General features: G+C 41.2%; 4 protein-coding genes across 5 annotated transcripts; 2 read left to right on the forward strand and 2 right to left on the reverse strand.

Annotated features, from left to right (window-relative positions):
- The first annotated feature begins 49,341 nt into the window (after positions 1-49,341).
- On the forward strand, positions 49,342-73,228 carry rin3 (Ras and Rab interactor 3). Of its 2 annotated transcripts, none has more exons than XM_053434266.1 (14): positions 49,342-49,573; positions 53,983-54,583; positions 57,567-57,678; positions 57,831-57,903; positions 58,394-58,485; positions 59,530-60,583; positions 63,452-63,632; positions 63,747-63,918; positions 64,445-64,566; positions 64,725-64,911; positions 66,090-66,221; positions 66,366-66,526; positions 67,049-67,163; positions 72,281-73,228. In XM_053434266.1, the coding sequence occupies exons 1-14, from the start codon at positions 49,539-49,541 to the stop codon at positions 72,538-72,540; spliced, it is 3,297 nt and encodes a 1,098-aa protein (XP_053290241.1). In that variant the 5' UTR covers positions 49,342-49,538; the 3' UTR covers positions 72,541-73,228. The 2 variants fall into 2 exon arrangements, with proteins under 2 accessions (XP_053290241.1, XP_053290240.1); XM_053434265.1 differs by having other exon boundaries at positions 49,343-49,573; positions 66,366-66,532.
- A 7,750-nt stretch (positions 73,229-80,978) lies between these two features.
- On the forward strand, positions 80,979-82,775 carry pth2 (parathyroid hormone 2). The gene is made up of 3 exons (XM_053433774.1): positions 80,979-81,055; positions 81,349-81,528; positions 82,598-82,775. The coding sequence occupies exons 1-3, from the start codon at positions 80,979-80,981 to the stop codon at positions 82,773-82,775; spliced, it is 435 nt and encodes a 144-aa protein (XP_053289749.1).
- A 9,340-nt stretch (positions 82,776-92,115) lies between these two features.
- On the reverse strand, positions 92,116-98,762 carry tedc1 (tubulin epsilon and delta complex 1). The gene is made up of 8 exons (XM_053435151.1): positions 98,475-98,762; positions 98,032-98,116; positions 96,528-96,748; positions 96,282-96,419; positions 95,780-95,848; positions 94,914-95,000; positions 94,510-94,626; positions 92,116-92,939 (listed from the first exon to the last, which is right to left on the reverse strand). The coding sequence occupies exons 1-8, from the start codon at positions 98,616-98,618 to the stop codon at positions 92,604-92,606; spliced, it is 1,197 nt and encodes a 398-aa protein (XP_053291126.1). The 5' UTR covers positions 98,619-98,762; the 3' UTR covers positions 92,116-92,603.
- Positions 98,763-99,244: 482 nt separating this feature from the next.
- Positions 99,245-106,670, reverse strand: dnal1 (dynein, axonemal, light chain 1). The gene is made up of 8 exons (XM_053435152.1): positions 106,585-106,670; positions 105,022-105,060; positions 104,277-104,386; positions 103,467-103,522; positions 103,311-103,366; positions 102,996-103,122; positions 102,178-102,318; positions 99,245-100,148 (listed from the first exon to the last, which is right to left on the reverse strand). The coding sequence occupies exons 1-8, from the start codon at positions 106,585-106,587 to the stop codon at positions 100,099-100,101; spliced, it is 582 nt and encodes a 193-aa protein (XP_053291127.1). The 5' UTR covers positions 106,588-106,670; the 3' UTR covers positions 99,245-100,098.
- Positions 106,671-118,218: the final 11,548 nt, after the last annotated feature.

Consider the following 118,218-nt stretch of genomic DNA (forward strand, 5'->3'; position numbering starts at 1 on the left):
CGATCAATAAACCCTTGTGTGGATTCCGTGTTTTGGTCACTCAGCCAATGTTCGCAGGTCTGGTGGATCCACCGCATTATTCGGTCAATTAAATAAAGAAACATCAATTACAATCAAGATATGATTGGAAAAAACGAATATGAAACAAGGTTTTTCATCAGTATTGAGGTTTATTTCTTGAACTTAATTAGAAATTGAACACACCCATGTCAGTCTACATGAGAAATGATTTTTGAAGACAGAAAATCTTTGGAAGACAATGAAGGGGAAGAGTGTAGAGAATATGAAGATCCTGTTTCTATCAATTCAGAGTCTGACAGTGAGTTTGAAGAAGAGGATGAGATTGACCATCAGCCAGCTTCGTAAAAAGTTCATCTGCAGCCAGTCCCAAATCCAGGCCAGGCCATCAGCAGCCAACATATGGATTTTAAAAAATGAGGAAATCGCATGGCTACCAATGTAATAAGGATGCAACCAGGGCTAACACGGATAGCAATGACTCATATGCAGGACATCAAGCCTTCTTACGAACTTTCATTACGTAAATCATTCGGCACCAATTTGGAGGGACAGCGTGTTTTCGTAGAAAGCTGGAATGAGATGGTCCAAACCCATTAATTTGGTCCATCTCTTTGGGTTTTTATCCTTGCTGGAGTTTTCAAATCCAAAGTGGAATCCACAGAATCCTTGTGCGATGCAGAAACTGGCAGAGAACTTTTACGAAAAATGTGCAGGAATGTGGGAGCAGAGGTGCTTGAAATCTACAATTTAACACTTTATGTAATGGGAGAGGCGGTGGACTAGTGGCAGAAACTTGGACTATGGGCAGAAAAAGGTCGAACCTGGATTGCTCTGTCCAAAAATCCAAGAGGATTCTCCCTGCCCTGTCTAGTGCCCCTGAGCAAGGCACCTTACTCCCCCAACATCTGCTCCCCGGGCGCCGTATATGGTCGCTCACTGCTCTGTGTGTCCTGCACCAGATGGGTTAAAAGCAGAGGTTAAATTTCCCTACAATTGCATGAGTGTGCCTGTGCATGTCTGTGCATGTGTTTGGGATAAATATATGTATCTTAATCTTATCCTGGGTCAAGTGGACCCGATCACCACATATGTAATATAAATGTGTAGGGGGGGTGTACATTGTACAGTCACTGAAAATATGTTCTTTTATATGTTCATCACAGAAAATGAGCCAAGGCCAATGAGTCTCAGATTGAAAAAGATATTTATCGCATCATTTTTCTTTTAGCAAACATTGAAAACGGGTCCCACAGACCCAAACAACATACAAGGGTTAAGTAAAATACATTTATGGTATCAATATTTCAGGACTGGAACTTTTACAAACAACCAAATCAAAATTGTTAGTATTGTCAAATACATTTTTTAGTGGGAAACATAGAGCAGGTGAAGCTTGGATGTTGGGGGGCCTTTTTGGAACGACACACAAAAAGAGTTTCGCAAAGAAGAACAACATGGAAGCCAGAGGATGAGTCAGGGAGACAAGAGGGAATCAGAGCAACATCCTGATCAATAACTGTGCTCGGAGACAAACACACACACAAACACACACACAGGAATGAACACTATTGTTTCATATGGTAATTTAGGTGTTTGTGTTAAGATTCAGACATTATAGGGTGGACATTTAGGCTGGAGGACTATATCAGAGATGTGGATGTGCTGATTGGAGGAGATGAGGATAGTGGGCAGTGCCCTGACTGACCCCTTGTGAGGGAAGTATTGTGGGCGGATGGAAGAAGTGTCAGGAGACAAAAAAAATATTTTAGTGATAAACTGAGGATAAGATGGATGACAGATACAATTTAACCCTGTATACGTCATATTTGTTACATGTCAAAATAAGGTTATTCCTCATCCATATTTATAAATATTCTACAGGTATAGTGAATAGTTGCACTCATTTCAAGGTTTAATTTGACAACACAAATCATACCCAAAATATGAAAAACACTCACGGTTGCGGTAATGCAGACCCAATATAAATCACATCAGCTGGAGGCTTGTTATACTTTTGTATCAAGAGGCAAAATGAAAAAAAAATAAATATGGAAACTGGACAAACACCTAATTTAGTTTAATCTCTTTCAGGGACAGATCACACATTTGACATGTAGTTTGCAGAGAAGAACACTGCTGAGACATTTCATAATATGATATACATGATCAGATCAATATCACTGAGCTCATTTTCTCCTGAGGCCTGTACCTGCACTACATTCAACACGACAGTTATGAGTCTGACCTTGAGGTAACTCATTAAACCTAGGAGCTACCTAATTTAATTTATTGATTTCTAACAGGCCTTAAACAGCAGCAGTGACATCAGTGTCATGATGTCAGAACTAAATGTCTGGTACATGTACTGGCACAGTTATCCAGTCCGTTGCCGTTGTTAAGTATCTTACTACTACTTTAAAGCAAAGTAATATTTTTGTGTTTATAATAATAATAATATTAATAATAATAGAGCAAATACATAATTGAATTCTACAACATTAGCCAGCTAACAAGCAACACCCAGATAATAAACATTTCCCTAATGCTTCATGGGTATAATTTACACTTGGCCACCTCACTTGCCTAACACACAGATAAGTGTAAATGGGGTTTGCCATATTTCCCTTAGGATAAGGTGATGAACACAGAGCTAATAGCAGAACGATAATTAGACAATTGGACTAATGTCCATCATGTTGCCAGAAGAATGACCTAATAAATGTTAATGACTGTGGAGGCGACTGTTTCATGATTACACTACATTACATGTCATTTAGCTGACGCTTTTGTCCAAGGCAACTTCCATTTTTAGTACACTCAACATTTATGAGGGGCCATTTAGGGGTTCAGTATCTTGCCAAGGACACTTCGGCATGCAGATGGGGAAGAGTGGAGATTGAACCGGCGACCTTCATGTTGGAGAACGCCCACTCTACCCCCTAGGCCACACCGCCCCATACACATATCCAAACACATTCCAAATATGCCCCATCACGGCACATACACGTTTTCAAACACATTCCCATAATTCATAATATGAAAATGTGTCCGCAGTGCGAAGACTTGTTGTAGAGTCATCAAGTTTTAAGAAATGCTGGTTCTTTAGATAACACATACTGAGTGATACAAGATTAAGTCCTAAAAGCCAGAAATAAGAGAGCGTTACACACTGTCCTCATTGTCCTCTTCCGGAGGTCAAGGGGATTTTCTGATAAAATGAGATCTGAGGAGTTTGGCTCCATATCAGAATCACACATGACCCTATACACAGGTCATGTGTGTGCATGTGTAAACCCGAGGCAGATTGTACAACCTGCAGCTGGTTGCTTAGTTACAGAAGACACTACGGATGAGGAGCAGCACTGGTGAAAAGGGAGAGCGGGGTTTTTCTTTTCCTGGACCAACAACAAAGTGGAACACTCAGAACTGGTTGGCGAGTCGTGACTGATCATATCCAGTCACACAATGAATGTGGGGGTCAATATGATATTGTTGCCAAAAGTGTATTACCCATCCATGAGTAAAAAGCAAACCCTTATTAGTAAATCTTAAACTATAACGGACCCAGCAGTGCTTCCAAAAGTCTCAGGGGTAAACGTGAGTGGATGTAGCCTGAGTGAAAGAATGATTTTCAGTATTGAAGACAAAGCAGCTACTTTATCTTTGAGGTCCCTGTGTAAACCATCATTCATAGACCACTATATACAGGACCTGTAAGCTGCTGTTTGTAAACCCACCATAGAGTGAGAGAGCAGCCGTTGTTGAGCAAGCTAGAGAGCGAATGAGGAGCGTCCTGAATCCAAAATAAACACCGACTCACAACCCTGCGGGAAGGTTGCCTGATTGTGTGTGAATGTGTGTGTATGTGTTTGTGTATCACACAGACACACAAACCTACAGCTTTTCATGCATACAGGACAGCAGAGTGTTAACCTAGTGGCTACCTGCTTATATAGTCCCGCCCCCTCAGAACTGCTGCACTGTTATTGGCTGGTGGCTTCGCACCCAGTGTCCCAAAATGGTCCCAAACACACACAAAAAGACCAGAACATGAAAATACACTTAAAAACATAGCCATACACATTCAGTGGGTCATCTCCTAGGGAAATTATTCACATTATACAATTAATGTCCATGTATTTGAGGCAGATTCAAACAGGCATTGGACGTTTTCTTCAAAACCCTGAGACAACAATCAAGATATTTTTTAATGATTTGACCAGAAGATAAATTTGGAGGTGCTTTACTGTGATGAAAGTCCCAGTCAGAATGATGTAATATGTCTTTAAAGCCCCAGTCTGCGATGTGCCAGGTGTCCGCAGGGTGGGGAACACACACTTAACACACATATAAGCACAGTTTGCGGTGATGGCCAAAATATCAGCCCACACTGCTTCTTTCTCTGAGCTCTCGCCCAGGTTTAAAATAGCTCCGCTCCCTCTCGGGTCTTTAACATGATATTTGTGATGGTCTTATATAAGCGGCACCTACTGATCTTCTCTTCCTCTTCATCCCGGTGCTTGTATCCCATTCTGCCTGCATATAACTGATTGTCTCTCGCTCTCTCTTCAGCAGTTGTGACCCAGCGCACAGGACAAAATAGCTAGTCTCCTCCAGGACAGACAAACTGGCAAGCGTTATAATCCTAATGTTTCAGGGTTTGTTGTTTATTCTGAGCGGTGGTATCATAAAAACAGCCTGAATCCATAGAAGAGGTCAATATGCTAATAGTCAGGGATGTTCATTTAACATGAAGCACACATCCTGTTTATTTTTAGCCGCTTATGGACCTGCAGGTCAAATCCGGAGAATTGGATGCAGAGTTTACCCACAGTTGGCCCGTGCACAACACAGCAGTTTGTTTTCACATGCGTTGACAACAGCAACAAATCCTTCGCATTATCCCGGCGAGATGTGGAGCAGCCGGGTTCAGCAGACAGAGGCAGGAAGTGATGTATTAACTCTGCGGCTGATATCACGTGATTCTCTGAACAACACACAGACACCGATGCCAACTCTTGCACTATCTCTCTAGACAACTTTGTCAGTGTCTTCTATGTTCGCGTGTCACAACTTTTTCACCGGTAGATATTTGTTTTCTTTTTTTTTTGCATCTGTCGCGCAATAGAAGCATCAACCTTCCCCCCTTGCTAATGGTGAATCCAGTGGGGATCCCCTGCTGTGTTCACACATCAACTTCTCCTGGATTTCCACAGACTTTATACCAGGAGGCCAGGCAGAGAAAATCCCCAGAGACTGCAGATACAGTTGGAGAAAGTCAGCAGAGACTGTGTGGCATCTCTCTCAGACATTTAGATTCACACATGTACGTCCTCCGGAGCTAATACGGAGGAACTGCTGAGTTCAGCGCATGTCTGAAAGCAGCTTATGAGACTCCTCCTGCCACCCACTGTCAGCTGCTAACACATTTCCTGCATGCTGTTGAGCTGTGTGATTACAATCTGAAGATATTTTACCACTCATGCTGAGTGTGTTTTGGTCCACCATCACCGCGGCAGTAATTTAGACACCACAAAACATTTAATACTCTATGTTATCAGTCATGTTGAAATCAATGCTGTCATCAGGTTGCCAGAAACAAGAATGCTAATGTTGCTCTATATCTGCTAGGCTAACAGTCACCTGACCAATCTCACGTCAATCTCAGCCTCTAATTACGTTGTCTCACTCCGTTTGTATTGCATCAAACAATTCATAGAAACAATATTAAACAAAATTAAAACATAATTTAAGAATAGAATGCAGAAATCTTCTTATGAACAAAATATTTGCCTTTTTTTTTCTCTTTTTGCTTGGCTCATATCTCAGTCAGCCACCAGGGGGAGAGCGATATTTTGGATTCATTTTTAGGGGGCATTTGTCTTGTACAGTGTCATCTGTCATTTCTTAGCAACAGCAACTTATCAATGTCACAAGAAAAATTCCCAGTCTGTATTTTCTCATTTCATTACCCTATTTCAGTTTGACACATTTAGTACACTTTTAGATACCATGGTGTCATAATAATTAATGATAACTATTTTGATTGTAAGTTGATTTGAGAGTAAAGTTGATAACGATGGCAAGAGGGTCATAAAATAAGCTTTCGGTATGCAAGAGTCTTTGCTGTAGAGCCTGAGGTACAACCTTGAATCCAAATGCTTTCCACTTTATATTCTTGCATGCTTGCTTTTGTGTGCGTGTATGTGTGTGTGTGTGTGTGTGTGTGTGTTCGTGTGTGTGTGTGCTGTCATGTGTGTGTGTGTGAATGTGTGTGTGCATGTGCGTGTGCGTTCGATTCTGCTGAGATTCAGTGGATCTTTCGTCCTCCTCTCTTCACACTTGCAGTGCATACAAACAGCTAGTACCCACACGGAACATCACACACACACACACATAGACAATAAAAAAGCTAGCAGGCACCTACGCACATACACACACGCCCACACACAGAAAAACTCACAAAAACAAGAAGAAGGAGAAAGATGCCCAACTGAAAGAGAGAGAGAGAGAGAGAGAGAGAGCGAGAGAGAGAGAGAGAGAGAGAGAGAGAGAGAGAGAGAGAGAGGCAGGGAGAGGCACTGATGGACAGAGTATGGTTACATATTCTCTCACACAATAATGTCCATTTACAATAACCACAGAGAGAATGAAGACAATAGGTACAATCAGAAGAGCAGCATTTGTGTGTGTTTCCTTGCAGTAGGTGAGTTGAAAGTGGACATTGTGTTCATTGTCACTGCAGACACACACAAGTGTCAACATCTTGTCAGCGGGAGGTACAGTGTTTTTGTGGCACTATGGTCATGCTGAGCCATTTTAATTTGGCCCATGCAGCGTTTATTCTTGTCTTTTCTCATTTAGTAACCAGCCATGCCAATATGGCTGCAAGAGGACCCTCGTTTTCAGCAGACCAACCGTGGATGATTGATCATGCAACACCTCAGACCAGGTCGACAAGCACCTGGTCCGAACTTGTTCTTATTGATCAGCTGCCAACACGAGAGTGGCGGATTACCATGTTGACACAGAACTGGACCCAGTATCAGTCCTCCTGGTCAACACATTATATAAAACTGTTGAATGTCCTGACATTCTAATCAAGGAAAATCATTTTTTTCCAGTGGAACTCCTGTAGGGCTCCCACGGGCTTTAGATGACTTAGGATAAAAATGGACCTCATGACTTTCCTCGTACATTCTAAAGCTGCCCGACATTCTCGAATATGTGAGAACCTTAATGTCGATTGAGAGCCTCCGGACGCTCTGCAGACTTTCTCCAACCACTCACCTATTAATAAATCAGGATAATGCCAGAATGAACCAATGTGATAACACAGCAGGAGAGTCTCCACAGGATACACCCTCAGTGAACAGATGTTTCGATGACGTTTCTAACATGTGACAAATATAAACAACAAAAAGAATACAAATATGTCAGGGTGAAAAAGCAGCACATGCACATAGAGGACACCATCAAAGATGTCAAGAGAGCTTTTGCTTATACGGGCCGACATTGATGTCGATGTGCTGTAAACAAAAACACATTATCTCTGGAGTGTGGAAATGATGCATAACCCCCTGCTTCTGTCTACTGCACCACCCGTCACCTGGATCCTCCAGAGATTTCTGTGTTGCTGTGAAAATGTCTGAAAACTGTAGAGAAAGTCCAGTCCCAATTGTGCAGACATTCTCCAGAGTTCATGTCTGAAAAAGGCTTAAGACTGCCAACTTCATCACAATATCGATAGTGCTCCTTGAATATGTTAATGTATGTGTATCTGCCATTGTGTTGAGGGCTTTTACAGAAAGCAGGTGAGATGCTAATGGCCAACTGGGATGGTTTTTGTTGTGATAATATAGTAGCTAGATGCAAGGTTTGATAGGTTTCTTGCTATTAATTCATTAATTCTTCTTCTTCTTCTTCTTCTTCTTCTTCTTCTTCTTCTTCTTCTTCTTCTTCTTCTTCTTCTTCTTCTTCTTCTTCTTCTTCTTCTTCTTCTTCTTCTTCCGTAAAGTGTTTTACAGCTGTGTCTCACCTCTAAAGTGCAGGTCAATGGGTCTGTGAGACACATCTAACAGTTTGAAAAAAGCTTCAAGTAAAAAAATGTATTTATGCTAAATGTTCTTCAAAATAATAAACTGAACATCAGCCAAATACAGACTAATACATAGAAAGAGGGGTTCACTTAGATCTTCTATTTGTTTGTTGTTATGGACATTCTGGAAGGCACAGTGGTCTGTCAGTGAAGCTTTCTCAGTTGTCATGGTGATAGCTCCTGAGACACAATAGCTTGGAAGTTCTGCCACATGACAAATGTGTTTAGATATGAGGGGAGATCGAGGAAATGGGTCAGTGACGAAACACCCTGGTGGCTGCACAGATACAGCAGGTTTAATTTTACACCATCTCCAACTCAGCAACTCCGTCCAATAAGGAAGGCCACGAGATGCATTTGAAAGCTTTAGAAACAGCATAGAAGTACCTTTATTTTTTACATGTTTTGTGCACTGCTGTTTCCAAGCTCAATTTAACAATGTACCTTCCTAAATAATAAACATGGATACCTCTGATCAGACTTGTAAATATTAATGGACGATTGTTTTAGCTAAAACAATTACATGACTGTCATGTAAAAGCTGCTTCAGGAGCCTGTGCAAAGGTCATCGAGATGGTGAAAGTTTTGACTTATATACAGTCATAAACTTGAAACTTAAAGGGCATCTAAACCAATTTTATTCCTAAAGGTCAGGGGTGTAGAGTTTCTGACTGAGAAGTTTGTACTCAAAAGAAAGACGTGAGAAACAGGTTTGTAAATGTAAGAAATCTATGAAGGTAAATGGAAATCTCTAATAGGGCAAACGGGGAGCGGGCAAACTAATATGAAAACAAACTGGCTCAGGCAAAGGTCAAGAGCAGGTGGTTGAAAGGAAAACACAGACTGGACCAATACAGCTACAGAAATACTGATCGGACAAAAGACTGCGACAGAGCTGGTGTGTATCCAGAGAAACTGGTGGATGTAGCAGGTGTGCAGGTAGGCGGGCAGGTCATGCGGGTGATGTAGGCAGCAGAAACGCTGAGGTATCAGCATGCACATAGGGAGAGGTGGGGTCTGAAATATAATGGACTACATACGATGGTGTTACAAAATATGGTATCCCTCTGACTTACAGATTCAGTAGGTGAGATTTAGAAGAAAGAGATCTTTTGGCAGAAATTGAATATAAGATAATTTTTTTCGCTAGTGTGTTTCATCACTAGACACATGAAATGTTGTTTTCTTTACCCTAAAATTGGCCCTTTAGATATAAATATTTTATATTCACATCAGGAGCAGGTCCTCTCTACGGAGGCCGCCATGTTTTTTACAGTCCTCCAAATTGGACAAACTAAACACCTTTTGAGTTTGTATGACAGCTGAAGGCTACCATAGGTTCTCTTTCATGTTTGGAAGGGGAGGGTGAGGTGAGAGGTATTCAGCTGCAAAACGCAACTTCAACACCAGATATCACCAAATTCTACACATCGAACCTTTAAATGTAGGGTTGGTCATTTGTTTCTAAAACACTTTTTACGTAAATTGTTGAAATCCTCTTTCACGTCCCGATAGCCATCAATAAATAGTAGTTTGAAAATAAATAAATAAAGTGTTTGTGACTGTAATAATCTCCACCAATCATCTCATCGGGACAGAATGAAATATAGAGTCCCCGGCGTACTGTCATTAACGACTTGCCTGTGTTCACGCTGCACATGACCAGTCTTCACAGGCCAGAGAGACACAAACCACTGAAGCAGAAGTTAGCGAGCGGCTTCTAGCAGTTGTCAGGCTGATTGGAGGGGGTGGGATGTATCAGTTGCATTTTTGTGTGTAATAGTGTAGCCTGCTTTTGCTAGCTCTTTAAGGATTAGCAACCTTCACTTTAAGTTGCAATATATTTACTCACTATCGAACAAGAAATTAACTAATCTTTTTTCCCACTTCCCATTTCTGAAAATGTTACCAAACAATGATTGTCACTGATCATTGGTTACTTTCTGTGCTGTTCTCACCTAGAACAGCATTAAAATAGCAATAGTTAGAAATAGCAATAGTTTTGTCAAATATCATCATTGTCAGCATCTAAATAGATGAAACATTAGTAACGGAAAAGTACAATAACTAATGTTATGTAATATATATCCACTCTTGGATTAAAATATAATATAGCTCATGGGGATTTTTGTTTAGATCAGCTTAGAAAAGCAGTTATTTGATCCCACAAGGAAGCTGGTGTAACCACAGCATGATGCTTCATTGCTGATCAGAAAACTAATGACCTTAATTTCTAGCCTCTATACATCAACAACCCCATCAGTCCCTAAAGACATACTATAGCTGTTTTATGATGTAGACTTGTCATGCTGCTTTAGTTTGATGATTGTGGCGACACTCAAATATATCAATCTGCATTTTCATGTCTAACTCTTCTTCGTCCTGAGAGTGTACTGATCCTGAGACGGTTGTTCAAATTTGTTCAGCAATGATGGTGAATCTGCTCATATATTTTTATAGACTGTGGCAAACAGACTGTGTCATCTGGCCCAGTAAATCACCACAGTCCCCGCGGTGGCTCCAGAACTGGCACAAAGATTAACTATTCATAATGGTAGTCTCTCTCTCCCTCTCTCTCCCTGGCCTTATTCAAAGTGCTCTAATTAATCAGCCTTAAATAGATGGACAGACCTACATTACTGACACAAGTCCTCATACCCGTATACTGCTTAACATACTGATGGCAGCATTGTGTGTGTATGTTTGTGTGCGTGTGTGTGTATGTGTGTTTGTGTGCGTGAGAGAGAGAGAGAGATAGAGAGCGAGAGAGCGAGAGAGAGAGATCATAAATAAAGACAATAAAAATAACCTCGTCGTAATACAACTAAGGTTTGCTCACCTATTTGTGTGTGAGTGATGTCAGTGCTTCACAATTAGCAAGACAACACATCAAATAAAAGGAAAGAAACAAAGGAAATAAACACAAGAGCTACTTCTATCAGTATAAATAAAGTATTAAAAAAAATTAAGTAAGACAAACAATGCTTAACTCTTGCTATTGGCTGAATTACATGACATTGCATTAAGCTGATGCAGAGATTTGGTTAAAGCTGTGTGCTTCCTGCCGTAGCTTCTCATTACCAGATCTTAGCCATCAACTTGTCGGGTGCAGTAAAGAAACTTTCGGAATACAGGTGATTAAATGATTAGCTCACAGTCATTAAATCACTGGAGCTGAGGGGGAACGCAGAGGTAGTGGTTGATCTACGCCACTTCTCACGCCAACGTTGGGATTTATAAAAACAAACTTGACGGGAAAGTGAGCGTATTCCTACGCAAACTCTGACCCATGCGTACAAACGTTTTGGAGTCGGGAAAGTGGCGATGCAGACGTGAGGTGGTGAACTGAAGCAGATTATTGATCCAATTCATAATTTACATTAAAACCAACATTTTAGTTTTGCTCGCCCGACATATCTGCTCCACCCGATCCTTTTAATTAAAAAATATATATGAAACAATTTACAGCAAATTACGTTCAGCTTCGATTTAACAGCGGAGTAACAGAGCCGAGTCATTAATAGTTTTTTATAATATCTTCTAACACTGTGCGGGTATCATCAAATCACTGCAGTGAACGTGACTGTGCCATCACGCGCACAGAGCACACAGAGCACCCAGCGCAAAGGAGATCACTTACAAGAAATGAAGACACTTTCCAAATAATATCCCAGAGTAGAGGTAAAGGCCTATGTATGCTTCTCCGTTTTGACGGACACGGACAGATAGGACCGCCTTTTTCGCCGTGGAACTTCCTCTCCAGGCTCCACGGAGAGCTCTTCGTGCAGCTCTGATTTTTCTAACTACACGTCAGCATTTCGGAGAGCCTACGGATAGCCATTGGCTGTGATTGGTTGCTAACGTCCGCTAACGACATTTCCGGACCTCAAACTTCCTGTTTCTTTCCCTATAGCACAATAAATACAAAACACATCTATGACTCTAGGATTAATGTGACAAGCGTGTTAAGCCAGCGGAGTTGTCCGGCTGACGGTGGCTGGTTAGAGCCCTGACGGCATGTGTGTACGGTCACATACGGTTATAACAAACTTTCATAACGGCGCTAGCGGGCTAGCCACCATGCTAGCTGCGGTGATAACAGAGCAAAAACCTGCTGTAGCGACTTTAATTCCACGGCTATCATGACACTGTTTCTCAAACACCGTCAGGTTAGAAGCAAACACTTGGTAGTAGTTAGTATCGAGAGTCCCTGCTGACTGTGTGTGGAAGCTGGGGGGGGGGGAGCTAGCTGCCTCCGTGTAGCTTCAAGCTGTTGAATTAGCTACGCAGTTTGGAAACAAGACCGGGGTACCGCTGTGCTAAGACACGATAACATAAGCATTATGACCCGCTGGGTGTCACTTTATTTCAGCAAAAACTGTTGCGTCATCAACATCCTTTTTCTTTTAGTTGCCATCGTTCACTGTGTGTGAGGAGCCGGGAGGACGTAAATAAACCAGCGTGGACTTCTTCTACATACCTCATGAGGTAGGCTTCTCTAAGCTTGTCTTCCGTTGCTCCAACTACTGTTCTGGCGGTGAATTGTTTTCAGCACAAACTGCTCGTAGAACCATAAATGAAAAAGAGTCCGTCCGATCCGTCCGTCCGCGCGTAACGGACTCGGAGAAGCATACTTTAGCCTTTAGGCTCCAATGATGTGATGGAATCAGTCCGATGCTCTAAATGGATAAATACTGCCGTGACACTGGTGCGAGGTTCTGCACGATGTGTGCATGCGAATGGAAGGATGAGGAGAAAGCAAGGGTTCAGCGATTTCTGATCTCACACATTGTGTTATCTACAGCAGCAGCGACAGAGTGTCAGTGTATTTTCTTTATTAGTGACATCACGGCTGTCCCATAAAATCGCTCTTCACCTCCACCTCAACAACAAACATCTCAAGGTCAGTGTCAGAAAGTTTCACTTCCTCTTCTCATAACTTGATTCCGTGACTCCGTCAGGACTCACAGTGGAAACCCATTGGTCAGCAGCCCAATTTAGTATTTATGCCGTGCTTTGCATTGACCATTCATGTTTGAAAATGGGCGTGTGGAGGATGGATTTGGAGGCAGTTCCACGTAACAACGTCTCCAGGTGTACTGTGAACATTGCGTTCAGGTGTGTGTGCGCACGGTTTTATAAACCAGAATTAGCTTTGGCGTACGCCATTTCCGGCCTTTGTGCGTACGCAAACTTTTAGTATGAATCCTCCGCACTCTTTTATAAATGAGACCCCTGGTCTACGCAGCTGACATTGACTGCATCCTTCACCGGCTGCATATGGATCGCATCGGCTGATCCCAAATAAGATGCTTTGGTCTTCTTAGTACATCACCAACAGAGCTACATTCGAAAATGTTGTTTGGTTAATCAAAAACATTGAAAAGATGTGTAACCTTAGTGGCTGAGTTGAGTCCTTAAATTAACAATAAGTTCTTCCGAAGATTTCGACACTCAAAATGAATCATAGGATATGCCGAGTCAGGAAGGATCCACCTGGTGGAGGCTCCGGTGCTTTGGGGTTGACACATTAGTTGACCATATTTGGAGGAGCATTCAAATTGGGACAGTCTAGACGCGCCACTGTGACACCATCAGTCTTTAAATGCATTTAATGCAGCTTCTGAATTGAGACACAGGTATGTGCATAGAGATTTGTGTCCCCACTTCCTCCCACTATCCAGAAATGAAGCTAATTTATTCCAGATATGGGTTGGAGCCAGAGATTTCTCAGACGCAATCAGGGGATACATCTGCAGTAATGGTGTTGCACTGATACAGAAAGAGGCTTTGGCTTCACTTTCTGGGCGGTGTCACATCCTCCATCTTTAGATATAGTTTACAATTAGACGACATAGGTAGTCTATACCAATGTAGTGTAATCCAATCACTGATTTAACAGCAAACTCAGTGTGGAAAAGGTGTAAACAGCTGAAACAAAGAAGAAACAAGCCAAAATGAGTCACATTCCACCACCAAGTTTAGTCTTTATTTGTACATTAATTCATTTCAGCAAGGCTTAGGATTACGGCACACAATAAGATTTCACATAAATCATCTGTTTTCACAATGATTCCTCTCAGCTCTTAGTTCTTAATCACCATCAAGCTTGAACAGTGACCGAGTTAACATGAACAGCAAAAATATTACGCCTATATGACCTGCCTGATATAAACTGGATTTTTACAAAAGTCTCTGTGATGTAATTTATCTGTAATATATCACAGTGAAACTAGATGTTCTGCCACAGTTTAATTCGTGCGAAAAACAAAATATCACTTACATTGTTAAAAAATACTACATCCAAGCATCAGGATCATCCTCACATTTAGTCCAGTAATATTGTTCTATCCACTGGTCCCAGAATCCCTTCCAGCAGACATGTAAAGCAGCAAGCTGAGAACCCACATCATTATTCCAATAGAGAACATGTTTTTCAAGTGCTACTTGAAAATCCCACGCAGGTTACTTGTAATGAACAGTGTCACGTAAACAGCCGTTATAGAATGAGACACAGGAGAGTGTAAATACAGGCAGTGTGCGCCACCAAACAGTTTGTCCTGGTGTTCATACATGTTCTGCCTGATTTCTGCAACAGGAAACAGTCAGCTTCAAATAAACAGCTACGCTCTCCATGCGTTATCGCGTTAAGATGCCATCGTTTGCACCGAATCACAGAGCAACTGGAGCTCGACTGTGAGGCTGCAGAAAAACTGACTCTGCTGAGCTTGATTGTGTTCCAATGCAATCTTTCATAAAGAATCAACGAGGGGGAGGCATGAGATTGCATCTGTGAAAATTATGTCTCTCATAACACATACACCCGCCTAATGTATATATATAGCTATCATGTGAAATGTGCATGGAATGTGTCCAAACTGTGTGGAAGGCCACCCTGCCCTGTTTGCCACTTTCAAAGAATTGGTCACTCTTAATGATACGACCCCCGTGTTTAATATCAGCCTCACTAATGCCTAAATGCCCAGCAGGATTAATGGTGCATGACCTGCAACGCTGGAAGTTCCAGGTCCACTCTATGGCAGTTTTTAGTTCAGTAATTTGGTTGATGTTCAATTTGTTGGCTCCACTCAAGTAAAATATGAAACACAACAGATCAGGTTTGATTAGCTCTCTATTCGCTAAACTATGGGAACCGCTAATTCTCCATTCAACCAGTCACACAGGTGATTGTTTGCTATTCTAGGTTTTGCCAAGATTTAGTCAGGCTAAGCTGAAGAGGTTCAATCAAATGTTATTTGTATAACATAGCTGAATATAAATATGTTGAATACCAAGACAATAGTATTAATAATAAAAAAAAATAAAAAATAATAATAATAATAATAATAATTATAATAAATAGCATGTAAAAATAAATGTAGGTTATTATACTGTGCATGGTACTGTACAGGGAAAAGATGGGGCAGCCTAAATTGGGGATTTCATCCTACGGTTTTGCTAATTTTGACCAATTAATTTTAGAAAATGGACTGTCAGTGAGTTGAAATCAAAAGCAACATCTCCGACTACAGCGACACAATTTACAGTGCATCGTCAAATCCAAAATTAAAGGTTTTTAAATGATTTAGATGAAGGATGGAAAAAGTCTGGCTGTTGTCAATCGCCTAAAAGCAGTGGCACAACAAAGTTTAACATTCATATTGTTTTCTGTGTAAAAAAAACATTGTAAAGTTCAAGAATTGCCATGTAGGCCTTCTTTTTCTCATATTTCTCCCACTAAGTGTCAGAGTAAGGCACCTGGGCATGGGTGTGCCAGATAGACTTCACTTCCTATTCATAATGTGATAAAGGCCCCAAGTATTTTTTGTCTGGCTGTGCCTATTCAAGTAATAAACTCAATGAAATGTGGTTCTATAATGATTTATTATATCTTCCTTTGTTTTCCTACTTAGGATCCCCTGTCCACCTAATGGCAGATGCACACTAAAGGATTTTCAACTGGACCAATTTTAAAAACGTGGGAGACCACAAACATAATGACAGATTTAACTGATTTTTTATGTTAAAATCTTCCGAACACACACACTGGACGATTTGGCCAGAAAGTGAATCATTCAGCCATGCTTAAAGCTCACCTTCAATGTTTTGAAGTGCTTGTTGGATTTTAAACTGATTTCAAGCAATATAAGCTGAATGCATTATGACATGGGTAAGAAAGTACCAAGTAGTTTTAAAACGTAATCAGTTATTAGTTCAACTGTAACTGACTTCTTAAAAAAGTTTAAAAAAGATCTGTAGCTTTAAAAACAAAGAAATGCCAATGAAGCACATCATTCCTCTGTGGATGTGCTTGTACATATATGCTCAAAAGCACCAGAATTAAATATATCACAGAACTTGACAGGTGCATTTAGGGCTCTGCCAAAAAGCATCATCATTTGAACTAAGGACCCTTGGAGCATTTAAAGCTGCTAAAACAGTTGCAAATAAAAGCACCCATCTCAAACCATCAATCTCAATCAATAAATATGGCTGCAGCATCAGAACAGAGTCACCTTCCAGATTCAAAGTCATCCCCTTCACTCCCGAAACACTAGAGCTGGCAATACGCTGTGCGATTTGAGCCCAAGTTTTATTTCTAAGTTGCGTGACTCATTTTAGAGTCAAACAGATTGTCAGCATTGTTGTGTTCAGATTGTCTCCGCCGCTCGCCAGACGGTTGGATGAGTTTTCGACATGTCAGGCTCTCCCACATGGCATGAAACAATAACAGAAAATAGAAACATTTTTTATAGCAAGACAGAAAAAATAGAGAGATAACGGGGCTCCTACTGTACAGTGTCCAGAGGGTAGCTAGTGATCAATTTATAATATTGTAGCCTCAAATGTAGTTAGCTACTCTTTCTACGGTTCTCCTTTATTATTAGCTAACGAGTAACGACTTCATTTTTTACACAAACCCCATCAGGTAATTTAGTGTGAGGTCAGTCAGGTTGCATGAAATAATCGGACAGTGTAGTGAAAGCACCAGAGAGTTTAGGCTTCACATCTCAGATGATTAATCGCACAGCGTCAGGCTGATTTTAACAACAACATGTCTCGCACAGCGTTTGCCCACCTTAAGACAAAATCAGTTTACTTGGAGGTTGTCAAAGTTCAGTTACATCTCATTAACCATTCTGAAATTCAAGAGCAAATCTGAAAAACAACTAAACCTGATCAGGAGCTGATTTGTCTCTCGCCCCATACACTCTTCCCACGCAGCCTTTCATGATGGCATCACAAAACCGATTATTGTGTAAGGGACAATAATTTGTGAAGCTTCCACCTTTCCTTTGCCATACTTGTATAAAGTAATTGATCTGATAGCAATGTGCACTCTTTTAAAGGTGATACATGTATCATTTTAACATCTGTAAATCGAGACATTAGTACTTAATGATTACTCAACAACAAGACCACTGCTGGGATGACTGGCAGCTCCACCAGCCTCCAAACTGAATTTTACATTCTGTGCCGCCAACTCGGATTTGGAGGGGAAATCTTTTAGAGTGAGAGGCAAATGGAAAAACATGTCTCCAACATGTTTAACCTCTTCAGCATTGCCAAAGATGCAAAAGAGGAAAGGAGAGAGTGGATTTAAGAGAGAATTAAGGGAAATTAAGTCTTTATTTTGAGATCGCTGGCACTAAAAACACAGAGACAAAGTCATCGGTCATCTCAGTCATGGTCTCATTGTTAATGGCAGTTGAACCAAACTACCTAATATGAAACATTGAGCCTCTAAATGAATGTACGGCTGCATTTACAATTTGTAATTGACTGTATTTAAAAATGTATCTCAAACATTATTGTCCACTCCAATCAGGCAAAACTTCCACATATGAAACATAGTGTATAGAATTAGACTGTAGGCATATTGCTAATGTATTACATTCACATTTTTTCTTACCTAATAGATAAAGATTTAAGTCAAACTTTTTAACTAAATCCTTCAATTATTTTTATTATGTTTGTACATTCAATGTTTAAAATGTATTATCAACACACTGTTAAATACACTGTAAAGTTGAATCTGATTAAAAAATACATTATACGCTGTAAAGTTCGAGCTCATCGTTTTTTAAAGTTAGTTTCTAAATTACCTAAATTAAGTAGTAAGATTAATTGTTAAAGTCAGGTCATTATGTGGTGGAGGATGTGTAATTTTAAAGAAAACAGAAATTATCTCTCCATCAGTCATCATGACACATTTAACATGTGTTATTGTAACTGAATTATAATACTGAAATACATCTTAAAATCTTCAACAAAATCATTAGGAATTTCTGATATGTATAATGTTTTAGGGTGGAGTGTGTATCCTGTACAATACATTCAATAGAATAAAAACTCACAGATATAATATCTATTATTTATATAGAGAATATGTGAACAGGAAACTAATAAATCAACCCTGTGTTTCAAAAGTTCACTGTTGATATAACACATTAGTAATGACACTTTGCATATCTTACCTAAAATGCTCTTTCAGTGGCTGTATTTCCACACAATCTCAACCTGAAGGGTTCCTTGTAGCCTGAGTCTCACACGTCCCAATTTTAAACTCATCATATACGATACTATTTAAGCTAATCTAAGAAAAAAGCAACAATTAACTAGTCCTTTATGCAACCTTTATAAGGTCATAAGAAGGCATTGGCAGCAGCAAGATGCAGAAGATACAGGCAAAAAAGCTGTAGTTTTTGAAGCAATCGGTTTCTATAAAACAAGCTGAAGATATTTTATACCTTTCTCCAAACCAATCACTTCGGGCAGTGAAAGCTCTTCCCAAATGGTTGAACCAAAACCATTTCCTTCACACGTCAACCGGAGGAGGATGACGAAGGAGAAGATGATGAAGACGATGAAGACAAAGGTGGGGGTCTATGCGTCTCGCCTTCTCCCAGTTCAGAGAACTGGGCTGATGTCATTTCCTTGTCTCTCTCCTTTCTGCTTCCCGTGCAGACTGACCTCTGGGCTGGTTTAAACTGCCATGTCACTTTCTTGGATGTCGACGACTGCTCTACTGTTGTTGATGCCTTGACTGGTGATGTGCCAGCCTGAGATGCCATGGGATTGCCTGGAGTCGCTGCCACACAGGTGGTAACCCCTGTAACATTTCTTGCCTTGCCATTGTTGTTTCTGTCCTGTTCGGTGAAAAGCTCACTCAGCACTTCAGGTTCAGTGTTTTCTCCAATTATGTCCCAGTCGGGCTCTGTAGGCAGCTGCTTGGGTTGTGACACACCAGCAGATTTGTCCCCAGTAGCAGAGCTTCTGGAGGAGCGACTGGGATCGGAGTCTGATTGGTCTGAGTCCCAGTCACTGTCCCCTGCCACTGAACCACAACCAAGCACTGACTCATCAACAGGACCGGATCCTGAACTCTCCGAGTCTGACTCCCTGGAAGAAAATGACAGACAGAATCTGAGTAAAATATTGTACTACAGTACTTCAGGAGCTGATGTGTCAAGGATTAACTGTCAAAGTCATCCAACATTTTTCTAAGATACACTATCACCATTAGATATAGGAGACTGAAGCTTATATTGATCAGAAAATCAATTCTCATCATATGATGACGGATGTCATGAAGAAGTCGCAAAGAAGTCCGAAAATTACATCATGCAAATGATGTAATTCTCCACCTCCGATTATTTTCTGCCTCTTTAATCATCTGGTCATTGCCAACCAATCACCGCTGGTGGAGAGAATATATATATATATATATATTTATATATATATTAGTGCTGTCAAACGATTAAAATATTTAATCACGATAAATCGCATAAATGTCATAGTTAACTCAAAATTAATCGCAATTAATCGAAAAATTGTATGTATTCTAAATGTCCCTTCATTTCCTTTTTTTCGATAATTTTTGTTTTCATTTTAATGCTCTTATCAACATGGAAAAGTGGATTGCCTTGCTTTATGCCAATGTTTTATTTTATTGAAAAACAACATTGCCAAACAGGGCGGTACAAATTAAAATTATAAAGTGCACATTTCAGGTAAACAAGGACTCAGCCTATAGTGCAGTTAAACCATGGCTTAATATTTTCTGTTTCAAGTTGGCTGTGAACATAGCAGTCAAGCCTCTTATTTCAGAAACAATGAAACGTAACAGTTAGGTTACCAATAAAAGGTAAGCTTCTACTTCTTTGCTTTCAGTCAGCTACTCAAACAGACAAGCAACAAAATAACAAACAAACAAAATATACAGGCAAGTGTCGGCCTACTTTGAAATAAATTAAACACAGAACTTTGTAGGGCTATTTGAGTCCTCCCCATATTTGTGGAAAATGTATGAAATAAGTAGTACCCTATTTTGAAATAAATAAAAACCTGTAGCTGCAGCCTAAGCTTAAAAATGTACTGTTTCCTGGTAAGCCTCAGGCAGTAAATCTTTGTATTTTTTGTGTGCGTAGTTTGGATTTCTTTTAACAGTATATACTTTCTGCTATTGCAATAAATGTATTTTTAGTAGTATTTTCTTCCAGAAAATGCATACCCCTTTAATGTATTGTTGGTTAATAACTATCTTTATTTTTGGTATATTTAACAACTTCTCCTGTCTCGCTCAGTATAATGAACCCGAATGAGCCTTTTTGAATCTTGGTACTGATTTTGAGGGTCACATTTTCCCTGGAACGCCAGGGTGGTGTTGTTGCAGTTTTGACTACACTGGTTAATGCCCCTTAAGGCCAATGTATGCTTCTCCGTTTTGACGGACACAGACAGATAGGACCGCCCTCTCCAACGTGGAACGCCCTCTGCGTGCCTCTCCGAGGCTCCTCGGAGAGCTTTTCGTGCAGCTCTCATTTTTCTAACTACACGTCGAAATGACGGACAGCCCTCGGATAGCACTTGGCTGTGATTGGTCTGCTAACGCCAGCATTTCGGAATGGAAACTTCCTGTTCCATTCCCTACATCACAATAAACCAAAATCACAACTACTACTCTATGATTAATGTGACAAGTGTGTTAAGCCAGCGGCGTTGTCCGGCTGACGGTGGCTGGTTAGAGCACTTACAGCATGTGTGTACGGTCACATACGGTTATAACGAACTTTGATAACGGGGGTAGCGGGCTAGCCACCATGCTAACTGCGGTGGGAACAGCGCAAAAACCCGCTGACTTTAATCCCACGGCTGTCATGACACTGTTTCTCAAACACCGTCAGGTTAGAAGCAAACACTTGGTAGTAGTTAGTATCGGGTGTCCCTGCTGACTGTGTGTGGAAGCTGGGGGGAGCTAGCTGCCTCCGTGTAGCTTCAAGCTGTTGCAGCTGTTGAATTAGCAACGCAGTTTGGAAACAAGACCGGGTAACCGCTGCGCTAAGACACGATAACAAAAGCATTTTGACCCGCTGGGTGTCACTTTATTTCAGCAAAAACTGTCGCGTCATCAACAGCCATTTTCTGTTAGTTGCCATCGTTCACTGTGTGAGAGGAGCCGGGAGGACGTAAATAAACCAGCGTGGACTTCTTCTATATACCTCATGAGGTAGGCTTGTCTAAGCTCGACTTCCGTTTCGCCATCTACTGTTCTGGCGGTGAATTGTTTTCACAACAAAAAGGCTCGTAGAACTATAAATCAAAAAGGGTCCGTCCGATCCGTCCGTCCGTCATTCCGAAACGGACTCGGAGAAGCATACTGAGGCCTTTAGTCTAATCCATTTGTAGTTTCCACCTTCACCTCCCACCTCTCACTGCCATAAAGCTAGATGTGGACACAATTAAATCAACCTTGAAGCATCTGCCAAACCACTTTAATCAACACCTGAGCCAGTAGAGGTCCCACCAGAACTGTGGCTCTGCAATTTGGTGGGCAGTAGATTTCTGAAGCCAGGGCAGGACTAGGTTAGCTTGTGAGGCGGGCATGGGCGTGGGCGTGAGCGGGGCAACTACCAGAGGGATGGCTGCGCTTGTGGGAGCTCGGCAAAGAGCAATACTTTGAGTGAGGTAATTAAGCTGCTCTTGCTGATGTTTCATCAATGCCCTCATCTCACCCATTTCAGAGACCTGAGAAGCCACTGCCTGATGAGCAGTCTACATACTGTATACTAAATGCAAAGGGAAACAAATTACTACGACCTCTCATACCCCCTGGCAAACCCTCCCGTTCTCACCTGATTGCCTCTCCCCTGATGTCAAGTACACTAGCTAGCGGCCGCTATACTGCTTTAGCTTGCGATGTAGTGCGCTATCCAAGACCTGCCCAATAAACTGGTTCCCAGCAAACATTCAGCATTGGGCATGTCATTCGGCACATGCTGTTTTAGACACATCAAAGCGTTAGAGAAAATTCTAACTGTGTCTCCCCTTTCTGTTGTCTTCCAGAGAAAAAGGCCTCCTGCAAGGCTACATAGGACACTCAACACCCATAAAGCTCTTGTAACACAGCAAAAAAGATTTGCCCGCAAGAACACTCCATGCGGGTGGTAATCATATGATATCAAGGCTAAAAACATGGTGCAGATGACGCTGTTTCGAATCGAATTTTATTGTCCGGGCTTACCGACTCTTGAACGACACCGCAGGAGCAGTATGGAGGCCTTTCCTTTTTTTCTGTGGTTTTTTACATTTGAAGACATGATCACAGATTACTTCAATTGGATTGGATTTAGCTGCAACACTGTTTACCGCTTAAACTCCAAATTTGTTTGGTGGACTCAAACCCTTCACCCATCCCTCCATTGGCATAGTGGTGAGTAGATAATGAGTACATTTTCATTTTCATTTTGCGTAGAACTATCCCTTTCAACAAGCCCTGTCTCCTCTTCCTGAACACTCTGATTGGACTTTCTCCAAGGCCTCCCCAAAGTTGTGCATCTTCTGTCCATTTAGCCTCTTGATAATTATGCTGCCTCAGATGTACTCTGAGCCAAACATTTGAAAGATCAACAGGCTCATTGGGTGTTACAATTGACTATACATACAAATAAACAAGATAACAGTTCCTCAATAGAGAAAACAAAGCTTCTCGATCAATGATTTAGGTCATTTTGGCTAGTTCATATCACACTGATAGCCTGACGTTGTATACTCACAATTTTAGTCAGAATGTGAGTCTGATACTGCTCCATTGGGCTGTGATTAAGAGGCGTGTTTCAACCGAACCAGAAAAAAAAAAGCCTCTTGTCTCAATTGGATAGACCTACAACCAATCAGAGCCATGTAGTATGTGACGTATGTTAAGTGACGCATTGTGAGTTATTTACTAACGCCGGGTTCACACCGGACGCTGAAGCGACGCTTAAGCGCAGCGCCAAGCCTTAAATAACAGCTGACTCCCATCCACTTCCATGTTAAACCGTTGTGCTGGTCACACCGGAGGCTGAAGCGCCACGCTGCGCCAAGGCTGCCTAGCGCCGTGCACCGATCGTTTCAGCGTCGAGTCTATTTTTTGCGCTTGACGCGAGCGTATCGCACCAGGAAACACACTGAAAAATGATTTAAATCGATATTGATGACATATTTTATATGATATAAATGATCAAATATGCATCCCATACTTTGAATTCCCCTTCTGTTGTCCTGGAGTTTTAATTTGACCAATGACATTATTAAATGTCCCCCTCTGCCCATCCACTACAGCCACACAAGCAGTGATAAAGATAAAAAGAGAGAGAGGGGGGGGGGCTACGTATTCTCCACATAGGCTTGAGTTGAGAATAAGTAATTTACCCTCGACACCCGACATTTAACGGAGCAAACAGCGGAGAAGTTCTTCAACATGGATGACATTAAATTAATAATTGAAGTGGAGAAGTACAGTGAGTTGTATGATCCTCGGAACATGTTGTATAAAGACAACACCAAAAAAGACAAATGTTGGGACGCTGTTGCCTAATGTTGGAGCAACAAGTAAGTATATGCTTTTATACTACTGGATCAACGGGTGATATTATTAGCGCTGCCCGGCGGTTCAGCGTTGCTTCAGCGTCCGGTGTGAACAGCCAAGCGCCGGCGCGATAAGGGGTTTTGGCGGCACTTTGGCGTCGCCTCCGCGTTCTCTGTTCCTCTTCAAAATGAATGCGCTGTCTATGTCTTCTAAAACAGACTCAATGGCAGCATCTACACATCTCAGCTCTCCAGTGGCAGGCATGTTTGTTGAAAACGAATTCAGCCCAAGCGCACTTTGATGACGTGGTTGATTACGTTACTGTTGATCATCTGTCCATCATCGTATGAAGCCCGCCCTGACAATCTGATTGGTCCGAACAGTTTCCGTTTGGGCCTTATTTTCTCCCCAACGGAGCGACTCCAGACTGAACTTCCCGACCTCAAATGTTGTGGGCGGGGCTAAGTTCGTCTGTCATCCAGGCTATCACACTGATGTATGAATGTGGTCATTTTTTAAGTAAGTTTGGTATTAATTAGTAACTTGATGTTCTAAAAATGGGAAGAAATGTTATGATGACAGCTGAGGCTCACTCACAATTTAGCGAGCGCATGTATTGGCACATCTTTGACACATTGGCTCCTGTCCACGATCACTACACTGCACTGATTCTAGCTCCCAATGATTTAAAAAGGACAAGATTCAAGTGCCCATGTGTCAACAATGTAAACTTTTCACATAGATTCAATTTTCTTATCCTTCCGTTAGATGTGGAAAATAAAAATCTGAAGTTGGGTAATGAAAATCTTGTAGCCATAAACCTCAACCAGATATTCCATTAAGGAAAAATAGAACATGTGGAAAAAACATATGGATAAGCATGGCAGTGATGTGGATGACACAGTGGACCAAAGAGGGAGCTTGGCCTACATGGAAACTCTATCTGAGCGAGAAAAGGAAATTACCAGACTGTCAAAGGGTGTTAATTTGTGGATCAAATTGTTAAGCCCTGAGGAAAAATCAAGACTTGTGAAGTAGACTACATCATTTTTGTTGTTGTTGTGATATTTGGCTATAGAAATAAAATGACATGACTCAACATACTAGAGGAATCACAAATCCCATCTGTGCTTCTCAGTTTCTCCTCTGGAAACCTAGATGATATAGAAAGACAGACCGGGCTACCTTACTTGGCTGTCTACCACCACGAACGGAAAGTGAAGTTGAAATATATTGGTTTGTGGCTGAATTAATGAATTCTGTGAATTCAAAAAAATTTGATTTGCCAGGGTTATAGTGAATAAAGAAAAATTGCACATACCTGCCACTGTATGATGTGGTTCCTGCAGGGCCGAGCAGTAGGCAAGCTGGAGCAGCCAAATAGACAAAGCTGTCCGTGCACAGAAAATCTCCTTCCTCTGGTTTTTGTGGGGCTAGGTGAGTCAGCTTGGCATCCTGTTCCTGAGTTGACAGGTCTAAGTGTCTTTTCATGCTATATGAACGTAGCTTTGTATCATCAAGTCTTGTTTGTATTGAATCTTGTTTTGTATCATGGTTGGGAAATTCTGTCATTGTGGTGACATCACCATGGGAGGAAGGTCTTGCCGAAACTGCAAGGTAAACAAAGCTGTCTGATTGGACGAAGGGATCTATATCACCACAGTCTAGTCCTGAGGTTCTGATTGGCTTCTGATTGGGATCGAAAAAGTGTTTGAGTGGTTTTGAGGGAGACAGAGGAAGAGGGTAATCACTTCCCATGACGGTCACTTTTTTCCTAGGTGGAATTTCTTGACTCGATGGATCATTCAGAGCAGACAAGTCCTCAAAGTCTGTATGGTGGATTGAGGACTTCATTATTGAAACTACTCCGATCTTTCTATCTTTCCCCCTTTCTTCCTCTCCCTCCATCATTCCAGATTCTACTTCCTCTTTTTCAACATATCCCTCTATGTCTTCATGTGAGGAGGTGTTGAGGAGTGATGGGTAGCACCACTGTAGCTCTGCACTTTCCTCCCGTCCCCATTCCTTTAGCACTCCATCGTTCCCGTCTTTCTCCAGTGACGTGCTGCTGCCTAAGTCAGACCCACTGACAGGCTGGTCACTGTCAGAGCCGGTCTCCTCCTGGCTCTGATTGGATAAGGAGAGGAAGACACCACTGGAGTCGGACTCCAGCGTTAAGTTGGAGTCTGGAGAGCTGTCCTCCTTAGTAGAGCTAGAAAAAAGACAAAGCAGTCAAATGACTGCTTCATTCCCTTGTGTCTAATAAGCTTCTTGACTTTTAATACTCTTTCACTATCATTACCGCAACCTGTCGGGTACCTACTTTATTAGATCGTGACAATTAACTTGTTTCTGACTCTCAGACCCACAGAGCACTTTGCAGCATTTTTGTTGCACTATTTTGAATGCTTGCACAGATGTCTTGGTGATGGACACATCATTATGAAGACATTGGCTCTCTAATTTGGTTGAAGCCATGTCATGGATCTCATGGGGAGCAAATTGCTATAGTGATCTGCTAAAGCCATATTCAGGACAAACTTAAACACTGTTTCTTTCACACCGGTCTCACATTGCCAGAACTATTGGTAGACGCTCTGCTCTTCTACCACTGATAAGTTAATGATGATGACATATGAAAAGCAATGAAACCGCAACACAAACAAACACAACAAATGTGCGAATGAACAATTTACTCTCCTACCAAGTCACTTTTATAAACACAAATTACTTCAAATGGCAGTGTTTGAATTGATGCAATGTCAGTTGTATTGAACTGCCCTTAAATAAACAGAGAGATCTTTTTTCCTTTAACATTTCCATGTTTAATTCATTAACTCTACTGTCCTCTATTCTTTGATTATATTGCCACTGCTATTTACTATGTTAGGTAATTGCCTAGTCAGTTTCAATAAGTTTAAAAATAAATTAAAAATATTAAAAGGTACTTTAGCATTTACTTAAAAGTAGATTCCAGGCACAATCTAGTTTAACTATATTAAAAAAATATCAAAGATAAGTAAATTAGAAATTAATTGAATAATTATTTCAATTAAATATATTTTGCCATTCCATTCCCAGAAACATAAAGCGTTTGAAAATGTTTACGTGTCAAGCGCGATATCAAAAAATTATTTGAAATATTTAAATATCATCAAGCTCAAACATTCCCCAAACAGACCCCCAAAACAAGTAGATACCAAAGTGTGATGGAAGGTGGGTTTGACATGAACTGACTTTGATTACAGCTTGAGAATGTCTTCAGCTGGAGATTGTCTTCAGCTGGAGAATGTCTTCAGAATTCAAACATGGATTTTGTTCTTGCCTTGTGCTATGTACATGTAATGAGTCAGGACATATGTCAACATGTGGTGGGTCAGTGCTCACAATAACCATGTTCATGGAATTACCTTGTGCCAACAGCGGAAGTCCCAGCAGATTGGTTTGACCAGTCAGCAGTTATGTCTGTGTCTGTAGCTGGTGAGGCCATAGTATTAAGCTCCAAAATGACCTGAGATCTGCTCCCCAATCCTGGAAAATGAAACAATTGGAACAGAAGACACACTCAGTACATCCTACAATATATTTTCCATCGTGTTTTAGTCTTTACAGCCAGCCCAATGTTTGCTTTGTTTTCTTGAGATTTTTCTGGCTGAGGCATTTCTACGGGATTAGAGAAGTGACACAAGCACAGGTTTGTGACTAGACAATTTTCTCAGTTACAGTGCCAACGTTAACAAAGCCATATTTAGTCAATGAGAAAAGCTGATATATGAAAAGCAAACATCACCCACCTTTCCTCTGACATGAGACAATCAGTAAGCATTGTCTTTATTATTTTAAATGGAAAAAAACACAATAGCTAACTGAAGTCATGAAGGTGGCTCGTGCATTGTTGCCTAATTTGCGCCCTTGTTGTAAAGATGATCATCTACCACCATACTAATGCTGGTCAATTTCTAACTTAACTGAAGCTTCTCAGAATTCAGTATAGCCGTTTTCAGGCATGGCCTCTGAGTGACATCCGGAAAATTGTCTATAGAGTGTATCTGCAGTTTGCCTTTCACTCATGCACAACACAAGAGGAGGTTATCTGGACAGACACGCTCATAACAGCAACAAATCCTTGGCATTATTCAGAAGCCAGGTGCCGCAGACAGAGGCAGGAAGCCAAGTATTATCTCAACTGCAGAGATCAGGTGATTTTCTTGACAACACACAATCATCGTCATCAGCTCTTACCACCTCAAACTCTCATGACATATTTTTCAGTGTCTCCTACATGTAGGTCATCTCTTTTTCACCGGGTGATATTTCTTCTTTTTCCCTTATTTAATTTTTGTGTCTGTCTGGCATTAGAAACGTCATCTAAGCTTATGTAACTGCACGGATATGAATGAAAAGGACAAGGGAACATAAAAGATAAGATAAACATTATTGAAATCCAACAAATATGTACCTGTCATCGGAGCAGCTTTTTCCCTCTGAGGCCCAGGGTGCGTTTGGTACATGTCAGCCCTCTGTGGTTCTGGCAGTGTTTGGTACAGATCCTGGGAGTCCCTGTGGGGCTGAGACAGGTCCAAGTGTTCCAGGTCAGAGTCCAGCTCCCTCGCTCTCCTTTCTAACTCTGTAAGGCTGAGCTCTGAGGCTGCCGAGGAGGGGGGGTGCGATCCCCCAAAGCCAACCGGGGGCCGGAGGAGAGGCCAACGCGGCAGTGAACCTGAGAGGGAATCTGTATCACCTTCTCCTCCTGCGCCCCCTTTCTCCCAGCCATCATCCCATAATGTGTTGACCACGTCAAGGACATCCTCCCATCTCTCCATCCCTCCTTCCTCTCCAAGTGTCCCTCCTTCTCCTCCTTCCAGTTCAACTTCTTCTTTCTGTAATGTAACCACCTCCAACTCTTGTTCATGTTGCTCCTGTATTTCAACTTTGATCATTGTATCTCTACCCACCAACCTTTCAGACATTATTTCTTCATCCCTCTCTATTCTCACTTCAGTAGTTTTGGGTGAAATTACTTGGACTTTTTCTTCCATTCTTCTCATTTCTTGTTTGGTTTCTTCTAATATCCCCTTACTGACTGTAACCTTCTCTTTTATCTTATCCACTTTGTATTCTTTTTTGTCTCTCTCTTCCCTCTTCTCCTTCTCTTTCTTCTCTTCTTTACCCCTCCTGTTCTGCCTTTCAGTTGTCTGTTCCCTGTTCTCCTTACTCTGCTCTCCTTGTTTCTCCTTGCTCCGCGATCTCCTGGGCTCTTCCTGCTCACTGTAGACCCTCCAATTCTCCAGGTTCTGCTCTTTCAAGGAAGCCCTGCCCACCAAACTCACCACCTGTGCTGATTCTGAATGGGAGGGCTCCTTGAGTGAGCATCGTCCCACAATACTTGTTGAATTAATTACGCTTGATAGTGGGTTTTCTGAGAAGTGACCTGTGCGGGGGTGGAGAAGGGCATGGGGGCGTCTCTTCTCCAATGCTGAGAGGACAGAAGGGAGTGGGGGGAGAATAGGGAGGTTGTGGAGTGCTCCACCTTGCCTAACAGTCCTCTTTCTAACCATGACTCGACGAGGCCAGGTTGACTCAATGCCTTCAGAGGGGCCTTGTGATTCAAGGTCTCCAAGCCCCCTGCTTAGTTTTGGGCTTACTACGCCTGGTCGCAGCCCAGTGGCTGTGCCAGGTCGTGACCTGGAACTGGACTTAGAAGATTTGGATTTGTGGGGTCTGGAACCTTTCTCTTTATCACTAGATTCAATCTTATCCATGTCCAGAGGCATATTCTCAGCCTGATCTGAAGGGGCAACTTCAGCTTTATGTGCAGAAGCATCACAAATCAGACCTTTATCCATTGTCATAGCGCTGTTCTGGGCATCACTGACAACCCCAGTCCCAGCATCACTCAAGGTCTCAGTCTCATCTTCAACACCAGCTTCTAGTACTGCCTCTGGTTCAGATGTAAATGCGATCTTAACTTCTGTCTCGACTTTAGCACCTTCTCCAGACTCCGCTTCTGAACCAACGTCATAATTAACTGTAGCTACAACTCCAGCTTCGGTTCCAGCCCTGTTCTCCATATGTTTTGAACCAGCATCAACCCATGCCTCTTGCTTAATTCCTGAATTTGATCCAGCTCCAACCTCAAATTCATTTCCAGGCCTGACCCTGTCCTCAGTATCAATTGGAGTTGAAGGAACAGCCTCAGCAATGACTTCTGGTTTAGACAAACCCCTTCCAGTTCTTTCCCCACTCCTTGTCCCTCCCCTGTGTCCCTCCTTCACAGCTGGAGACATATTTTCTATCTCTACCCCAGATTGCACTCTTCCCTCCAAATTCCGTCCTCCTGGTCTTGTTTTCACTTTGGGACCCATTCTTATTTCAGACCCATTTCTAATGCTAGACCTGGATCCTTCATCATAATTTTTCCAGCTTTCAGTTCTGTGATGTTCTTGTATCCCAGCCCTGATTTCAGCCTCTGACATGTTTCCACCACTAACTTCACATACTAACCTTGGCCCACATCCAGATTTGCTGTCAACTAACACCATACCAACACTCCCATTGTCAAACTTAGAAACCATTCTCCCACCTACACTTTCAAGACCAACCCTTGATCCAGCTCTATTCCTACCCACTGCGCAGGTGCCCATTCTGGGGGCAGCATTGGGGGAGGGTGAAGGTGATGGCTGGGGAAGCAACAGGGGTGTTGTGTCCAAACCCTGGTCATGATCTAAAAACACAGAATCTCTTTCTGAGTGCAGAGGGACTGGTCTGCCATATCCAAAGGTCCCAAAAGATGTTTCCCTCCTCTCCCTTTCTCTCGCTCTCTCCCTCTCCAGTCTGCCTCTCTCCCTCTCTCTTTCCCACTCTCGCTGGGCCCACCCTCGCTCCATCTCCCTTTCTCTCTCCCTCTCCCAATCCCTTTCTCGCTCACTGCGTCCCCATCCTCCTCCCCGCTCCCTAAGGTCCTGCTCAAGGTCATGAGCAGAGAGTTGGACCAGCGGGGAACGGTAGGGTGATCGTCTAAGCTCTTGGGGTGGTGACAACCTAAGACTCTGGGTTTGAGAGTAATGCCTTGGCTGAACGACCTGGGGAGGGGAACAGCGCAAACTCTGAGACTGACTGGGGCGAGGCTTGGCAGGGGAGAAAAATACTGGAGTATGGTATCCTGAAGAAAGAGGAGAGCCAGAGAAGGGGGAAATAAGGGGGGAGGTAAGAGAGGACGACAGGCCACCTGTGGGAGGGTAGTGTCCTGGGTTTAGATATCCCCCTCCTCTGTCCATCATTTCAGTTGTAGTAAGCTCAAGACACTCGAGATGTTGCGGAGGTGGTAAGACTTTCCAGGAATGTTGACCATCTCCGCTCTTTGTGCTGTCTCCATGGTGATGGTGGTGGTGATGGTGGTGTTTCTTGGATGAGGAGGAAACTCCCGGTGCTGAGAATGAGGATACAGAGGGGGAAACTGATCGGGTAAAATGTCCTGGCGAGTGGCAGCCACCACCATTGACATCATGACCCCCCAGCTTCAATGAATCATAAATGGCTCTTTCATCTAGTCGGCGCACAAATGAAGGGTTTGGAGTTAAGGAGCGGGGCTGTGGATCAAACATGTCAGCTGGGGACCTGCTAACTCTGAGAGAGCCACTTGCAGAGTAGATGAAATTTGCGTCACCACCAGCATCTCGCCGTATGGACTCTCCAGGGTGGTGGTGATGGCTGTCAATCTGTTGGTTGATGCACATGGTATCATAGATGGATCGCTGGGGTATGTAGCCATCTCCATATCCCCCTTCCACTCCTACATCTCGCCCTCCCACTCTCCCATCCCCAGCTCCATGTTTCTCCAGGCAGCAAGAGCTCTTCCTGAAACACCCTGGACGGCTAAGAGGCTTGCCCATGCTTGGGTGGAAAGCTGATGGTGGGAGGGATTGGTGGGAGGCACGTGTGAAGTTTGAAGGGTGAATTGTGAAGTTGTTAATGTCACTAAATCTGAAAATAATTGCTTGAAAAAGGTCTTTCAGAATGTGCAAGACACATGGCAGCTGGCTTTGAAGGGGCCATGAAAAAATAAAATAATTGCAGAAATGTTAGGGTGGTCAGGATAAACTTGTGATGAAGAAAATCCTCTTGTCAAAATCTCCATGACAAAAAGACATAGTAAATGACATAAAGTTTAAATTGAAATGGATCCCTACAACAGGAAATATCCCAAAGAGATTTCGTAGAAACAAATCACAGGAAAAGAAAAAATATGTCCACTTTTTATATCCACAAGGTCACTGTTCTTAGCTCATCTTCTGTCCCACTTCTGAGCCAAGTGTAAGTTTGTCATCCACAGAGCGACAGAAAGTCGGTGTGCAGTGAATGATAGACTGAATCCAGTCAAAGCGTCTCGGCTTATTCAGGTTGAATCAGTTGATTACGTCATCTGTCTGTGGGAAATAAAGCAAAGGAAAATAATTTCACTTAAAACAGCTTGAACAAGTCGGTCAAATCGAAGTTAGGGGGTTATTAATATTTTTTATATCAGACATTGGTTCATATAGTCAATGATGTTGAATGTGCAATGCATTGTAAACATTTCAATTTTCTGCTTAACCTGTAAAACCTGTTGTATCATGTCCTCTGCTTTTGACTGGATCTTTCTGAGGTCTGAGAAAACAACCCTCTGATGTCATTAGTATGTAGCCCCCATTGGGTCATGTGGTAGAAAAAAACGTTTTGAGAATCAGTCTGAAGAAAAAACCCAATTGCATAAATTAGTAAACCGTATACGTAAGTTGGCAAACTGTGAATTCATTAATTTAACTCATCGTTAAAGAGTGGTTCCCATCTAGAGGTCCGGAGACAATTTAATACAATTCCAAACAATTAAAAATCTCATATTTTAGCCATAATTGTTACAAATGACTGTTAAAATCTCCTATGGGGATGATGTGAGGACAATCTCTTTGTGCCCTGATGATCTCTAAGGTCAAAATGACGGATTAGCTACAGCATCGGTTGCAGAAGGGCAGTTCAAGCATGTAGGTTAATTTTCTGCCGACCACCTCAGATGATAGTGGAGCTGCAAATCTCTGGTACTGTTAGTTTGGGGTTTGGAGCTAAAATTTGATTGTGATGAAGACCCAAGAAAGGGAAGAGTCGCTCTTACTGGCAGAAGATAATAAACATTGGGTAATGCATCCACATGTCTTTAATTTCATACATTGTATAATGATGATGATACAGTGGGATGCATCAATTGCAGCTACTCTCAGTTCTTCCAAAAAATTGATTGGTCCCTTCACAGAGGGAAAGGAAACAAATTCAATTGAACCACATTTCATACTGTACAATACCATATGACTCTTTGAATCGCTTGTAAGAAAATCGACAACACAAAAGAAAACAAAACAGAGTTTACAAAGAGATTAGTCAAGGACATCTTGAAAATAGTCAGACAAGTCGTATGAAAGAAATACTTATTCTTAAAAACTGATGGAAAACTTACTCTTAATGGTCGTAAAGAGTAGACTTCATCATTGCTGAACATGACAATGTGACAAAAGATTCTGTTTTGAAACAGTAATATGTTTAGAAATGATGACAATTTCTGGTAGGTTATGCATCATATCATCTAGCTTGCGTGTTTTGTTGAGACAGACATTAGCACATCACATGCTCCGTTTGCCAGTCCGTGAGCTTGAATTGCCCACATGCATGGTTGAGAAATCTGCTTTGTATTAGCTCGGATAGGAAATGAGATTTTACAATTTATATAAAAAAGTCTGGGTTACGAGCTTGAACTCGGGTTCTTTAAAGGCAGACAGAGAGGATCTGAAGAAAAAAAGCCTTGAATTGCAATACAATAATAACAAATTGTTTTATCTATATTTATAATAGAAAGTAAAAGTCATACTCTGGAGTGCAGTCAATCTGTCTCTTGTGAATCCCTTAACTTAACGAAGGTGCAATTTTAAATTCCTGAGTGCCTCTTTAATTGCAATCCAGCAGTGACTGCAGAGCACTTAACAATTACCTGAGAGCAAAAGTAGCTCACAGCTGTCTGAAAATGTAGAAAAACCGTCTTCTCTGTCGATTGATTTCAACAGTAGCCCAAAATCACTAGATACTCAACATATACCAAAAAACATCCATCCATCCATTATCTTCACCTTTTCATTTCGAGGGGACTAGCCAACAATTACGAAATACCAAACCAATGAGGAGCAGGATATCAATAATGCTATAGAGAAGCACCATTTAAATTAGGGGAGAATCACATGGAAACCCAATTGTATGTTTTAAACTTTCCCTGGAAGTAGTTTCTCTGTTTTTTCTTTTTGTAATTCAGTAGTTAAGCTAGCAGCTCAAAAACGCTGTCAGTACAGATGTACAGATGTACTGTGGACATCCTGAATAGTGAACTCGAAATTGTAGCCATAGTTGGTAAAACCCTTCATTCGTTTGAATATGATAAATCTTAAAAGAAAAAAAATACCAACAGTTTTCACAAGTGTTACCAACACTTCAGCACCAAGACAACAGAGAAATGTAGATATATCATGTTTTTTCCTCACAGGACAGGCTAAACACTGAGCTAAATAGTGAAGCCCTAGTATTATAATTAGTATAATTTTGCAGGGGTTAAATATTTGAACTCCAGGGCCATGAAGACAAAAGGTAAAACTTCAAATCCGCTTCGTTTTTACCCCAGAGATGGATGTAATACTAAGTTATATAATGGAGCCCTATGATTAGCTAATCTCAACTTTGTACACATCACATACTACGACATAAAATATACCGTACTTTTTCACAATCATAACAGTGAAAACACTTCACAACCAAAGATTGACAACAGAACAACAAATGATTACAATTCAAATGTTAGTCTATCTATAATTGTATTCTCCAACAGAAAGAACTGATGCCCTAGTTAGCTTAACTTAGTTAGGCTATATATTATTACATAAAGCATACTAACACCTTTCGCAACCTTAGGGGTGAAAACACAAAATAATATAATTTTGAATATAGTCCTCAGTTTATGTTATCTCTCAAACCCTAAAGCATAAACTAAATACTGAAGACGTACATGGCAAATCCCTCTAGTCAATTTTTTAGAAATAACATCGTCGATCATAAATCACAACAGTTCTTGCAACCTTAGAGGAGGAAAAGCTCTTCACAGCCAAGACAACAACAGATATATCGTCACAACTCTTCAAGCATTTTGAAGTTGGAGAGATGTTACTGTGACAGCTTGCACTCGGAATTCTTTTAGCCCCATGCAAATTTGGTTCCAAAAATAAAGTCAAGATGACGTCAACGTTCCTTCAAAGCTGTTCCCTTCGTCAATATGAGAAATATGACTGAATTTTCAACATGACATGAAAACGACATTAGGAAATTTGGCTTTGATGTGGATGTTTCTACTTTTGAATGCACCGAACAGTTTCAATGACAGCACCTTAGCCAACTCCAGCTCTGAGCGAGATAACAACAGCACTTAATATGATAATTAGCCCTAAACGTTGTCTCGCAGAAAGGCACGAGTATCGAGGGAGATCTGGCAACCTCAGCACGATGCGAATTTAATCACAAAAGAAGTTTTAGAAAAATAATTTACTGATTCAAAACTCCATTCCCAGTACATCTTTTTGCCACATAATGAAAAGAACAGTTTGACAGTCACGCACTGAAAAACATCTTTAGACACGTTTCCACAGTAGTCCTCAAGTATCAACACTAAAAACCATCTCAGATGTCATATAAGAACTGTCCTGGTTGTATGTATTAGTGATGCCTTCCTCATATATCAGTGAAGCTCCATCAAAGGAGCCTATTGACAGACTGATCTCTAATCCTTCTATCTCTTTATCTTTTCAGTGCGCCTTCAGTCTTAAGCATCCTCCCTCCACACACACACACACTCACACACACCCTCTCTTTCATCAATGCTGCTGCCACCTGCTCTATTTTACCCTGATCAATAGAAAAGCCAGAACCTTATCAGCATGCTCAAAGTCATTAACAGGCATCCGCTAATCCAGTCTGTCCATCCTGGTAATGTGTTGTCATCCTGTCTCAAATCAGCATTCTCGTTTGTTTTTCTTACCGGCATCTCTGTCCCTGTCGTTTCTCTCTGCCTCCCTCTCTTTATCTCTGCCGCTTTCCTCTCTTTCTGTCGCTTGTCTCCCTCTTCCTCTCTCCCCCCTCTCTCACTCTCTGCTGTGAATCATGCCTTCTGTCAGAGGAAGGTTTTTTTTTTTTTGACAAGCGCTCTCGCTGCCAACCAACACACCAACGCAAACCCTCCTCCACCTCCTCTCCCTTTCACCCTCTCTCTCTCTTCTTGCTTTTCTTCTCCTCAATATAGCCTGCCTCTACCTCTCGCTCTCTCCCTCTCCTCCTCCCGTTTACACTCTACACAGCTTCAGGGATTTAAGAGCTTTGGAGCCGCAAAGAGACCAACTTCTCCTCTCCATCTGCCTCTCTTTACTTTCTTCCACCAGCTCATCTCTCCCTCTTATATCTCTCTCTCATCATCTCTCTGTGTTGGGATCTCTCCATCTTTCTCTCCCCCTCACAATCCCTTCTAGATTTAGTTTGACCTGAGTGGGTTTCCCTTGGGAAATTATCACCATCAGACATTTTAGAAATTAGGTAACAAAGGGGAAGTATGAAGGACAGATCTCTCTATCTATCTATCTATCTATCTATCTATCTATCTATCTATCTATCTATCTATCTATCTATCTATCTATTTATCTAGCATTCAGTCTCCCACTCACACACACTCTTTTCTTCTCTTGCTCACTCCATCCCTCTTGCAGCCCTCTCAGTTTGCCCTCTACCTCCCACTCCTCACCTCAGCGTTAATGCAACACACATTACTGTGGAGGCGGCAGGGAGAGTGAGAGAGACAGAGAAAGAAGAGAAACACATACTGTACAGAGCAATTTGAAAACGTCGTCATCAGCACCATCATACAGATATAGGCAAACACATAAAACAAGATTTTTCATAATTTTGTCTTTTTTTTCCTGTCCCATGAGAATAATCTAACACATAATGGTTAGACACGTCCTGACAGCTTCTTTTCCTGCCTAAAAGCTACAGTGACAGCAATGTGACTATAGAAGCAGGAATCCACAGTTACTGTATCTGTAAGGAAGCAGGGAGGTTATGTCCCGGTCAGGCGTTGCGCCATGCAATGCACTACATATTACTATTCCGTGGTGCTTCTTATTCTTACTTCCTCATCCGTCTTTATTTCGGCGCGCTTCTCCTCCCACAAATTTTGTCGCACAATCATGAGACCTAGAAATAAACCTGCGGAATTACGTCGAATTGTGTGCTATTCTTTTTATAAGAATTTCGTCCAACAGATCGCACAAAAATCGCGATAACGTGGCCGAATACGTAGAATGGGAGTCAAGGTCTCTCGCCACAAAGAACGAGAGTGCGAAAAAGACCTGTTTTGAGGTTCCCCGGGTGCACTAAAACTGCTCTCAAATCCACAAACGGAGGTCCTCAGACATGATTTTTAGATATTTGAGGTGGTGAGATTGTTTCCTTCGCAGACAAGTCACTCTCAAATCTCTCGGACCTGTGCTTATATCCGCATCGAAAAATCAAGGAATTATTTCCGGATCCTTCTCCCATTGGAGCCCCATGTTAATTCTGAATATTTTTCTGAAAAGATTAAAACTGACAAATAAAACGTAAATCGCTCCCACGGCTCCATTTCTCAGCTCTCACGAATACAAATATATCTGGTTGTAGTGTAAACTCTTGTGATTCTCAAAATGTTTGAAATCATTTTCCAGATAGGACTTATAGTTTTTGAGTAACAAGTATTTGTTTGAGCAGAGAGCTAGAGTGTGGAAGTAAATCTGCTCCATTGAAGTCAATGTACTTTTTCAGAGGACAATCTTTGGAATGAGAAGTACATTTCTAAACTGCTCGTACGGCCTCATTTTTTGACTTAAACCAATAATATAGATATGTACTTGTTCGTCCAAACCTTGTGATTCTCACTGTGTTTTCATTTAGAGCATTTTGTTCGAGACCTTCTCCTGAGGTCTGATGTCTCCCTCTCATTCTCGCACACCTGCGGTAATTTGAGGAGGGGGGCCAAATGGGGAAAGGGGAGAGTGAGATCTATAAATAAACTACTGCACCTGTATTACAGTTTTTCTCCATTGCTTTGGATCATTTCACGAAACAGAAATGACATTCTCAGAGCTCTAAGTGCAAATGGCAAAATAGCCCATATGGTTCAGCACAACTACATAGATCACCTTCAAAAGGTCATATCTCACCCAAAACAGTTAACTCAAGTTTCAAAACCAAATCATTTTCTCATATAAATAGTCAGTGCCCCCAAAATGAAAATTTCCTTCTCGATTGCTGTGGCTCATCTCTCAAAATAACATAGATGGTTCAGCAAAACTCCATAGCACAACTGCAAAAGGTCATATCTCTCCCAAAACAGCAAACTCATCAGTCAAAACTAAATCCTTTTCTCATACAAATAGTCAGTGCCCCCAAAATGAAAAGTCCCTTTGGCATTGTTTAAACACTACAGGTCAAAATGTTTAGATGTTTAGTCAGTATGGCAGTGGACCATAGAAATATCCCTCATGTGCACATTTCAATCTTGGCTCAGTCCTTGAATGGTCACTGAATGGTTACAGTAGATGTTTTCCTTCCAGAATATTATGTGTATCAAACAGAAAAAAGATTAATTCAAGGTTTCACATAAAATATGTTTATTGAACTCATACTGCCATGGAAATTGTTACAGTAATTGCCATACACCATGCTTACAGTAACAGAAAATGTGTACAGCACAATATACTGTCAAACAATAAGCACATCAAAACTAAAATTTGGCATAGTGAGATATGACCTTTTGAAGGTGATCTATGTAGTTGTGCTGAACCATATGGGCTATTTTGCCAATTGCACTTAGAGCTCTGAGAATGTCATTTCTGTTTCGTGAAATGAGCCAAAGCAATTGAGAAAAACTGTAAACTTACTGTGTGATGGTGATCAGGTGTTTGAAACTCAACCTTGATTACTAAAGTTCTAGTTGCACCTGAAAATTAAGCCAATGATCCAAGATATCCTTATTACAGTATATACCATGATGTTTTTCATGGTATTATGTGCCTGTACGATTTTGACAGTAGAGTGAACTATTGTGCAGGTGATGATGTACACAATGAAATTATGCCAACATGTTCTGCAGAGAACAACCACTTGACTGAGAAGCGACAGTCAGTTTTCACCAGCAATATATATTCAATTGGTAATTGGGCTAACTGAAGGCAATTGTACCTAACCGTTTGCAAAGGTGTTCTAAATCATTTGAAATGTGTGCAAGCTGTTGGAAATTGTACTTGTCATTGAAAGGATGTGCTAATACAATTGCAATTTGATTAAAGGAATGAGATATTCCAATCTGTTGTGAACAAGTGCCCAGTTGTTTGGAGGTTTGCACGTGTTGTTTTGAGAATGTCATTTCTGTTTCGTGAAATAACCCAAAGCAATGGAGAAAAACTGTAATCAACACTATAGGGGGTGGAGTCAGTAGAGCAGAGGGACGGTTGCTGGTTCAAGTCCCAGTGTGGGCGGGACTTAAACATAGATTTTTTTTCTTTGTCTTTCGGGGGGGAACTGTTGAACTACAATGTGATTGGATCTTCATCAGATTCCTGTATTAGTGTGTATGAAGTGTCAGTGATAGCGCCACCTGGTGGTCGGTGTGCAAATGAAGTTTAAGCAATCGCCCCCAAAATCCTGTCACATGATCAGAGGCCTGACCTGAAGAGATCTATGAGTGTGTATGCAGTGTTAGTGATAGCGCCACCTACTGATCAAGTCTGTCGCTCTCTCTTTTATACCAGCCAGTTTCTCTCTCTCTCTCTCTGGGTCTGTCTCTCTCTCTCTTTCTCTTTTATACAAGCCACTCTCTCTCTCTCTCTCTCTCTCTCTCTCTCTCTCTCTCTCTCTCTCTCTCTCTCTCTCTCTCTCTCATTTATACCAACCAGTCCCTCTCTCCCTCTGGGTCTCTCTCTCTGTCTCTCTCTCTCAAGTTGACACAGTCTGTCTCTCTCCGCCCCCCAAAAAAAGCGTCTCTTTTTGAGCCGGCAAATTCTAGGCACCCATTCGAAATTTCTCGGCAGGAGGAATTTTCTAGTTTTGGAAAAAAATGTAATCTGCCTTTAAAATTTGTTGTTTTATCAATGACCACACTTTACAGCTCTGTTTTTACAGTGCGTCCATAGGCCTATATCCCTCATATTGCTCAAGGACACTTCAGCATGCAGCATGGGGAACACAGGGATCAAACTGCCCACCTTGTAGGTAGTGGTTAGATATCTTAGATATCAGTTCTCCAAGATCCATGAATTATTCCCTGGCAAAATGGTGGATATGTCATGAAGCTGCCTCTTGCCTCTTTACAGAAAGTAAAATACAAATCCTGGATCCGCACCAAAATTCAATGGGTTCTTTCCTGACGCCTACCACATCTTGCTCACAAACGAATAACTGACAAACCAACCAATAAAGACACGGACAGGGGTGCAAACGTACCTCTTTGATGGAGGTAAAGACTATACAACTGATAGTCAGGGTTTGAATCTGCGATATATCCGCAAGGAAATCGGTTTTTTTTGCCATTTCAATTTAATTTAAAGGGGTCACACAGTTTTTAACCTCTGCCGTTCCCTGCAACAAAACATCCTCCTGAATCACTTATCCCAGCAAGACATCAGACCAATGACAGCAAACAGCACTGCCAGGCTAGTAATGTGGTCCATTACAGTAATGCAGCCCAGATATGCATGAAAATATGTAAATATGTATGCATGTTGATATGTAATTTCAACACAGGGAAAACCATGAAGGTTGTATGTGCTTTCTGAAACTCCAGGGTTGGAATTTAAAGCTGTAGCGTTCACCACAGCCTTGTTAAAACTGGGCCAGTCATTTCCACGTCTGTGTGACTGACAGAAGAAAAGACTGACTCTCACTCCCCTTTATTATGCTTCTTCCCTTTGCAAGCTCAAGTGGTGTTGACTCTGTCAGTGTGTGTGTGTGTGTTTGTGTGTGTGTGTGTGTGTGTGTGTGTGTGTGTGTGTGTGTGTGTGTGTGTGTGTGTGTGTGTGTGTGTGTGTGTGACAGGGGAGACAGACACAGGCAAGTAGAGACAAGGAGAGAAATCTCAGTCAACAGTAAAAGAGAAAAATGTGAAGGATGACTTCATGTGTAATCTGTGGCTGCATTGGTTTTTCCCTGTCACAGTCTGCTGTGTCCACACCAGACAGACGAATACGTTTGGTTTGATAAGTCCAGCAGCTGTGTGTGTGAGCATGAAACCTGGCACTAATTAAGTTTGAACTTTTGTTAATGTTTTTCTCCTGTTAATACCTGAGGAGTTATTTACCAATGAGGGTAGAAGTTTAACCCTAATCTGTGGCCATGAGCCAGAGATACAAGCTATGGACATGTAGTTTGGCTACAGGTAGTTGGCCTATATTATATTATATAGTTTAAACAAATTCATCAAATAAATTAACATACAGGGATGGGAATTAAAAATCACTTTGAAATTGAAGTTTAAAAAGAGAAATAGATTGAAACAGAAATTGAATGAACAATACAGATTTTAATCAGGCATTTCAGAAGACAATTTCCTTTTGCCATTTGCATTTATATTTCCCTGCTGCTTCTTTCTTTTCCATCATCAAGTCAATTTGCTCATTCGTTTAGCCTCTCTGTTTAGCCTCTCTTTTTAGCCTCTCAGTTTAGCCTCTCTGTTTAGCATCTCTTTTTAGCCTCTCCGGTTAGCCTCTCCGGTTAGCCTGCTTGTGAGCCTCTCCCTGACACTATGGGCCGTGTGCTTGTTATAGAAAAAATACAACAATGGAAATTATCCATTGGATGGATCAACAAAGGCTGAATGACTCAACAAATCTAATAGATATTAGGGAAATTACGTTTTTCTTTCAAATGTTGGATTTGTATTACTGGTATTTTAAATTAAATGTTTGAGTCTATTTTGTAATTGAGTTCATTTATTTATAGATTGATTCATTAATTTGTAAAACAAAAAAACTAACCCTAAACCCTCTAGTTTTATGACTATTTCTGTGACACATATTTTAACATGCTAAAAAGCTAAACTAAATTGGTTAACATGGAAAACATGGTACCTAAACTACAACATATTATCATTAGCATATTAGTGTGATTTGCACTTAAACTTTATTGTTATTTTTCTTGACTAGTGCAATAAGACCAGCTTGTTTGACATGGGTCAAAAATGACCCATGTATGCAAGTGTGAATTTGATAAGAACCTTTGATTTGTAAATGTTTGTAGTTAGGAACATGTTTACTGTGAACAACTTTTCACATGCCACACTTGCCGAACTACTTGTCAGAACTAAACGGGCTGCTTTTGAACATCTGATTCATGTAAGTCTTATTTTACAAGAGTCTATCTAAAAAAATATTTGATATCTTGTGAAAAGATAACTGCACGTAACATTTGAACATTACTTTCCTCTACTGGTGGGAAAGACAAATATGTCCAATATTATTAGATAGCTGTTAACATATTCTCTTTTAGCTAGCTAATGTTAGCTTATGTAAGCTAGGTCAATTCTAGCTAACGATAGCTAGGTCAACATGATGTAGTTCTGTTCAAATGTTGGACCTTAGAAGGGTAGTGATACAAAAATGATTTTTATTAAAAAAGTAGAAAAGGACAAATGAAAATAAGAATTTGTGATGACCAAAAACAAGTTAATTGAGGAATTTCTGGAATTCTGAATGATGAAATTTATTTGTTGCAAAGATAATTACAAATAAAACTCCATCGGGCCGTTTTTGACCCATGTGTGTAAACTTGATGTAAAAATACAAAAAACATTTTAGTTCATAAATTTAGAAAGATAGAATGAAAATAATAATTTGTGGTAATCAAAAACAAGATATTTAATAAATACTTTGAATATTAAAAGATGAAATAAATTGATTTCCAAAAATATAGCAAAGAAACACTCTGCCGTGCATGAAATAACACAGTAGGTGTCAGGATTTCAATATTTTAGCTATATTCTCTGTCTGACTCAACTCTAAATGAATAAAGATAGAAGCAGTTTGTGCCAGATAATGCCTTCACGCAAATGATTAATAATAACCTTTTCCTTCCAAGTGTTTAATCTTGAAAAATTAGAATGTGTCTGCGTCACAGTTTTGTTTCGTTGTTTTGGTTAAATAGTTTTGAATGTCTGTACAAACAGAACATTGTTTTGATATAGCAAGAACACAATAATCTTTTCTCCAATTGTCAACACCATTGGCCCACATGCCATCAGCTGTGTCACGGCCTTAGGAGTGGCTCCTTGTCACTTCCTTATTCCAATACCAAGAGGATGGCCTACGCCTGCGCATTTTCGAGGAGGAAGAACCAAGATCTACTGTTATAAAATAGACAGGCGCCGGCTGTTTGATGCGTTCTGATGGGTCTCGTGTCCTGATGCGACTTGTTGGATGCCCATTGCTTTGCCGATTGATACCTTTCATTGCTTTCTAAATAAATACTTGATTGAACAAACCGAGTTCGGCTCATCTTCTCATATTTAGGATAAACCAACACGCCTGACATAGGTCAATACGGGTAATTTTTTATCCATGTTGTGCCTTAGAAGGGGTTTGCATAGCTTGTGTATCAAAGGGTTAAGGTCGTCATTAAGAAATGCTTAAAGACAAATCCTGCAGCCTTCTCCTGGTAAACAAATGAGGCGTCTGCTTAGTGTCTGTTTCAGCTAAAACAGAAAATAGTGTCTGTGTTCAGAAAGCAGATAAAAGATAAAGTGCTGGTTAGAAATGTGTTCAGAAGCATCACAGTGGGCTTCTGGCACGGCATATGGTGGCCTGCGACTGACACAGATACCACAAATCACATTCTCACACTGGGAGGTGCCAAGTAGAACAGAAATGTCCTGTAAAATATTTAACGTTATACATAAACTATAACATTAACTCTATATGGGATCAATATCAACTTTTACGACTTTTGTATCGATTTACCTGCTATTGCTTGCTTTACTGGCTGATGTTGTCATTGTGTCCCAAGTTCTTGAAGTTTAAAGCTGAAATAATCAATGTGTTTATATTGAGAATAAATGTGAGCCTCTTGTGTATAATTTTATTTTGTGATTGTTACCTGTTTGAGTAACTGGTTTTCAAATATTCATGGTTAACTAGTTGGGGGCTTTAGGCGTAGTTCAATATTGTACTTTTTCATTCTCAATCAACAACACGCACATGCCTTTTCTTCACTGTTAGCCACATTAGTTTATGGATGGTCAATTAGTATTCATTTCTATTATTGTTTTTGGACTGTTAGTTAGTTTAGGGTTAGGGAAGTTGGCTTTGGTTTAGTTTATTGTGCTTTTTCTGCCACCCTCAGCCCTGCTCCCTTTTTTTCTCTTCGCCTGTTTTTCTTTATTGAATTGTTTGTTTCTTTCACTTGGTCTCAACAATAAAAGGGCCGTAATTGCCTGTTTAAATCTTGCATTTGTATTACTTCCTGACTACAGGGTTGCAACATTAAAGGGGGCTCCTCTGCGATTTGAACCTGGGACCTCTCAGCTCTACAAAACTATTTAGTGGCTTTAAGATCAATGTTTTTGTCCAATGATAACGACAATCTCTGCAAAGTAAAAGAAGCCCCTCAGCTAAACAGGCAGAATATTTTCTTCAGGAATTTGTTTTTCTGCTCACTACAGTCATAAGGAACGGTTATCTGAGTTACTGTAGCCTTGTGGATATTTTCCGCTGACCTCTCTCCACAACAGTGTTTCCGTCCTCTGCTGTTCACTGGCTCCATTCTGAGCAAAAACTCTCAATACTCTTGTGTGTGCAAATCTCCGATCATCAGCCTCTCTGTCCCTGTCAAAGTCACTGATATCACAAAGTTTTCATTATTCTGATCACATGAACATTAACTGAAACTTCTGACCTGAGTCTGTATGATGCTATGAGTGACAAACGAGTAGTGGGTGTTTTTGTTTGTTTTTCCTTCGGGTTTATATAAAACCAAACCAGAGGCAGAAAAGTGAGACTCACAACGACATGAACCAGCAGTGCGTTGGCAGTTGTTGAGAGCAGAGTTGCTGATAATCACAATTAACTCTAGTGAAACCACCACAGATTAGTGGGGAAGTGTGGATGTGCACAACGACACCACTTTCACTCCTTTTAATGCCTTTATTTTGGAGTTAATCTCTGAGCGTTTCATCTTCCTGTTCAGTGCTCCTCCGTGGGGCGTCACTCCGGTTTGCAGGTGTGTTGAGTCACGTCGCTGAGTCATGAGTGAGGAGCTGGTGACATCACAAGAAACTCATGTTTTTGTTTTAAGGCCAATCTCGAGCTGTGGTTTGAGGAAATAAAAAGGGGGCAAATAATGCATCACTTGTTGTTTGAGGGACGTCAGTGTCGACTTGCTACTGGAAGAAGTGGTAAGAAGGTTTATTCATGTTACCCAGAGAATGAATCCTGTCGACACTTGTCATCCTCAGGTTTTGAGCAGAACATCGCAACAGGTGTTTGGTGAATTGTTTTGAAATTTGGCAGTGGTGTTCATTTAAGATTTAATTTAGCACCAACATAAGTTTATTACCATTTACCGGCAAAACTAATGACTTTCCCATGCGCCCCACTACGCTTTTGTTTAGTGTTAACCATAGTCTGTATATAAAGATGGACGACGCGTCCCAACTTCCTCCCACTATCCCAAAATTTAGCCCAAATATTAGACAATTATTACCGTCAAAAATGATGGTTCTCCTTGTCGTAAACTGGACACTGACACTGTTTGAGTTCTATAATCTTTAGCTCGGACCCGGAAGAAACCTGTGATGTCAATGACTACCGCCTCTCACTGCCGCCTCAGACCAACATGCTCAAATTCAGACGAGCTGGTAAACGCCACCATTCCACTTATTTTATTTTGTTTATATTTTAACTTTCCAAAGCTGTCGAACCCTTTTCTTATCCAGTTGTCCATATCTTTTTTTCAACAACGGGGTGCATTTCAGTAAAACTTTGGTTTTACTATTTTGATACTGTCTCGGTTCTTATCTCAAGAATTTTTTTATTTTGTACGACAGAAGGAGAAGAACACATGCTCGACCAATGGCAGACAACATCCTACTTAACAAACAATGTGGCCATACTGCCCTCTCGCGTGTACATACAACAGCTAGATGGACAGGAAGCATAGAGGAGAGGTTAGCGAGACGACCTCACCAGATAATATTATTGTTATATTATTTTTGTCTGAATGGCCATTTTTGTACCAACGGAAAATTTTCAAAACTGCTCGACTGAACTGGCAGTGTGACTGTTGATTTTGTCACTGTAAAGCTAATGGCTTCTGCGAGTGTGTGAGTGTGACGTCCTGTGTTCTGCATCTCACGGGACATCTCAGTGCCAAACACTTTTGGAAAGGTGAACTCTTTGTTAGACTAAACATTTATAGATCTGTGCTTTTCCCAATATTTCATAGAAAGTTCCCTGGAAAGAACCAAGTAAGTTGGTACTGGGGTCAATGGGAATTATCCATAAATATCTGCTCGATTTAAATCCTAATTATCACTTTATTATTATACATTTTATTTCTGATTATTCAATGATTACGCTGCTAGTCTGCAGAAACATTTCGTACAAGTTAACCTGACCTGCTATGCACTGACCTACAGTCTATGGCACTGACCCTGGATTAGGCTGCTATTGAACTGGAATGAATTAATTGCTAGTGCACTGATTTAAACCTGAGATTAGTTTCCGATCACATTTTTATTTCCAGAAATGCTCATGTAAAGAGGTAGAAAAATGTATCACCAACATTCATCATCTTATCAGTTTGAGCCTACTAACTGAAAAGAATATCTGAAAGTTCTTCAGGAAATCCTGGTAGTTAAAATTGAATGAAAATGTAACTGTAAATGTAATTTATTAGGAAGGGATAAGTCAACAGTGCTATTCAGGGTACTGTCAAACATATGACTGACTTTCCAGTTTCACAGCTACACCAAGTTGCAATTCTCCCTCTTCAGGGGTTTGTTTGTTACCGCTTCAAATGGTTGGATGGAGATGTGAATACAAACCAAACAGGTCGTTGAAGATTACAACTTGCTTACATATACAATACGTGTTATTACAAACGCAGACAAACTCTGTTTTAAAGTTAAATCAAAGAGCGTGTTTATTACTCAAGTGCCAGGTGACAAAGAGTCGCAGGGCTCTTGGAAGTGTCTCCACACATGAGATAGTGCACGTGGAAGTGTTCTGTAGGATAAGATGAGAAAAAAGCTTGTAAAAAAACACTAATGCAATGCCAGAGATATAAATAGTTAGCCAAACAATTGGAATCGTCTTTAAAAATATTTACAATTGATGGATAAATGAATAGAAATAGGCTAGATGAACAGATGAACAATCCTCAATGAGCATGTTAATATATTTCCCCCAGTTATATCATAGAAACTTACCTGACTAGTCCTGCACACTACAGCAGGCCTCAACAGCCCTGCTGTAGTGTGCAGGATGCTGGCAATTTTCTGTGCATGTGATGGAGTACTGCACAGTGGAGGGTTGAAATGCAACTTGCAGCGTGTACTGCATTCCATACATCTTTAAAATAGAGTTTTGAATGATGTTTTTATTGCGCAGCGTTTAATTTGCAAATATTTTTTTTTTCAAAATTCCCCAAATTCCCAAGGTCAATATTCCCATGGAAAGTTTCCGGAAATTTACCGAAAATGTTCCGCCCCTTTGCAACCCTAGCTATGAACGGCAGTGCTGCCACATGATTGGCTGGTTATATAACTGCATGAGTAAGCAGGTGTGGGGTTTTCATGATAAACTGCTCAGTACATCGATGTTGTGTTCACAGCTTGTTCTGCTGCCCACAAGTGGCCAAAAAAATCTATGATTATAGATTCACCACCGGAGTGACTGATCAATATTTCACACATCTTTTGCCACATAAACCCAATAAGGTGATAATATGAGTGAGCGAATGTGTTTTCAGCTAAAGACACTGCTCCCTAGTTGCCAAAAATACAATGAATTCAGCTTCAGTGATTTCGGTCAGACTTATTTTGACTGCATTACATCTGCACTGATGCTGTGAGGGAGCACAGGTGTGCATGTCGGTGCACAGATATGATGCCAGAGATATTTTGATGATGCAATTTCCCTTCTCATCATATGGCTAGAGATAAAACTGCGCCAACAAAGTCAATGAACATGTGGTGTACTCCAGGCTACTCCAATGGCTTTCACTCTTTTTATTACAGTGCACAATGCTCTGTCACATAGCTCCCTCCACTGGTAATTTACGGGTGTTGAACAGCCATACTTGTGCGAAAACAACCTCACACCTCATTGTCACATTCAGCCTGTCTGCAGAGTCAAAGCACGTATGACCCCATGTGTGTGCACAGGAAGCAGCTGCACAGTCACCACACTTGGCTGCGTTGGTGTGCATGTGTGTGTTTCTCTTTGACCACAGATGCATGTCCAGGCATCTCCACATCTCTTGTTATTTACAGTAAATGCAACTTGAGAGCTCTGGGGCAGAAACTGTACTTTGCTCTTGGGTTGTAGTTTTAAAATAAAACAAAAAATATGTGAATTATTGAATTTGGAAAATGAATAGTCTAAAAGGAGAGAGGGAGTTTTAGACCACGCCTTTTTAACTGTGTCATGATTATTGAAATGTGGTTTTGACTATTTTAAAGCCTTCACAATATTTGTGGTAAAGCCTCTAAAAATACATTCATAGTCAAATTCCAATGTGTAAGTCCAACCCTACCAGCAGCCTAGTTACTGTTTTTTAGCAAAAAAATAAATCCCATGTGAAAACAAAGAAAAAGGCATATAGATTAGAGAAGAGATAAGCAGTGGAAATGTTGTGGGTAAAACAAATACACACAGCAGTCATGAAATCAGGAAGCAAAGAGTGAAGCTTGCAAGAAACATGAGGTTGTACATTCCACAGCTTGAATGGAGCAGCATCTGGAAAGCTTTAAAAGCAGAGGGGAGGAGTGAAGGAGGCAGAGGAGGAAGCTCAAGGAGCATCTGCTGAATATTGAAGCTGTACGGGACATCAACATGTTTATATATCCATGATACATATTGAGATTCAATGGTGTAAGTAAGCCTGTTTGAAAATGCAATCCAATGGGTAAATATACCCATACTCATGAACTACAAGCGCTGAGACGTACATGTATGTCACTGACAAATAAACAGAGTGGGGGAAGTCTGACCCCAAATGTCTGTGTCTTCCTGTCCGACGAGTTCAGGAAGTTGAGGCAGAAGGGGAGGGCTGACACACTTAAACATATTTTCCCTTTGCGTTTGAGTTTTTCCCTTTTCAGTCCTGCTCAGACGGGAGAAAAGAGTGGGGCGGGGGGGGACAGAGTACAAGGCGGGGTCTCAAATGGAGCTGAAGGGCTGACAGAGAGCAGTCCAACACTGAATCTGTGGAAATATGATGGAAGCCAGCGTCGTTCCCCAGGACACTGGGTGAGTTTGTGAGGGGTCTGGGGCAAAGTACAACCGAGTGAAAACTACAGAGCAGGATCTATATTCTGCTGAGGTATGAGGTCGTTGTAACGGCCGCAGAGGAGAGGGGGGAGCTAGGGGTCGAAAGTCAGACAGCCAGAGCTTGAAAAACAGATGTGATGACTCAACGGCTAATATATAGGTCACTGGCTTCTCAGAGGTTTTTGGAATATTCTGTTTTTATGTTGTCTCAACAGATCAGATTTCAAATGTAGAAAGAGAGAAAATACATTTGAATATGTTGAGTTTGTTTCTGAATCTGTTGCTGTTTGATTCTTCTCCTGTGGAAGATTATCAGGGGTTAAAAGTTGCCACTGATCATTTAAAATGGCAGATCAGACAGTTATGAGGAGATTGGAAAGCTGGTTTGATTTTGAATATACTAAGGGTTTTAAGATTCATATTGTAATCTTTGAACCTTTAAACTTTGTTTCAGTGATGTTGCTCAGGCAATATGTATGGGTATGTACGTTTGGGTTCTGTTATTGCTTGTGCAACTCCTCGGCTATACTAGATGAACTTGATTGAACCTAGTGACAGTTACCATGTTGTAACTCTGCAGACCTTAAGTTACAAGTTCACTCTGATCAGGTGACTAACTGTGTTTTGTTAAATCTTGACCATTAAGTACAAGGCATGATAGTATGAAAACTCATTGTAGCAGGACAGTTACGTTAACTTGGGTCATTTTACTGTTATTGTTGCTTGATGTTGAGCAAATTTAAACTTAATTCGTTCAAATTCAAAACTAATATTGATCTTTGAATTGCGGCAGAGAAGAAGTATAAATAGCAGGACATTACAATGATCAAGTCAAGTACATAAAGTACCTCAAAGTTTTACTGAAGTACAATACGTCAGTCAAATACTTCAGTCGAACGGATTCATTCCCTCACTGAGTAAAGTGAATGTTCTGTTGAGAGAACTGCACAGAGAGCTCCTTTACGCTTTAAACAAATTATCTTTAAGCCTTGGACCATAGGAAAGTATAATTATTATTATTTTTACATCTCCCTAACTATGATAATAAATTCATACTAAATATCAGAGTCCCTGGTATTATCAAGTTTCTATCAGATATCAAATAATTCAAATAACATTCGAGGAAGTCTTGGCTGAGTTTTTTACTGAGAACTGCAATTTCTAATGCTAACTCTAAAATATAGCTGACGTAACACTTATGCAGTTTTTTTTTTCTCTGTGAACCGGTAATGTCTGACTCAAACCGGACTTCTTTTTTTTTTCTACAGTTGTGTAATTTCCTTAGTGTTTAGAATTGTCAAAATAGGACAAAAACAGAGGCCAAGGAAGATTGTTCCAAACCAGGAACCATGAAGGAGCCACAATTTACACAGAGGGGCCAATCCTATTTCCAATATCCATGCACAATTCCTGGTTCAATAAGGTGCACATTTAAGTCATCCTTGTTTACTGTTAGCTCCGTAGCTTTGAGCATAGCCACACATATTTGAATATGTCACTTGTTCAAGCATATTTGGAGCTTAGAAAAATATTTTTGTCATATCTTCTGTTTTCACTGTAAGTAAGTTTGAAAAACATAAATAAAAGACCACTGAACAGACAGGGGGATTTAGATTTCAGCTGAGGCCTGCACACTCCAGGATCCACCCCCTGGACAAGAAACTTATAGTCTTTTCCTTTATTGGAACTTTTGAACATTCAGTTTATGGATTGTGTCTGATTTATCCATTTAAAAGCCTTCTGTTGATATTGCTTCATTAAGGTATCAATACAATGGTTAGGGTTAGGGTTAGGGTCATACACTGCCCTTTCATACCAGTGACTAATTGCTGGCTATGAGGCCCAGAAATGGATCATGGGATTGACTATGGTGGTTTCCCACAATACATTTTGATTTAGATTTTCTCTTTTTTAAACACAAAGCTCAGCTCAGTACTTATAAAGCAGACAATTATGTAAATATGTTACATTACTGTGCCACATTTTACTTGTTAGAGTTTGACATCGCTGTCAAACTAACATGATTCCAATAACTGTTGTATGCCCATGATGTTGTTACTACATAATACGACAAAAAATGTTATAGTCACACATATTCCAACATTCCTTCTTGTCGCACAGAACTCTCTTCACCCTTATGGTTTTAGTCAAATGTTTATGCAGAGACTAATAACACAGCCTTTTGCCAATAACATACATTTTGACTGGTTAAAAGCTAAAATAAGCATAGCCTACATATTATTGTTAAATCTTGTGGAAAGATCAATACCAGTAAAAAATTAACCTATGCATTGCATGTGTTTATCGATATATCTTATTCCTCGGAGAAAAGCTCACTGTTTTCAAAACTATTGCTATACATTGGTGAGCCACACTGTTGCACTGGCTGACAATTGATTTTGGTCATAAAACACCATGCCGTTTTGTTGCTTATAAGTGCTAGCTGCTGTGTATTAATCTAAACCTAAAAATAGTTTCCAACAAATGCACCATTTACCTGACTAATATTCAGTAAAAGCTACAGAGATGTTACAGGAATTATAGTTCAGGGTTGGAACCTTTTGTCCTATCAAGGGTCATTTCATAACATCCTTTAAAAACCATACTAAATTATTACACACCCACACACACACCCATATATATATATATATATATATATATAACTAACCTCTCTGATGTGATGGCTGGAATTGCTTCTCTTTTGCGTGGTGTCTGATGTCAGATGGTAGTGTGGTTGATGATGATGATGATGCTCATGATGAGGAATGAGATGATGATGATCATGATGATTGAAGATCCATTCCTCACTTCAGTCTCAGTAAAAAAAATTCATCTACATCCTTTGATAAACTACTGCATGGGTGGCAACTTAGTCAAAATGTGGGTCAAATCGCTACAAGATTAGTTTAATAATGAAATTAGACTTTTTTTGTCACCATTTGAAGTTATACTGAGTCACCGGTGCTGATCTATGTCATGTCAGGCTAAAAACATGGTGTAATTTACGCTGTTACGAGTTGAATTTGAATGTCTGGGCTTTAGGACACTTGGATGACACCACAGGATCCACACAGTGTTAAGTTGAAGCTTTTTTCCCAGTGGTGCAGGACACACTGCTAGGCACCAGAGAGTTGCTCGATGCATCATTATGCATTTCCTGCAGTCATTCTTTGATGTCGGCAGATGTGCATCTACCTTGAAAGTATATTCAGCCACCATTTCAGCAGGGCACAAGAGAGTGGACCAGCAGTAGGATCAAACTATCTGGCTAGCCAGTTCTAAAAGGGTACACAGAGGCTTAGACCATCGTGAGTCACTCTTGTGCCTTCATGGGACTTGCAGTTGGTGTTAAGGTCCTGGTGTCTGCCCCCATTTAAGCCACTGGGACATTCAGAATTGAAGTGGTTATCTGCTGAAACAGCCTTTCTTTTCTCGGCTAAGCCAGTTTGACTCCATGCCCTGACAGTGAGCAAGTCTTGCATGTGCTGGTACCCTGATGGTTTATGGGTTACACTCCTACCAAATCCATCCTTCCTTCCTAAGAGAGCGCTCCCTCTCATGTTAACGAAGCAATCAATCTGTCAGCATCTAGTCCGCTGGGTTTGAGGGCTGAAGGGAGCGCTAGAGCTGTTCAAGGAATCTGTGGAGGCCATTGGGCGTACGTTAGTCTGACAAACTCATTGTTTGCTGTGGGGCTTCCAAGACGGATGTACCTCCATGCTTATAGGGTGCCTATCTACACCAAGTAATGTGAGATGTCATTCTACTCGTAGTGTTTCCACATCCTGGTCAGCCTTAAGAGGGATCTCTCTGCAAGACATTTATGCTTCAGTAACCGGGGAGTTTTGATGAACCTTTACTCGGTATTACTGTGTGAATGTTGTTGCTTTTCATGTAGTCGCAACAGCCATCCTGTCAATGGTTTACTTAGAAAAGTGAGCATTCCTGGTGACCTGGTTGGTATAAGAAATCCAGTTGCGAAAGCAGATTACGTAATGACAGTGGGTTTATACACTTGGGCATGCACACCATACCATCATATAGTCACAGTTAATGTTGTTGGTATAACTACTTGAGCTGCATGTATGCAAGAAGGAAATATCCAGCTGGCAGCAATTTAGTAGCAAGTCCAACAACTTGTATGGTGTTAATGGGTCTATGTTGGTTTTTCACAGCTTGATCTGCCGCCGTTAAGTGATGAAAACAATCTGTCAGTTCAGGTTCAAAACTTTTTCAAAAGAAACCTACATAGCAGGGAGCAAGAAACAGGAGAGGGAACGGAAATCAGCATCAACCAGGGGGCTGTTTCTAGAGCAAACTGAAATTAAGATGACAACAGTCCTCCGCAAGTTACCACCACTGACCACTTGCCTTTCTTTCTTTTACAGCCACACAAGTGATCTGATAGGACCACTTGATACAGCATCCATCCCCTCATCTTCTCCCATATCTCCTACCTTGCTGCCGTTGAACCTTCCTGCCCGTCCATGTCGACCCAAGCCGCTGCCTCCTACAGCAAAGTCCACCCAGCTCCCCTCTCGACCTCCTCTACCTCCATCCACACCTCCGTCCCTACCTCCTCCTCTCCCACCTGTCTCCAAACCTCCTGCCCCTCTCTCCTCCAATCCTCCTCCTCCCTCTGATCCTCCATCTCTCCCCTCCAACCACCTTCCACCATCTTTTCTGCCTCCCATCTCCCCCACTCCTGTCCCTCCTCCTCCTCTAGTGTCTCTACAGTCAACTGTGTCTAGTGATCCGACTCCCACTATGACTCCTTATTCCCCTGTTCTTCCATCCTCTCCCAATGTCTCATCCTCCTCCACTTCCTCATTACCCCCTCCACCTACCCCTGTTGTCCCGTCCATCTCTCCAACTCCTCCATCATTACTGAGTCCTATCGATCGCCTGGTCGGGAGCGCCTCAGTATGGCAGCCCAAAGGACTCAGCCAGGACCAAGCGCCGAGTATACTGGAGAAAGAGACAGATGGGGTGGGTCAAACACACACAAACACACACACACAAACACACACAAACTTGTTGTGGTTGCCTCAAATCTTTGAATTAGAGTTATCTCTGAAATTAAAAATCATTCCAGTTTTAAATGGCTAAATGACTAATTCATTTTATACTGATGAAAGGGAAATCTAGACACATTTCTGAAACATCTATTTATGTTTTTTTAGATTACATAAATAAGAAGGTTTGGTCCATTGTAAGTACCACCACAAAGTGTCACCACAAACTGGTCAGAGTCTGACCAAAGGAAGCTGTCTCAGCCCTGATTGGAGCATGTTCAAAGAGGCAACTTCCTTCCTTCCTTGTCAACAAGTCTTCCACACAATGAGCAGACAGCAGAATGCACTGTTTAGCCTCTATTTACTGTTTTCTTATAATTAACTTTTTCACATTGACATATTAACAAACATGGCAGATCTTGGGTTTGTCCCAAATCCAACACCTGTCATCTTCAGCACTCAAAGCAATACTTTTTAACCTTTACAAAGTAACACGGCCCTCAGCAGCCAAATATGGTGATTAATTCTGTTAGGCCCGGTGTCTGGGAGATTACGTGGTTAAGCTTATCAGTGTGCTGAGCGGAGCGTGACTGCGTAGTCCCACTTACTTAGCTGAAATACAACCGAACGGTGGATATTACCCATGATCCCAGGCATCCTGAACCAGCCTAACATATCGACAGTTAAGCTGCTGGGCGTGCTGCTCAGCTGCGACTATCACAAGATGGAAATGAGATTAACTCCCAAACATATTATGTGGATATTTTCTGGACTTTCCGTTTATCATACGAAGAATGCGACAAGAGATTCTTCAACAGGAAGATGTCCTGAACATTCAGTCAAAGGGTTGCACCTATAGGTAGAGCATTCAGCTGACATAGACATTTCTGGACCCTTTTCTTGCAAGTCTGAAATCAACTTCAGTTTGTTACACACTTCATAAAGTTGCATAGGGCTAGAACAAGCCTTCAGGTTGTTTTGAAGCTTTCCATAGTGTTGCTTTAAATGCACATTCAAGCCCCATCAGTATAGGAAACTGTCGGAAATTTACCAGCACACATCACACTTAACCTGTACTCATTGAACACTTTCTCGAATACAACATCGAACAAGTTTTTAGAGCTACAGCCTACTGTGCAATGCCAGTGTAGTTGTTGTTGCTAGTGCACCCATAAGTTGTCTCAGTTCTTTTGTGCTTACATGTATGGATTCTCTACCTGTCCAATACTATGGTACATGTGCTCTAGTTATTTCCGATGCTGCTCCTCCCTGCTGTCCTCCACTAACTCCAGTCCTTCCTGTTTTTCAGCCACCTGTCTCTTCTCTGTCCACTTACTCACCTGCTTCTAAACCAGCTCCTTGAGTGTATTTATAAACCAACCCTTTCCTTCAGTCGCTGTCAGACTGTGTGTGGTGATTTCCAGGCTGTATAGCTTTCCACCTTTACTTATCTATTTTAACTTGCCTGTTTTTTTTTTTTAAAGGCAGGCTAAAACGGTCACTTCCTTCTCACCCTCACTTCACCTTTTGCTCGTCCTTGCCTGCTTTGTCTGTTGAGTCCTAATAAAGGTGAAGTGATATGACCTTTTACTGGTGTACCAGGTCATTGGCTGGTTTAAGGGACTCACATTAATTAATATACATGAAACTGGAAGCTTATTATATTTTGGATTAAGAATGAATATTATTATTTTATTACTACGACAAGAAGGGCGCTTTGAGAGCACACACCTCTTCATGGCTAAAGCCCTATATTACCAAGTCAAATAAGAGTTTCCCTTCATACTCCTCATAATAAAATGAGATATCTCTGAATTGGTGTTTTGCTCAAATGCTTTATTGTATACCTGTGTGCAGCACTCTTTGCCGCATGCTCAGGTCATCGTCTATAAGGTTTTTACCTTCCACACAGACAGTCAGACTTCATAGTTTCAGCTGCAGTAGTGAGTGTACATGCAAGTGGCATCCAATGCTTTTCTCTGTTTCATGCCATTGTTTTTCACCCTTTAGTCAGTCTACCTGTCACAAGGAATCTGTTGCACATGAGAGCAAAGTTTGTGCACATGCACCCTCGCTACCTACATAGATTGAATTAATTCTCTGTGACACTCTGTGGGGAAAGTGGAACTAAACTTCTTGATCTGCCCATTTATTCAGATCCACATAAAAATCCATCCAGTGGTGTAATCCTGAAAACTGACATACAAGCAAAATTATAACACCACTGTAATTAGAGGAGGTGAATATGGTTGAACGTCCACATGTACCAATCTATTCATTTCATTGCTTTACAAATCTGAATTATTGTATGTGTCCTTTTATCTAAGAAATTGCTACTATACTTTTTTGTGAGACAGAAACAGTCAAAAATAATAGAATCATATGTCGCATGAATGTACATTAGACCTATGTGCTTTTAGATAAATCAGTTTGAATTGCTTTATAAAATGTTTCTATCCCCTTGAGCACAACTGTCTGATTGCAAGTCTACATCTGAGCACAGTTGTCTCATGTATAGTATTTGTGTTGATTTCAATGACAGGATGTCCCTCTTAACCAAGGGTCCCACTGAACTTTGATAAACCTACATGATCGTGGTTTTAATGCACAGACATGAGATTTGTATCAATTGAAATTCGATTATTTAACAGTCTGCCAACTGAAATCAATTTACCATCCAATATGCCCTTTCCTGGGAATATTCATATCGATGCTTTTATCTATAAATTTGAGAAAACAACGTGACTGGTAACTTTAGGACGAAAACCTTGGGATAATTATTTGAACCACATATCAGTAGAGCATTTGATGCTGTATCTCAGGGTTGTGTTATGTAAAACAATATTTTGAAACTGTTTTTAATAAGAAATGTAAGTTTGTGCTGTATGCTACATGCACTATATTTAAAATCTGACGTTTCATTTGTCTGTGTTCTGTGCTCATGCTGATATTTGCAGGCCTTCCTGGTTCACAGCACAGAAGACAAGGAACTCACACTGTCAGTACGCCTGCCAGATGACCAGGGGGTGCCGCTCGTACACAGTGTGATGGTCAAGCAGCACAAGACATGTATGTGATGCACAACAAAGCAGCTTCTGCTCTATGGTTCTGCTATTCAAGTTTCAAGTGGTATAAATAGAAAATACAGAAGGTGCATGTTTGAGCTAAGCTGACATGTTGGAGCAGTTAGAGGTTAATTCTTGAAATATTTTCCGTCACAGTTGTTCATTTAGACGGTTCCTCCCTGGTGTTTGATGACATCTTCAAACTGATCTCCTTCCACTGCACCAGCAGGTAAAATACACACAGACACACACACATCAAACACAGAAATGTTATCTATACAATATATCTGTAAATTCTCAACCTTTCTGTTTAAAGTGCCTTGATATATTCTGTGATTTGGCGGTGTACTACAACATTTGTAATTGTTTGTGTTATTAGCTTAAGCGAAATGTGATTGTCCATAAGTTTAAGTAGATGAAAATCAGATAACATATAATGAGCAATATATTCCACTAAAGTCATGCAGCATACATACTGTATATGCACAATACATAAACATACATACACGTACATGTATGTAGGAATGTACACACATACATATTCATACATTGAGGAAAAACTCACACAAAGTGCCTAGGAAATTGCATAACACACATGGAAATAAACCGGGGCACACACATACACACATACCCACACACAGACGAATGCCATGACAGAGTGTTATGTCAGAATATTCCCTGCTTACGCTGAACACTGGCTAATTGAATCCACCAATCAGGGACATCCTGACCGTCCGACTGAGGTTACCCCGGGCCATTACAACGGCAACTAAGAGAGAGGAGCTGGAGGTCATCTCTGCTTTGGGTGCAGGTAGATAAATCTACATCATCAGTGCACTGAAGTTGGGTCATTGCTGAAAGCAAGATACAGCGGTGAAATAAATAAAAGGATTGACACTAAAAGCTCTACTTGACAGAGACGTTTCAAAGTGAAGTGAAGGACAGCGTGAATAAAAACATACAGACTCATAATGAATGGACACTTAGGCGCTGACACAAGCCAGGTAAAATATATGACATGAGAAAAACCAGCATGGATAACCAGAGTATACAATGTGTAATGTAAGCATTGTATCACATTTACAGGACATATTGGACATTAGAAGGTCCTATGTAATTGTAAAAAAATATATTATTGTCTTCTGTAGGATATATTTAAAGTTTCTAGATGTCCCTTAAAAGTAGTTTAATGTTCTGGAGTTTTAATCATGAGAATTAGAGTGGTACATTGAAAAGACTGATACTGTTCTCAAAACTTCCAGTTAAATGTCTATCCATGGGTGACTGATAGTTTAGCTTAGCATAACAACTTAAGGAGGAAATATTCAACTTTGCTCTCATAATTTGTTCAATTACTCTTTAAGATCACTCATGAACATGTTATATTTCATTTAATCAGTGTAAAAGACACAGGGTAAATATTTGTTTTATGTGGTGCTATGTGAAGGACTATTACATGAATGAGCAATGACAGGAAGTCTTGATCTCTTCTGGTTTCCTGGCGACCTCAAGGTGACGAAAGTCCCACTTCAGTCACTGCAACCGGCTAAGAAAAAACCCCTCTCATGAACCTAGAATTATTTCTCAATTCTTCTGAAATAATTAATTATTTGTATTTAAAAACAAATCTTGACATCTTCCTTTAATCATATCAAATAAAACACCAAGAAAAATGGAAAATTATCAGCACAAGATCAACAATGAATGTTGATGCTCAGCAATGAAAGAATAGTGATATAATATGACATGAGATAGATTATTTTTAAAGAACAAACCAAAAAGTATATATTAGCTAATACATCATTTGATATGTGAGCTCAAAGCAACTTTTCAACACTGGCTGCATGTGTTGCAGATTTCTGGATGTCGGAGCTGCACCAGCAGGCAAAGAACCAGGACCTGGTTCTGGATCAGAACAGTCTGTACATGTACGTCGACCCGGTCACTGTAGAGGACAGCCCCAACAAAAACCTGAACCCTTCCTCTGTGTCCAATCAAAACATTGCCTCCTCCCTGCAGAATGGAGAAGCCCCACAGAAAGACAGCCAAGAGGACAAAACTCAGTCCAAGGCCACGACCAACCAGGAGATTAAATACAAACGCCCCCCACCCCGCCCACCCAGCCTTGGCTCAGGCTCTGGGATGGGCCTCCTCTTCTCCTCTCCCCCCTCGCCTCACCCTCCATCTTCTGTAACTCTAGCAGCTGTGAGAAAAGAGGAAGGAAGGGGAGGAGGTGAGGAGAAAGAAGAGAGGAAGTCAATGTCAACATCACCTTCTCCGTCGAGGCCTCCTGTCCCCCCGCAGAGCCGTGGTGCTCCGCCTCTGCCTCCTGCTCCTCTCCGTCGCACCTCCTCCAGGAAAAACACTGACCAAGAGGTAGGAGAGGGGACGGAGAGAGAGAAGGGACAAAATCCTGACAGGAGAGCTGAGAAAAATGTGGGAGGAGACAGAGGACAAGAGAACACAGGAAGTAAATCAGGTCTGCTGAGTGAGGGAGTTGAAGAAGAGAGCAATAGCCAAAATCCAGAGGAGGTAAAAACAGATAGAGAAAAGAGTGAGAAACAGGATGAGAATGGGGAAAAAGAGGTCAAAATGGGAAAAGAGGAGAACAAACTGAAATCTGGTTCACAGTGTCCGTCATTAGTGAAGAGACCGTCACGTCCAGTCCCTCCACCTCGGAGGAAGCCATGTTCCCCAGACGCACCTGTGTGCCCCAACCAGGCTGAAGGAGGTTTAGCCAATCAGAGTGCCGGGATGAAAGTCCCACCTCCCTCGCCAGCGCGGAGGCCAGATGTGTCACTGTACTCACCACAGGGAGGCGCTGCTCTGGTAACTGACCCCGACTCCTGCTCTACCAGCAGCACAGAAGAAGAAGGAGAGCCGAACCAGGAACAGGAGCTGAACCACAGGTAGGTTTTGATTGGCTGGTGATGGCAGAGGCAAAGGGCTGGAGCACTTCCACTCGGAAAAACTCATGAATGGCCCGTTTTACCTAAAATTATGTGAAACAATAAACGATCCAGGGATGTTGGGGACAAGGACTAGGCCACACATGTTATTACTTTATTATTACTATATTAATGGTTACTTTAATAATGTACGATTATAAAATTCCATAAAAGTGTTCATCAGCCTATACACGGTTTCATATAGTCAGTAACTGTAAGTGCTAAGATACATTAAAAGAACCTTGATTTAATAGATTACCTTAGATTTAATCCTGAAGACTTGGACTCAACTAATAGGAACACGACTCAGCCTTGACTCTTCCTTGATGGATCAGACTTGGACTCGACTCAGGCTCAAGGTCAAATGACTCAACTATATCTTTTTCCCCTATCTTTATTCAAAAACATTGTCTTTCACTTTGAGGACAGGAATTATTGGCCTCACGTTCACATTTTGTAATGCTTTCACCCGAAACTCTCCGCTCAGCAATCAAATTGCTCTGCTTGTACTCTGCTTGTACTCTGCTTGTGCTCACATGGTGCTCAAAGAGTGCACTTGCATTCAGATTTCCTGTCGACAGCTCTTCTCCTTGCACTCATGCTACTTCTGTGAACGCGTGAAACAAGTCCATCATAATTCCTCAACCAATAGATATGTGTAATACTGACAAGTGAAATTGTCCCCCACTCGTTGTGGGTGTGTTAGCTTTATGTCTTTGAAAGTGCAGTACAGGCAGTTAATTTAACCAGGTTCATGCTCTCCCGCCCTCCATGACATAATTATTACACTGGCTTCCCATCAGTGTGCTTGAAGAAAAAACAATGACAGCTGCATGAAGCAGGGGTCCAGCAGATCCCTGGTCAACATGGGGCGGCAAAAATCAAGGATTCATTCGTCATCTATACACCTGGCATTCTACTGTTTGGGGAATTTTGACTGACTTGTTGCACAAAGAATCCAAGAGCAGATGAGAAATCAGAGAGAAGTTAAACGCTCAATCAAAAGCAGCATTAGCATAAGAAGAGCTGGAGTGCAGGAAATCTGATTCCAAGCGCACAGTTTGAGCAGCCGCAGATAAGCACAAGCAGGGGCTAGATGAGGTCAAGAACAGGGTTTCCATCATTGAAAGCATTACAAAATCTGAACGTATAGTTAATTAGTCCTGCCCTCAGACTGAAAGACCACACTCTTAAATAAAGATCGGAAAAAAACAACTACAATATATACAGTATAGGCAATTAGTTTATCTTTACCAGGGAGAATGTTTGCCAGTCTATTTGGGACACCAATTGTCAGGTAGTTATGGGGGAGGGTTTTTTGGTCATTTTGATTTCAAAGGATGGCCTCTCCCCCTCATCCCCCTGCAAATGGCCTGGTCTATACTGTATATGCAATCAGGTAATGTGCCCTATGACTTGTGTGAAGGATTTCTTGTCAATCATCTTAAACTAATTTGGAAATTCCTCATGTTTTCCAAATATTATTGCAGAGCCAGCCACTGAGGTGTCACTGATGTACATGTACAGGTCTGAGTCAGTGTGCGCCCTATAGGGAAGTCTGGTTTTAAGAAACCATGTGACTATGTAGAAGCACACGTGGTACAAGAGGAGGAAGAAAGGTTCCAGAATAACCACTTGTGGTAAACCAAAACAGAAAAAAAAAACATCTCTTCAATGTTCAATGTACACTGCTTAAAGGCTTCTGATTCACTGACTGTGTGACATCAAGATCAGTTTTCTTTTTATCCCATCTACACAGTATAAGGTTTATTTAGCTGTAGCAGGTTACTTTAAATGAGTTTAGTAAAATGTTGGACCGCTGTAAAAGGGAAACAACACTTTTCTGTTCTTAGATCCTCACGACCAGTAGATCTCCTGGGATTTTCACGTGTTAAACTCTCTAGTTTTTACTCAGAGGGCAGCCAGAAACTAAATCAGCCTGTGAGCAGCGGTTCTGTGGACCTAGGAGAATGATCAGAATGTTTAGAGCTGACAGAAAGACCATGGAAACTGAGATAACCTCAGAAGCAGCAACACCTTCTACTCGCTGTGGATGTTCTTCAAGAGCAGGTTGCACTCCTGTCAGACAAGAAGAGAAATGTGAGGCTGCAGTGACACAGACCCACCAGCACTGGACAGTTGAAGAGTGAAAAAACGTAGCCAGGTCGGATGAATCTGGATTTCTGCTGAGGCGGCAGATGGTAGAATCACAATCTGGGGCAAATGCATCCATTTTTGGGCACAGTTGACCAACTTTTAATGGCTTCTTTCAGCGTGGCAGAACAACTTGCAGGTGTGGTAAGGGTCAGGGTAGAGTAAGAGATTAGCTGAGTCTCAAAGGAAGGTTTCTGACATGCCCCAAAGAACTGGGTCTGTTTATCAACTAAGGGGAGGAACCAGTATTATTAGGTATTAGTATCTTCCTCACAATGCTTGGTGAGGATGAACTCGATATTTAAAACGTACATGTGCAGTGCCTGTTGTAAACCTGCCTGTTTGGAATGGGTTGTTTGCTGGTTGGAGCTTTCTTAAAAAAATTGTAAAAGTGACCTGCAGTAATTGAGAAGCAGCAAGCAAATTTTTTTCATTACTTTTTAAGGTGTGATTCTTGTCTACACCTTATCAGGTACAAGCTCATACAATATCTGACATGAAAAGGTTATTTGCTTGTTATTATCAACAAAGAAAGGAAATTCAGTCACTTCACAGAAAGTTCCTTCAATGTTTCTAAAAGCGCCACATGCAAGTTACAAATCAAACACCTAAGTGCAGAGAATTACTGGTTTGAAGAAAAACTAAAGATGCAGTCTCATTGTTTGTTTTCTTTAGTCGTCCTGCAGAGAGCCGTAGTCCCAAGGCAGCAGTGAGGAGGACCCCCACCACCATTATGTTAGGCCGAGCCCGCTACCGCCTGTCCAGCGTCATCACCGGCTTCATCAGCCATGACCGCCGCCTCACACAGCGCATTGTGGAGCTGGCCAGGGATCCTCTGAGCTACTTTGGCAACCTGGTGAGTACGCACTAGAAGAGAGATTCATCTGTAAGTTCCACAATAGTCTGATGTGTGTGGACTGCTCTGGATAACAGCGTCAACCAAAAGCCTAAAACACGAATACACCTGTAGGTCAAAGAGCACCGTGCTTTCACCCTGGAGACCATGACAAACCACTCCTCGTCCACCGAGCTGTTGCAGGAGATCAGACAGATGATGACTCAGCTGAAGAGTTACCTGCTGCAGAGCACAGAGCTGCATGCCATGTTGGAGCCGCAACATCAGAATGTCCAAGACAAACTAGGTGACTTTACCACTATGCTATATTTTATTTATCATGTTTTCTGTCTTTTTGTCTCGTGTGGGACCAGAGCTTTAGAGAATTCTTTCAAACTGTTATTTTCCTCTATATATTTTACTTTGTATTCTACTACTGTAAAAACAGTACAATGTCATATATGAGGGGTGATCCTGAAAGATACAGTTGAGTTACATTTTGAAAAATGTTTTAGAAACTTAGAATTTGTACATCAATGTGTTCATGTGCTTCAAAGTCGCAATGTGGTTTTAAAGCTAAAAGAACTTGAATGATTAAGTCTTGGCTTTGTGTATAGTTTTAAGGTTGTTTGTTTATTATGTTTTCAAAACGTGACAAGATATATAATTTATTTTCCATATTTTTCATTTTATTTTATTTTTCATTTGATACAATGTATGTTGTTTTAAGTGATAATTTTATCTTCTTGTGCTTAATGTGTCTGTGTGTGTGTGTGTGTGTGTGTGTGTGTGTGTGTGTGTGTGTGTGTGTGTGTGTGTGTGTGTTCATGCAGAGAGCATAGTAGAAGCTGCCCTGTGTAAGAGTGTGCTGAAGCCACTAAGGGAGCCAATTTACAAGTGTCTGGAGACACTACACTCCAACGACAACAGCCTGAAACAACTGACACATAACCAGGTACAACTCAGCATGAGCTCTATCACAGGGGTTATACTATTAGCCGGAAATGTAACCATTCTTACAAACATGACATGTACACTACAGCTGCAGGAGACTGCTACTGTACTTTTAATAGCAGCAGCACATGTGATGTTGCCTGTGTGTTGTTGTGTCAGTCTGTTCTTCTAGGAAGCACCACCACAGCCTTAGGAGTAACCACTTCTGTCCCCGAGGCCTCTGCCATGGACAAGATCAGCATCAAACTGAACAACCTCCATCTAGACTATTCACCCCAGAAAAAGATCGAGCTCCTGCTGAAGGCCTGCAAGATCATCTACGAGTCCATGTCCGTCAGCTGCCCCGGTCAGAACCCCCAACACACCTTTAACCTCTGACCCCTAAAGGCTCATTCATGCTGCCTTTACGTACGATAAGAGATATTTCAATTAAAAAATGTAACTGTCGCGGTCCAGATACATCCATGTGTTCATTACATTATCATGGTTGTCAAGCAATACATCCACTAGAGGGCAGCACAGAGGTGAGAGTTTCTGACAACAACTTAGTGGTCATGGTGAACGATGTCAGTAAAATGTACCTCTACACTAGAGGCTGTGTTGCTTCCTCAAAAAGTTCCACCAATACTTTAATTTCTCCCTCATGTCCAATAGTCGTCTCGCTTGAAGTACGATTTCCAGTGCTATTGCTCCGTTTCGGCTGTTTCTGCTGAATCTGTTAATCTTTCAGAAGATGAGCACAAAACTAGATGAAATGAACGCAGAGTACTGACACAAGGCTCTCTCTGATTCTGTTTATGTTTTTATCATAGAGTATAAATGAGCCTTTAAGCTGTCCTTATGTCGGTTTTAATAAAAGTTAATCAAGAAATAAACTAAGTTTACCGCACCAGGAGATATGATTGTTTTGCAGCTTGTGTTCTGGGAATATATTAATCACACTAGGCTCCAGATACTAAGAGCTGCATTCATTGTAAAATGGTGTGGATGGTAACTAAACATTATTTGGATATTCATGGGAGCTAATGTTTTAAATTATGATAAAATATATATAACAATATATGATCTTTCTATAGCAGTTTTTTTAATAACTGTCAATATGTGGCAAAGTTCTTGTAGACTGTTTTTGGGGAGTTGTGGTTGTTCTATTCCACCATGTGTTTTGCCATTGGAACCAGTTTTCCCCAAGATCTTTCTACCAGATAGCTTGAACGCTGAAATTTATGGTTTTCAGATTTTCGTTTGATTATGTATAGGAAAGGATTGTGGTTTAGGTCAAAACATACCCTTTCACAACATGAATCAATTGCAAAGGCTTCGGCTCATTTTAGAATTGCTCCAACAGTACATGTGCATATCTTAGAAGTCATGATTGCAAATAAATGACCTGAATAAGTGATTCAAATTATCCAGTTAAGATCAAATCTTTGTTCCTCTGTGGAGTGTGCGTGTTTGCGTTTGTGTTTGTGTTTCTGTGTGTGTGTGTGTGCATGCGCTAATTAATGTGTGTCCGTGCGTGTGTAGGGCGGGCCTACGGCGCTGATGACTTCCTGCCTGTAATGATGTACGTCTTGGCCAGATCCAATCTGTCCAACCTGCAGATGGATATCGATTATATGATGGAGCTGATGGATCCATCACTAACAATAGGAGAAGGTAGAGTATACACAAATACATGCCCAGAAACATATCTTCCTGTGGACATGTTAATTACATGACTGATGGTGTGTGTGTGTGTGTGTGTGTGTGTGTGTGTGTGTGTGTGTGTGTGTGTGTGTGTGTGTGTGTGTGTGTGTGTAGGTTCCTATTATCTGACCACCACCTATGGCGCTCTGGAGCACATAAAGTCTTTTGACCAGCAGAGGTCAGCAACACGGCAGCTCAGCAGAGAGGTTCAGGACTCCATCCACCGCTGGGAGAGACGACGCACACTCAACCAGGAGCGAATGGCCCAAGGATCTGTGCGGGTACACACACATACACACACACATACACACATTGACCAATATTCATTTCTTGGAAAATGTACTTACTTTAACCGAAACTACTACTTGTCTATCTCCAAAGTAACCCTTATCCGAACCTTAAACTCATCATAAATTACATTTTCACCATTAAATGTTATTATTCTCCCTTATGGGGACCTGGTTTTGGTCCCCATGAGGAAGAAAAGTAATTTAATGACACTGTGTAAACAGATTTACTTCCTCGTAACAGAAGTCATACTTACAGAACATGGACCATTGAAGAATGCTGCCAGTCATAGCGTGTACTATGGCTCAGACACAATATGATCAAAATACAATATGTACTGACAAGTATTTCCTCATGAACAAATAAAAAACATGTTGACGGTATGTATATTACTCATATTTACAAAAGTAAATCTGAGAACAGAAAAATTGCAGGTGGAGTCACACACATAGGGACACAAGCTGGAGTGTTATATTTCTGTAATGTGTTTGTGTATGTGTGCTGTGTAGGACTTCCTGACAGTGTGTTGTCCTGAGATTGGAACCGACCCCAAAACTCTGGGTGTCCTCCCCACGACGACCATCGAGCAGCTTTCTGAGCAGTGTGCTGCTCGCTTTGAACAAGGTGAATGTCTGGAAGAAGCATTTCCATTAGGGATGCACCGATTTATCGGCCGAACATCGGTAGCGGCCGATATTCGCCTCGTTTAGTGATATCGGCTTATCGTCAATAAACTTGACTTTCACCGATATCATTGGCCGATGTTCATATTTGTTGTAAAACAGCAGTCGCTCCGTCGCCCTCCTCTCCGCACCGCCGGAGGCTCAGTGTGCGGCACCGGGAGGTCCTCATCCGGTGGCACCTCACGGCGTCACTGGTGGGGGGGCTTTCTTTCTCTTGGACCGCGGGGCGGTGTCCATCGCCGGCGCGGAAGGCGGGCCGTTGGAGGGAAATGGGTACGGCGGTCGGCGGCGGCCACTCTGGACGCGTGTCGGGCCCTTCTCGCGGATCACCTCAGCTACGGCGACAGCTGGGGGAACCCTCTGTTCAAGCGGGGGGGCACCCTGCGGTGCGCCTCGGCTGGCGCCTAGCAGCTGACTGAGAACTTGTGCGGACCAGGGGAATCCGACTGTTTAATTAAAACAAGCATCGCGAAGGGCCACGGTGGGTGTTGACGCGATGTGATTTCTGCCCGACACTAAAAACAGGTAAAACTGAGGAGGGCTTGTTAAGTTAACTTGACTCACGCAGTGTAACTTGGCGTAGAAAGTATGAGCGTAGCGTCTGTTAAAGTACTTTATTCTCATGTGCACCGTCTCTATTCATCCGTCTCATGCACAGGTGACTTAGCCTGGATGCCAGACGAACTTAGCCCCGCCCACAACATTTTGGTCGGGCAGTTCGGTCTGGAGTCGCTCCATTGGGAAAAAATTATGGGGCGTGTTTCAACTGACCAGGAAGTAAAATTCCTCTTCGCTCAATTGGATAGACCTACAACCAATCAGAGCAACGTAGTATGTGACGTATGCTAAGCAACGCATTGTGAGTTATTTACTAACGCCGGGTTCACACCGGACGCTTCAGCGCAGCGCCAAGCTTTAAATAACAGCTGGCTCCCATCCACTCCCATGTTAAAACTTTGTGCCGGTCACACCGGAGGCTGAAGCACCGCGAGGCAGCCTTGGCGCAGCGCGGTGCTTCAGCCTCCGGTGTGACTGGCACAAAGCCGTGCAGCGATCTACTGGATCAACGGGTGATATTATTAGCGCTGCCCGGCGGTTCAGCGTCGCTTCAGTGTCCGTTGTGAACAGCCAAGCGCCGGGGCGATAGGGATTAGCGCGGTGCTCTGGCGTCGCCTCCACGTTCTGTGTTCCTCTTTCAAAATGAATGCGCTGTCGATGTCTTCTAAAACAGACTCAATGGCAGCATCTACACATCTCAGCTCGCCAGCGGCAGGCATGTTTGTTGAAAACGAATTCAACCCGAGGGCACTGTGATGACGTGGTTGATTACGTTACCGTTGATCATCTGTCAATCATCGTATAAAGCCCGCCCTGACAATCTGATTGGCCCGGTCCGGCCATAATTTTTCCCAATGGAGCGACTCCAGACCGAACTGCCCGACCAAATTGTTGTGGGCGGGGCTAAGTTCGTCTGGCATCCAGGCTACAGGTGACTAGTAGTGATGTGTCGGTCGTGAACGATTCGTTCGTTTTGAACGAATCCTTACAAGGACTCGGGAGTAACGAGTCCTCTCAAAGAGAGATTCGTTCATTTTCTTGTGGCCGCGCATCGGGACTGTTGCATAGGCTGATGCAGGTCACGTGAAAAAGGATCCAAAGACTCGTATCCGGCAGATGAACGAATCACTGATCCGAAGACTCTGTTGGCAGAAGAACGAAACACTGATCTGAAGACACGGTCGGGAGGTGAACGATTCGTTCATCTGCCGGGTACGAGTCTTTGGATCATTTTCTACGTGACCTCCATAGGCTCAGAAGAGGAAACAGTTACCTCATCCCCTTTCGCGTGACCGCTGTTAAAAAGCAGCCATGACTGACAGCTTTTGTGTGGCAGATCATATATTTTTTAAGAAAACCTCCTCTATTAAATACAGTAAAACATGACAGTTTGTATGGTTTTAAATTGTCATTTATTGTCACACTCGCATTTAATTATCACGGGAAATAATTACACTGCACTAAACTGTAAGTGTAAATGTAAAGTGAAAATAACAAAACCAGTCATTATGACTTGTGAATAGGGCTGAACGATTAAGATTTAATATGCGATTCTTTTATTTTATCCTCTCTTTCCCCCCCCAAAAAAAATAATGAATGATTTAAATATGACCAACACAATATTAGATACTGTACAATATTCTTTCCCACATTTTTATTTGAATGCGGCGTTGTTATAGTCAGTGGATCAGCAGCAGTTTAAGCTCTGTGTCCGCGGATGCGGCGGGCCAGCTGGATGTGCTGGCAGCGTGCGAATCAGCAGCTCCATAGATTCCCGTTCCGCTCAGCGGTATGGAGGTGCCGGGCGATTTCCCCGTGCGCCGCCCGCACCGCGGTCACCGGCGAGATGAGCTCGCTCTGTGTGGCCGACACGTCGGCCGAAGACTCTGTGGGCAGATGAACCCGATCATTGATCCAAACACACGGTCGGGAGTTGAACGATTCCCCCCCCCCCCCCCCCCCCTTGAAATGAACGAATGACTCAAAAAGAGATTCGTTCATTTTACTGAACGAGATTCAAAGAACCGACACGGTAAAAAGATCCGAACTTCCCATCACTAGTGACTAGGGAATTGACAACATGCGTCATACACACAGAAGCCGTAACATCTAATAAACGGGCAATACTGCTACCGTAAATCAATGAAAAGAGCGTTCTCTATAATGATACTTTAACAGGGCTGTTTTAGACAGGGTAAAAAGGTGCTGTTTTAAATTATCCTTGTGGTATTTTGACCAAAATATGTTACAGACATTTCATTAAGATCCCGAGGAACCATTTCAACTTGCGGTAAAATGGGCATAATATGTCTCTGTTAAATCAAGTTTAGTTAAATCAAAGATTGTTTCATAAATCTGATTCATTAAAAGATAAGAGTGATGAAGGGCTGACATTTTTTTAAATAGTGCTTTTTAAATAATGATTTAATTATTTTTCTGGCACAAAAAGGTGAATGAATAATAACAAAAAGAAAATAAACAAATATCGGTAACGGTATCGGCTATCGGCCAGATTGTTATTTTAAATATCGGTATCGGTATCGGCCAAGAATTTCCATATCGGTGCATCCCTAATTTCCATAATGTATAATTTCATGTATTTATGCAGAGGATGAGATACGCTCGCTTTTACTCCCGAGTAAAGCTCAGCCCAAAAAGTGGCATTGTCGATTTCCCATAATGCAACTGGAAACTGTTATTCATCAGTTATTTTCTCAAATATGAAAAAGCTGCTCCATTACCACAGCAAACAGTGCAGAAGTGTCTTCCCATGAAAAGTAAAGTGATCTGAAAATACAGTGCTGCGCCTCTTCAGATACTAAAGAAACAAAATAAAGATAAAAAAATGTGTTTGAGCGTATATGTAAGACAACTAAAGTGTTGAAAAAACTAAATAATTAGACTAGAATAAATACAATTTGGGACAGGGGACAGTGGGACAGTGGGACAGGCTGAAACTTAAATCCAAAGTTATTTGGGGAAACGCACATAATCACTTTATTTCTAAGAACTACATAGAAAGAAAGGTGATATATGGAGCTGGGGTAGAGACAGGGTTAGAAGGGCTAGAGCTTAGCATAAAGGTAAAGAGGAGGGGAAAATAGCTAATCATGCTCTTTTTAAAATGATAACAGAACATGCCTAAAATGTCGGAAGATCATTTGATTAATTTGTGCACAATCAGAAACATAATCATGAGAATTTGTGATTCAGATGAGGTTAAATGATGGAACTATTTATTTAAGACAAACAGTGGGGCATGTTCTAATCTATAAAGAGAGATTGCCACCGGTCATTTGGTACCACCGAGAGAGTGTAAATAAAGATGGACGGCCGATCTCCATCCAGAAATGAAGCCAAATTATCCAAGATGTGAATGCTGCCATCTTGTGGTGAAGTAGCGATTGGAGAATGGAGCCACGATATCAAGGTCACATGGATTAACATACATCAGTGTGCTAACAACTACCTAAAATGACAAAAAAAATAACTATTTTGGCAGTTCATTTGACTCGCATTTTGACTTTTAACTTTTGCTCATGTACCCTCTGCTAACATATTCTTCGTCCAACCACCAGGGGGGGATTGGCAACGCTTTAGCTTCACTTTTTGGGAGCCGTCATGTCGTCAGTCTTTATTCATAGTCCATATGAAACCACCGTGCTTGAATAGAGACAGAAAAACAGATGAATACACGTTTGTCAAGAGACAGAAATTAAACAAGCAAAACACAACAGGTTAGTCAGTAAGCTTTGGAGGTGAAGGTATGCATAAAAATTATAAATTATTTTCAGAGAGCCCAGCTACCTTTTTCCCCCTGCTTCTGGAATTTATGCTAAGCTAGCCAAAGCGCTCCACTCAAGCTCAGTACTGAACACACAAACATGAGCTCAATATTGAACTTGAAGAAAATCTTCTTGGCAGTGTTTTAATCTTCGTTAGGTTTATGCCAATACTAATTGTTTATTTTGCTGGTAATCTTAATGCTAATTAGTTGCTAGTGTTAATAAGTGAGTATTTGAGTTTCCTGGTGTCAAAAATGTGCTTTTCTTATTGGGTATTGTGACTGTGAAAAACAATGGCGTTTCATCACACATGAACTCCTGAGACTGTCCGCACCGTGGGGTCATTACGTCCTTCTTCACACATGAAAAACTGAGAAGGAGATTCTCCGCTCAGTTCGACAACACAGAAATCTCTTGAGCGTTCTGGTGAGGGGTGGAGCAGCAGGCAGAGGCAGGATGGAATGTATACATTCCTCTGTGGAGAACACATGTTTTTGTTTACTGCATATCAACACACCGGTGTCTGCTCACATCACCACAAACTCTCTTGAAATCTTTGTTGGTGTCACTGGGACATTTGTTCTCACATACAGCCCCTCCAGATAATGTCAGGAGTTCAATTTAAAGTTCAGTACATGTCTGAAATCAGCTAGAGATTATCACTGCACTGTTAAGTCATATGTTTGTAACATGCCTCCGTGTTTCTCTCCTGCAGACTGCTACACACTCAGTGTGTATATGGATGGTGTTGAGCGGCCCCTGGCCTCTACAGAGCTGGCCCTTAGTGTTAAGAACAGCTGCCAGCCCGGAGCCTACTGCTTTGTCTATCACCCCATCGAGGACCCCGGCAAACAGCCTGGCCGCATCTGCCCCAGTGATCCGCCCCCTGCTCTTCCTACAGAGAGCTTCTTCGCTGCTGACGAAGTCACAGTGGAGCCGGAGGCGGAAGAAGAGGACAGTCTGATTAGTTTGTAACTGCTCCAGCAACACAGTTGATGCTGCTGTATCACTATGGCAACCATCAACACAAGTGCACCTGAAATATTTATCTAATTCAGAGTCCAGACGCACGTGGACTATAGCATGCAAGATAACTGAAGGATCGACTCTGAGCAAACATGTTACTCTCTTCTAATGCATCAATGAGGTGGGGACCGGTCTTGTGTCCACACAGTCAGCTGTGGTCCCCTAACTTAAGGCAGAGGAGAGATGAAGGACTCTTTGTGTTTTTTTAACAAGGGGTCTGGAACCCCAGGAACTACAGGAGTATATGTTTTTTTTAAATGTAAAAATGCATGTAATTTCAAAATACACGTACATTACCATGTTAAGCTTTTCACGCTTTATGATACTTGATGCTTGAGACAAATTGGTGTAGACTATAAGTTACTAAATATATTGGTTCAAGATAATAAGAACAGGACAAATCTGTACATTTTTTTTAAACAATTCCACATCATTTTAACCAATTTTACGTTGTGATAAATAACCTCCCAAAACACTTATTTGAATGGGGAAAACTCATTGAGACTCTTATTTAAAGCAGAGGTATATAAGCAGCTATATGAACCAATTATCAATATTCATTCCAGAAGTGTCCTTCCACATTTGTTTTCTATATACTGATACTAACTATATTGTAAATAAACTGGTTTTCACAGTTTGAACGTTCTTTTTCTTGTTTATTTCCACAAGGATTTGTTCTTTTTAACAATATTTCAATACTATAGTTCTATCTGAAAACAGGTCTCCAATATGAGATGATGAATAATGATTTGCATAAGATTTATTAATCATGTACCAACCATTATTAAAGCAGCCGTTTGATAGGTAGGCTGCGACTGACTGGACAACATGACCACTTACTGTACCTGCAAAAACTAAGGAAGCATATATTAACTGTACTACCAGCCAAAGTAATTTTACCACCTGAAAATTATTCCTGACCAATGACTTACAATTGCTAAATGAAGTATTAGTACATGACTCACCAACCAGAAAAAAGCCTGTATAAGTTAAGTTAACAAAAAATCTGAAAAAAATGTGACATACCAAAAAAGTTGTACAGAGGAGGATTATGCGATTAATATCATGTCACTCAAAGGAGCATGACAATGTGGGAGAGAGAAAAGGGAAGAAAAGTCAAATGTTCATCGGAAACAAATACCAGCTGGAGAAATCTTAACATGAAAGTGTCCTTTTGAATTCAGACATGAATTATGGGGCATCTCTGGGATACATGTGAAATTAAATTAATGCAGAGGAAATCCCCTTTACAATATAAAAGTTGTACAAACAAGAATGAAAAACAGTCACAAGAATGATGCGAACAACCCACATGCTTCAAATACAGAATTTGTGGAAATTAACAGACAGCGGCTAACATGATGGAACATTCCATCTTCAGTTTTCATGTGTTTCCACAACCGACAAACTGACACCATCATGCAGCAACTGACAAAGGGTGCAGAGGTGAGTAAGTATGTATGATTACTTTCTTTCCCCCTCAATCTCTCTGTGTTCATCCTTAACAAGAACATGTGGGGTACACACTGTACAACCAAGTACAACATCATGAAAGCCTTTGAAGGAGATAAAGTGTGCCCTCAATCCACATTTGTATCGTTCTTTTCATTGAGGCTGCAAAGACAGGGGTGACTCTGAAATGAAATCCGAAAGGACTAAGGATGAAGTGTCTCCACTTCCTGCCATTGTATGAAAATGAAGCTAAACTATTCTGATTACAATGTCGCCATATTGTGCTTTTGACGTCATTTGGAGCCAGAGTCTACGCATTGGTTATCACGGACTTGAGAGAAATACTGCGAACCTGCCGATACACATGCTCGAGAGAGCGCCGTTCAGTCTCAGCTGTCTATCACAATGTTTCAAACAGTTCCTGTAGCATCGAATAACAAATAAAAACCAAACTTATTGGAAACATGAACAGTTGAACGTACATCAGTAGGATAAGAACTACCTAGCATAACAGAAACCAGCTCAGAAATAATGTGTCAGAAACACAATGATTCACTCCAGAATTCTCTCATTGCCTTTAAGTCACGTAGAAACGCTGCTGAGGGCGGAGACGTGCACCGACAGTGTTTCTGATGAGGACACACCAAGTGTGAGGTGACCCAGGTTTTGTGTCTGAGGCTTGTTAGGCTTTTAATATCCGAATGTTGCAGAGCCATTGTTAGGACCAGCTGCTTCCTGTCCGGGCAGCATCTTTTCCAACATGAACCATAATGAGGTCCTTAAATGGTAACAAGCTTCCTGTGTGCTCACAAACTGCACAAGCTCCACTACACCTTTTATCTTGTTTCCTTTTCAGGAGGCATCAGCGCATGAAGACCGTGATTAATGAGCCCGGGGCAAAGAATCAAATATACACATGTCAATGGACACGTCCAATTTTTTTTAATCACTTCCTGTAAAGCTGAAGTTTTGAGATTGAGAATTTCTCGATTATGACGAACTAAGTATCTTTATGAGCCGTTATGGCCTCCTACCACTGAACAAGTGTCAGTCTGCCACAGAGAAGCAAGAAGAAAACATTTTTGAAAACTGTTTTCTCAAGGATGTTTTTACTCTGCAGCCCTGTCTTACTTCAGAGGATACATTTTACGAAATAACATGATGAGAAATAAAAACTTACACATAAAATCATGCACTCACTATTCAATATTTACTTTGATACAAAATACCCCTCAAATAAATGTATTAAAATAGAATACAAAAATACTGGTGCCAGAAAATGTTACAAAATACAAAACATGTATTTTGTATTTCAAAATATAGGAAATAATTTTTCTGGATTTTCGGTTTTCTCACAATTTGGTATAGCAGAGCATTCAGGTTTGGGGAATATAATGTACACAAAGCTCTGGTGAACCCCACAAAAAGGAAGAACAGTCACAGAATGTCAGTGTAATTATGCAAAGCTATTCAAAGACAACAACTTGATTGATTATGTATATACATTTTTTTTTTTTAATGGGACTTAACAGCCCATAAACTTTGGCTCTGTATCAACAAGAAAATATTCATCACACATGAATAGCATCACACATTAGGGCCTATGTATACTATAAAAGCAAAATATAGAATTAAAAACAGTTGTACACAGGTAAAGAGCCCAAATAAATTACTGTAAATCAAGTTCTGCACTGACAAATAAATAATAATAAAATGTAAATAGTAAATCAAATCAAAAGTGAACAGGTAATTTAACAAGTCAGTAGCCTACTTACTTCTCTTTTACTGAACCTTGGCCAGTGGCATGGTAGCCTACTTATTTCTCTCTTACATTGGCCAGTGGCATGGCAGGCCACATCGTTCTATATTAAATGGTTTTGGTAAATGCCTTTGTATTAATATAGCGCCTTGCTAGTCTTGATGACCACTCAAAGCACTTTACAGTACAGTTCTACATTCACCCATTCACACACCCATTCATACTGTGCATCTATTCGCAGCACTTAGTTATTCTATGGGGGGCCATTCGGGGCTCAGCATCTTGCCCAAGGACACTTCGGCGTGCAGATGGGTCAGACTGGGGATCGAACTGCCGACCTTCAGGTTGGAGAACGACCACTCTACCCCTCAGCCACAGCCGGCCACGTATTACAGTGTTAAGTGTCTCTTACAGGTTCACACTGACATCTTTATGACATAATAATCCTTCCATTTTGGTTATTGAGACCCAACCACTGAGTAGCCAATTTAGTTGCCTTTAAGAACAACTAACTTTTCAAATATTTCTGGTGTTAACCGCCTCCTGTGCGGATGGAATATTATTCCTGCAAACGAGAACAGCCTCTCAACCGGAGCTGAAGAGGGGAGGGTTATGTTAAATCGAACAAAAAGGAGCTTGATGAGTGGTTACTGCTGAAGAGAAAGCAGGTCTTCTCTGGTGTCCTCCGGAAAACGAAGGGTCTCTATCTCCGCTTTGCTGTGGCGTGTGATCTCCTGTCTTTCCTGGACTTAAGCTGAGAAAGCAAAGAAGTCATCTTCCTCATCATCTTGGAGGTTGGAGGAAGCCGTTACACTTTCTGCCACCAGGCCAACACCTTCAGCTGAGTGGAGCTCGTGGATTTGTGTCCTTTCTCCTGACAATCGTGGTGGTAGCCAGCGCATTTTGAAGAACGGGTGAACTCGAGAAAGTATTTTAAGTATTTTGTTACAAATTACGTTAGATTTTTTTATCGGCCCTATCAAATACAAATTACAAAATACTCAAAAGTAATGAAATACGTATTTTCAAAAAAGTAATAGAAATACTGCCCATCTCTGATTTGCATGATTATAAATGAACATATATTGTTAGTAATAACCTTAATAAATATTTATTTACATTTTACCTTATACTTTAAAGATAGAAATTCTAATCTGCAATTTCATTGTCATGTAATGATCATTACCGTTTCACATTTGTAAGTTTTGTTTGTCGCTTTTACCGAACTTCATTCATGGTTAACTATAACATTACTAATGACTCCTCCTCTGCCACATCAACATGCTAGTAGCTGGATAAGAAATGCAAGTTAACTTTCACAGATGATGAACAGCTTTGTAGTAAAGCTCATCAGGACGGCGGATACTAGGTTAAGTGAAGCCAGATAATGAAAACATATCCTGGTTATGTTGATCTCTTTTAAAAGTACAGGCTCCTGGTGTCAAAACAAAATCACAGATATCTTAATCAACAGATCTGTTGTGTTCACTGACTGCGGTTCCCCCCACTGTTTAAACAACTGAGCCAATCAGGGCATTGTAGGTGTAACTTAGAATGGACACGCCCCGAAGAGCTGCTCAAAACTGCTTTGAATATATCTTTATAAAATTGTAGTGTTGAATGTAAAGGTCATTTGCAAAATTAAACACTGTTGAATCCTGCTCAGCATTTTACAGGCGTTTCCTCCTCACAATCGCAAAGGAGGATGAAATATTCCCTGTGGTCCTTGGTAATTTCATTCAACTACCGCATGGGCGTTTTAGCTTTCGAAAATTACAGGGCGTGAGCTGTAATAGATGGGAACATTGAGCAGGAAAAAGTCAAAACCCTCACTGTGTATGCCTTACACAAAAGGTGACAGTTGCATATATGTGTGTTAAGTCCAAGTGAACATTTCAAATTTGGAGAAATTCTATTGAGGCGTCCCTGAGGTATGATGTGATGAGAATGGGTGAGGTGGACAGACAACCGATAACACGATGCCAGAGTGTGCAGCGGCCATCGTCTCAGGGTCACATAATTCAATCGAAACAAAGTCACTCAGTGTGACTTCTCCTCAGCAAGGATCTCTGGTGAACACTGCAGATAGCAGTTCAGAAAACTACAATAGTGCACTTAAATTTAATCAAGCTGCACAAAATTCCACCCTCTCATAGACATCAGCTCCCTAAACATGCTTTTTTCAAATTCACTCGAAAATCTCGGGAAAGGGCCCCATCTTCATCCTAATCTGGATCTTTAACAATATGTTAAATTTGATTGATTGATGTAGCTAACATCATCTGCTAATAGCAAACTTTTGTCTTAACGATTACAAATTTTAAAAAAAAGGCTCATGTTTTATAAGGTTTTCAGGGGTCTTTATCTCCCCATAGCTTGAATTATTTTCCCTCATCATAACCTTCCTTATTAGGTCTATGTTGGCGAGTGCATGTTTCCATCAAAGCAATTACTAAAAATACATTTGAACAAACCTATTTAGACATTATAAAATTCCGAGTTCACAATGATCAATTTAACTTATATTACTATTGACTGTATTTAATTTACATGTGAAGAACCATGTGTACATTTGGTTGTAATTATGACTGGGTAGGGGGTGTGCATGACCTGCTCTGAACGAAACAGAAGACAAAGCACAGCAGAAGTTGGTAAATAGCTGGAGAATACGGTGGAGAATTCAGCAGCCTTTTTTCTAAGAGGTTGATGAAGACCAAATCAGAACAAACAGGTGAGTGACACAAACAAAAATAAGCAACAGGATGCAGAAAATGCACGATCAAATTAAAATGTGACAATACCAGAGTGTTCTGTTTCCACTGTCCTCTAACAGATGAATAGTTGAGTAAATATGCCAGATTTATTTCACTCAGATCCATAAACTATTCCCTGGGAAATTGGTAAAACCTAAGAAAAAAGAAGAAACACACTCTTCATGCCAAAGAAAGAGAAACAAACTCCTGGATCTGCCCCTTTGTACAGATCCACGCCAAGATTTGACATGTCCTTTTTTTTCCGCCCATGTCCCATTTGCCTACCAAGATCATAAATGAACTTTTCAGACATTATATATTAAAATGCTTCATACATTAAGATTATGTCCTCCTGAATCTGTATTGATATTTGTTTTCTGTGGAGACAAAGTGGACTATAGTCCCCAGAGCTCAACCAGGTTATGAATGATCATGAACACACACAAAGACACAAACACACACACACACACACACACACACACACACACACTCAGTAATAAGCTGCTGGGCTCTCTACCACTGCACAATGGCCAAGAGTCTTTGAAACGGGACACTAACAAGCTAACAACGCTTCTTCGAGGGTTTTCCTCTCGCACACTCAAATGCAAACTCAAAGTTTGTCTGATCTGGTGAGGGGTGTGTGAGCTCGTATATATGTGTGGGTGGGTTTGGGGGATGGGGGCTAACACACTGCAGTCCAGGGTATATAAGTGTGTAAGGCGAGGAACTGGATGTTATTATAAGCACTGTGGATGTACATACAACACAGCAGCAACTGAAAAAAGATTGAGAAGAATTTATTTTTATCCAAAGTTTGGAAAATTTGAAATAAATGGTCCAAAGGGAAAAACAAAAAAATAAAGTACCTGGCTGGAGAGAGTAATTCCTGCTTTTGAGGTTGGTTTCTTCCTTAGTTGGTGGTTCTGGGTTTTGATGACAGCTGACCTCTAACCTCTGAAGTTCAACGCAGATTGGCTGATCGCTGGTGCAAACAATTTACAAACAGATCAACGTGTTCATCAAAGAAGATAAGGTAAGAAACCAGCACACTGTCTGCATATGGACAAACTCTGTGCACGCAACAGCTCGCAAGAAGCCAATTTGACTTCAGGCATGTTGGACTGTCCTTAAATTGTTTGCTTTGAGTGATTCAAGAAGATATGTACGATTTTAGAGAAGACATATATATAGAAGACTCAAAATGTTCTTACTGTGATGATGAATGCTAGAGTATGGTTCCAGTTGAGCATGAACTTGAGGTATAAATGATTAACCTTCAACAGATGTTGTCATTACAGGCTCTGTATTGGAACACAATGTCTTTACACAATCTGTTGCTGGTCATTAAAAATGTTTAAAAAAATCTGAAACAAATTGTGGGACCTTAGGGCCAGATTAACATTTCTGGCTAATTTAGGTCCCAAAGATAGACGAGCAGCCTGATAGTTGGAAAACAGATGTGATGACATCATTTGATGATTTCTGACTCTATACTGTTAATGTGTCAAATACAATAGGTATAGAAACCACCCCGTCTTGGAAGATAATTCTATATGTATCAATCCAAAGGTTGAAAAAACTCTTTGCTGCTTTGCTTTTTTGGAGAATTACATTTTGCTGGTTTATTTTATCACTGCAAAGAAATAAGATTTATTTTGGAAAATTAAGAGGTCCTGACATATATAACATTTCACCTCAAGATAATCTGATTCACCATTTAAGATGGAGAAAAGCAGTTTGTTCAAGAGTTTGAGATTTGTTTACTAATTCTCTCATGTCACAGAAGGAACAACACACGTAAGAACATTGTGCAAGTGACGTTATGCAAGTATTATCATATTACTATTAACATTTTGTTCATTTTAATTAAAAGAAACTTAACCTGCTTTACAAAGAAACATTTGAAACAACAGAACTAATTAGAATATACATTAGTGACATTTCCATCATTTTAGCATGATAAATTATCTATTTTGTGATAAATTGTTAATATTAATTTGTGATTAAAAAAGGTTTATAATCCACATCTAGACTTGATAATTAAATATACAGCAAACTCATCATGTCACAGTTTGACCCGAATTAAATGAAATAAGACAAAATACGCTAGTACTCAAAATACTCAACTATTTCTATTCAGTTTTTCCATTCAGACTAGAATATTCAAAGTGAAAGACCCAGGGAAATGGACGACTCAAGGTACTGGAAAACTTATAATAACATAAATAATAAATAGATTATTTTTACTTATAGGTTGGAACAGCAAAACTAAAGTTGGGCGAACATAGACAACTGTTAAACCAGCCGCTTTATTATGGGGACACAGCTCAGATCTCATTTGCAGAGGATGTTAATATAAAATGTACAAATTGTATTTCTTTTTTAGGATGTCTGAAGCCTCATCAGAGGCCGCTCTATGCCGCATGTCCTTCCTGTTGCTTTGCATTCTGGGTATGACCTTGGTGACATCCGGCTTCCCTCAGCCTCGTCTACCTCTCAGGTTGTTACTCACTAGATCAAACTGTAGCTGTAAGAGTAACTAGTGCTGAACTAAAAGATTCATAAGTAACTAATAGTAATATGTCAGTATACATGATTGAAAGTCAAAAACTTTTCTTATTTATTTGTGTCTTTCTGTGAAGTACTTATCGATATATATTTCTAATACAATGGAACATACAGAATGTGAATTAAGTACGTTACATTTTCTACAGCATTCAACTAAAATGACACTTTCTTTGCTGCACTTGCACCATCCCATAAATGAGTCAGTGTCATTATATCTGATTCCAGAAGTGCTGAGGACTCAGAGGAAACTGAACGACATGACCGGGACATCCTTTACCCTTCCATCTCTCTCCGTGATTGGAGCATTCAGATGTTGTCAGCGCCCAGCCTCAGAGCAGCAGCTGACAGCAAGGCAGGACTGGTGAAGGAGGCGTGGCTCTTTGACCCAGAGAGGACGGAGTCAGGGTAAATGTATAGTGAGGGAAAATACTACTGTTGGCAATTATAAAATAATGCTCATACATTGATACTAATGTACAACTGGTAAAACAAAAAATCGGTGATCATCTGCAACCTAAAACAACAATTAACTTGTTTCACTGATGTGGCTGATCAGTACAATACTCTATTCATGGAATTGGTATTGTCTCCTGTATATATAGCTGTCTGTAAACTCTTGTGCCGACCTTTACATATATTATGTCATGAAACTAAAACTGTAGGTAAACACTAAAAAAAGACTTCATAAAATTCAAAATATTGTGATAAATTTATATATATATATATATTAATGACATATCCGTTATTTCGATATGTAATGTTCTTATTGCAAATTTTTTTTATTTCACCTTTTGACTGATCTGAAGATTGCATCTGTTAATATTCAAGTAAATTTAGAATTTCTTTGAAATACAATAACAAAGCACCTACTTGCACTTTTCTAAAACAACTCAAATGTGTAACTCCAGAATGCTTCAGATTTCACATGTTCATCTGTGAACTTTAGAAGTGACAAAGTACACACTTGTTTCCCTGCGCTTCAAGTCTTGATGCTAATCTGAGTTAACCCTGTCCCGAGCTCCATACACATACATGAGAATGGTAACACAATGACACAATCTAACTCTCAATAAGAACAAAAATGTCACATTTCCCAGAGTGTCTAACTACTTCTACTGATGGTCCATTTTAAAGAGTCAATTTTCTCATAGTCCAAACATAACCAACTCCAGTGGGTCAGGGTGAACCTTGTTCTCTTTGTCACCTTCACCCAAGGCACGTGTTACTGAGTAACACAGTTTTGGTTGCTCATGTAAATGAAAATCTAAAGGTTAGGTATTTGTTTTAGTTTTAATAAGGTTAGTTTAGTTTGTAATAATGGGGATATTGAGCACAATCTATTTTAATTTCTAAAAAATAAAGAAAATAAGGTCTCTAAAAGGTGAAAGGGTCTGAATATATTTTCTTGAGGTAATGTATTTGTGTGATACCTGCTGGTCACTAATCTCCTGTTCATCTATCTGTGTACTGACAGAATGGAGAAGGTGTGGCCGGCTGAATGGTCATCTCAGGGAGCCAGGATGGTGAAGAGGAACATGGTGGTTGCTGATGATGCTGCCTTCAGGGAGAAGAGCAAACTCCTCACCTCCATGGAGAGACAGAAGTGGCTCAACTCCTACATGCAGAAACTACTGGTGGTTAATTCCTCATGATCATTCAGTCCTTACAGATCGTAATAAAAGATATAAACAACTGTCTGAACTGTACACTGGCAAAATTACTTTTAAAAAGGGATACACCACGTCTCTGAGTGATTGGTCGGTCAGTCAACAACCAGCCATTAAGGGACGGGACACATTTAAAGTCAAAGAAACCTGATGCATTATCATTGCTTAGGTTAGTTTAGTTGTCAAGTTATTTATTGCTTAATGAACGCTTCATAAATGTGAAAATGAGTTGATGTCATTCAACTTAACGAATGAAGATGTAAATAATGTGTTTGGAGGTTGTAGCTTGTTTGACTGAACACATTAGTTACGTATTGTAACTCCTGATTATATATAGGCTTCGCCCTTTAAGGCTACTGCCAGTGGGTTATGCAGTCCATGCCTCACTGGGTCTGTACAGTACCACAAGCATAAACACATCTACTTCAATAACCAAAAACAGTTTCCATTCCCAGACACACTGCGTCACGCGTAAGGACGTGTCATAAAGCACCGTGTAGAATATGTAATAATTCTCTATGACGGGATGGAGGTGGGGACTAATACCTACTGCTGTGAGAAGTGGCAGACGAACGTACAGTCCAGCAAGGACAGAGGAAAGTTAGGAAGGAGAGCGCACAACAGAGACATCCAAAATCCATCACTCTGACAAACACTAGAGTGAGTCATGGAAAACGGGAAACATCCCGCAGATAAAAACGGATGAAAGAGCAGGGGGAAGACCAGGAAGCTGCAGTTCAGACGTCCTCCACTGTCATTCATCTGTGCAGACCAGCCAAGGAACGTGACACCGGCCTGTCTCTTCTTACGCCTCTCAGGAAACGTTTCATCAGCTGGTGACTGAACACTGAACTGTCACTGAAACCCTCATTACAGGAAGACATAGCAGCAGCGTATGACTTAACTGTGCGGAAAGCCAAATTCCTAACCATCAGTAGATGGAGGAGAGAAAGAATGAGACGCAGCGGGCACGCAGTGGTGTTCAGGTCGTTGTCTACACACACAGCGCTGAAAAGTGGACCATTGGGACTTGTAGGACTCTCTAGTACAGGGATCAGCAACTTGCGGCTGCCGCATGCGGATCTCCAGCCCCTCTGCAGTGGCTCCCTGTACAGTGTTGTGCATGTTTCGCATATTTTTCGCGAACGGTTCACGTACATTTTTTACATCATCATCGTATCAGGCCAGGGGCGGCTCCTGGTACAGGCGACATAGGCGGTTAAATTGCATGTGTTATGACGTGACACATGCAATGTAAAACAATACAGTAACGTCACACCATCATCCGATAACCCCGGGACGCACCGGAGGTAGAAGCACCGTGAAAAGCGAAGAGCAGAGCCTGGGCGCAGAGCATATATTTTGTATTTATGTGCGCCGCAGGATGTGCAAGCGCAGTTTTTTTATTAATTTGATGTAATTTAATTATTATTTTTTTTATTTAGGATGTGCGCCGCCCGCAAGAAGTGCGCCGCAGGATGTGCGCGCCCAGTTTTTTTATTAATTTGATTTAATTAAAAAAATATATATATATATTTTTTAATATATATATTTTATTTTTATGTGCGCCGCAGGATGTGCGCCGCAGGATGTGCGCCACAGGATGTGCGCCACAGGATGTGCGCGCGGCAGTGTTTTTATTATTATTTTTTTTAATTTAGGATGTGCGCCGCCTGCAGGATGTGCGCCGCCCGCAGGATGTGCCGCCCGCCAGAAGTGCGCCAGAGGATGTGCGCACCCAGTTTTTTTATTAATTTGATTTAATTAAAAATATATATATATATATATTTTTTTATATATTTTTTTTTTTATGTGCGCCGCAGGATATGCGCCGCAGGATATGCGCCACAGGATGTGCGCCGCAGGATGTGCGCGCGCAGTTTTTTTATTAATTTGATTTAATAAAAAATACAAAAAATTTTAATATACTTTTTATTTAAAAATAAAGCGCAGAGCCGTCTCGCGGGGCGCAGAGCCGGGGCGCAGAGCCGGGGTGCAGCCACCTCCACCTCACTAACAAACACCTTGATGTCAGTGTCAGAAAGTTTCACTTCCTCTTCACATCGCTTGATGCCGTGCCTCCGTCAGGACTCACGGTGGAAACCCATTGGTCAGCTTCATAATTTAATATTCGTGACGTGCTTTGCATTGATCACTTTTAGTAGAAATTGAGCGTGGCGCAGAGCCGGGCCCCGATCCCAGGCCTCGGTAAACTAACCAGGGACAAATCCCCAAAAAGTAAAGTCTGGGAGGTAAATAGAGAGTTTAATTCTGCATGGTCAGATTAATTTGCTTTCACTGCCAAGGATGCAGGTTTACCTGCATGCTTGATATGTGGCGAGGCATTAGCAAACACAAAAAAAAAAGTAATGTTTAAAGACATTTCCAGAGCAAGCACACTGCATCTGCTGAAAAGTACCAAGCTGGAGATGTGCAAAAATAGCATAGTTCTGTGTTTCCTCTTCATAAGAGTTTGGTGTTTTCCTTTTTGGTAACAGGTAAAAATAGCAGTTAAATGTCAACAGTATTTTTTATTTTCGTTCTATAATTTAATAAATGTAACAAACTATAGTTTTTATATATATTGTATAACTATATATATAACTTTATAACCTGTGTTATAAAATATGGTTTGCGGCTCCAGACAGATTTAATTTGAGGGAAGAGGGGGCAAAATGGCTCTTTCGATAGTAAAGGTTGCCTACCCCTGTTCTAGTAGATGCGTCCCTATCTACTCCCTATCGCCCTCCGGAACACCCCAGGGGGGGCTCACCATTACGCACGCGGGTTCAAAGTCTGAAGAAGCCGGGAAGACGGTGCGTAATGATCGGAGTAATCAGAATCAAGAAATCGCCGTTGACGAGGAGACGACTCATAAAGGTGACTGTGAAGAGAGGTCAGACTCACACCCAGAGGAGTGAGAGGGATGCAAAGGAGTGTGTGCGATGACCACACGAGGCGTGACACTGGCTCTCGTGGGCTCATGAACACAGTTGTTGTTAAAATAAATTTGTGTGGGGGGACACCCTGTTTGTGTGACAGAGGAGATGTGGGTTCACACCGGACGCGGAAGCGACGCCAAAGCGTGGCGTAAGCGCTAATCCCTGCGCCCGTGCTTGACTGTTGACACCGGACGCGGAAGCCACGCTGAAGCGCCGGGCAGCGCTAATAATATCACCCATTGATCCAGTAGTATAAAAGCATATACTTACTTGTTGCTCCAAAATTAAGCAACAGCGTCCCAACATTTTTTCGTCTTTTTTGGTGTTATCTTTATACAACATGTTCCGAGGATCATACAACTCACTGTACTTCTCCACTTCAATTATTAATTTAATTTCATCCATGACTGCTTGTGTGGCTGTAGTCTGTAGTGGATGGGCAGAGGGGGACATTTAATAATGTGGTTGGTAAAAGTGGTAAAATTAAAACTCCAAGACAACAGAAGGTGAATACAAATTATGGGATGCGTATTTGATAATTTATATCATATAAAATATGTCATCAATATCGTTTAAAATCTTTTTTCAGTGTGTTTCCTGTCGCGATACGCTCGCGTCTGAATATACTCGACGCCGAAACGATCGCTGCACGGCGCTAGACAGCCTCGGCGCGGCGCTTCAGCCTCCGGTGTGACCAGCACAAAGGTTTAACATGGGAGTGGATGGGAGCCAACAATTCTTTAAGGCTTGGCGCTGCGCTTACGCCACGCTTCGGCGTCCCTTCCGCGTCCGGTGTGAACCCGGCGTTTATTCATTATTCGTGTGCAAGTCGCTCCAAGCCACACATACAAACACACTCACAAGACCACGACGTTGCAATTACAACTTAATTAACATCACACACACTGTATCAGCAAACAAACACAACCATGGACAAGTTTCTGATTCATAAAAGTCAGGCAACCGATGCGCCAGATGCGAAGAAGCCAAAGCTTTGCAAATATGACAAGAGCTATTTGCAGTTTGGTTTCACCGTCACTGGCACGACTGAGCAACGTCCTCTGTGTGTTTTGTGTGCTGCGGCGCACATCATCGTGCAGCGTACATCATCCTGTGGGGCACTTAATCCTGCGCGCACATCATCCACTTCATAGTTATCCCAGACAAACAGAATAATTTTTTTGTGAAGTGAATGTAATACGCTTCTGTAGAAGAAAGCTTATTTTAAGTTCTAAACATATTTAGGGTGTTTTTTTCTCACTTTCTGTACGTCCTATAGTGATCATTACATTATGCAAATTAGGCGATGACGTCATTTAGCGATATCTAGCGACATTTAGGACAGCCAATAGCTACTTTCCTTACTTAGGAGTTGGCAACACTGGGTGTTAGAGCCGTGAGTCCGTGCTGCCTGTTAACCGAGGTTACCAGTGTGGGTAGTGTATGTGTGTGTGTAAGAGTTGCGACTTTGTTTTAGAGCAGTGATTCTTAACCATAGGGCCGCGGCCCATACTTGGGCCGCAAGCGCCACCTAGAGGGCCGCAAGAAACTTTCGGTTTTGCACCTGTGGGCCGCTTGGGCCGTGGGACCGCATAGGTTATCAACTGAATACACCAGATATGTTAATTAATGTGTACGCGTGGATTCGGGTGACGCCAGAGCTACTAGGCTATGCTATCCATGAGACGCTCAGTTACAATGCAGCCTCCGACCACATGGTGGCGGTACTGCGTTAGTTGTTTAACAAGCTCACAGAACAACAGAAGAAGATCGACATTCAGCTAGGTAGTGATGGAGAAGTTTTTAAAGAGGAAAAATGAAGATAAAAGTGGTGCTGGACCCCCCCAAAAGACAAAATGTGTGCGTAAATACAATCCCGACTTCATTCGGTATGGATTTGTGAACGGGGGTAGTGAGGAAGAGCCGAGAGCCCAGTGTGTGGAGTGTGGGCTGACGCTATCTAATGAAGCTTTAAAGCCCTCGAAGCTACAGCGGCACCTAGAGACCAAGCATCCGACGCTCGTGGGAAAGCCGGTAGAATTTTTTAAGAGAAAAGAAAATGGGCTGCAGATGCAGAAAAAATCTAGTCACTGACTGGCAACTCTAAATGTGCACTGAAAGCAAGCTACCTCGTAGCCAGACGTGTGGCACAGAGTAAAAAACCATTCACCATAGCGGAGGAGTTGGTTCTCCCTGCCGCCGTGGATATGTGCCGTGAGATGATCGGAGAGGCCGCTGCAAAGAAGCTGCTGACCATCCCACTCTCCAACGACACTGTGAGTCACCGTATCGCGGACATGGCCTCAGACATACAGCAGCAACTTCTTGATAGAATAAAAAGTAGTCCATTTTTCTCTTTGCAAATGGATGAGTCCACGGATGTCACAAATGCCGCACTGCTGTTGGTTTTTGTTCGCTATCGCTGGGACAGTAGTTTGCACGAAGACATTCTGTTCTGTGGAGAGCTACCAACACGAGCTACGGCTCAGGAATGTTTCCGCTGCATTGATAAATACTTCACTGAGAACGGCCTGGACTGGCAGAACTGTGTCGGGGTGTGTAGTGACGGCGCAGCGTCAATGACTGGCAGGCATCGCGGTGTCATCAGACAGATACTGGAGCGTGCACCAGAAGCTAAATGGACACACTGTTTTCTCCACCGTGAAAGCCTTGCAGTGAAAAAGATGTCACCAGAGTTCCACGAAGTGATGACTATATGTGTGAAAACCATCAACTTTATTAAAAACAATGCTGTGAACTCCAGATGTTTTGCCAAGCTTTGTGAGGACATAGACGCAGATCATGTCCAGCTGCTCTATCACAGTGAAGTGAGATGGCTCTCAAGGGGACTGGTCCTCAAGCGTTTGTTTGAACTGAAGAATGAGGTCTTCACTTTCCTCACTGAGAAAAAATCTCCTTTTGCACATTACTATGCTGACACAAAGTTCACAGCAAAACTTGCCTACCTCTGTGACATTTTTTCACTACTGAACCAGCTGAACATCTCTCTTCAAGGAAGAAACAGCAACATATTTTTTGTTGCAGACAAAGTTCAAGCTTTCAAGAGGAAACTTGCTTTGTGGACAAAGAGGGCCCAGGAAAAGAGGATGGACATGTTTCCACTTATGTCTGACATTTTGGAAAACTGCCCTCAGGTGATGATCAGTGACTCAGTCTCTCAGCACCTCTCACAACTGGCAGAGAAATTTGATGAGTACTTTCCTGAGGATCCCAGAGAGGGACACATGTGGATTTTGGACCCATTTTCTGTGGATCCCACTGCAAATGATGTTGCTTTGCCCTCATGTCTGGAATCACAGCTTCTGGAAGTTTCCACCGACAGCACTTTAAAATTGCAGTGGGGCAAACTAGACCTGGGCTCCTTCTGGATTGCTGTCTCAAAGGAGTACCCATGTCTTGCACTGAGGGCTGTGAAACTCCTTCTCCCATTCACAACTACATACCTGTGTGAGTCAGGGTTCTCCATTGTGGCCACAACTAAAACCAAAGCCCGAAACAGACTCAGAACAACGCTGGAGGCTACTTTGAGAGTGAGCCTTTCCCCCATTCCACCCAGATTGGATCTGATTGTGTCTCAGAGGCAGGCCCAGGTGTCTCATTAAGAGTTGAAGATAAAAAAAATAAGTTGTAGCTTGTTAAAAACATACTGTTTTGACTGTTCATTGATTTGGTTGTTTATTTGTTCAAGATATAAAGAGCAACATCTGGTTCTGCCATGCAAAAATGAAAACTGCTGAAGCAATTGTTAAATGAATCTGCTGATTATAAGGCTATAGTCATTTGCACTTTATTTCAATTTAATTTAGAGTTTATTTGTTTAATTTAAAAACATATATTATAGAATATAAATATATATTCTATAATTAATTATATAACAATATAATTATTAATATATAATATTTATTTTTGAATGCATTTATTTTATCACCACCTTTTTTATTGATTGATGATTTTTATTTTGGAAACAAAACACTTTTCCTGTGTTGTGATTTGAGTTTAATATGTAAATAGCCTATTACAAATGCATTAAAGGCAGATTAAACTGTTCAAATTCATGACATTTTCTTCCTTGTATTTCTTGCTCCGTGTATTATCAGCAAAAGTTATTGAAAGTTTAATAAAAATCTTTGTGGTGATCACATTTTATCATGTCATTGTATTATTTATTTAGCTTGTTAGCTTGTTAAACTGTACATGGACTTGATCTATTATTGAATAGAAATGAGTGAGATCAATTAACTACAGTGTTAACATTTAATGGGCCCCGGGTCACTTTGCACTGAAATAATTGGGCCGCAGGGTCAAAAAGGTTAAGAACCCCTGTTTTAGAGGATTAACTGCTCTTCTGTGAAAGATGTTTGTGTTTTATTTCAAAACAGTTAACATAACAAAAACACTGGTTTAACATACAACACCCCTCCCAAACCCGGCATGGTCTCCGCTCTGCTTCCTCGGTGGCTCCTGGGGAGGGCTTGGCCAGGCCACGCTGCGGATTCAGTTCCCAGTTCTTGGTGCCTGCTGTGCAGCTGGGAGAGAGGCACGTGGAGCAGGAGGGCGAGACGCTGCCGCATCGGGACGTCCCTGCGTCTGTCTGCGATCCCGGCGGTACCGGTGAAGGTGATCGTCAAAGCGTTGAGGGCGCGTAGCAGCTCGGGACCGGGCCATGTGCATTCTGATCCTTTCTGCCTCATCTAACGTCTTCTGCATATAGTCGACCGCAGACTGGTGTTGGGGCCCGAAGAGCCCGTCCAGGCTGATGGGGGCATTCAGGAGCTTCTCCTTTAAATCATTGGGCAGCGGAAAGACACCCAGCCAGACCTGCCGGTGGATCATCGTCTGCCATGCTGCGATGCGTGAGGTGGTGACAGCGACAGATGTGCACAGGGTGAGGATGGCGCTGGTGGCGTAACCAAGTTCCTCTGCCCGCTCGATATTCAGGACGTCGGGCTCGGTGGCTAGTTTGGACACATAGGATGCTAGTAAAGCAATGTTGTTCGCTGCTGCCGATGCCTGTACAGCGCACTGATGAGACCGGTCTGAAAGTCGCGTTATCATCTGGTCCCTGGCGGAGAGTGGAGTAGCTCGCCGTCCTCCGAGTGGGTTGACACTGAATCCAAACATCGCAGCGAGGCGGGGTTCCAGGGGGGGTACGGGAGGGAAGCCATGCTCCGAAAAGTTCTCCACCTTCGTGATGTGAGCGTAGGTAGAGACCGGTGCCTTCAGTTTCCCTGGCTCCGCTGCCGCTCCGGACTGGTAGGCTTTGATGGCAGGGAAGCGGGGCCAGACCGGGTCGCGTGGGGCCGAAGCGGGACCCTGTGCCGGAGGAACAGGCAGGTTGTTGGAGGCGGCCGCCTTCGCAATAATCCCCGGCAGCACACGGAGAAGAGAGCGTATGGTCGGTTGGGAGGTGGTGGATGAGATGGCGTCAAGCATATCGTTAGCAAGCTCTGGTCCTTCCCACGGGAAGTGGAGAACAAGAAGCGACCCGCGTAGTGAAGCATGGGCGGCGGCGGGCTGGCAGTAGGGGTTCACTGCTTGGAGTGTAAGCGAGTCGCCGGCGTACTCCGGTCCCAGGCATGACTCACAGCGGCCGTGCAGGTCGAAGGGCATGATGGGCCTCGTTTGGCAGGCCGGGCAAACTCTGGATCGGCAGGATGACATCGTGTTGGCTTCTTCTAGGCTGGTTGAAGAGAAATGGTAACGAAGCTCCCGTTTCAGCCCAATTTATACTCAAGGTGAGACCGAGGCGAGGCCCACAACAGGTGGGCGTGGCCTCAAGTTTTTTCTGTGCTGGGTTTGTTAGGGCAAGTTCACTGAAAAACGAAAATTCACTCATTATCTACACACCATTATGCCGATGGAAAGGTGGGTGAAGTGTTCGAGTCCACAAGACCCTTTTGGAGTTTCAGGGGTAAACTTTGTTGGAGCAGAATCCAATATTTATAAAGTCAATGGTCCTTCTTCAGATGTAATAAAACAACAGAAAAAAACATAACATAACAACAAAACCTCCATACTGCTTGTGTGATGTCATCCAAGTGTCTCGAAGACCCGACAATCATATTCGACTCGGTCATTTACACCCTGTTTTAATCCTAAATACCCACTGGAAGTTGCCAAAATGGGGACGTAGACAAACAATGGTGTGTCCAAGGGTCTGTGAACACACTTCGTAGGAAGATATCATTTAGACCAATATCACATTTATCAATAGGTCTAACCTTGACTGGACCTAACCTTTAGATTAAAACACCTGCCAATATCCTTGAAACTCACTGTTTTCACTGTGCAACTCAGGTCTTTTATCCTGAAATGGCTATAACAAAACCTGTGCATCCATATATACTCACACTAAAAAAAAAGGCATTTACATTCCTGTTTTATTAAAAAACAATTGAGATACATGAGATTTAGTGGAATGAAGTTTTTGCTAACATATTGTTTCAATCTTGGACAGAGCCAGGCCCGCTTTTTCCTCCAATTACAATAGAAAGATGGATGACATGATATCCCTCCAAAACAGGAAGCCAAAACATCTGGATGATCACATGAATCTATGTTAGCAATTTTTCATGAAATTTCACTACCAACTTCATACGTACAAAATAATGTTGATAAAAGATAATCTGTCTTTTTGGGTAGGTCTTATTACTCTGATGTGTATTTATCTGATAAGTTGATCAGGTGGTTCATGATAATGTGGAGCTGTTCCCTGGATCATCTCCAGCACAAGATTGCAGCACAAAAAAAAAGTAATTACTGAAAAACACATCTCATAGACAGGTCCTTGTAAATTTGTCAAGTCTCATTTACGATTACAAAATCGAATCATTTGATGAAAACTAAAAGTCTATGGTGGGATCAACACCAGTCCCTCCAGTTCACCAATCATTTCCTGCAGCTGCATCCTGTTGGCCTGTCTCTGCCTGTCCCTCCGCTCCAGCAGCAGGGCCTCCGTCTTAAGAAGCAGCTGTGCAGCCTGAGATGCTGGGAACGTGTCGGGAGCCTTGGTGCTGTCATGGAGCCTCTCGGCTGTGGAGATGTGGTCGCTGACCGGCCTCTCAACCTGGAGCCTGACTCTGTAGGCCTGCGAGGGGCGACATAAGAGAGAGGAGGTGTCCATTCCATCCTGCAACCTCTCTCCTCTTCTGTCCTCATTGTCCTCTCTACACCTCCGCGGTCCTTTCTGGACACACATATTACACAGCGTAGGAGCACAAAACTATCATTAAATGATTATAAAATTGCACATTATAACACAAACATAAACAGTGCGTACGCACAAATCTGGGCTTAAACCGTGCGTATGAACATTTGACGCACAGATCTGTGATTCATTCATGTTCATGTTCTTACTACTAATACTCTGCTAACAAATTTAGAACTTCCTCAGACCATGCATACGCACAAAGGATGAAGGCCCGGCTGTCCTATATAATGTCAACACACACCCTTCTGACTAAATGCAATGTATATTAAAACTCCATTATTTAATTAAAAATAATAGATAGACGACAATATTTGAATTTATTAATGCATTGACCAAATGTATTAAATAACTATGAAATTGACGCCCTTTCATCCTCATCATCTCTTTAAAAAACGGCTGAATTCACATTTATGTTTCTGTATAAAAGGGGGTGGGCCCCTTGTTTCCCGCAACAATGAAGTTAAAACACTTTCTTCTCACTAATTTGTGAGTAGCGTGTTGTGTAGCAGGTTTAATCATGTGTCTCATGAACCCTATGTAAATCAAAGAAACACAAAGTAAACATTAGCACTGTGTGTGTCCTAATAACTTGTGAACAGTGGAGTCTAGGTCAGAGGAGTGAGGAGGAAGCAGACTTCGACAGAGACTCTGACACAGGACGACCGGACCTTGAATGAACGTCTGGCCTGATCCTGAAGCAGCAGTGTTACTATTATTCAGCATAGTTCACGTCTGCGTCACATTGCATCTAAGAGACATGTCCACAGCTCTAGTGCTCAGCTCTGTGCAGGAGATTTGGAGGCTTATCACAGTGGAGGTGTGGACATCTCCAGGTTCTTCGATGCGTCGCAATGCAGACGGGGGCGACTCTGCATCGATGCAGAGACTGAACATAATATATCGACGTCCTGCTGCTGCATAATCATAACACCGCTGCTCCAGAAGATCCAAAACGATATCTAGATTCACCAACTCAGCCATAGTGAACTAATCGAACTCTAACTAGTAGCCTTAGTAAGTGTGGAGCCCTGTATACATATATATTTCCGTCCTTTTGCATTATTTTTGCCAAACTAGAACAGAGCTACTTAACACAGAGACATGGAAAGTAAACCAGGCGTGTTTCCCCGAAATATTGTGGAATCTTTTCAAAACACAGATACCTTTGTTGTACGAATATGCTTTATTAGATACAACATACTGTTGTGTGCAGGGCAGTTACTTGAAATTGGAAAAGTTTGTTGCTTTCTAAATATAAAATCAAGAAGAGCATCAGACCGTCTGAAGCAGTTAGAAGTTTTTCATGCCCTCTTGAACTACAGGTAAAGTATGACAGTAGTACTATGTGGTTTTGCTATGGAAATGGAGGATGCTAGCAAGCAAAGCCTTCCTGAGTAGACAATCATGACACCAGAGCGTCTGAGAAATGGCAATGCCTGACCTCACTTTCAGCAGCAACTGTGTTCTGCAAGGATCCGTTCAAAAGCATTAGGTAATGATCCGTGTAGGAATGGACAGCTTGTGTCTGTATGTGTATGTTTCACACCTGTGCTGTGGGCAGCCTCGATAGCATGTCATCCAATTCCTGGTGGTGACACACATGGGGTGTATGTACAGACGTCTTAACAACGGGTTCTGTCAGATGGCAGTCCACCACACTGTCCTGCACATGACACACACACACAAGCTTAGCATCACATTTCCTGGCACGCATGTCTACCATATGGTAGGACACTGTGTGGAGAAACTGGTTATGCCTGGGTGATGAGAAAAAACATGACAGTGAACCAGTCCCATTGGTGCTGATGATGAATTTTCTATGATTTTGGGTTCATCAAGATACAGAGAGGAATGTGCACCTATATGTTTGTCCAATCGATGCACAAATTTAGAAAACCACTGCTGTGTTGAATTCTGCTCTTGTTTCCTTTTTTGATGTGTCTAACTCACCATCCAGGTCCAAAAGACTTTCTCCACCTGTTTCCAGTTCAGATATGTTTCCAGGAGGTCACAGAGATGCCTCATACAAACGCAGTCCTAGAGGAAATACACACCTTATGATACACAGAATGGCACTTTTAAAAGACACCTGGTTGAAAAATTGAATTCTTTATATTATTAAACAAAAATGTTGATTTTCACTCATGGCTGTGAAAATAGACATATTGTTTAATATTTAAAATAAATCCCTCAAAAAACTATATTAGCTTGCAACTAGTAATAGTAACACAACAAAATCACCTTTAATGGACTAACATTTTAATATCTAAATTAATATTTAGTTGTACAGCTGTAAGTTCCTGACTGGACAATTCTGAGGCAAAGCGAGAGCAAGAAATTATCGAGGGAATCACAAAAAAGTTGGTTATAACGAGAGGGCTGATGGGAGGGGGTGGGATGTGTCTTGGGCAGGGCGATATGGCCTCAAACAAATATGGCGATATTTTGAAATCTCCTTTTAGTCACTGTACAAATTTTAAATTCATAAAAGTTCACAGGAAGTGGCTAAGCTAGTTAGCATTTCCCACGGCCCCTGTATGCACCATTTGCATGTTTTCAAAGTGTTGCCTGTCCTAGCTATCTTTTTCACGATTAGCAACCACAGCTTTAAATAGTAAGCTCTGGTCACCTGAACGATACTTATTCAAAGATATTAGTTGGACTAGTTTTAATAAATAAACAATTATAAATACCAAACACAAATAAATTCAAGGAAAATAAGTACACATATATTTAGATATTTGACTATAAATCAATTTAAAGGAAGAGCATACTATTAGTTATGCATTTTTTAACAACAAACAAACCACACTTACATCCTGCAGTGCTTTAGAACTGTAATCAGAGGAGGAAGATACAGCTGAGGGGAGGCCGGCAGACAAAACCTGAGAAGTTAAGAGTTTTAGATCAGTACCTTTAATAGATTTTATAACCAACCCTTTAAACTAACCCTACTAGCTAACTAACCATGTAAAGCCCTTATAAGCACCCAATCTGTTTGGTTTGGTGCTTATTCCCTTTATTGTAAAGACTTATGGACTGCAAACACACAATATGACATTATCCTGAAAAGAGAGTCAATATTACTTTTTTGTTTTTATGAATGAAAAGAACTTGGACAGAAATGTGGCCAAAGGAATGTATTATTAGAAGACTTTTAATGAGGTTTTTCTGTCATATAGGAAGTTTAAGTTACTGAGGTTAAAAGGTCCTGAATGCACATTGACTATCGTTTGTGACTGTGGGTAATGTGATGATCTGAACACTGTTTTGCCTGAAAAAAATGGGGCAGTAACTTGGAAGAGAGATTTTTCTCACAGCATGAAGTAACTGAGCTCGCTCTTCTATCATGGACAGCAGGATCCGCCTCTGGTGTCTCAGGTAGCCAACGAGCCACTGAAGTCTCCGCAGGGAGGTCAAGTCTAACTGGAGCTCATGAGAGACCTGAGTATTCACCTAAAACACAAAGGTGGAGATTTGGGATATAAAAGTATAACAATGGCTAAATACAGACTGAAGGTTTACATGTATACTATGATGGTGTTACAGTAGAGTTCTGCTTACAGGTAGAGATGTGAGTAGGGTTTTGTCCAATTGCTGGACTCTCTGTGTCAGCAGTTTCTCTAGTGTTCCTTTAGCTAGCAGCCAGCCAAGTGCCAGTAGAAGATCTCTGCTGGACAAACTCTTCCCCTCCTCATCTTCTCCCGCCTCCCTCCCACACATCCAGTCAGCACGGTAACCAGTCTGCCAGAGGCCTGCAGCCACCAGTTTCCTGTGCTCCAAGTCTATACACAGAAGAAAAAACATACTGTAACTCAGCAAGTCACTCAAACTAGTTTGACTCAATTGCTTCTCAGTTAAGAATAGGGAGCAGCACTGCATTCGTCTCTGCACTGTTCTATTTAGTGTCACAAAGTCCAAACAGGAAAATTCATGAATCTGATAGTGGTGGTGGACCACGATCGAGGTGGCAGCTGATGGTGGATCCTGATGGCGACAGTGGATCATGTTTGTGGACTATGGTGGCAACCGATCTTGATGGTGGATCTTGATCATCGTAGCTGATGACCATGGACTATGATTACAACAAGACTGCTTGATATATAATATTTCTACTCAGATACAATTACTGACAATAATTACTGACAATAATCCATCAATTAATTTACCTTCCATTATGCTACAAAGTGTTTATTCTAATCAATGCAGCAAATGCTCTTATCTTTCTGATGTTCTTCTTTTACATGTGGCATCTATTGCATTTCTGTCCGTATCGTCTTTTTACCCTGTTCACAGGGATTTTATTTGTTTTTCCTTACAATTGTTGAGGGTTAAGGGCAGAGGATGTCACACCTTGTTAAAGCCCTAGGAGTAATTGTGATTTGTGAATATTGGCTATACAAATAAAATTGGATATATATATTTTTTTTTCTACAGATAAAGATAATTGCATCAAGGTTGGTCAAAAAAGCCCAGTAAGTCCCACTTGTCTTAAAGTCAGGGCTGGTTATCCTGGAAATGTAAGCCAGAGCAGGCATTACTATGAAAATACACAACCGGTACATCCCACCCCTCTAAATCGACCCTCTCGTCAAAGCTCTTAATTGTATTTATTTTAAACTTAATATCAAAATGCTAAATCTTTATTTTTGAAACATGTGTAAGTAAATCGATGTGTTCTGATTTAAAACCTATTTGTCTGATTTGTTAATGCTGGCTGAACTATTTCCTTGGGTATGGTTTCCATGACTGAGTAGTTGTAACATCAAGACAAAGTGGCCTTCGGCTTCCTTTAGCAACATCAGATTTGGTTTTACACTTTGTCTGAAGAACACATCTCAATGTACTGAGTATGAATTCCACATGATAATATGGTTACAATTTCCATACAATTATATTCATAAAAAGTATATAATAAATTGCATGTCATGTTATTTTCAGTTAATACAAGTCAATCGAGTTTGGGCAAACAAACATGCTGTGTTTTCAAACCAAACCAATCCAGATGACATATCACTTCAGTCCAGGACCAATAGTGTTTATAATAGTCTAACAAAATGTTACTGACCTCCTTTTAGCTGTGAGCTGTCTTCAGAAAATACAATACCAGTTCTCTGGAGGATGGTGGCGAGGAGCTTCCAAAACTGACCTGCCTAGAAATCATCAGCAGAATTAAATACGACTAGTGGTTCAGTTCAATATGGATCAAGACATCCATACTGAACCAGTTTATTATCATGACTTTGGCTATCACTTAACATTATATTAATGTGTGTACAGTTTGCTGCATATAAAGTGATTATGTATATTTGAATTAAAACAATATTTCTGCAAAATAACTCGTAGCTGCCAGTAGTTGCTGGTTTAAATGTAGTTTGATAAAAAGTTGAATATGTCTTAATTGTGGAAGAGTAGCACAAAACGCAAGCAGAAGTATCTGTAACTTGTCCTTGGAGGTACAGTACAAGAGGACATGGTATTCCAGCAGTGACAACAGAAACAGAAACGTACCACCTCGGGTCCACCACTGAATTTTGCCCGTCTGAAGGTCTCAGGTGCTGGGACCGAGTCCAGCCCGGTGGCCGCCAGCAGTCTGCACAGAGCTCCGATCACCTGCTTCACCTCCACACTCACAGACGCTTTACTCCGCTGCATTACCACCGACACAGACACACTACAGACACATAGCAGGCTTCCATCCCCTCAGCTGTGGACTAGGTCCGGTACCTGCATTGTTTTCTTCCGCTTTGAGCTTCAGTTGTCTTTCGCGCCGATGACAGCTTCCGTGTAGGAGAACGTTGCCAGGACAGCGAAAGAAACTGACGTTTATGTTAGCCAATCATAAATGGTATTCAGAAAGAGATGGGTGGGACTTACTTTTCATTGGACCACAAGTCTTAAAACTACATCCAACTTGTAAGTATTGTTTTTAAAGCATATATTCTTCCCTCTTATTTTTCAACAATACTAATACGTGTCCAGATTTTATTTTTGTACCAATATAAACTTTAAATAAAGATTTACAAAGTGTTATATGTATTTATTTTGGTTACAGTTGAGTGTGGTTTTCAAAGAAGCCATTACTGGTTTCTTCCTTAACATTTCGTTAATGTAATTTGTATATAAGTTGTGTCAAAAAAACTAAATACGAATAACTGGCAGTATTAATTACAAAATACAGACAAAGCTGTCTATTTTGACTAACAAAATTGATATGTCCTTTTAATGCTATTACATACTAACAGATTGATACGATTATTTTAAGTGAGACTGAGAAGACCCTATGTTGCATAAAAATTTATTTAAAATATCAAAGTCATTTAAAATCATAAACATCTCACAACTGTAAGTAGAAACATGTCTAATATAATAATTTAAAACCCTTCAGAATAATACATAATTTGTTATTACAATGCATGATCCTTTTAGAGCAGAATACAATCGCATTCATAATAATAATATTAATAGTAACTTTAAAAAATAGCCTTTCATGAGACCCAAGGACAGAAAAAGAGAAAATAAAACATTGTAATATGATACAAAATGATATGTTAATGAAGAACAATAATCCAGCTAAGCTGTTTATGTAACTGACCTTTTCTATGTACTGAGAACGGTGTCAGGTTTTTACAGCCAATTCCTATTAGGCTTGAGAAGCTCCAGCAGCACAGAGTTAATATTATTATCTTGTCAACATTGGTCCACACAAATGTCTCTTCTCAAGAATCTGTGAGCTATACTGTGCTTTACTTCAGTGTATAAGGGTTGAGGAATTTAAAACCACAGACTATATGAAATATTAGTATTATCTTTGAAATTCTTCATACTTTGAAGGAGTAGTAAAAAATAAAATCATAACGCTAATGTTGTAAATAGCATTAAAAAATGTGCTTTTAATGTCTTAAAAACCCTTCCTGGTACCAAGGCCTGAAGTTTTGATAGTTTAATAGTTTTTTTCAAAGATAAACATTCTGTGTATTTTTAGGTTGTTTTTCTGCTTGTTGATCTTCAACAGATTTTCTGTTGTAAGAATCATATTTTATATAAAGAACAACAATGACAAAGCAAAACAAAAAACAAAGATTCCAAAGGGAAGACTCTTAGGAGGTTGTAACTTTGGAGATAGTCATTCTTCTCAGCTTTCTTCCTCTCCTTCATCCTCTTGCTGTTTGATGACTGGGTTTCCTTGAAAGAACATGAGAAGAGATTTTCAAAGAAAAGACTTTAAATCTGTTTTGCAATTTTAGTACGAAATATAGGATTTTATTCTCCTGGAACAGCAGAATGTTTCCAACATGGATTCAAAAAAACTGTCCTTCAAAGATCTTCCCCATTTAAACCAAGTTAATATCCTTTCATTTTCATTTAGTATTGGAAACTTCAACTGTACGTTTTTAAAAATGTTTTTCAAGTTAAGCTGACCCTCTAGGCCTTGACAAAAAAACTCTCTAGGCTATTTTGAGAATTTTTTGACCATCCTCACACATTTCGTGTATGTCACTATATATTATGTATATGTGTATATTACAGTATATCTGTACATCATTAGGAGAATAGGGCCTGTCTAAATTCCACAGATACTCCCTTCTCTCCCTAAGCAGTACCAAAAGTTAGGTTAAAGATAAAGGACCAACCAACAGTTATGTAGTGTCTACGTTGAGGGACTTTCATATCTATCTCAGATGTGCCAGACAGAGAGACACCAACTTCAGCTCTCGCCAACTTTAACTCTTTTGCGTATTTCACCGCTGGCAAGACGTAAGGACACAATGTGATTTAGGAATGAATACTTTAGACTTAACTATCCAATAGGATGCAAACACCTACATGTAACATAGAGCAGTGATTTTCAACCTTTTTTGAGCCGCGGCACATTTTTTACATTTACAAAATCCTGGGGCACACCACCAACCAAAATGACACTCTATGGACTAACACAGTACATATAATACATATAGTTAGTAATATAGTTTCTAAATGTATTAAAAAGCACTATTTTATTTTATTACTCTTATCTTTTAATGAGCACAAATTGAATCTGATTTATGAAACAATCTTTGATTTAACTAAACTTTATTTAACGGAGACACATTATACCCATTTTATCACAGTTGATATGGTTCGTTGGGGTCTTAATGAAATGTCTGTAACATATTTTGGTCAAAATACCAGAAGGATCATTTAAAACGGGACCTTTTAACCCTGTCTAAAACAGATTGACCTGTTTTGAGTGCCAATAGTTACTCCCGCCGTTTACCCGCGCTTCATTGAATTTCTTCACTTTGACATTCAGAGCACTGGGCAGAAATCACATCGCGTCACCACCCACCGTGGGCCTTCGCGATGCTTTGTTTTAATTAAACAGTCGGATTCCCCTGGTCCGCACCAGTTCTAAGTCAGCTGCTAGGCGCACCGCCGGAGGGGGCCCCCGCGCGAACGGAGGGTTCCCCCAGCGGGCGCCGTAGCTGAGGTGATCCGCGAGAAGGGCCCGACACGCGTCCAGAGTCGCTGCCGCCGACCGCCGTACCCGGTCCCCTCCAACGGCCCGCCTTCCGCACCGGCAACGGACACCGCCCCACGGTCCAAGAGAAAGAAAGCCCCCGTACCACTGACGACGTGAGGCACCGCGGAAGAGGACCTCCCCCCCAAAAAAACGTTGAGGCGTGCCGCACGCCGAGTCTCCGGCGGCGTGGAGAGGAGGGCGACTGCTAACCCAGCCGCGGCACTTGCCCAGTGATTTAACCACAAATACCAATGATATCGGTGAAAGTCAAGTTTATTACCGATGTGCCGATGTCAGTAAACGAGGTGACTATCGGCCGCTACCGATGTTCGGCCGATACTTCGGTGCAACACTAGATATTAGATAATTTCCCACGGCACACCTGACGATCTCTCACGGCACACTAGTGTGCCGCGGCACACTGGTTGAAAATCACTGACATAGAGAGTGACAGCAATTCTAGCCGTTGCGTGGATGTGCAGTTGGAATGGGTGATGCAAGTAGAGGAAGATATATGGAGATGCTGTGGGAGACATCTTCAGACTGGGGGCTGACAACTGCTCATGTAACTCTGTTAGCATTTGATTTAGAAATGATTACAGTCGTATACATCATACCCTGGAATCTAGTGGACTGTTTAGTTATTGGTTAAGCTATTTTCCTGTCATCTGGGATGTAGTAAGTATATGAAATATGAGGAGTTGACTGTACCATCTAGTTTCTTCAGGTTGGGAAGCCTTTTAGACGCTTCCTCCATCCAAGTTCCCTCGGTTGAATACTTCTCCTCCAGGGGATTTCCAACAAACACCATGTCCACGAGGCACGGTAGTTCAGCTAGCCTTGAAAACTCTCCTACACGAAACAGAAAAGACATCATCATTATATAATGGAAGAGTTCAAACTTAAAAAAATAAGGTTACTCTTAAATTGAAAACCTTTACTGGTCTGAATTAAACTTTTTGCATTGTGTGACACCTTCAATTTTGATAAGAATTCTCCCCCCAACACAATATAAAGACTTTTGTGCTTCCAGATAAAAAAGGTCTTAGATTACATCTTCAGACAGTGGAAGGAATAAAAGAATGACATCTGACTTATTTATTATCTTTTAAGAAAGAAGAAAAGTTTCAAAATTATGGAACAGGATACTTAAATTTTAAACTGCAGAGGCCCGGGTTGGATTCTGGCTTTTATCCCTTTGCTGCGTGTCTTTGGGGGCTGCAAAAATCAGCCCCCAAAACATATATGCGAAAAATGATTATTCTTCAATCTAATTAGCTTGGTCTGTTTCTAATTTCATACTGTCAATGGGAAATGTATTCTAATTTTATTGTGCTTTCAAGATCACCAGTGACACTTTTTTTAACCCATTTAAACAGTAACGGCTCAGTCATTGGGAGAAATTTGGGATTCAGTGTCATGCTCAAAGACACTTTGAAACATGCACTGCAGGACCTTGGGATCAAACCAGTGACCCTCCGTTTAATGGAGGACCCACTCCACCTCCTGTATTCCTGAATGTAGCTTACCCCATTCCTTCACCAGATTGTTGGATATGTAGAGGATTTTCAGTTTCTTCATGCACTGAATTCCCTTCAGTTTCTCTATCAAGTTATAGGAGATCCACAGCTCTTCCAATGTGTCTCCCACTGCCTCCTGCATGCACACACAGCACAGACACACAATGGGTGTACATTCAAAGTATCTGTGTAGCATGTGTAACCATTTCTGAAACTCTTTTACGTGAGAAAAAGTGAAATAAACAGGGACAAGAAAGAAATGAAAACTGAATAAGGGAAAGTAGTAAAAGAGGGAAACAATGAAACAGTAGAACAGTAACTTACCAGCCCATTTAGTGCCTTTATGTTATTTCTTCCTAATGACAATATTCTCAGCTTCTCTGAAGGGAAACAATAAAATACCTGATTACAACACTGCATTACCATGCATGAACAGAGTTTGTGTTTGTGAATTTGTGTATTTATAAAGTCAGTACTCACTCAGGCCATTGAGGTTGGTTATTTTCTCTATGCAGTTTGTGGACAGAGACAGTTTTCTGTGTGGGATAGCAGACAGATCAATTCTCAGTTTTTCAAAGGTGATGTAAGGCTGAATTTAGTGACTAAAGCCGTTTTGACAAATTTGTTGTTTATTTGCTTCCTCTTGACTGATCTAGAGTAAAAAAAAACTCAATATACATTTCATGCACTGAGATATGCTTATTTACACTTTATTTGGGAATAGATATGGTGTTTTGAAGATGAAATCATCATTTGACTTAACTTGCATGGATGAAGTTTCATTCACTCCTAAAATGGGCATATTTATTTGGCAATATAGGTTGGAACTAATTAAATCTACTTTTGTGTTACAGGGATTGTTTGGTTTCAGGGGAATTAACCAAAAGTGTGAACACAACATGGAAGTGTAGTTTGAGGTGAAACCACTATGACTTGTCTTGGCTTTAATGTTAGATGACAGTGGGATCAAATCAACGCTTCACAAATGTCGTATAGTACCTTTTATTCAAGAGAAAAAACAAGCCCTATATCTTCAGACACACACACACGCACGCACGCACACACACTGGCACACACGCACGCACGCATGCACGCACGCACACAAACATACACACACACACACACACACAGTATATTTATATATTCCAAATTAATGCAAACACTTTGATATCAGCCAAAAATCACAAAGCTTCCTATCAAACTAAGTGTTTTTTGGTTTAGAAATTAAAAGTAAAAAAGAATATGTACTAAACACATCCAACTAACATGTCGTATTACTGCAGGACTCACTCGCAGTTGATGAGTGTGGAGAGAGAAGCATCAATCTTCTCTATAGCAGGAACCTGGCCATACAGCTTTACTGCTGTGGCATCGCATGCTTTCTCCCCTGAAGTTTCCTCCTGTACATACACACACACACACACACACACACACACACATACACAAACATGCACAGAGAGAGAGAGAGAGAGAGAGAGAAAGAGAGAGAGAGAGAGAGAGAGAAAGAGTGAGAGAAAAAATACCGTTACAAGAATGTTACAATTACGCAACTAAACATTGAGCTTCGAGTATCCAGACTTGAACACAAATATTAAATAAATCTAGTGATGATATACATCAGAAGAAAAATGGCTGAATCAGTTGTTCTTATATATGAGTGTATTACAACATGGAGAAGGTTCTTGCTCTAACGTGCAGACAGTCAAACCAAATGGCTTGAAGTACAATAGAAACTTTTCAGTATTATAACAATTAAACCCAGATTAGATACGACATCTTGTCACACACAATATTAAAGGTATTAAAAGGTGTGTAAGTAAAAAATGTCATGTCGCATGCTGCAATAATAAATAGTACATAATAGTAATAATGTGTAAGAATGATGAATAAAAATATATGTGTTACTGTCTGTTTAATAAATATGTTACAGCATGCATGTTAAAGAATACTGTGAATGTGTTACAGCACGTTAAATTATATACAGTCTCACGGTATTCAGACTGTGTTTTTGTAGCTGTGTGTGTTTGTATCTCACCCATTTGGCGAGTGCTTCTTTCACAGTCGTTGCTTTGGCCTGGAGACATCAACATGACATTAACCCTTGATACAACTCATCGGTCAAAAGTGACCTGGCTCAGTTTTTATTTTCTATATCTTTGCAGTGAATGAATTTCATCATTTAGTATTTCAGGTTTTCCCCATTTAACTTGTTTTAGATCATCACAAATCCGTATATACATTTTTCCTTTGTAACCTTTTGAATATAAAATCATTTTTGCATCACTACCCTTCTAAGGCACAACATGGGTCAAACAACGACCTGTATTCATTCCCTGTGTTATTCCATGCATGGCTTGATGTTTCTTTGCTATACTTAAAACAAAATATTCTAAGTAATCAATAAATATCTTGTTTTTGATTACCACAAACCATTATTTCCTTTTTCCTTTCTTACTCTATAAACACACGTAGAGTTGGTATTTTGACATCTCTTGTACACACTTGTGTCAAAAATGACCCATACAGCCTGTACAGTGTAATCACTAGGAGACACCTAACACTTATTGCAAGTTTCATTTTAAATACCATTACTAGTGGGAAAGAGAAATATGTACAATACTAACAAGCTGTTATCTTCTGGCCAGCTAACCATAGCTAGAGCATGAGCCAGAGAGCATTCACTTAATCGACTGATTGATATGCATTTGACAAAATGCTTTTGATTTTCTTTACCCAGAGAGTTAGTCTGGCTGGTCGCAATCATTTCAGACTTACGGCTGCCATGCTAATACATATGCTGTATGAAGAACAGGATGAGGAAAAGTAGGAGACAATTCCTGCTCTTGATTCTGTAATCTCTGATGATAAGGACCTAGACTTGTTCAACAGGATCAAGCTGGAGTTGTGGGTGTGTCTTTGAATCCAGCTCTCCTTAATAAAGAAGGGTTCTTCGATGACATGGGAGACTCATCTTCAATGTCATCAAAGGAGCCTTCTCCTGAATGAAGAAGGAATAATAAGCTATAAAAGAATAAAGTACAAAAAGAAACACCCAGCCATGCATGAAATAACACAGGAAATGAAGACGGGTCATTTTGGACCCATGTTGTGCATTACAAGGGGTTTGCATGGCTTGATTATCAAAGACACCGGAAGGGGATGAGTTACTGTGAGGAGTAAACAGCAGATAAGGGACCTTGCACTGTGGACCAGCTAGCAACAGCGTTAAAGTAAACAAGGCTCAGAACATAAACTGTCCTCCCTGTCGTTGTCTATGCAGCTGCTTCACTCTTCATTCTGAGCGAGAGAATCCAGTCAAACTAGTTCACCCCATCCAGGATTTAGAAATGACCGACACTCCATAATACACACAAGGCAGCCGGGTCGGAGGCAATGTCCGCCTCCCATTTAACGCTCCATTCACTGACAAGTATGGTTAGCTAACCGGCTAATTAAGGTTAGCAGATATTAACTCTCAGCGGCAGCCCCGTTGAACTGAGCCTCGCACACACGAAGCCTCCTCTGCATCAGGTCGGATATCCTGTTTATCAGAAACAGCAGATAACACAACACAAGGATCGACAACACGAACACTCACCATGTTGAGTTGATGCCCGCTCCGGTTGCTATGGCACTGACGAGACGGAGAGGCGACGGCGTGCGCACGCGCGGTGCCAACGTGACTGGGTCTGACCCAATTTAGAAAAAGACAGTTAATTACAGATGGAGGAGATGTGACTGTGCTGTGGAACCTCCATCACTGTTATCATCGTTTAATCTCTCTCATGAAGGGCATTGGTATTGAAATGAAACGGCGCCTTAGCTCTTTTCAATGTGATTCTCCCACGCACTGTACAGACTGTACAGCAGAACCACACGCTGAGGTGGACATGTTTATGTCATAAATAGGACGTAGGAAATGCAGACGAAGCATGCAATTGACCCATTAGAATGTCAATGCAAAATCAAAAACAAACATCAACCCTTATATGCCTGTGTCTGTCTTTTAGGCAACACATCTGTCTTTATTGATATAAAGGTGATTCATGGTTGCGAACAAAATATTGAATCCACGGCTTCTCAGTGTTTGCGTCTGTGATGTCGAACTCCTTTTCTCAAAGGGTCTTTTGCTGCAAACCTGACAACCTAAATGCAAAGCTCTCAGATACTGACCTCATATGTACCTATAAGCCACAATAAATACACGATAAAAGACTGTATGTTCCTCTTAAATCAACCTGATCGTTGTGTTTGTGCTTCTCTGCAGTTGATGGCCCTTTACATGGCAGGTAAATACTGCCCCCCATTGATCAAAGTGTAGTATTGCATGGAGATCTGTTGACATGCCTTGGTATGTTTAACCTTGAATTAATTGTGGAGATTTCATTCGATTCAAAACAATCTTTAGATTTCAATTAACTGTAGATGTGCGGGAATGTGAATGTGATAATACTCTCATTAACTTTACACAGCTGCTATTTACAAAAGACGTGTCATTATGAGAACAATATAATAACAAACAATAAATGCAAAGATATATCGTATTATATATTAGCTTTTTTATATCAGCATTCACAGACAACAACAGTGTCAAATTGTCATGAATGGAAGGAGACATCAACACACAACAACACATGGTGCTTGTTTGAAATACAAACAAGACCAAATGTCCCCAGTATTCACGGACATCTTCAACACCTCACTGGCTGAATGTGTTGTACCCGCTTGCCTTAAAACATCCACCATCATCCCCGTTCCCAAGAAGCAGAGGATCACAGGCCTTAATGACTACAGACCAGTCGCCCTGACCTCCGTAGTGATGAAGACCTTTGAGCGCCTCGTGCTGAACCACCTCAAGACCATAACCAACCACCTCCTCGACCCGCTGCAGTTTGCCTACAGAGCCAACAGGTCCGTAGACGACGCAGTCAACATGGGACTCCACTTCATCCTCCAGCACCTCGACTCCCCTGGCACCTACGCCAGGATCCTGTTTGTGGACTTCAGCTCCGCATTCAACACCATCTCCCCAGCTCTTCTCCAGGACAAGCTGACACAGCTGAGCGTGCCTGAGCCCACCTGCAGGTGGATCACTAACTTCCTGACCGACAGGAAGCAGCGCGTGAAGCTGGGGAAGCTTGTCTCTGACACCCGGACCATCAGCACTGGAGCCCCACAGGGCTGTGTGCTCTCTCCTCCCCTCTTCTCCCTCTACACGAACAACTGCACCTCCAGCCATCCCTCTGTAAAACTTCTGAAGTTTGCTGACGACACAACCCTTATTGGATTAATTTCCAATGGGGACGAGGCCGCCTACAGAGAGGAAGTAAACAGCCTGGCTTCCTGGTGCAGCCAGAACCACCTGGAGCTGAACGCTTTAAAAACTGTAGAGATGGTAGCAGATTTCAGGAAGAGCCCAGCTCAAACCGTCCCTCTCACCATGTGCAACTCCCCAGTTAAAACAGTGGAGTCATTCAGATTCCTGGGGACGATCATCGCACAGGACCTGAGATGGGCGGAGAACATCACCTCCATCATCAAGAAGGCCCAGCGGAGGATGTTCTTCCTGCGGCAACTGAGGAAATTCAGCATGCCGCGGAAAGTGATGGTTGACTTCTACACAGCCACCATTGAGTCCATCCTCACCTCATCCATCACCGTCTGGTTCGCTGCCTCCACTGCCAAGGACAAGGGCAGACTGCAGTGGATCATCCGGTCAGCTGAGAAGGTCATCGGCTGTGACCTGCCGGCTCTCCTAGACCTGTTCCACTCCAGGACCAGTAGGAGAGCACGCAAGATCATTGCTGATCCTTCCCATCCCGCTCACCACCTGTTCCAGAGACTACCGTCCGGAAAAAGGTTCCGGGCCATCAGGACTAAAACCTTGCGTCACCTGAACAGTTTTTTCCCCATGGCAGTGGGGCTCACAAACAAGCCCCCTGCATCACACTGACTCTGCTGACCCCACCCCCCACCCACCCTTGCACATAATTTATAACTCTATATTACTGGCACTATTACCAATCTCTGCACCTTAAAACCGCACGTAACTCTTTAACTGTATATACTGTTGTTTTTTTATATTATTATATTGTTCGATATTGTGTTTTTTAATTTGTTGTTTGTAAAGTGCACCAACCACACCAAGGCAATTTCCTGTATGTGCAAATATACATGGCAATAAAAAGAATTCTGATTCTGATTCTGATAATAAGTGTCAATATTTTGTGTCTTACACCATTCTAATGTTAAGTAAAGCTAGGTGAACACATTAAATAACTGCCAATACATAGTGCATGCAAATACAACAATTCTGCAATAGCTTTAGTACATTTACCAACAAATATATTTTTGAAACAGGGCTCAACTCTACTGTATTCTACCTGCTTCAAAACCCTGTTAATACACTTGTTGTGCTGGATTGTAATGGTTTGTAAGAGTAAGGGCACACATTCACATGCCAAGGAATAGCACATAGCCTGGTACATTGAAAAGCAGGTGTCCAGCGGTTGTCAGCAAATACTGTTACTGTAACTTGTGATAGTGTAGCACTGATTTATAACTGCATCATACCTTATAAATTATACATATTTATATCACCCAGAATCTCCTAGTTCTTCTTTGAGTTCGTCATGAGTCCATTATGGTCTCTGAACGTTGATGCCCATGTGGTACTATTAGAAAAACACCCATATAAAGATATAAATGTTTAAGTCCACCAGACACTGATCCAGGGACACTGAGAGAGGGCAGTTTAAAATAACAGACTGGACTAGTTTCAATTGGCATCAGCTCAGATCAAAAGGTTCACATTGTGGCTTTTAAGAGCCATGGGAGTAATACACAGAGAAAGAATATCACATTCAAATTGTTTTTTTTGCTCTCTCTATGGCTTCATTGTACATCCAGAACATAGCCAGCTATATGCTTGTGAAAACAGTCAAAACATCAAAATGCTAGCACAGTTTCTAAGTATAGCTCTGACCTTTAAAGCTGTTATACTGTTTATTCAACAGTTGGAAAATGAAGCTTCTACACCATATAATCAGCTGGCCCCCAGTACAGACCTACTGCATCTTGTGTCTATTATTACTCAATATCCTGTCATTGCTGTACAATAATAAGTATAATTACAACATAGTTGTTATAATTTATCTCTGTGTGGAAGAGAGAGAGAGAGAGAGAGAGAGAGAGAGAGAGAGAGAGAGAGAGAGAGAGAGAGAGAGAGAGAGAGAGAGAGAGAGAGAGACATGCCTTGGTATGGGGGACATACAGTGCCTTGCATAAGTATTCACCCCCTTGGACTTTTTCCCATTATGTACTGTTACTAACTGGAATTCAAATAGACTTAAATAAACTTTTTCCCGTTTGATCAACAAAACATGCATAGTACTTTGGAGGTGCAAAATAAATTTTATTGTGACACAAACAATAATGAGAACAAAAAAGTTGACATCTGTTGGGTGCATAAGTATTCACCCCCCTGTGTCAATACTTGGTAGAACCCCCTTTCGCTGCAATTAGAGCTGCAAGTCTTTTGGGGTATGTCTCTACCAGCTTTGCACATCTAGAGATGGAAAGGTTTGTCCATTCTTCTTGGCAAAAAAGATGAAGCTCAGTCAGATTGGATGGAGACCGTCTGTGAACCGCAATCTTCAAGTCTTGCCATAGATTCTCTATTGGATTGAGGTCTGGGCTTTGACTGGGCCATTTTAAGACATTAACATTCTTTAATCCAAACCATTCCTTTGTAGCTCTGGCTGTATGTTTAGGGTCATTGTCCTGCTGGAAGATGAACCTCCGCCCCAGTCTCAAGTCTTTTGCAGACTGCATCAGATTTTCTTCAAGGATTTCCCTGTATTTGGCTCCATCCATCTTTCCCTCTATTCTGACCAGTTTCCCTGTACCTGCTGAAGAGAAGCATCCCCACAGCATGATGCTACCACCACCATGTTTCACTGTTGGGATGGTGTGCTCAGGGTGATGGGCAGTGTTGGGTTTTCGCCACACATAGCGTTTTGCATTGGGGCCAAAAAGTTCTGGTCTCATCTGACCAGAGCACCTTCTTCCACATGTTTGCTGTGTCTCCCACATGGCTTCTGGCAAACTCCAAACGGGATTTTTTATGGATCCCTTTCAACAATGGCTTTCTTCTTGCCACTCTTCCATAAAGGCCAGATTTGTGGAGTAGACGACTAATAGTTGTCCTGTGGACAGATTCTCCCACCTCAGCTGTGGATCTCTGCAACTCCTCCAGAGTAACCATGGGCCTCCTGGTTGCTTCTCTGATTAATTTTCTCCTTGTCCGACTCTTCAGTTTGGGTGGACGGCCTCCTCTTGGTAGGTTTGCGGTTGTGCCATATTCTTTCCATTTTCTTATGATGGATTTTACGGTGCTCAGAGAGATGTTCAAAGCTCTGGATATTTTTTTATAACCTAACCCTGCTTCATATTTCTCCACAACTTTATCGCTGACCTGTTTGGTGAGCTCCTTGGTCTTCATGATGCTGTTTGTTCAGTAATGATCTCCAACAAACTCTGAGTCTGTCACAGAACAGGTGTATTTATACTGAGATTAAATTGCAGACAGGTGGACCCAATTTACTAATTATGTGACTTGCAAATGTGACTTGTGAATGCAATTGGTCGCACCAGATCTTTGTTAGGGGTTTCACAGTAAAGGGGGTGAATACATATGCACTCAACACTTTTCAGATTTTTATTTGTAAATAATTGTGAAATCCATGTAATATTTCCCCCCACTTCCAAATGATGCACTATTTTGTGTTGGTCCATTACATAAACTCATGATGAAATAAATTTTAATCTGTGGTTATACCATGACAAAATGTAAAAAAGTCCAAAGGGGGTGAATACTTATGCAAGGCACTGTATGTGTTACTCAAAGTCCCACAGGCTCATGAATCATGTTAAAGGATGAGATGTGTTAACCTTTATCTTTTTAATTTCAGTCAGACTTTCCGTTCATGGTTCATGCATTAATATATAAAAATACATTAGAATTTGATTTGTTGTTGAGAAAAATTACTCCCTGCCGGGACTAGAGTTAGGTTAAGTTTACATACAAAGATGCTTGGAGGTGGTTGCGAAATTTGGTGGAGAACTGATGGAAAATGCAGCTGTTCTAATTGTTACATCAAAGAAAAAAGTCGCACACACAAGAACCATGCAATCTCATTTTAACCCTAAATATTGACATTTTTGACAGTTGCCTCCTTTAGCTTTAAAATCATCACTCATCTGATGGAATATAGGGCCACAGTTTGAGATGAAAACAGAAAGTACTTTGGGAGCAGGAAATAAATGTTTTCTCTGATGCCACCAAAAACACTCAAGTTTGCTACATTACATAAAATCAAAAAGCTCAATTGCGCGTTTCTCCTGATCTTGATATCAAAGAGCCGAGGTGCTGTTGTCTTTTGTGTTTGAAAACAATTAAGACATATAATAACTTGCATCCTTAATTTACACCCCTGAAATGAATAGCAATGGTCTATGGTGCTTTACTAGTCTTAATGACAGAATGACATGTCCAATTTCTTTCAACAAGATTGAGACATCTCTTATAAAGAAATTTAAATATTGAAAAAGCACCCTATCTCACATTATTAAAGTGAAAACATAACCTCCTTGGCGGTGGTTTTAAGAAATAATAATAAAAGAAAGACGAATGCATGACTTATGCTACACTTTTAGTGCATGTCACAAAGCTTATTCCGATTAAATGTGTCCAAGCATGTTAACACCACACTGAAGAATAAAACAGTCAGAATGATGATTCCACTGCATGTAAGTAGTTGATTGGAAATCTTCAAATATAAATGTTACTGCAGCTTTTTTCTTATTTCATTAAGATTTCACTCAGCTCTTTTGTTTGATCAAATTAATGGATCTAGAAAACGAAAAGGGAAAATGAATGTAATCTACTTAAAACTATTATTGTAGCAGAAGTAGAATAAGACTTAAATAAATAGCATAAGGTCTTACAATATGTTCATAATACTGTCGTAGAAATTTCATTTTAGATCACAAGTTTATTTTGACTCAATTTGAGCAGTCATATCCACGACTCCATCCATCCCTGTTCAGCTGTGGCAGCAGATCAAATAAGTCTAGACGTCTCTAATGCAATTTTTTCCTGTTGAGGGTCTGCACCAGGGTCTCCCACCAGTTTCACCCTCTTCTGTTCCCAAACTATCTTCATTTAGTCTTCCATTCTTGCTGTCAATACCAAGAGATCATGATCTGAATCTCAATCTTGAACCGTCCTCCTGTTGCACGGACACACCCCTCACAGGCTGTCAGTGGAACAAGTGAGCTCATCATTGTGAGTCGGCCTGCAGGAGGTCGACAGTGTCACAGACCTGAACACTCATCTCATATGAGTCACGTCTCCTGCTACTCTGGAGCTGATGCCTGTCTCAGAGATATTGTTTACAGGGTTTACTACTTCTATAAACTACTTCTCTAAACACTTCTTCGCTGAATGACTTTCTGTGGTGTACAGTATTGTCAGAACATTTTAGGTCTCTTAAGGATGTACTAACATCTAACTTGCGGTAGATTTGATAATTTAGTTTTCCATTCATTCCAACTGTATGCTGCAACACCTGCAATGGCTGTATTACAGCTGTTAATAATCCCCCCTTCCTTTTACCCATTTGAACAAAGAAGTGGATTTAGTCACTGACTATAGCTCTTAAACAGAGAGCGTGACTTGTAACTGAAACCTCAGGTTTAGGTTTGCAGCCCGCAGCAGTCATTTCCTGGACTGACGATCTTGTCCCATACATACGTAGAGACATATCAAGTACCTCCTGTGCTGAATATTTTACAGGAGGCTTCATCTGGTCAGATCAGGTGAAAGGCATCAAAAGCAAAAGGACAATGAATGACAGTGAAGGAACAGTTTAATGTTCAAACTTCTTTTGATTGTTAGCAAAAATGAGATGAGACAATCAATATTAATCTTATGTCCGTGCTGGATTCATGACATTAGCCAAGCTAAGTAGAAAGGCCTGGCCTAGAAGCAGGCCAGTGTGACATTGAAAAATAAATATTTATTTATAGATGGATGACATGACAACTCCTCAAACATGACGCAAAGATATCTCCATACCCCCTGGCTGCTGGCTGCAGTATAGGATAGAAACTGCACCTCCTCCATGTTAGCAGATAGGACATGGACCAAATTGAAGACGTCGAAGTGCGGGTCAAACAAAGTTTTCCAAAATAGGGTTTCTGTCAGATTAGATAGTCCTGATCACACTGATGTATGTGTTCACAAGATCCTGTTTCTGAAATGTCTGTGTTCAATCTATTATTTTAATAAAAACGTGTTAACCATCAACATTGAGAGCTGAGACAATTGGTCATGGGCATGCATTGATGGGACCTAACTACTGCTGTTCCACTGTGTCATCACTGCTGCACAGACTGGCTGAAAATGACATCACCAGCACAAGATGGCAGCACATATTCAGGATAATTTTTACTTATTTTTTTCAGAAGTGGGACGAAGTGGACATGTGTCGTCCATATTCATACGCAGTCACTGGCTTGGAGCCTCTCAGTTCATCTGTGATTTTCAAGGGTTAAAATCAACAGTTACATAACAGAGCTACAAACAATCAGAGCAACAGAACATGTGGATGAAGAATGACAGAAACATGTAAACAGACGACAGCATGCTGCAGTTATTTGCTTCCACTGGGCGCTCCTCTTTCAGTCTTCACATCACATTCAGCACATCTTAGATAAATATTTGCGATTGGCCAAGCCAGTTTCAGGACGGATGGATGCAAAGGTGACTTGACCCCCTCTGTAAATAAACATGAGCTCACTGATTGGTCTAGTTTCCAGGCCAGAGGCAGAGGAAACAGGTTGCATATATTTATACACCTCATCTTCTACCTTGCTTTTCCTAAACTAGACCTCACTTTTGAACCTTACTACTTCACTAATCCCCTCCCAGTTTGAACTGTAAAGCCTAACATTAACATATCTTAGACCTTAATTCAAACATGGTGGACAGTATTCAGATTGGATTTGTTCTGTAAAGGCATTTGCATCCTTTTTTATTTGCATTTTCATTTGAAGCATTTTTTAAGCATGGCTGAGTTTTTTAGCAACGATTTGACATCCACTGTTCTCGAGCTCCATGAATCAACTCATAACCTTTGTGTTGATGCACAGATGCAATGTTGTTGCTCTCATCTCACTCTTGAAGTTAATTGTATTAACGCCATAAGTGAATTATTATTTTACTTGGTGGATTCTTGTAAAAATCACAAGTTAGCCTATGTGTCCATTCTGCTAGCCGTAACACTTCCAGTAAATTAAAGTCCTTTAACCATCAACATTCAACCTCCACCTCTGGATACTGTGTGTTGTTTATGTATGACTCCTCAACAACTGTGAACAGGTTTAGGTCCTTACAAGTAGCTAGTAAAGGGTACTGTTACAGATCAAATGACTGCTCAGGGTTGTTTGTGTGTATAGTGGGCGGGGAAGGGACAAGCAGTATAAAAGAAGGTTGACTGCCAAATGGGTCCAAGTGCACACAACATGGCTGCAGTTTGCACTTTGCCTGACAGAGGATGCAACATAATGCTGAAGCTATGAAAAGTTCACACAAAGAAGTTCGCAGCGAACAGGAACAGTCAGATCTGACCAGGAGCAGAAGGTCCGGACGATGGGCTTTCAATGTTACTGAAAGAAAACCTTTGGAAATGAGCGGCCAATGGATTGACAGACCAATCGCTGCAAACATCAAAATGCAATCATCCATTAATCTCCAAGCTGTTGCAAAATTAGCCGACACTCCACACGTCCTGACCAGGCCAAAACGTCTCGTGGGATTTTCTAACCCAAGACCAACAACAAGCATCACTTTACCACCGATCAGCAGATCAAAAGCCATCTCTTGGAAAGTGGAACGTGCTGCTGCTCTACCTCCAACCAGCAAGGAGTCAGCCAAACCAAAAGGATACAGTACTAACTTACCAACTGGCAACAGGGTGAAGGAAAATGCTATGCTTCATGTGTTGGTTACACAATGTGGGAAAGTAATTCGGGAGTCTAACAAACATAAGAAAATCTGTGCTGCTCTTGCAGCAGGAAACAAAGCAGCGTTCCTTGATCCAGAATCTCACAGCAGGCTATTGAAAGGGTCTTTTGATGGTCAGCCAGCTGCAGCACTGATTCCGCCACCAGTGGAATCTCCACTACGTCAGAAGAATAATGACTCGAGTGATCCTGGTGCCAGTCACGACAGTACAGTGAAGGCAGTCAAGGTTAAACATGATGCCAGTCTCTGTGGAGCAGGGCGACAAAGAGGTTTCTGCTCTACTGACTCAGCTATTGAAACAGAATCTGAGGACTCTGAAGACAAAGGTCACAGGGAGAGGGTGAAGGACGATGATGACGATGAGTACTACACTGACCAGAGGATCACAGAATGGGTCCTTAAAGTCAACTCCAGCCTCTTCACAATGGGAGATGATGAGCTAACAAACTCAAAACATGCAGAGGAGCAAGATGTGGCCACCATAAAGATAATCTACACTGGAGATTGAAGTTGAAGTTATACAGTTATAATGCTTATTATACATTAGTATAATAAATGTTTTTTTCTTCATCAGTGAATAGAATTCGATCCGTTGAGTTAAACATCTGTCACATGATTATTACATATCATACCTAAAGTTTCAAGTTTTATTTGTCATCTGCAAGTTAACACAGGTCAACAGTACAAGGAAAGGTGTTGGATGAGAAGAAACAGGTCAATTCAGCAGTGCAATAATTCAATTAAAATAAAAGCAAGGTAGAAAGAGCTTAATATAAAAAAAGTCAAATATGATACAATACTAAAACCATATACAAATATACAAAGGTACAGTGTGACATTCGTTGCAAATGTAGTAACAACTTTAACTCTATGGAGTGTCTGTGAATATGTTATTGCCCATGTGCTTAGTGACATAAAAAAAAGTGTGGAAACCTGATGGCCTGGTGGTAGAAACTGTTCTTAGGTCTGGTGGTTGTGCAGCCCTGCGTCTGTACTTTCTGCCAGATGGTCACAGAGAAGACAGTCTGCATGCTGGATAGCTGTGGACTTGAAGCTCTTGTGTGCCTTCCTCAGACACCCATGGTGATGAGAGGCTACCCCTCTCTGCAGTGACTTGCAGCTGTGAGCAGAGCGGTTCCCAGACCAGAATATGATGCAGCTCGTCAGCAAACTCTCGATGGTACACCGTTAGAGGTTCGTGAGGATGCTGGCGTTCATGCCAAATTTCCTCTTCCGCCTAACAAAAAAGAGCCGCTGAGGATATTTTTCGACCCTCGAGTTAAGGTTATTTTGTCAAACAAATATTTACAATTTAAAAGTAATAATAAATTGTAGCGATTCAGTAGCACTTATATGGCACTTACCTATAGCACTTTGTAGTTTGGGTTTCTTGAAGAGATTTGTACTTTCTTGAGGCTTGATGTTCGTGGGTTGTACCATCATGGTTGAATACACTTATTGTAAGTCGCATTGGATATAAGCGTCATCTAAATGAAATGTATTGTAACTTTCATCTCCTCAAAAAAACTTGGAAAATTCCAAAGCAATGTGGTTCATCTGTGCAGCTAATAAGTGTGTGGGCAGATGGATATTTGATCATTTTGATACACTTGTTTCCCCATCAAAGGTATATTTCATTTTTATTTGCTGTACACTGCCTCCACCGTCAGATATAACACTCTGGTAAAGGAACTTCAGCTTGATATGTGCTGAAATATCAACATCCACTTTGTATTTTATCACAAAAAATCAACTACTGCCTTATTTCATTTAAGTATGCTAATGTCTAAGAGCTGATGACTTACTGAAAAAACTGAACAAATGTAACTTTTATATAGTCTATGTAAATAGTATAACACATTACACTTTATTTGTACGGTTAGGAGATAATAATTTTGATTTTAATCATCTGCAACAGTTATTACCTGTTAAATAAAAGGCATCTCCAGGGCTTTGGCCTTCACAAGTAGCTAGAAAGGGCCCAGGAGGAGACTATACCCAGTACTTGTCTGAGTTTGCTACCCTGTCTTAACTATGTGGGCCCAGTGAGGGTGATGGCTGTCATTCATTAACCAAACTGCTGTACACTGCTGCCCCCTCATGGGCAGACGCCAAGTAACTCATGATGGAGGCAAGGCTTAC

The sequence above is a fragment of the Pleuronectes platessa genome, chromosome 11 (assembly GCF_947347685.1).
Source record: "Pleuronectes platessa chromosome 11, fPlePla1.1, whole genome shotgun sequence".
NCBI classification, from domain to species: domain Eukaryota; kingdom Metazoa; phylum Chordata; class Actinopteri; order Pleuronectiformes; family Pleuronectidae; genus Pleuronectes; species Pleuronectes platessa.

What these genes read in the sequence shown, in the direction of transcription:
- dnal1 (XM_053435152.1), bottom strand. An exon ending in TCCACACTCATCAACTGCGA is followed by an intron (nt 103,523 to 104,276) that starts GTGAGTCCTGCA and finishes TATCCCACACAG; the next exon opens with AAAACTGTCTCTGTCCACAA. An exon ending in CAACCTGAAGAAACTAGATG is followed by an intron (nt 100,149 to 102,177) that starts GTACAGTCAACT and finishes TGTTCTTTCAAG; the next exon opens with GAAACCCAGTCATCAAACAG.
- rin3 (XM_053434265.1), top strand. Translation starts at nt 49,539, where the DNA reads ATGATGGAAGCCAGCGTCGTTCCCCAGGACACTGG. An exon ending in GTCGTTCCCCAGGACACTGG is followed by an intron (nt 49,574 to 53,982) that starts GTGAGTTTGTGA and finishes TTTCTTTTACAG; the next exon opens with CCACACAAGTGATCTGATAG. An exon ending in TCCTTCCACTGCACCAGCAG is followed by an intron (nt 57,904 to 58,393) that starts GTAAAATACACA and finishes TCCACCAATCAG; the next exon opens with GGACATCCTGACCGTCCGAC.
- tedc1 (XM_053435151.1), bottom strand. Translation starts at nt 98,618, where the DNA reads ATGCAGCGGAGTAAAGCGTCTGTGAGTGTGGAGGTGAAGCAGGTGATC. An exon ending in GAGCTCAGTTACTTCATGCT is followed by an intron (nt 95,849 to 96,281) that starts GTGAGAAAAATC and finishes TTAACTTCTCAG; the next exon opens with GTTTTGTCTGCCGGCCTCCC. An exon ending in GTTCTAAAGCACTGCAGGAT is followed by an intron (nt 95,001 to 95,779) that starts GTAAGTGTGGTT and finishes TATTTCCTCTAG; the next exon opens with GACTGCGTTTGTATGAGGCA.
- pth2 (XM_053433774.1), top strand. Translation starts at nt 80,979, where the DNA reads ATGTCCTTCCTGTTGCTTTGCATTCTGGGTATGACCTTGGTGACATCC. An exon ending in CAGCCTCGTCTACCTCTCAG is followed by an intron (nt 81,056 to 81,348) that starts GTTGTTACTCAC and finishes ATCTGATTCCAG; the next exon opens with AAGTGCTGAGGACTCAGAGG. An exon ending in CCAGAGAGGACGGAGTCAGG is followed by an intron (nt 81,529 to 82,597) that starts GTAAATGTATAG and finishes GTGTACTGACAG; the next exon opens with AATGGAGAAGGTGTGGCCGG.